General features: G+C 42.0%; 2 protein-coding genes across 5 annotated transcripts; both read right to left on the bottom strand.

The window, feature by feature from the left end:
* Positions 1 to 63,638: 63,638 nt before the first annotated feature.
* TTC17 (tetratricopeptide repeat domain 17) lies at positions 63,639 to 121,122 on the bottom strand. Of its 3 annotated transcripts, XM_054066655.1 has the most exons (26): positions 120,892 to 121,122; positions 107,237 to 107,326; positions 106,036 to 106,205; positions 104,936 to 105,047; positions 103,708 to 103,839; positions 103,098 to 103,207; positions 102,454 to 102,598; positions 101,939 to 102,078; positions 101,538 to 101,698; positions 101,111 to 101,223; positions 99,092 to 99,232; positions 98,550 to 98,665; positions 97,814 to 97,988; positions 97,164 to 97,241; positions 95,346 to 95,570; positions 93,008 to 93,194; positions 91,975 to 92,058; positions 76,871 to 77,032; positions 75,954 to 76,204; positions 74,799 to 74,964; positions 72,239 to 72,359; positions 71,740 to 71,899; positions 71,198 to 71,281; positions 69,494 to 69,613; positions 67,010 to 67,153; positions 63,639 to 64,711 (listed from the first exon to the last, which is right to left on the bottom strand). In XM_054066655.1, the coding sequence occupies exons 1-26, from the start codon at positions 121,105 to 121,107 to the stop codon at positions 64,580 to 64,582; spliced, it is 3,735 nt and encodes a 1,244-aa protein (XP_053922630.1). In that variant the 5' UTR covers positions 121,108 to 121,122; the 3' UTR covers positions 63,639 to 64,579. The 3 variants fall into 3 exon arrangements, with proteins under 3 accessions (XP_053922630.1, XP_053922628.1, XP_053922629.1); XM_054066653.1 differs by lacking the exon at positions 91,975 to 92,058; XM_054066654.1 differs by lacking the exons at positions 91,975 to 92,058; positions 120,892 to 121,122 and adding an exon at positions 111,704 to 111,847.
* A 1,482-nt stretch (positions 121,123 to 122,604) lies between these two features.
* API5 (apoptosis inhibitor 5) lies at positions 122,605 to 139,844 on the bottom strand. 2 transcript variants are annotated; one of them, XM_054066657.1, is made up of 14 exons: positions 139,653 to 139,843; positions 136,327 to 136,488; positions 135,348 to 135,441; positions 134,275 to 134,340; positions 133,775 to 133,926; positions 132,290 to 132,496; positions 131,641 to 131,745; positions 130,892 to 130,981; positions 128,594 to 128,775; positions 128,294 to 128,387; positions 127,775 to 127,831; positions 126,818 to 126,894; positions 126,313 to 126,449; positions 122,605 to 124,684 (listed from the first exon to the last, which is right to left on the bottom strand). In XM_054066657.1, exons 1-14 carry the CDS (start codon positions 139,719 to 139,721, stop codon positions 124,605 to 124,607), a joined length of 1,572 nt encoding a protein of 523 aa, XP_053922632.1. In that variant the 5' UTR covers positions 139,722 to 139,843; the 3' UTR covers positions 122,605 to 124,604. The 2 variants fall into 2 exon arrangements, with proteins under 2 accessions (XP_053922632.1, XP_053922631.1); XM_054066656.1 differs by lacking the exon at positions 122,605 to 124,684 and adding an exon at positions 124,697 to 126,008 and having other exon boundaries at positions 139,653 to 139,844.
* Between the last annotated feature and the right edge of the window lie 4,335 nt (positions 139,845 to 144,179).

Raw genomic sequence — 144,179 nt, 5'->3', positions numbered from 1 at the left:
ATAACTACAGATTTGTAGGCACCTTAATTTAATGATTACATGAGATAGATAGAGGGACACCTACTATGCTTTATCATTTATGCTAAAGCAAAGATGACAGTAGTTGAGTTAGTCCCAAACAGACCAGAGATTTCCTTAATATTTAAACCCCTGATGACCCTGCTTTGGGCTTTTATGGAAACAGTGCAGCCCACTGAAATCCATTTGAGAATATCCCTTGCTCCTGTGATACTGCTACTTTTTTCAAGGTGGGCAAGACCCTGCAGTGAGATCGTGATTATGGGAGATCTCAACAATAAGCAGGGTACCAGGACGCAAATGTGCTAGGGCCTGACAAAGATGGCAACTGGACAAACTCCATGATGGACATGACAATGTCATGCAGAACAGAACCTAGTATGCAGCAAGTATGATTTCTATTACCAAGCACACATGAACATATCTGATCTAATGAATGAAAGAAAAAACTGTGCTAGCAGTTTTAAAAAGGAGCTGCAAAGGAAAAACAATGAGCTCACGCCTTCTGACCTTGCTTGTTTTTAGCTTGGTTTGCTATGGCAACAAGCCTTGTGATCATGCTCTGTGTGTGCACGTGTATGTGTACGTACATGTGCATGTAAAAGATAGACAAGAGAGTGAACATCAGGCTGTTCAATAACTTGAATGCACTGCTACCTTGTAGTCAGACCTGGCACCCGGTTACAGGTCTCGATAACTAAGTTCCTACAAGTTTTGTGGAAGCAGGTGGCCACCGAGATTACAGAGACCTGTAAGTTTCCCAGGTTGGAGGGCACTGTGAAGGCATGCCATACTAGGCACCAGAGAATCCACACAGAAAAGAGCAGTCACGAATGTCCAAACTGAAAGAGGAGCATCCATCAAAACTTGCAGCAAAGCATGGAACAACTCTAAGAAATGAGCTTTTTCAGTTCTGGTGCTACAGTATGTAAGACTTTCAGGAAACATTTTTTTTCCCTATTTTTCCTGGTGAGAGTTAAGAGGGACACCCCCACTGCTGCTCTTCAGGAAGCTGATCCTGACTGACAGCAAGGAGAAAAGAATTTTTAATTCTGAATTTTTTTTAAGACTGCTGAATATGGTAATAACCACATAAATAAAATGTTTTGCCAGACATTTAAATGAGAATCAAGGATTTGATGACTGCCTTCTTCAACAAAGGGCCAAGAAGAATCATAGGCAGCTTATCTGGGTTCTCTAAAGACAGCTGAGAAAACCCAAATGTTGACATTGCTGAGGTCTGCCATATAAAAAGGACTGCTAATTTTGCGTTAGTGTGATTTGGGAAGACCCAGCAAAACTCTTCCATCTATCTTTGTACATAGCCTTTTGATACACCACGCTGCCTTCTTTCTTCTTTGGAGTAATTTTTAACAATATAGGGGGAGCAAACAACTATTCCAAACAGGAACTTTCACAAACTATCAGCAACCAGGCCATGTGAATGGGTTCACTACACTAGAATAAATGAGTGTATGTCAACTTCCACAACCCAGTAACCAACTGCCTAGGATCAGACTGCCCAAAACTGCATCTGCTTGTTGAAGCCCACATTTTGCTGAAATGGGTTTCATGTGAATACTATATACTATTTGAAAAACAGATGTCTGTCCAGGGTTATGCTGAAAAGCTAGCAGAGCCTGGAGGAGGACTGGAAGTCCTGCTTATTAGAGGACTACTTGAATCACAGACCCTAGTAATTCATCTGGGCTAGTCGTAGTAACAGAATGGAGGAGCAAAGCCATTACAAAGTGATTTGAAGAGGGAACAGCCAGTATTGCTATAATTCCTTTTAGCAGAGACAGACTTCTGTAGTATGAAGTTCTACAAGAAGCAAATTCCTTCTTTCCTGTAAAAGCCAAAATTACCATTTGCCTTTGCTATGTACAGTTAAATACTATCACATTTGACTCCAAAGAGACTGCTTTCACTGACTGATGAAATCGTACTACTATACATTGGCAGATCAATTTGGGAACCTCTGATCTGGAAGTCACTCCAGAGTCATCTGTAAATGGTCTTTTTGTTTTGGTTCCAAAAAAAGATGAGAAACCTCCCCTCTCAATATCAACAGGCAATACATGAGTATATTGAAGGGCAGAATTTGACCCATGTAGTTTTCCTTAATTTTCACTACAGTGAAAATAATATTGTTTAAAAACTTTATTGCCATTTCCCAGGTAGATACATTTGTCACACTTGCAAACATGGCTTCTAGAACACTGATTTTTCTGGCCTCCTTATTTACCATTGACCATGTTGTCAGATCCCGTTTCTCTCATTGCACAAACTTCTGAGTACGTTACAAGCATTCTCTGAGTTGTGAACTGCTCTTTTTATGCATCTCTGTCCTTCTGCATCTCTGTCCTTCTGCTTTTAAACTATACCCTTCATCTCTAAAGCTAATACTGATCCCATCAAATTCAGTAAGGAACAGTATCAAGAACCAGGCATGTAGCTTCTTCTTAGTTAGTTTTTAATTTGTGGCTGCACTTAGGAAGGGATGGGATGAAGGGGGAAAAAAAGCCTAACTAACCCAAACAAAATTCTTAGTCAATAAACACAGCAACTATAAAAGCTTATATATATACAACAAAAAGCTGTTAATCCAATAGCATCTTCAATAAGCCTTTTGACCTCCCCCAAATTTTAGAGACTGATTCCTGCTTTTGCAAATTTTTCAACCAAATGGGAGGTTTTCTAGTTAGAGTGTTACCTATGAATTCAACTAAACCAAGACCAAAGGTTTCAACAATCACAATGAGTAGATTTGATTAACGTATCAAATATTTTTTATATTTTGGTACCAAATTAAGCAAAAAGTTTCATTTATGTGTCACATGTCCCAAACAATCCAGTCAGTTACATTAAATACATTGTCATATTTCTTAATGATCCCGGCAGGCACAGATAATTAAAAATTAAACTTCAGATCTGTAGCCCTTTTGTATTTTCTCCTCCATCCAAATATCTGCAGGTCCCAAGACTGCAAACACGTACTTGTTTGAGGAGCCCTGCTGGCTTAGACTACTCACAAAATTAGACTTACTCATACATACAGAAGTGTTTATAGCCTCAAACCTGACTCCCCAAGCTTGCAAGAAAGATCATCCCTAATAGTGACTGCTCAAAATAAGAAAACTTCAGCACAGAATGTCTAGTCATTTGAAATATAAATGTAAACTTACAAAAGAGAAATGCTCATTTGGAAGACAAGGTATTTCTAAGGGAAATACTAGTAACATACATAGAAACAGAGGATTAGAATCATGCAGAAATTAAAACCTGCTTCATATACCACTCAGAAAGAAACACCAAGTAAAATATCAAATAAAAAATAATAACTTGGATGGTCAACAATTAATGACAACTAAATTGTTGTCAGAAGTTTAATGATCAGAAATTTAAATGTGGGGGGAATCTCCAGCCTTTGTTCTCAATAGCAATTTTTAAAAAAAATTTAATGTCAAAATTAAAAAAAAGGAAAATATTATTGTTAGTATAGAGTAAATATGAAAAGAGGGTTAAATTTTATTTTTAATATCCATATTTTTTTAATATCTTTTATATTAACAAATCATACTGATAAAATGGCAGTATGCTCCTCTGACAATTTTTTTTCTGATCCCAGCTTGTTTAACATTTAACTTCTACTACAATCTCAATGTAATTATTTTTACTTCCTACTTCGGGTTACATTCATATAAAACAATCATCCTAAACTTGCTTTGTTGGTTCTAAATGTGCAGGACACTTTTGTTTGCATATGACTGAGTATGACTGAGCCAAAACATGCTTTCTTTATGCATCTGAACTACCCTCGCGAAGCCAATGGGTGAGATCCCGCTTTTGTGTAATAGGACTGAATTAATAGAACAGAGCAATATGGATGTGACTGTTGTCAAAACATGCAATTAGGTTTTATTTTATTAGCTGAACCAGGCATTATGCACTTTATATCAATAACCCCTGACTAGCTATAGCAAGGATGACAGTAAAGTTTTAATTTTTCGTTTCTTAAATTTGGATTATTTTTTTTGTCCAATGGATGCAAAGGAATAATACTGATGGCTGATTTTTAATGCTAGTTTCTGCTTTGGCCACTCAGATAAATACTTTCATTAACTGGGAAACAAGACAACTGGTAAATAGTGCTCAGAAAGTGAGCTGCTTTTGGCCTTTACACACATGGGCTTGGACTCTGTATTATGCCTAAGAGACCCACTTATCTTCACCTCTGAAAAAACATTAGCTTACTGATATACTGGACCCTTGAATAAGCATATACAAAGTAAAACTTTCATTATGGCTTACTTCTACCAGGCAAATGTGGTTCTTAAGCAACTATTTTAAAACCTCCTCAAGGTCTCCATTACAATGCAACCTAACTTTAGAATAAATAAAACAAAGCTAGTACAGATATTCCTTCAAACAAGAAGCCAAGCCTGCATTCACTGTGCATCCAGAACTTCGCATCTCAAAAAGAGCCCACAAGTTTTTTTGGTACCTTTTTGATATTTAAGTTTCCTTCTTACACATTTAGCATTCAGTTCGCGTCATTTTTGCTCTTCCCCATATACAGATCAGCTCCAGCCTTGACACTGCAGGCAAAGGCAGGGGGCTGGCTCAGCTGACTGGTATCGGCCACAACTCCAAAGGGCTTCTCATGTGCTACCAACTTACCATCTTACAAGGCCCACTAAAGTTAAAAACTGTTTGAGACTAAACAACAGGACTAATTCTATTCCATTTTTATTTTGCCCTAGATGTTCTAACAGGCTGAGCAGTGGGTAGACCAGCAGAGCATGACCTGGTGCCATAGCTACAGCAGGGCTCACACACTGAGTAGGTGGCCTCAGCGGGATGGTGGATGTCTCTGCTCCTGCCCACTCAACCAGTCAGACGCACTTCCACAGACTTACACATCTGCTGGCCTGAGAGGGCAAAGGATCAACTGCAAAGGTTGGTTTCACCTGAAGCTGATGCCCAGATAACCAAATAGGCACATTTCATTATGCCCTATTGGCATGATGAACACCTTTCAGAATTCCCTTAGGACCAAGATCTTCCCTTTGCTTGACTGAAATTCCATTTTTCAAATTCCATACTGTTCAAGGATACTAGAAATGGCAAGAAGTAAGTCAACTGGTTTCCTTCTTGATATCTTTTCCCAAAACTCATAACTGTTAGATTCTATATACATCTATTCTTAAAGCTGATAAAGAAATAAGTGCTGTATACTTTGGGGACTATCCATAAAGTTAAAAAAACAATGTCCTAAAATTTGAGACTTGATTGTCTAAGATTAGGCTCCTGAACTAGGTGGCAAGGAAAGGCAAGAAAATAAACAAAATAATTTTAAATCAAGGAACAACTATTTGACGCCATGTCTGATACAGAAGTCCACCTATGAAAGCAACCAGTATTTTTAGCTCTGCGATTAAGTGCATTTCATTAGGAAAATCTGGATAACAAAGTAAGCAGCAGGATTTGGCCCACAATTGCTTTATCACTATGGAAGAGAAAAAAAAATGCCCTTTGGTGTGTTAGACACTTTAGATATGTATTCATGATTTTTCAGTCTCTGTGCCAGAGACATTACAGTCTGTTTCCAAATAAAAATCATGACATGAAGTGATCACCAAAATAATTTTGACCTTCAAGGACAAATTAAAATGGAAAAAAGCAGCAAAAATTAACCTGCTGTTTTCCCCACTTTAGTCTATATGATGCCTGTTCCCCTAGATATTAAAAAACATATACTTGTGCGTAATGAGGAGACCACCATTACACAATTCTTCTTATGCACAACCTCATGCACGTGTTTACTTAACGCACGCACAAAGCCACAGTAAAAATACACAAAATGTACGGGGTTTGCATATGCACAAATATATGGATAAAACATACATGGCTACACAGACACACACAAAAGTTGTGACAGCTGTTTCCTTCAAATAAATGAGCCTGCTGAAGGGACCAATACAACTCCTATTCAAGTGAAAAAACAGCCCTTAATTTCAGTGTTGTTTGGATCAAAATTTGGTTAACCTGGGTGAGTAATATGTACCTTGTAGATACATATGTTCAAACACTTTTCCAAAGCAACTACTGGAGCACCAATTTGTGAAATCCCTCCCCAGCATAACTATTTCACTATATCGGAGAACTATACTGCAGTTTCATGAACAACTTAAAATTCTATTAACCTACTCAAATGCCCTATAAACGAAATGAGGATAGATTAATTTGATTCTATTTGTTATTTTGCGTTGTTATACTTTTCCTGTTGTTCTAATGCACACGTGACTCCACACATGCACATACATTCAGTCCTCTGTGTGACAGTCCTACTACACTAGTTCAAATTCACACAAGAAATTCCTTAGAGGAATTCCTAATGGGAATTAATCAAGAGACAGATTTAGTTTAATAAGAGTGAAAGGCAATGACCATTATTTAATTGGGACAGTGTTAGTTAAAATTTGGAATGCAGAGAATATGAGGGGGGGAATGCTCATGAGGTACCAGTGAGTTCAGTAGTGTTTAATACATGTTACATGACTGGGGGGGGACATGGATGGACTGTGGTTTTTTGTAGATCAGAACCCCCAAATTACTCTGAAAAGAAAAAATAAAAGATGAAATGCAATAAATGTTATTTTATGCAGAACAATGTTTTCTTCCATTTCAATCTCATCAGATTTTCCTGACTTTTTCTAAGATTGCTTTTCATGGATGTAATAGCTGCTTAAATTTGGGCAGCAAATAAAATAGCTAAATTGTGATGTCTCTACTGTATAGAAATATATATCAACTGAACAAAATAAATGAAAGGGATGAAATTGGACCTCAAAAGAGGTCAAATAACAACTTCAGAATAAAACATTATCACTCTTGAACCAGTATTTATTGTATACAGGTCCAAAGGACTTTTACTGATGGCCTCACTGTAGGAACAGGACCCCATACTCTCATGAACTATATAGGAGAGTAAATTAAGGTCTTATGCAAAATGATACAGTATAGCAGGTTACAAGGGTTTCAGCACTCATGTTCATTTGAGAATCTTTAAACCTATTAGTGTGGAAATACTTGGTCACATTTTGTTTACTGAATAATAAACTGCACGATCTCCATTCTCAGTTTAATAGCTGCATTATACATACATTTTTTAAGCCCATTACATTGAGAAAGGCCTAGTTTGACTATGAATAACCAGAGAAGGAAACAATCAAGCGAGCTAACAAACAAGGCACCAATGGTTAGGACGATACAGGATTGGAAGGTCTCTGATCAGTTGCCAGGCAATAGATGTTAGTGTTAAAAAAAAAAAAAAAAAAAAAAAAGAAAGAAAGAAAAAATATACCCTATCTCTCATCTTTTGACAACCTGAGCAAAGAGGACCTGGAAAACTAAATATTCTTCTCGGGCTTCAAATAGTCCCTCTGCCCTGGAGCAGATGTAGCATGGGCTAGTGAATTAATAAATCCAGAATATCTATTGCTAATGGTTTTATCAAGCACGTGAACAGAGAACCAGTCACACAGTACCAGAACTACATTCTAGGGAAACTGCTCAAATTAACAAACAGAAATTCACAGAGATCAGGATCCTTCAGGGAGGGCTGTAAGGGTTTTTTATCCCGTTTTTGTGACTGGACAATTAAAGTAAAGCAAATTTCAGCAAGAGCTTGATTTTCAAGATAATCAAGGTATTTTTACCCATTGTGAAAAGGAAGGAAAATAATCTCAGATGCAGTAGTGCAAGACAAAAAAAGACCTTTCCTCACAAGCATCTGCTTCCCTGAGCAGCACTTAGTGCTGTGAGGAGCCCTATTGTGGTCAGGCCAAGTCCTGTTAGAAGACTGCTTGGAAGAGGAAAGCTGTTGCTGGATCATGATGCAGTTACTTTATTCAAGAAATAGCTGCTACATTTGCAAATAACATATAAAGCTTTGTACCACAACAGTCTGCTGGTGAATCTAGACAGCCATAAAATATTTTCCTGACTATATGGTTAAAATTTGGATTAAAAAAATTGAATGGAAGTTGCAGAAATGCAGGCAATCACAGGTCAATAAACTTTTCTTTTTAAAAGATGTCCACAACTCCATAAACTGTGATATAGAATAGTCTGCCCTGTTCTTCAGCATAATTACTACTGAATAGGCCTTCAGAATGTTAGTAAATATTTATGAAATGAACCATACTTTTCTTAGTGTACAGTAAAACCAGTGAATCAGTAAACAGTCTTTAAATTTTTGTAAAACTTATACATATCAAGAAAAGAATCACATATTGCCTTTATTATTTTTACTATTGATTTGCATCCATGTGTATTTGTGGCTGTGTTCACATATACACGCATACACACCAGTCTATGCACAACAGTTTGCCCGTACATACAACGACTTGTATTTTCACAAATACCAGGTAAGAAAAACTAAATAAGAGCTAAAAAAATGTGCTCCTTATAATTCTTAAAATAAGTTAAAACTACTGTGTAAATTTAAAATTATTATATAAAAAATGTCATAATTTCTGAAAATAATTCTATTTTAAAGAGCAAAACCTGGCAGCATTTGGAGAAACTGAAAAAAAAAAGAGGGCAACGCTGATTTCCCATTTTATCATTTCTTTATTGTTGTATTTCATTCAGTTTGGCTATTAAAAAAACCCAAACACTAAAACATCAATTGATTATCTTCCTATCCTATATATTTTACCCCCTTGCCATCATGTACAAACACATATCAGTTGTATTTGGCTTTGTGACATTAAAATTTGTTAATTTAATTTAAAATCAAAGGATAATTGGGTTTTTTCTGTTCCTTCTCACAAACATACTTTTTTAAAAAGTTATTCTTTTTAAAGAAAAACACAGAAGTCACTGGTCCTTCAAGATGATATTTAGGGTCACAAGTCAAGATAACATCCCTTATACTGCAAGCCTGCTGAGCTCCAAAATGTTTCAGCTTAGTGACGTGGCACGCTGTTCTTTTATGTCACACTATACCCAAGTACTTCAACCTCTCAATAAAATCTAGAGATGAAGGTGTGGGTGACCTGATAGTATATGGACTAGAACAGCTCTGTGTACAAAGCAGCATCATAAAGTCGAGTTTTTTCCTTGCTCCTATTTTTCTCATTTCATTCAGTTAGGCTGCTCTTTTGCTACAACTGCATGATAAAAATGCATGCATATGAGCGTATGCACACACACAATTACTTACAAAACTCTATAAAAATCTGAAATACATGTTAAGAAATCCTATTATTGTGTAGTAGAGTCTTCCTTCCTACCCTTGCTTCACTCAACTTATCATAAAACAGGGAGGACATGCTCCCTTCTATGCCTTGCAATTTCCACCGTCGTCTGCAACATACTGAAGATTGGTAATCCATTTCTGACCTGCCTGCAAAATCCACGTCAGCCTTGTGCAACAGGCACAGCAGCACACACCACTCATTTACCTACAAAGCAATTAAGGCATGGAACCTTAACAACAAATTCAGCAACTGAGGGGGGAGATTTCTTACACTTACATTGACAGGCCCTGACATCTGCTCCTTCTGGTCTGTGATGAACTTTGCAGTCATCCAAGTGCCAGAAGACAGTGGCCAACCCAGCTAGTGATCACGTCTGCTGAACTGGCAGCACAGATTTGGGCTCACTCCTCTGCCTTCTGCCCTGACTCCCAGTTTTCGGCTCCTTTTTTCACCAGGAGCACCCATCTCGTGCTTGTAAGAAACGAGGTGAGAGGAGCAGTGTAGCAGGGGAAGCAGCTGAGGGCCCTTTCGAGGGACGGGTGTCCGCCGAAGTGAGTGAAAATCTGGGAGATGCAACGGAAAGAAAATAGACAGTGCATGTATGCCTGAGTCAGGAAAAGCAGAAGTAGAAACAATTGAACAGAAATAAGAGGGAAATATGACATTCATAAAAAAATAAAATAAGATAAACAAAAAAGAAGGGGGGACCGACAGAGGAGAAATAGGAATTGTCTTGCCTCATTCACATCTTGAGTTGCATTTAGTCATTTCTCTACCTGTGCCGTATCATACTTCCCCAGCAGATGTTCCCACGAGGGCGAGGAGGGTGACTGAGAAGCATTGCTTTGACGAGGGTTAGTCTAGGAACCAACAGTGGACACATTTTTTAAAAAACCTACTTGTCACTCTTCTTGTGGCTTCTTACATCCTGATTTGGAAGGAAAAGAAAGTTACCAAATATATGGTGAAAAAATTACTCTCCCCAAAGCCACATCACCTCTCCCTGTACTTTATGACTTCTTTCTTCACCTCCTTGACAGGAAATTTGGTTCCTCCTCCAACCAGGAATCCTGCCTGGCTCTACGTTTGAGGCACATGAGCTGGAGCCTCTCTCAGGAGAACCGGACACACAAGTAGATCTATGGCAAGGGATGAGAACTGTGCCCAGGCGAGGAACCCATCACTGCACCGTCCCTGCACTGGAGATGTACCAACAAACAGCAAATTAGCTACGAGTATCCGTTTGCACCAAAACTGGCAAACATATTGGCACAGCCAGGAACTTCTAACAGGTACATCAGGATGTTTCACATTCTCTTAACAGATAAATAGCTCATGTACATTCTCCCTCTCATCCCCTACTGCTCCTACTGGCTTTCTCTTCTTTAAAATCATTGGCCATTTCTATGTGACAAAACAAAGCATAAGAACACATGCTGAAAATTAACTGAAATACAACAACGTAATTAAAGAGATTTAGAAAGGAAGCCAGAAAGTGATAGAGACCCATCATCAGCTTGCCACTGAGGACATGGGAAGCTACGCCAGATGTGGAATTTTAGCAAGTCACCCAGCCAGACTTTCCAGACACAGAAAGGCAAGGGCATTGAGATATTTCTGTGTTGGATTTTGTGTTGGCTTTTGTGTCTTTCTTTGGAATCCCTCAGCTCCTGGTACTTATCTGAAATTAATACTGCTGACCATATATTCTACATATTGAGGCTAAATAACTGATAGTCTCAAGGCTGCTGGCCACTTCGCCCCAACCCTTCTCCTAATGAACCAGCCTTTTTTGTCTTTACTCCTCTCCCAAGAAATGCTGACATTTTTGCCAGAGTGGACACTATGTGCCATTCACTCGGCATGCAAGATCAAACGCGCTTCCTTCTAGGCCGCTTCCTCCTCTTCCTCGTTTTGCTTGCACTGAGGGTGTACACCAACACGGGCACTGATGTATACCTGTACAGTTGTGACTGTAATGTAATGAACTGTACAACAGACAATGTTTTTTCAGTGCTTGTCCCAATTCCTCTGTTGGAAAATAACCTTATTTGCTTCAGTAAAGCTATAAGCTCAAGAGTGCAGGGCCCTGATTTGGCAGGGCTTTCTACCTCCCACATTGACCTGGCAGAACTGTTCACGTGAGGGCAGATAATTCAAGGAGAAAAAATGGAAGAATTGCATCCTTTAAAAACTAGATGTAATTTCTCCATGGCAGTTTCCCACTGCTTTCTACTTTTTTTTCCCCTTCAACCATGCGCTCATTTTGAAAATGCATCATTTAAAACAATCAAATACTCAGAAGACATGTTGGGCTTTTTTCAATTTCATGTTTCAGAAAGGTCTGCACACAAACTGAAAATGTTCAGGTTTCCCAGGCAGTTGAACCTTGTCTGCTTGGGCAGAAGCCTGTGACACCTCATATTATTTAGCACGGCATTATCCCATACTGCTTACATAGAGCTTGCTGAAAATAAGGGATGATGGAATACATTTTCCTAGGTGCACCCTGACTTTATTCATAGTAAATTGCTTACTATATTCTCAGCCTAGAAACTCACATTACTCTGAGCCCTTTTTGAAAAACATGCCCAACTGGAGCAGCCACTTTCAACTGCGGAGACAAGTTGACGATAACCTTTCAGTACCTCCACTGGCCAGCAAACGGGGACAATTTCAGAAGATGGCTTAGCCACCTCCTGGGAGACAGAGCTGCTGCAATGGAAGAGCACGAAGAACAGGAAGAAAACAGAGATTGGTCAAATTCAGAGGATGAGCTTGGGGGGTGGGAGAATCCTCTATGAAAATAAATGGAAAATTAAATTCACCTCCTTCTCCTTATGCATGTCTCCCATCTATGCCTGTCTGGAATGGGACCAGGGGGTGCCTAGACATTAGGACTAACAATGATACAACTCAGTAATGCTGCACAAAACAGGGACCATGCTTTGCCTCTGGCTGGACTCAAGGAAACTGTTCCTCTTCTGATAAGGAGGTTAACGCATCCTACCATCAGTATGGGAATGCACGCTCTTGTCACCACACTTATAGCTCAGCCTGTGGCTACCAGCACAGGGACAGGAACACCGGTCACAGTAAGCACCTGAGCTGTGATGGACACTATACTGTGGCCATGCACAGCAGACAGTGTATACCAACCCCAGGAGGTTCTACAGTGACTAGAGCTGTAGTACGAATGACACTCGTGTCATGCTGCTAACGTGATGCATTTCTCAATGTCCAAATATAATAATTACTAAAGCATTTTCCATCATCCTTCCAAACCCACGAGAGCATCGACATCGAATATACTATGAAACACAAGTGTCACTTCTTATTTTTACGTGGAAACTTAAGAGTTTCACAAGGACAAGTTTTCTAACTCTCATCTACAAATTAGGAAGCATGACTATCCAGAATTAAAATAAAATGCTTGAAAAAAAATTATATTCACACACATATATATTTTGTGTGCATGTGTGCACATACATGTGCATCTAACCCTGTGCCTGTGTACTGCTCTGAGCAATTCTTGTCCCTGCTCCAAAGTCCACTGCAGTGACACTGCTGCAGGTCCAAATACACCTCTTTCCCAGTTATATTTATGAATGGAAATGGATTACGTTTACAAACAGAAATTAGAAGCAAAACAGCATAGTCTCATTTCATACTAAGTTTGGCTGCTGTAGTGCTCCTGTCTGAAGTTTCCTAAGACGACCCCCTGCATTTACCCCTAGACTGCTTAGCACGTCTGCAGTACCATAAATCTGCTAAACTTCCCTACCACTTCCGCTACCAATTAGACTTCATCAGATATATGCATGGCAGCTCCGCATGCTATAAGAACTAACAACTGTACCACTGCTTATTAGAGCAGTTCTAGTGGTCGTGCTTAAACAGGTGATAATAATAGCAGGAATATTCTAGCAAAACAGATTTGTGTGGACAGTGCCTATCTGGCATTCCCTAAGTAATTCCCATAAAATATTTCAGAGAAAGAAAGAGAAATAGAAACTTTTTGTCCTTTTTCTTGGGGGGAAGGGGGGGGGGAAAGCACAGCACCAAATTAACCTGCCCCTGCTGAGCCTGAGGTGTAACTAGTAGTACGAAAGTCAAACGGTATTTATTTTTACTTCTAGAAAAAAAACTTTTACAAGTGTATCTAAAAACTACTAGCATTTTAGCAAGAGTTAAAAGCTATACAATAAACAACCATCACAAAATTTGCCTGAAAATATAATAATAAAAATAAAAGTTAATTTCCATGTGCCCTTTATTAGAGCGATCTCTATAGCCAGAAATGAGACGGCAGCATACCACAGCTAATGCAAATATTATAGCCAAATTTATTTGTGTTAACATATTTAAAAGAGAAAGAATGAGAAGTGATGTGCAGATGATCTGTAAAAGATTCGAATACTAATAAACACTGGGGGGAGGGGGGCTAGAAGGAGGGGAGGGTAAGAGTGTTAATCATTATTTCATGAGGCCTGTATTCACAAAGCAATTTTTTACAGATGGTTGGAGGTATTTCTCAGCCTTTAACTGACAGGAATACAGGAGGCTCAGAGGCCTTAAGCAGCAATTCTATTCATAGGCCCTTAGCCTTTATATAATTGTATTAGGTGCAGTAACGGACGTAAATTAACATGCAATGACCCCATGCTCCCAGCAATGTATGCCCTGACCTTTTAAAAAACCTCAAGAGTAGTATCAGTTTAATATTTGATGCATCCTCTTTTGGGGGAGATTAAATGCTGGTCTAAGAGGCATGCACTCGAGGCTCAAACATGCCTTTTCCATTTCTGGCTACGAGGATCTGCTTTTCTTTCCTGTCTTTAAATAAGCCAGATTTGTCTATTTTGGTGGTAAACTACCTGGTACAGTAAAACACTGCTAAGTTTTATGCGTCCTAATGAAGTGCTTGACCTAAGTCAGGTAGCCACGGAGTCCTTGACCTCTGAAGCTGCCCATCATGGCAGCTTTCTGAAGGAAGACATTTTTGTTGTTTTACAGCAAACAATATGTAGCAATTTGTGAGCGGCTAACAGCTACCGAGAACTTGAGATGCCAAAATAAAAAGACAAGAGTGGACTTGTTGCAGAAAAAAAGCCTTCCCAGTATTTTACTTATTCAAAATATTATTTACATTTCAAAGCATAATAAACGAAAAGAGATTTAGAAATAGTTACTTATAAAGTCTCTTATAAGTAGCTACTTATCTATGAACTTTTAATTCTGTAAGCGCAACATGTTTCCTCCTTCCCTAGAACTGCCGGGTCTGGAAGCCGAGCAGGGGGTGAGCGCTAAACATGACTGGAAACGATGGGAAATTGGTTAACTGTTTTACCGGGAGGGGCTCCCTTTGCTTTTGAAGCCCTTACCACGAACTGATTTGCCTCTGGATCTCCTACCTCAGGATACAGCAGTGGGCAGGGAATCGCGCTGGCTGCCTCGAGGATCGTGAGTTTGGGGAGGAAAAAAAAAAAGCAAAGAAATCTACGAGACAAAAACTACGAGAACTGCAAATGTCAGGCGATGCTGTTAACCACGAAGAGCCTAAAACAGCGAATCCTGAAGGCACGGAGGGGCTCTCAGGCCGAGCCCACCGAATTCTGCCCTTCCCTACCTTCTTCCGATGGCGGGTTTCGCTGGCGGCCCTTTCGTGACTCTCACAGCCTCCCGGGGGGGTTCCCAGCTCCCTCCCTCCCCCAGTGCTACCCCGTTCCTCTCACCTGCCCGCCGCCCTCTCGCTGCTCCCGCGGCGCCTCCGGCCTCGACGGCGCGGCCGCCCCTGAGGGAGGGCAGAGAACAGAGGGGTTAGATGGGGACGGGGTCTCCGCGCCCTCCGGCCCAGGGGCGCCGCGCGCACGGCCCCGCGCCTCGGATTGGGGGGGTAGGGGGAGAGGAGGAAAGCGCGGCTCCCTGAAGGGCCCGAGCGGCGCGCGCGGGCCGCAGCCGTCGAGGGGCGCGGAGAGGGAGCGCGGCGCGGGCAGCCCCCGCCCCGGGGCAGCAGCAGGTGGCCGGGCCGGGGGCACCCAGCTCCGCTCGTTCCTAAGCCGCCGCCCAAACCGCTTTCCTCGGAGGACGGTAGGCAGGGAGGACGGAGGATGCTTTTTTTTAGCCTTAGCTTGGCTGATCCCTCTTAGCACTTCTCTCTTATTTTTTTATTTCCAAGTTCTCTCAGGTACCTTGTCTCTCCCTTTTAAAACACGTCCACGGGAAGAAAACCCCCGTAAAGAGGTTTGCTGGCGACTGGAAAGGACAAACACTTTTTTTTTTCTCTAAATTGAAGAGGAGAAATAATTATGAAAATGTGAGTCTACCTGGAAGATACTGTGACCCTTCCACCTCTGTTTTCATCAAGCCAGCCTGGTGCTCAAGCTACGTGTCCTGAGCAAGAAGGAAAGGAGGGAGGGGAGCAACGAGGTGCTTTTCCTTCACCTTCTTTCCTCACTTATCCCTTAGCCGGCCTTTTACTCTTTTCTAAAGTGCAGGCAGGTCTTCAAAATCTCTTTTATCTCTCGAGAATTATTAACTCTTAGGCTCGACTGTGGTCCTCGCCCGATCTCTCCAATGCAGGCTTCCCTGAAATGCAAGATCAGCCCTTTCTCAGGTGGATCTCCCTCCGTTCCGCTACCGGGGGAGCAGAGGAGAGAGCCCTTCTAGTTTCTAATAGTTAAGACCTTAGATCGCCCCCCCACCTCCTTTTTATTTTACAGCCGGGCGAACCATAGGCCCCTGTGTTGCGTCAAGCGGCCACTCTGCTACCAACTTGCTGCTCAGATCTTGTCTCTTTCACGAGGCTGATCTACACGGACAAATCTGCTCTTAATCGCTCCTTTCTTTTGGGGGGCGACAAGCGGGAAGGATTTCTCTTTGCTGTGTGTTTCTTGCCCACGGAATCCGGGCTGATAATTACTGCAAAGAGAGGGGAAAATGCAGCTTCCCCAACTCCTGCCTGAGATGCTCTCACTGCTGTGTGCATGCACAAGGCAGTTTCAGAACCACAGAGCTGGTGCTGATGCTGCTTTGCTCGCTTGCAATCACCTCGTCCAAAAGCATCGCCTCGGCTGAGTTTTCCCCCGTATTCTACCTTTTTTACCCTTTTTGGGGGCACTAGCTTTTCGGGAAAGAGCGATCGCAGGGATCGCCGGAGTGCAAGTTGCTTAAAATCAGGTTGGAAGTGGGCAGGGGGGGGAAGGGAGGCGCCTTTGGCAAGCGCTTCCATGGTGCATCTCCTGCTAACTGGGGTCTCCCCCAAACCGCGGCGGCTCCGTGCGCCTCCCCCTCCTCCTCCCTCACTATTATTTACGGGGCGATCCCAGTAAATCCCACCCTCCCCATCTCGAAATATACCGAAGCTTCCGATTACAGAGCATTTAATGAATCGCTCCGAAGATTTTTTCTTTTTACGAATGAATCTCGGTCAACTAGGACACCCATATTTTTGAAGCACGACTATGTCCATGTCCTAGAAGGAAGGGTGGGGGGAAAAGGTGAGGGGCGGAGAACTTTTAGGAAGTTTTATTCTATTTTTATTTTTCCATTAATGAAAGAAAAACCACCGTGCTGTCTTCCGCATAAACCTGTGATTTGCTCCGTTAGGCAAAAGTCGATTAAAAAGTTAGCCTAGCAGGCAACGGTGAATATTTGAACGTCTGGGGGGAACCGAGCAGAGTAGGAAAAGGGGAAAGGGGCGTTTATTTCTCTCACTACATATAGATCTAAGGAGGCATATATATACACTCACAGCATTTGGGGACGGGGAGGGGACGGACTGGACGGGGGGAAAGGGAAAGGTGCCAGGAATTAATAATAGAAGCCCACAGAGTCTAGATAAGTCCAAGGCTCGGCGATCACAGCTGCTGCTCCTTCGTCGAATGCGCCCTCCGCGAATGCTTTTTGGGGTAAGGGCTTCCCGGGTAGGTAGTTATGTACAGCAAGCCCAGACCGCAAAAAGATTCGCGAAGGACAAAGTCTCCCGCGGCTTCCTACATCCATCCATCCGGCTGCCAACATCCACGGGACCCACGGGCGATCGGCTCCGCCATCCCCCGCCACGCCAGGGTCCCCCTCCCCGGCCCCACCGAGCGCCGCTCCGCCAGCCCGGGACTCCGCCGGGGCGAGGCGGCGGCAGGATGGGGTGTCCCGCCGCCCCCCCCCCCCGGGAGCGTGGCGGAGCGCGGCGTGGCGGCGGCCCCGCTCCGCGCGGAGGCTCCAGTGCTGGGCACGGGCGCTGCGTAAAGAGAAAACTCTCCCCCCTGAGCGCTAAATAAATAGAGAGCAGGCGGGCAGCTCATTGGTGCGGGCTAAAATCGTCACCCACCAATCAGGCGGCGCCTCACATTGCCTGGTTCGGCCTTTTTTTTTTTTTTTTTTTTTTTTTCTTTTTTTTCCCGGAAGGGGGAGAGGAGAGCGGGAGAGAAGGAAGGGAGGATGGAAGGATGGAAAGGGGGAAGGAAAACGGAGAGAGGGGGGGAGGGAAGCCCTCTCCACGTCTAATCAGTCACCAAATCCACGACAGGAGCGCGCCCGGGCTGGCCCCGACGCCCCCAGCCCCTTCGCAGCCGCTGCCCGACGGGCGCCGTCGAACCCGGGACCGGTCCCGCCGAGGGGGCCCGGGCGGAGCCGCCGCTCTCCCTGGCGGGGGCGCCCCGGGCCGCCCATCGGGCAGCCAGGGACACGGGGCACCCGCTGCTGCCTCGGTCCCCCTCCCCGGCGCGGGGGGGACGACGCGGGGCGCCCCCCTTCCCTCCTCCCTGACACCGTCCCGGACGCCGAGCCGCCCGGCCACAGCCGCTGGCGGGGACACCCACTCCATAAAAGTTTACAGGACGCGTCCCCGAACTCCAGAGCTCCTCTCCCGAAAGCCCGCGGGGACCCCGCCGCTGCCCGGCGCCAGAAGGAGCAAAGCAACCGCAATCCCACCTCGCGCCCCGCTCTCTCGCCAGGCTCCCGCAAGAGTCGGAGCGGAGAGACCCGCAAGGGACCGGAGCGGAGTCTCACCTCGTCCCGAACTGCAGAACTTGCGAGTCCCCCGCTGCCTTGCCGGCGGCCGGGACGCCCCCCGCGAGTCCCGCCCGCCGCGCCGCGGCTCCCCCCGCGCCCCCGGCCCCACACGGAGCGAAGCAGGGCGGCAGAAGTTTGCAAACCCGCTGCACTTACCTGGCGGGGCGCGTTCCTGGCCGCTCCGGGAGTCCTGCGCGGGGTCACCAACTGAGTTTTGTTTTGGTTTGGGTTTGTTTTGTTGTTTGGTTTTTTTTTTAAAAGAAAGCCCCAAAGCAAAGCGTCCCTTCCTCCAGGTATGTATATAAGTTACTGTACTGTGTGGGAGGGTCACGATCTCACTAGGTGCAGAAGATTCCCCAGGATTAACCCCTCCTCTCCCTTTTCCTCCTGCAACTTGTTGAGGATTTTATACACACGCGCGCTCAGGCACCGCGCACACACACACACACACACGCGCGCGCGCGCGCGCACACACACGGACGGGAGAGCAAGGAGAAAGCGAGCTCAGCGGAGTCCGGCTGCCTCCCGACGCCGTTGTGATTGGATGGTCTTTTCATGGAGAGGGGACGTCTCAAGTCGAAGTCACGATTTCTCCTCAGTTTGGAACCATCTGTGACTGGAACCATGACGCAGCCAGAGCATATTACTCACTTTTACAGTCACGACTTGGAAATCCGTGCAGTTTCCAACCAAAATTACACCGCCACCATTGAATTATTTAATAGGATCCAGTTAAGGGTAATCTTATGCATTGTGCCAAGAGAGGCAACGATCTAGGAGGGGAGGGCTGGGAAGGCGAGGGAGGGGGCGAGGAAGGAGGGAATTTCTTCTTTCTAATGACTGTTTTATAGAGATATATTAAGAGTTGCAATGATTGGCTACACGTGTTGTAAGGGGGTTTTCTTTTCTTTAAAAAACAAACAAACAAACAAACTAGACATCGGGTCTGCTTGTAAATACGACCACGCAAACTCGGGGAAGGGGCGGTTTAGACATTAAGGGTAACCGTGGGTGGAGTACCATGCTGTGAATTCAGGCGCTGGTGTTTGATTAATTGCAAGAAATTATGTCTTTTGTATGCCTAGATTAGAGCCATTGCATGCAGTCTTGGCCAGGAGGTGCTCTCACCCCCCAGCCCCATGTGCCGTGCTATACTGATGCTCATGGCTGCATCATGCCATTGTCTGCAGGATCCGCAATTGTTGCTGGGCTTTGTGTGGTAGGTGCACCATTTTCTAAGCTTGCTTTTACTGTAAGGCTATGGCTAAACGTGCTTAGGGGAAAGCTGCCGCCTTGGCTATTGTCTGCCTTGTGCATTTTCCACCCTTTGCGGGTCTGAGTCTGCGGCTAAGCCCCCCTCCACGGCAGCGTCGGAGGGATGCCATTGTGCGGAGTAACGGGGTGGTGCATGCGAGTGCCGGGCGGTGTTTCCGTCTCTCTTTTAATGTAATCTGATGACATGTCTTCTCTAGCCGGAATGCCCGTGAACCTGCATGCTCATAGCCTAGCGAGAACTTCCCCGGCTCCCAGAAGCGGTGAGGGGATGACTGGTGGTTTCAGCACCGAGGTAACCCTACGCTATCTACTCCGTACACACCACAACAATCCCTCACTACTTCGCCTCTAATTCAGTCATTCCACCAACTCATCTGGCGAGTATATGACTAAGGACGCGAAGGACGGGCAATAATAAAAACAGACACTCGCACACACACGATCTGCAGAAAGTGTGAGCACTTAGAGGGGAAAAATGAGGTGGGAGGAGAAGGGGTGAGTCCAAATAAAGCAACCTATAGTCTCTTATTTTGCGGAGCACCATCATCAGGTACAGGCTCTTTCAAACGCACGGGCGGGAAGGGCGGGCGGCGGGGAAGCCTCAGCGGGAGAGGCGCTCCCGGGCTGCGCTGCGCGGCCCCCGCCCGCGGCGGGTTCAGCACCGGGGCGCGGACAGCTCCCGGCGGCCGCCCCACGGGGAGCTCCGGCCCCGCGCCCCCCGGCCCGGCCTCCCCCCTCGGAGGGCGAAAAGAGAGAGAGGGGCGGGTAGGAGAGGGGGCTCAACAGCGCCGACAGAGAGAGAGAGCGCGCGTTGCAGCTCGCTATTGATTCAGAGATTTACCGACAGGGTGATTCCCCTTTCTGCAAGAATTCCCTGTCTCTGGGCTCCGTGCATGCACCAAATTCATTATGTAGACGAGTATAGCCCTCTCGCTTTAGAAGAAAGTAGAAAGGAAGGAAAAAAAATTGAATCCAGGCATGCATAAAATAAAGACGAGATTCACAGCCACACTCTGCACCATGCACAGCAAAGATCACTACTTACCCAAACGGGAACTCCTCGGCTAGAGGAGGGAAGAGAGGAGGGCGGGGGGGGGAGGGGGGGGTGTTGAAGAATCCAACGATTAATTTCCAGACGGGAGTTGGAAAAAAATACTGCGGTGATGTCCAGGTTTTCTTCCACTCGCACTCGCTTTTTATACAAGTGCAACCCTCTTGTCTATTTCTGGAACACGATCAAAACCCTGACGCTATTTTTAGCAGGTACTGGGGAAAAAAATCCACACACAAAGGCATTTCGCTGGAACGCTACGTCCAAAACATCGAATGTGCATTAAGTCTGCACCCCTACAACACCATAACCCCCAAACACACACACCCCCTACCCAGCTTCATTCTGCACCACCATCCTCAGTTGCTTTAGGTGCATCGTTGCAGAGAATGAAAAAAAAACTCAAACCAAAACAACAAACCCAAACCAACCCAAACTGACCGTCTTCCATGCTGTCCTACTGCACAAACCTCTAATTCATAGTTACATTGAGCCTGTCTCTGCCTCTTTCTGCCTGTTGCCTTGCAAGCATTATTGTGCCTGTCTTCATGCAGTGTCTTTATAAAGTGAGCTTTGGAAAAAAAACACAAGAACCACCATAGACCAGTTTGCCATCATGCACAAATGTGGATTTCAGGCAGGGATGCTTGCTTTGCCGAGAGACAGTGAGGGCTTCATATAGTGAATTGCACCTAGCACAAAGAAGGGTTGGTGGTTTGTTGTTTTCTTTTTTTAAAAAAAAACTTCTCTCCTCCCGCCCAGTGCCTTTCCCCCCTTAAAAAGATCCTTTGTTTGGAGAATAAAGGATCTATAAATATATATATGAAAAAAAAGGGGAGGGGGGTTGCGTTCTAGTAATTCACTACGAGGGGGGACTGGGGAAAAAATAGAATCATTAGAGCTTGCAGGCTGCAAGGAGCCAGCCTGAGACTCCTTTGCAAGGCTGCGTCAGTTATCAGCTATTGACGTCACGTTCAGATTCTCCTCTTCAGAGGCTCTAGTTCATCATAAAAGATGTCTGTGCTTGGAGCTTTGTGCTTGCAGTAAGCCACTCCAATTCGAGGAAAAGAGTTAATTAGCAAGCCCCATATTTTGTGTTGTGGAGCTCTCTGTACAGTTGCACAAAAATCCTGAGGGGTGTGCATATGTGTGTTTGTGAGGGGGCTAGGAAGGATGTGCGCTGGGGATAGGGAGATGTTTCTTCAAAAAAAGCACATATATCCCATGCAGAAGCACAGGCAGGGAGAGCAGCCTGCACAGGCAGACCTTGCAAAAACAGCTCCCCCCGCTCTCCACCCATCCCCTTCTCCTGGTTAGCAATTTTAACAAAAAGCATTTTGGATAAAAATCTCAGGTTTTTCAATATTTTTAAGGGAATAGCATGGGAGTAGCTGAATATATTTCATCATCCTTTCTTTCTCTCTCCCCCTCTCACTTCCCCTGTCCCCCCCCCCAAATCCGACTAACAACAGCAGCAGCCCCTAGTCCCCCTACCACCTTACACTTGTATTTGGCTACTGTAGCAAAAGACAGATATTGATAAAACCAGGATTAATTCTGTATATTTGTCAGGCAAACAGCCCCGTCTCCTAGAATGACGCAAATAACAGATTCTATGGCTCTGGCTTTCTATATTCTGCACCCACGCACTCTGCTTGGTCTCCCACGGAATCAGCTACAGAGAGCAATGATCCAGATTATACAGAGAGAGGGGTGGGGGAAAGGGAGAGAATAACAAATGAAATTGCAATTAAAAATTATAATGCTGCTATAGTCTCTACGCAAATGGCTAAACCTGAGCTTGCACAGTGGCACACACGGACACAGATTCTCTCCCGCCCTCCCCCCCCCCCCAGCCCCCTACCCCAAACCCAGGCATCAATAGCAACCAGACAAAAGAGAATTGTCTTGCTAACAAATTAGGGGGTTAGCTGGCCAAAAGAGGTATTTCCTTTATGCACCACACCTCTCCCAGCTTCCATTAAGCAAAACACATCTCTGGAACGACCTCGCTTGCCACTAAGTGTGTGAAGAGGGGACGATTAACACACGCAGCCGGGGTGGGGGACACACACCAGGAGCCCTTCCACCGTCCCGGGGGAGCTACTGAGGACCTTGAGGAGCAGGTCTTCTTCCCAGTCTTCCAGACAAAGGGACGCAGCTCTTTCTTAAAATGCCTAAAATAAGGCAAGAGCAAAGGGCTGTTGCTATTTTTAAACACATCTTTCATTTGTTGGAAAATGGCACTAAAAGCATTAAGCAACCTCCCCGCCCCCGGGACAAGCTCAGACACACGCCGGCATCCGAAGGAAAGCCAAAGTTCATGGGGACCGTCTCTTCCCCAGGTGAGTATCACGAGTCCCCTACTACTTTCTACCCACCGTCAGCCCACTTCACACCTCGTACGAAGAGGGAAGCAAAATGCCAGGGCAATCAAGAAGCCAGTAAGCTATTTACCGTCTAATCTGTACACACACATTCCTTATTTATTAACTCACTTAATTATTACCAACTTCTTTCACAGACAATGAATTTCCTAATGTCAATATACTGCAATCAATGAGGTAAGGCTGTTTCTCTCCCTCTCTCTCTTTTAGCCAGACAATACCATTGCCAACTACTGCTACTGATACAGCGGCACCCGGGGAGAAGGGCATCATGCACCTATATGAGATCACAGCATAGGCACTGCCAGGCTTGGTGAGACAGATCAGGCATTTCAAATGACTACACACACTGCTGAAGCGAACAGACGCATTGTCATTCACACATATCCACACACACCAGCCATGAACCCATCTTCACAGGCCTGTGAGAGATGTGCTTCAAATCTGGAAGAAAAACCCAGCTTAAACCATGTTTTCATCATACACACCTTTCAAAGACAGCCTTTACAGCAGTACTTGCCCAGAAGCCAGAAGGACACAAAAATACCACAGTAGGGAAAGACCTTATACCAAGGACAGACCTTGTCACCTCAAGATCCCAGATAAAGAGCCAGTCATGAAACATACCTTCTCTGAGGAGCTGTCGTGAAGCTCACCCTGGACGAATGAAAACATTAGACCACACAGGAGTTTAAGGATGCAGGCGTGCAGACCTAAACTATCAGACCAAAGTATTCAGACAATCCGTGGCCTACTGCAGTGGGAGGAGATGGTCATCTTCTCCCTTCCTTCCCACTCATACCCTAAGATCTTTGCATTCCTCTGTAGTGTTCACTTCTGTGCATGCTAAAGTTTTTCTCTGTATCAAAGAAAAGGTATCAACATGGTCATGTACAAAGGATGATCTCAGTGGTGGGTCAGGAGTGGGCACTCTGACAAGCCCTACAGCTCCTGCACCTCAGGCCCTCCCTAGCTAGTCAGATGCCTGGAATTCCCTCCCTACTTCCCATCCTTGCAGTCTTGTGCATGTTGTTTGTTTTTTTCCCCCTAAACTCTCCAGTCCTAGTGAAAGAACTAAATCTTTCTACCAGGAGTTTTGATGTGTTCTTCTGGAAGCTGTAGTACCATCTTTCTACCTCAATTTCACAACAGCAACCTGCCTCCTCCTTTGCTTCCCCTGCTTCTCCAGCCGAATGTGTCATCCCCGTCTCAGCAGAAGCATTTCCCCTCTTGCCTGTCTGCTGCTAAAGGCATGGTGAAAGCAAAGTCCAGTGCCCAGGGAATCTCTGGCTTAAAAAAAGAAAAGAAATGGAAACCATCCAAACTGGAAAGAATGTTTGGCAGGCGATCATGTACCAAAAATGCAGTTCCCACTTTTCCTGATCATTAGAAGCACTAAAAGGAAGATTTATCTTCTGTCTTGATATTTTAGTTATCAGCAATCTCCTTGTTTCCAAACAATTAAGCCTCCCTACCAATGAAGTCTTAATGAAAGCAATGGATCCTGTATTTTCTCCTCCACTGAAAATAATACTGATGAAACTGGCAAAAGCAGCAGAGTGCCCATCAGCTGCAGGTACACAGCCTTTGACTTAGAGCTACTGGAGATGCTGAAGGGGGCAGTTCAGCCTCTAACACATACCATCTGCATATCGGACTGTCCTCGCCCTTGGAATTTCCCCTCCAAACTCTATCCTAATGGACAACAGCACACACTGGGATATTACTACTAGTTGTACTAATAAAACATTAGCCTGCACAAAAATTCAGCTCAAACAGCCATGATCTGCCACTTACAAAGCAGTTTAGTTTGCAAGTAAAAGCTGTTTTAGTGGTATTCATTATTTGTTTGGGGTTTTGATGAAGCAAGTTCAAGCCTTCACCGCTTTCTCATTTTGGTCTACAAGACGGTTTTCCCCTTCTCTATTCAAGACAAGGATCAACCAGAAGGAGCACTGCAAAATGAGGGGGAAATAGCCTAACAATATTTTGCTGTAGTTTGAGAGTTACCTCCTCAGAGCCTTGGGAGTTCTGCAGACCTGTAAGCTAGGGACTGATTCATTAATATAACTGCTATAACATATTCTCCCAACCCAGTCTTACTCTCACTAACATGTAAGAGTCTTGTCGTGGACTGGGCAGGGTCACCTGGGCAGCTGAATGACATGTCATATGTTCCAAATATAAGAAGAGTAGAAGACAACCGGAAACAGAGTGAAATGCCACCAAGATATACCAGGAGCTCACAAAAAAACCCTCAGCTTTTCAAATGTAATTCACCTTCTATCAGGGCAATCAATAACTTGTAAAAGTTAACTCTTGTTACAGGAAAATAACTGCAGCCAGAGGAAGGAGCAATCACATTGACATGAAAATACATTAGAGTAACATCTACTCAACAATGTGGCTATTACAGGTGGCAAAGGATAAGTTAGTGAAAGGACCTGAAGAAGAGTAATTGCTGGTTAAAGCAGGGGATTAGGATCTAGATATTCCTCTTCTAATCACAAATTTGCTGAAAGAAGTGTTGATATGAATTTTCTCATGGAAAGGTTGGGGTTTTTTTCTTCACAATTTTTGAGGTTCCCCTCAAATTTCAAGTGAAGTGCTCATTGCTCTATGCTTGGTTTATCCACCCATTAAATGAAGATAAGACAATACCTACTTACCTAACCAGGATGTTCTTGAAGATATCTATAGCATTGAGATAATCAATAAAAGTCATCAGTAAGAAGACAGCAATATTGTAAATAATCAGGGAGTTCAGAGCATACAAGGAAGTACAAGGAGGAAAAGAGTGATTTTCCTCTGACATCAGAATGAGAGGCTGTGCAGTATGTTAGGAAAGAAAATCTCACCTGTGTCAGAAGATCAAGGACTTAAGACTTCAGCTTATGGAATTTTTGTAGAATCTGGATGCATAGACCAGGAAATGAACAAAACAGACAACTCATCTTACACAGACTGAGTTAATAAACACTTCAAATAGGTTTGGGTTGAAACGCCAGTATACCTGGATCGGTGTGTTATCTTTAGCTTTTCTGTGTACATTATAGAAATATATCATGGCTACAGTATTTAAAAGGGTAGAAATTGACTCTTCCTCCAATGGCTGCAAAATCAGACCCTACAGTCATACTTATGTGTAAAAAGGGGTGAAAAGAAAACCATTAGCGTAATGAAGCTGGTGGAAAAGAGTACTACGGTCTCAATAATGAGGATGATATCAAAAGAAAATTATACCACTTTTTCATAGAAGTTGAACCTATGGAAGAAATACAGTGAATAGGCATCATACTTCAGATACATGGAGCATAACCTTCGAGGAATCCTGCTACAAATTTGGTAAGCCTTTACACTAAGATTTGATTTTCATTAGCCTTTAAAATGGAACTTTTCAATAATAAGACCCGTGACCTTCAACATAACGTGAACACATATCTGGCAACCAGCTTAAAGAAAGAGTTATAAACAAGAACAAGAAGATAAGACAATACTTCAAGGTGTATTATTCAGGATCTTGTACTAGTAGAAAAAAGAGAAGACAGTGATGAAGAAATGCCAAAAATCTGTGTTAGTCTTTACCTCAAGGTAGCCAGTATCGCAGCCAAGCTAGCCAGTATCACAGCTGGTGGGAGAGAATGGGATATGGATTAGGGTGATATTAAAATGATTTTGGGCGAATTCATTTACTGAGATAATAGAACATGATTCCAAAGTATCCAACCAAAGAAAAAAAAAATGGAGTTTTCTCAAGGAAGATGACAGTGGGGTGGAATAAGAAAATACATTCATTTAGCAATTTTCCATAGATGGTGAGGTGAAAGACAAGGTGAGATGCCTAGGGTATGAAGATACAGCCTTGTGAACAGTTATCCTGACCTGTCATGCTTCTGTAATGTTGTTCTTTCCTAGTTTGTTGTCTCTGATTTGTTCTTCCTTATGATGTAGTTCAATCTAGCTATCAAAAATTACAACATCAAACTGCTACTCAGCCAGAAAATCCAGTGGATATCCAAATCAGGACAGGATGGAAATTTTACTGGTCACTTCTCTACTTACCTCTTAGGGGAGGAAAATCTGAAATTCAGACTGTTCAGTAGTTCTAGCATTCCTATCTATCTAGAGCCCAAAATTCCAGAAATCCACATTCAGTAGGGCATAAACATCTGGCAAAGTGGCTTCCAACATCATCAGGGAAAATGAAAACATGCATGGAGCACAAGATGTGATCACATATGACTTTTTCCCTGAACATCTATTTTTATCACCAGTTCACATTTATGCACTGCATGCTAACAGCAAGTTCAACCCTATAAATGGCACCAAGATCCAAGCTGTTTCTGCTTGGATCCAAGCTGTCTTTGCTGTGCACAGTTTACAAATTAAGCCACTGGTTCCCTGATTGTGACTGGCAAACCATCAGTGTGTACAGAACTTGTGGAAGTCCCAGGAGGACCAGCTGGCCAAGCAGCAATGGCTTTTATTTTCCCAGCTGCTGAATCTTCTCCACAAAAACTTACAATACTTCACGTCCTTTTCCTTCACCAAATAAATGACTATGGCTATTGGTACATGGTGTTATTCGATCATGAATCAGAAGGAGGTAATTCATGTGACCATGCATGGAAGTGGGAACATCTACAAGTTTTTAGTGTTAAGACATGCTTCAGTTCCTCTAGGGAGAACTGTGACTATTGGACTAAGAGCCACCACTGAGAAGACAGGACATACCATGAAATTTAAAAGAAGGACACACTTCAACAACTGGAAGAGTATAGGCTCTTAAAGTCGAGTATAGGCCCTTAAAGTCTTCAGAAACACCACTGCATTGCATACACCTGACCACATCACTACCATCAGCCAATGGATGGCCAGATGTGTGCAGGGGATCCACAGTGGTTGTCTCCATTTTGTCCCCTTGTCAGTGGGCTCACCAAAGCGAAGAACGGGTAGCAGCTGTGTCTGTTCCTTGCTTGTGGCTACATTTACATCCTCTTAACGTCAGAAGATCTGTATTAATACTTACCCAGCTCATCATGTGAACTGGATGGGGAAGTGAGTATCATACATAACTCACTGACTATTAGTAGAATACCTGGAGATCCACGGATGAGCAACAGAGAAGTGCAGGTTATTACCATTTTGCCATAAATGCCTGCTACAGAGCCAGCTGATGAAACACATACTTCTGCAAATCCCTCACAGATCATCATTTTGATGCCACTTTTGCAGTAATTGCAATTACTGTAGGACTATATGAACAGAAATACAAAGAATGAATTATATTCCATGTAACTATTTTCTGAGTAGTTCAAGGTTTGCATATAAAAGCTATCCTAAGTTGTTGTTCAAGACTGACAATGACTACTTAGCTAAATTTAGAAATGTGTTAATTTTTTTACTTTAATATCGTATCAGTTGATTGCACCCTACATTAGCAACACGTCACAAGTTAAACTTTCAAACACAAGCCTTAGTGTTATATATTGGCAAATACATATTAAGCTCCCATTCTGTTGGATGCTGTGCAAACACAATCAAAAAGTAACCATATGCAACATTCTAGCTGGGAACCAACACCTGAAAACAGAGGCTGAGGCATTAAAATAAAACTAATCCTTATTCAGGTGGGAGGAAAAAGAAAAATAATGACAGATGATGTCATTACCTAACTCATCACAATGTGGTGGGTACTGTACAAAATAACGAACAAGGCACAGTGCCCAACCCATGAGGTTACAATCCAAATGGAAGAGCACAGAAGAAAGACAGAGCCCACGAAGATCAGAGGAAAATGACTTGCGTCCTGGAATAGTTTTGTATTTTGTAGGAGAAGTGGATAAATTAAATGGGGTATTTGCAAAAAGGTATTCCAGCTGTGCAAGTCATTTTGGTAAGACACAGTACGAGACAGACGCATGTTTAGAAGAAGGAGATTTTAGGTAGAACAAAGAGGAGTGGATAGTCACAAATGGCAGGAGCTAGATGCGCAGCCTCACAGGTGATCTCACTGTGGAAGTCAATGAGAAGCTTGAAGTGTGGAAGAAACTGAAGCTACTATACACTAAGAATTTGCAAGAACGTATTGCAGTAAGGCAAACATCAAGGCTGAGACAATCTTATAATCTTGTTTGCAGTCCTGGCATTTTGAGGGGAAAAATGTCATGGAGTATTGAAAACACTCCGTGGAGTATGTGGATGAATGAAGCCTCTCATCTTATCTTGATACTTTCAAATGAGAAACCAGAGGTGAACTAACCTGGCAGTAAAATTGCATGTCTGTGTCAGTGAAGTTTGGAGCATCTTTCAGAGAGGTCCACAATAATATTCAGAGACAGTTCTTCTGCCAGACAGTTTGTGGACTTGTGACCTCTTCTTTGCTTTTCTATAAGCTAAAGGCGAGTCCAAGCAATAAACTGTTTTGTTCTTCCATTTATCCACAGTATTTAGCACAATTGAAGCCTGTTTGATCAATGGTCATAAAATAGCATATCTGATAAACAAAATATAATTCTGCCTCACCAGCACTTACTTCTCACCCAGTCTTTCTACCACATATATAGTTAAGTAGAGGAGTTTTGCTACTCATTCCTAGAGTGTGTAAGGTAGTGTGGGGGTTGCCTCTCTGAAGGTTTTTCATAAGGAAGTGCTAGTTTAGCTGCCCATTTACTATAAGGAATATTGTAGCTAGATCTCTAATAGCACTATGCAATTATTGTTAAGACAATACAGAATAGAACTGTGAGAAGAAATGCAGGATTTTCATTTACACAGCTGTCCCCCTGATGCTCTTGATATGCTGCATGGCAGTAAATGCTACCACCATCTTGAATAAAACCTTCATTTTAGAATTAGCTTATGCAGCATCCTTGAGATAAGTGGCATCATAGAACATAGTTTGACATGAGAAAATCAAGAGTAGCAGAAGAACATACAAAGGAGGAAGAGCATTAGTAAGGAATATCCTTCAGCACATGCATCTAAACCCAGATAAGGGTAAGATCCTGTGTTGGTGCAGTCCTATTCATCACTGGACAAGGAGGACATGGACGTAGAGAGAAAATACAAAGCAGAAAAAGATATAGTGGTTAGCTCTTTCAACACAGAGAATCTTTCTAAACCTGACATGAAAGGACAGTGCATCTGGTATACTACAGGAAGGTAGATGGGCTGTGTGCAAGCTGGAGAATTCCCTCTGTTGCACGAGGTATGCAAATGCAATTGTAGGCTAGAAAGTGCAGTGACTCATAGGTGAAGTGGATGTGAGAATATCTGGGTTAAAGAGAGTTTGTACGGAGAAGACCATGTGTAGGACCTCAGAAGTTCCCAGAGAAGGGGAAGTGAAAGGAGTTAAAGAAAACTCATTACAAAGAGTCATCCTGTCACAGACTTTCCTTGAAGCAGCAAGCAAGGAGCTCCTGAAGCTGGTTAAACCTGGTGGCATTTCAAAACACCCAGATATCCAGATCAGTGAAAAATTCTGGGCTGGGGGTAAGGAGCACAGAAAAGAAAACAGAAGAAGCCCAAACCTCAGAAAATAAGGGTTGGGAACAACTTGCTTTTTTGACAGGAGACGATACAGGTCATTGAACCAGAAATCAGAGGCACCAATGGATATTATGAGAACACAGGCTGGGCCTAAACCAGCACCCTCAGGTGATGCACTCCAGCTGTTGTAGTGCTATGCAGAGGAAAGAATAGAGTGGCACTGCCTCATGGTGTTTCACCTCCTGCAGTTCTCACTAATCAGATGGCCCCAATGACGTACACATCAAGATTCATAGCAATAAACTACAGGATTTCCACCTTTTCTCAGCTGGACAGGCAAATGACAGATGAGGGGTGAAAACATATGGCAGTAGAGGTGACTTAAGGCCAGGCTAACTTAAGATCTCCATATTTCTACAGGTGAGGTGGACTGATGGTGCAACAGGTGGGAGAACTAATAAAGGAGGGCTTTGTAACCCCTAGCTGATTCCCCAAAGCTCTGCACTTCATGACAGTGGGTGAAAATAGTGCATAAGCAAGCAAGAAGGGAAAATGCTACCTCCAAACCACCTCACTTTTGACTTTCTGCACCACCTGCCATGGCTTTGACTTTCCAGTGCCACCCCACACTTATGAGGCATTTGGCCATCACCCTGCAGTTGCATGTTGGATCCCCTCGGAGGTCAGGCTGTTTCACTGCTCCGCTGAGTGCCCCAAGGTTCTTCAAAAGAAAAGGCACTGCACAAGGCGTGACACATTACTCACATCCTTCCCTGTATCAGTTATCATATTGTGTTAAAGTTATTACTCTTTTGGTTACACAGAAGCTGATCAGGGTCCTCTGAGGGGAAAAAGCTTTCCACTAGTTAGAACAGTCAGTCCTCACAGATACTTTGGAAACCTTCCCCTCAGATAGTCAAGACCATGAAACTTTTCTCCATTAAGAAACCCACTTGAAATCAGCAGTAAATCCACTCTTCTCAGGCAAGACATCTGTTGATAACCACATCGGGTGCAGCAGCATTAAAGAAAACCAGGACGTGCATCGCAGATGGCTGTAGCCAGGGTGGAGACTAAGACTCAGTAGCTGCTAAACCCTAGTTTCTCCCAAGCTAACAGGGTCTGCAGTTTACAGACCCCCCAGAATTAACGGACCAGCTTGGCATCTTGGCTTGCAGGTTGCAGAGCAACAAAGTTTGGAACATGTCATTCTCCTAGTTTCTCTGTAGATCAGCTATCAGAAATTACTATGTATAAAGATTTCCCTCTACAGGTGGTTAGAGCTTGTAACAGCCTCTCACTTTCCTGCATCAGTTTAATTAGTATTTTGTCTCATAATTTACTTTCTTATGATTCTGCCTATCTCCCCCCCCTCCCCCCCCCCCCGCCCCTCCCGGGCTTTCAGTCTGTTCCCACTGGTAGCAAATTCTCTATGCAAGAAATGTCAACTCCCTTCCATCCTTAAGGTTTAACGCTGCTGACTTTGAGCCTTTCTGCAATTAAAATTTAATTTGCAAGCTCATTACTCGAATGAGTCGATGCCTCCCTTCTCCCCCCACCCCAAAATGTGACAAAGTGAAAGTTGCCACCTCTGCAAAAAGTGGGGGTGGGGTCTTCAATACATAGCTCCCTGGCTGCAGTTTGATCTCGCAAACTACCATGCTTTCCTGCAGGAACATCAAATACACAGGACACACGAAAAGACAGCCTAAAGAACTCTTTCCAAGGAGAGGGAATGCAATGTTGTCCAGTCTTTTCAAAGGCAGGCAGCAGAACAAATCAGGAAAGTCTACTTCTTGTAAAAGCATCTAACAACAGAAATCAGAAAACTTTGCAAAAACCAAAAGCAAAACATCTGCACACGCATACACACGCACGCACACACACGCACACGCATACACAGAGAAACCTACCTTGCAAAATCTTCTTCACTTATTTTTGTATGCAAAGAAAAAAACCAAACAAAAAAAAACCCAAACCAAAACAATCCCCAAAGAAAAGAAAAATAAATAACTCCCTCCCCTTCAAAACCGCTTTCCCCTCTTCCCCACGCCTTAGCTGGATTTCTAGGGAATTTGGGGACGGGTGGGAAGAGCCGAGGGTGGAGGGGCTGTATAAATAAACTGGAGCGTTTCGAGCTGTGTAACGCGAAAGGCTGTGGGTTTCGCGTAATGTGTGCCTGCACTCTTCCAGGATAAAGGCAAAGGGGAAAAAAAAAAAAAAGAGAGAGAGAAAAAAAAAAGAGGGGAAAAAAAAAAGAAGCAAAAAAAAAAGGCGGAAAAAAAAAGAAGCAAAAAAAAAAAAAGAGGCAAGGAAAAAAATAAAAGAGGAAAGAAGAAAAGACCAAAAAAAAAAAAAAAACCCGAAAAAAAACCGCCAAAGGCGAAAAAAAAAAGCGTTTGGTGTTGAGAGCCTGACTTGGAGACTGGGAGAAGCTGCCCCCTCCCCGCCCGACCGCCCCGCAGCCCCCGCCGCTATTTATAGCCCGCGGGCGGCACCGCGTGTCCCTGCCTGCTCCGGGCGCGGGCACCGCCGCGGTAGCGCTGCCTTTGCAGGTAGCGAGGGGGGCTTTTTCATTTTGCCTTTTTTTTCCCTCACTGCACTGCGTCTCATCGTATTTTTTTTTTAGTTTTTGTTTTTTTGGGGGGAGGGGGATGTGCTGTCGAGCATCCCGCGGGGTGCGGGGGATGCAGGGGTGGCCGGGGAGGAGGCGGGGGGCTGTTTGTGCGGGAGCCGAGGTGTTGGAGCGGGCTCCCAGCCCTTGGCTCCCGGTAGCACAGTCAGTTCCTCCAGTGTGTGCTATTGACCTGCATTGACGTCATTGCGTCATTAGGTCTCCCTTAGAAACACTGACTTTCAAAAATAGCATCAAATTAATTCAACTGGCAGAGAGAAGCCACTAGCTGGAATGAGCCATAAAACTCCAGAATCTTCAGCCTGGCTTTGCTGTGCCGGCCCCCCCTGGCCCCCCCACAGCCGAGCAGGCAGAAATCAGATTGTATGGAAAATACCACCAATGCAATAAAAAAAAAAAAGAGAAAGAAAGAAAGGGGGAGGAAGAGAGAGACCAAATTAGATTGCAAACCCTAGACCAGCCTCTCTCCCTCTCCCTCTCTCTCCCCTCCTTTCCCTTTTCTGATCTAAAAATATCCCCCCTGCTTGAGCTGACTGCGGTATCTTTTGTGTTGCATCTTTCTGTTTTTAGCCTTTGCATGAGCCATCGAAGGGTGGCCCGCAAGAGATTAGAAGCGCAAGATATTGATCTATCGATACTCTGGGGCCACAAATTAATTTTAAATGAAAAAGCTGCACCTTGATTTTGGCAGAGGGTAAGGTGGGTGGGCAGATGACAGGGGTTATTTTAGGATACCATACACATTCTGTGAAGCCACAGCTTCCACTTTCTTCCTCTAGATTCATTTTAAAAATATCCTTCTTTCCTCACCCCACCTCCCTCACGTGGACCTGTGGGCAAGCACATGTCACCCCCATTCATACAACCACAATGCAGTGGAGCAGTGGTAATTTGCAGAGATGGTACATTCACAAACAGCAACTCAGTCTCTTTAATGCAGGTTGATTTCACAGAAAGGACACTGCAGCCCAGAGGAATTTGATTAGACTGGAAATTTAAATTTGCAAGATGCTTATTGGGTTCCTTCTTGTCTTCACCCTAACTTAGCAAAACTGATTTAATTTCTCTTTCTCCCTTTAAAAATAAATATGAGGAAAAATCCATTTACACTGTAGATGGAAGACCTAAATCTTAGAACCAGTGGTAAAGGACAGTAAAAAACATCGACGGCAATCAGCTTCTGACTGCTTTGCTTCAGAGCCTTAAGCAGGCACACACCCATGGCAAGATACAGCTATATCTATCCATGACCTACACTATGCAGAGCTGTGTGTATGTATCATACAGCAGATCTAAACCTGCAACGTTCACAATTCAGGGGAGCGTTTGAGGCTTTTTGGTTTGGCTTTAATTTTTTTATTTTTTTTTTTATCGGTGGAACTATTCAGGAACAGAGGTGCTGTGCTAGACAGAAATAATTTGCAAGATCAGGCCATAAATAGGGCTCTCACTGCAAACATTTATTCATCTGCCAAGTGTTAAGATGTGTCTAATCTAATTTGAAATCAAGGAGATTACTCATAACAGTAACATTAAACTCATGCATGTTTGCAGGATCAGGGCCTAAATGATTAATCACCACTGCAGCTAGGCAGTGGTGGGTACACCATTTATTACTTGCAATACTTCAGCACTACATATGCTGAGATCCATCCTGGAGAGCGGGCTTTGCTCTGCTGTAGTGAAGAATGAGCATCATGTTCTGCTTCATGAGGAAGTATGCAACACAACTTGATATTCGTGTGCTCGATCTGATTTCCACAAAGCTGATGAGCCTCCCAGAGGCCCTGGCCAATACGACTTGGGGCAAATTTGGAGTTGTGTGGACAAGAAGTTTCAGATGTGCAGCCTGCCTCAGATGGGCATCTCGTGTCACTTTTTTTGTCATGTCATGGCTTCATGCATACTGTGTCTGCAACTGTACCTGCAGACTGATTACTCCAAGTTTAGCATTGGTGCACACAGAGGCTCCACCCTTAAATCTGAGCAGAAAATATGGGGGAAGAATGAAAGTGTGGCCGTTATATGAATCATTCATTCATTAATTTTTGTATTACTGTTGATATTATTTTGGAAAAGATGGTTTGGTCCTGTCTGGCCTGGTCTGTTCTTTGGTGTTAATTTCTGCTGGTGCTCAGCACCCAGTGATGACATCCTACAGCAAAAGCATCTGACCTCTGAGCTTGAGCCCCCACATCAGCTTGTGGCCAGCTACTGAGTCAAAGAAGCGAAGTACACATGGGCAGTAGGGCATGTGATGAGTCAATAAGGTTTCCAGGCAGCTTGCTGGTAAATAACTAGGTGATTCCAGGTGACATGGGGTGTTGGCTGAACTTGAGCTGCACCCGTGCACTGCGCAGGTGACTTCTTCTCTTGGCAGCTTTTGGGAATGGAATGATGTACACGCTTCTTGCATTTTACAGGGGAACCTTTTGTCCAAACCTTGCTATCTCAGGTTTAAAAACAACATTTGTGAGTTCTCTAAAATAAACAGTCCGATGTTGTTTTAGAAACATAAGTAGTCAGGAAAAATCAGTAATGACTAACTGATGGAAGAGAGAAGATAGTTAAAAAAAATAGGATTAAGTTATAATACCTGGAGTGTGGAAAGTGAATACAGTTGAAGAAAAAGAAGCAACGTGGTCATCTGCCCCAGTAAGTCACTGATACAAAATCCCTTTAGCACAAACTGTTCTTGATTTTCTAAATTTTTTATATTTTGGGGGGGTGATGGTGAACAAAGGGAAGGATATGGGGCACGTGCGCTCACTGACCAGGGTCAGAATGTGTTAAATGGATGCAGAGAGAAGGGACTGGAGGAGAAGACAGGGTCTGGAGATGTGAAAGGGATTAGAAGAAGCAAGTTGAAAGGTGACAGGAAACAAAGGCAAGGGAGTGGAACTAGGGGCCCTGGCCCAGAAATGTGATGGGAGGCTTGGTGGAGAACAAAGGCCAGGTAGGTAGTGAAGAGAGCCGCTTGGAGCTGTGCAATGTTTTCCTTCATGCAAAAATTCTGTATGACCAATAATGAATCTCTCGATTTCCAGGACTGTCAACCCTCTTTCCAAGACACCAGGAGCATCTTGGGGCCGGACCTTGTCCCTCGTTCCCTGTCCTGTCACCCTGGACCTGGTATAATCATACCTCGCAGTGCTGCCATGCCCCTACTTGCTCTCAAATTACCTCCAAGTGTAGAGTGAGAAGGAGAAAGGTAAATCTGAGATGGACATGTGGGAGAGAGAGGGAGGAGAATTGCAAACGTGCATGAATGGAGAGGAAGAGGAGGTTGTCAGAATAGATGGAGGTACAAACTAGGGGTGTAATGGTGTGGATTTCAGAGGACCTGGAGCACTGAAGGGGGGTAAAAACAGCCAGAAGGAATACAGTGGATGAAAGCAGTGTAGAGGAATGAAAGAAGCTGAGCAGCTGGTCTTCACAAACTCCACAACCAACACCCATACCTCATGGGGTTTTGGAGTGTTTTGTTTCAGGTCTCCTACTTATTGCATGTGCTTCTTTTGCATTTGTCCTCTCTGCTTTTCGAAGTGTGCTCAGTGGCTGCAGTCCTTCCCCAGCTCCTCTCTGGGGCCGCATGCTGGTATCTGCAAACACAGGAGGACGAAGAAGGGGGAAGCAACGCAGTGAACCTAATGCAGTGTGGGGAGCTGGAGTCTGGACGTGGAAAAGGTTGTTTTTTTCAGGGAGGGGACATGACAACTGAAAAAGATTGAATGTTCCAGAAATTTGCTTACAGAAAATTAAATTACCTTAATTTCCTTTCAGGAAGTACAGGAGAAGAGAGTGGCTGAAAGCAAGCATGGAAACCTCAGAGATACATAATTGTGTCGCACGTGCTGTTTGCAATGTGACTTCAACTCTGCCCTCTGGGTGCTGTGCCACAGCAGGGCCCTCAACTGTGCATGAGCACCCTCCCTTACCTGCCATTGCAGAAGTGCTGGAAATGAGCACGGGGACCTCCTAGACAAAGCCCAATGTTTCACTGATGTGGCAAAATGCAGGGGAAGATCACACACTGCAAACAGAAGCAAGCTAGGCTTGGCCTACATTCAAGTGCTGAGCCTACACACATCACACTAAAAGTTATCTTGGACTTTTCCTTTCTATACAGATTCCTTCTGTGAGATGGTCTTGCTCACCTCTCCAAATGACCAGATCACAGTGATATACACCACCAGACTGTGGATGATTCTTTTAGCAAGAGATTACTATGGGCACATCAGCCAAACCTCTGTAGGCAAACCAAACAACCCATGCTCCATCTCTCAACATAGAGCTCGCGCTGTATCATGATATCTGCTTTTCCAAGCAGTTCCAACAGATAATCAATACAGCTACAGTCAACACAGTTAATACACTCAGAATAGATGCAGATAAATGCTGGATTTCCAATTTGTTGTCTGTGATTCTAATAATAGCCTACCTGAAGAGAGTGTCTCAGGTCTGTTTAATAGGCTACACTCTTTGCTGTGCCATTCCCAGGAGCTAATGACAGTAGGACACAGTTGAGATTGTGTTGAGGACAGATAGTTCTTTTACCATTTCATCACTGAATTTTCAAATGTGGCAGCCCTGTGAATACTGGAGTTTTCTGGAAAGGCAGGGAGAGACTACATTGTGTGCAGCAGCAAATGTTTCAAGCACTAAATAAAGGTGAAAGAAGGCAGTTCAGTGCACATAGTGCTTTATAGTCAGGTATAAGAGAGCATCCTGTACACAAGGAAATTACAATCTAAATGAGGAACCGTACAAAGAAGAACAATTAGAAAAGAGCAGGGAGGATGGACAAGGTAAGTTACCAAATTTAACTGTAGGTGGGACAGACACATCTTGCTATTTTCAGCTTTTTAATCGAACTGACATCCTGTCTTTAAAGACTAGTAGGAATTACTGCAGAAGATTCAGTCCTAGAAGAAGGAGATTTTTGGTCTGGATAGGCTGTGTGGCACATGGGTTTGGGGGTATTGGATGCTACAGGCTACACAGGCATCAGAGCACACAAACAAGTGGCTATGTCTAGCCCCAGGTCAAAAGAAAATGCCTTTTTTTTCTCAAGTTAGAGAAGGCTACCCTCACGACTAGAGGTCCAAAGGGGCATTTCTGTTCTGCACAGAATGCAAGGAGTCAGAGGGATGCAGGACTTATCTGGAATTTAACAAAAGCAAAATCATGATCATCTATGGCATTACCAAAGCCCTGGGAAACTGGTAACACAGTGAAACACATCCATCCTGCATCCTACCTAACAAAATATGTCCCAAGGGTGAACTGAATGTCCCAAAGCTTTGCTTATGCTGCACATAAAATGTTGAATGGCATGGTGTGCTATCAGCATAATGAAATAGTCTTACAGTTTCTGACAGGAGAACCCTATGCAGCAGCCTTGTGTATGATGTCCTAGGCTTTAGCATACTTAAAAGCTGGATTTGTTTCTGCTGAGCTCCCGAACAATTTTATTATATACACACATCACTGTTGTGTCAGAACATCATTCAGGATAGAAAGCCCTTTACAGGTTTATTTCCACCTCCACTGCATTGTAGCTCAAAGTCTCTGAGAAACCACTTTGGGCAACTCATTCAAGATCTAGATCTGTTTCATAGCACAGGTAAATCCAGCCTGCTTCTCCTTTCTTATTATATAAAACCTTGCAGCACCCTTGTCCTGCTCAGGAGGAGGGACAGATAAAGAAGGCAAGGTTACCTTCTGACTCGCATGACAGGGCATTTCTGCCTTTTATAAGTGAGATGAAGGGGCTTGAAGGCTGAATCACTGAAGATGAACAATGGTGGCTGTAGACTGGGTCCTCCCCTGCGTGGTTACTGGAGGTGGTGCTCATTGTGATGCACCAGCTTGCCACCATGTTGTGGGGACAGCGCTGATATTTCTTCTTTCTGCCTGGCTTTCCCCGTCTTGCCATCAATGAGAGGAAAGAAAGGCAACTAATAATTCAGGGATTGGGGTCAGATTCGCCCTTTGCAACTCTGCCCCTTATTGGTGTGCAGTCTGTAGAAACTGGTGGAAGAGCCCTCAGCTGTGTACACTGGCTGGTCCCAGCCTGCAGCGGGTGAAGGTCTGACTGCATTGCCCTGACAGCTGAGGGGGAAGACTTGCAGCAGATGGGCGTGGACTTACGAGGCAGACAGGAGTGAGGGTTGCTTGCCCACACCTGATATCATTTAGGACCATCCTGACCACTCCTCTTTGCCAAAATCATCGTTGGCTGAACTCCCCTGCAGTCACTGGAGTTGCAGGCAGTGAGCTGCACATTTTGACTTACCCCATGTGAAGTTATAAACTGACTCCCAGCACATCTGGCTCCATTTTGGATCAAGAAGATAGGACTCTAAAAAAGCCAATAAACCAACTATTTACTATGAGATGTCCAACCAGAAAAGCTCCTGCTCATCTCATATTTTCTTCCCATTGCATTGGGAAGTCCAGAAAACAAGACTTTGCGGGTGTCATTAGCAGGTCCTAGTCCTTCAATTAATCAGAGCACTTGCAGACACCTGATGAGACCATAGCAGAGCTAGGCTAAAGCACCTCCAGGGGGGGAGGCTCCCGTTCAGCACTCAGCCCCCTGCCTCTTCCCTCTACTCTTGCCGGCCTTTGGCACAGCCCTCCAGCCCCTGACATCAGTGCTGCAGGGCAGGAAGAGGCAGCAGAAGCTGGGGAACTTACTGTGGTGAGGATGGGTTCAGTTGCACCAGACTAGGAGATGGAGGTAAATGTTGATTTTGCTTAGAAATAAATATTCCATGTGTAAATATTATTCTTAGCCACTCCCTTCCCACCTAGCAGAGGAATTAAAAATGCTTGGCAGCTGAGCGCATTTGTTACAAAACCTTAAAAACCCAAACAAAGTGTCCTCAGAACCACCTAAGGTTCGGGCTTGTGACTGTCACTGATATTCTCGTGGCTTTGGTGGTGCTGCTTCCATTAATTTCGGTGGAGTCTGGGAGCAGAATTGGGCTGTCTGACCACCACCACAGCTCCTCGCTGTAGCCGCAGAGAGGCCACTGGGGCATTTCAGCCCCCCTCTGCTCCTCCACACCTCTCTATTTCCCTGTAGACAAACTTCACATCCAACCTCCTCCGGCATTACCCGTGTATTCTTCGGCAGCGTTAACTTATGCAACAGACCATTCACCAATTGTTCAGCATTTTTGTCAATGAAGGCACATTTTATGAATTAGAAGAGCACATGCCCCCTTGTGGCTTGACTTGGCTCCCTGCTCTGAGCCGCCAGTCCCCTCCGCGCCCCGGCAAGGAGAGCCTTCCTGAAACCGCCCCATGGGGGAAAAATAGCCCCCGGCTCCCGAAGAGGTGGCCGCAGTATTGGAATAAGGAGTTCGAAGAACAGCATGCAAGAAAGAAATAAAAAAAACCCAACAAAACCCACAGCAGTAAAGGAATATTTATTACTACAGGGTTTTAAGAAGGTTTAGGCTCTTTGAATTGAAGTGCGGAGCAAGGTGGCTGACACAGATGCCGAATGCTGTCCCCTGTTCATCCCCAGAGCAGGTACAGCACAGCAAAATGGCTTCTGCCTGACCTATATGGCTCAGACACTCACTAGCGAGCACAAGTGGAAGCTGATTCTTCACAGCCATTTCTCTCCTCACCCCTTCCAGTCCCTAACAAGGGATTTTCTGGGATCAGCTATGATAGCAGTTTAATTATGAGACCCATTTTTTACCAAGAACTGAAATGAACTCCGTGACCTAATCCACAGAGGGCTCTCTGACTTGTTGTATCCTGTGAGTACCTGGATACAACACTTTGGTTTGGGAAATACAAGACCAAGGTGCACCCATCAGAGGAGACAGGCAAGACCAACAGTGCAGAACCCTCCTGTGGACCTCATTTACAATTGCGGTCACATTCTGCGGTCTTTTTTAGTGGCAAACCCCAAGGAAACAGAAGCCAGACTAAATCTCCCAAAGTCAGAGACCTCCCCAGCAACACAGGCTGTGGGATTGCCGTCTCTGGGTTTGTGGTTGGGGTTAGCAGCTGGGAATGCCGAGGCTCCGATCCCTGCTATCACATCACTCCTTTCCTAGGCAAGTCTGTGTAAAATGAGTAGTTAGTTTTCCATCTCCTGGGGGCTATGTGGCTGAATTATTGATGGTATAAGGTGAAAAGCAATAAACAAGAAATCAGCCAAATTGCTAGCAGGAGGAAAGAATAGGTATTAATGTAATTACAAAAAATAAAATCTTTGTTCCTGCAAATGTGGGAAGGAGTGCAGTCTTATGGATACCAGAGGCAGGGGAGAGGCAGGACTCCTGGGCTGCAATGCCTGCAGGTGCTTGGCAGCTTGTTACGGTCAGATTAAATGCTCAGATTGGTTTGGTTTTGCAGTTGCATGTTTTTCTGTCTGGGACTTCCTTGTTACTTTTAGGGGAGTGTCTAGCACTGTGGGGCTCACGTGTAATATTGTGAAGGGATATGATGCTAAACATAAAATATATGCACACAGTCATGCATTTGTATATTTGTGACCTCTTCCTGCATAACTGTCTGTGCATCATTAGAAGTGTTTTGGGGTGGGCACCTTACCTTTATGTCTGCACACACAAGGACCACTATCATAATTAGGGCCTCTGAGAACGCACGTAATAAGAGTTTAAAAATACATACATTAGTAGGTGTTATGAATGACCTTTGTTTCTTCTGCCTTAGACAGAAAGCCTTGTTTTTCAGTAAGCCTTACACAGTCTTATATAGTTTGTGAGATTATATACTTTGTGTGGCTGTCAGTTTAAAGCATTCAGGTGGAATATTTAACTTCACTGCTTTCCACCTTCTCCTCTTGCTCTTTGCATGAACAAGCACTGGTTTCTTCTCCTGAGCAAGCGAGTGTCTCTACTAAGAACTATGGCAGCTACATATGGGATTGCTATGTATTCTCCTTCACAGATTTTGATTCAAAATATTTGATCTTGCACAGAAAGCCCCTTCACACACAGGGAGGTCTAGAGCAGCCAGTAAACTAGATCATCTCTCTTTTCTCCTCAGGAATGCAGCAGAAGCAAGCAGCTTGCTAAGATGACTTTCTTGGGGCCAGGGGCCAGCTCCCCTGACTCCTAAAAAGAGAAGGGGAGTCAGAACTTGGAGAAAAAAAATGTAATTGCTACCTATCCACTGGAGAAAATTAGCAGAACTGCAGCCCAAGATGCTGTCTGGGAGAAGGCAAAACTATTTTTGCCCTGCTGGATTTGGAGTTCCTATTAGAGAGATCTAGAGGGTGAGCAAAAGCATCCTAAGAATCAAACATAGCCCAAAAAGTCTTTGGTGCTCCATGCTACAGAGGGTTCCACTCTGCTAAGTTCTTTGTCTCATGCCCACTAAATTAATGAGGAATTAAATATAAAGATGCTTCTGCTGAGGTACAATTCTTACCTGATGTTGCTAGTACCTGTCTCTGCCTTGTTTGCCAACAGAAGTGGGGGTGTAGGAGAGAGATCGAGGGATTTTCCCCACTGCTGCCCAGTGTACAATAACCTGCCCTTTTGAAGGAAAGAATATCTTTCTCCTGAATTTCCTCCTGTCCAGGCCTGAGGCCCTACTAGATTGACCTGCTGTGATGGGAGCTGGGATGGGGTCAAGGATAACCCTGAAGGGTGCTAGAAGCCCCTGTCAGTGCTGGTTGTTTACTGGAAAGGTCTTGCTGCTGCTGACCTCTCACCACTCACAAGCGCAGCTCAGAAGGTTGCTTGTTCTTGCTCACCTTGATTTCTCTGGTGTAGATACTGTGCACCAGGGACCTGTTCCCCTCTTTGTGCTGTTCACTAGGGATGGCCAAGATGAGAGTCCTTGCCTGCCCATGTTGGAGCAAAGGTGCCCTTCAAAAGTAAGTTTACTCTCCCATGCCCATGTCCTTGGCACTCCTGTAGCACCCAAGGGGTGATGCTCTCCAGTCTTTGCATTGGTGCATCCTTAAATAGGAGGTGAAGGAAGATGGCTGGTGATGGGGTGCAGAGCTCTTTGTAGTGACATTATTTCTGCATGACAGAAATGATTAATCTGGGTGGTTCATTCATTTTAGACCCAGCATTAGAAGAGGGTATGGTAAGAAAGCACTGCATAAACTGTGCAAAGGTAAAAGTATGAAAGACAAACCTGTGCTATCCACTTCCCTGGTGTATACCTCAGTGGGGTCAGAGCAGTCATATTGCCAGTTACACCAGCCCACTGACAGCCAGAGCTGAATTTTTCCTCCCCTCCCTTTGAGCTCCTTGTCACAGTGGAGATGTGACTGTCAGAGTCAGGTAAGGCAGGTGGCTTGTTGTGGCTTGTGAATGGAGGCAGGCAGGGGCATCAAGAGCCAGGGTGGTGGAGGAAGTGGGCTGTAGTGAGGTTGGGGCTGCGGTGGGGAGCTTCTCCTACCCTGCTGCCAGATAATGTTTACCTTGGAGAGCTCTGGGGCTTGTAATGGTGTTGTTTTGAGTTTATTCACCCCTCAGCACATAGAGCTGTGTGTTTAAATATAGACTCAAGCTCACCAAGTCCCCAGTTTTGGGGAGGAGGGCAGAGGCTGTTCTCAGCAGATCACGGCTCACTCTGCCCCAGCCCGCGGGGTGCTGCAGAGATGCAGAGGGTAGCGTGCTGCTGATGTAACCCCGCATCCCAGGGAAGAGTGGGATGTGTGCTGGCACTGTGCTGGTTTTGTGTGCAAGGGTCACGTGGAGCTGCTCCGGCAAGGTGGTGGTGTGTGGGTGTGCGGGGGTGTCAGAAGGCGTGGGGGCTGCTGGCGAGGCCTCCCCACAGCCACCCAGGCTCCAGCCACCCACAGGGAGCACGGGGCGGGGGTACAGCTAAGCTGTGCTGAATCCTCTTTAAAAATCTGCGGTTTGGTGTCTTACTGGGTTTTATTTCTCTCTTCTGTTCCTCTCTCACCCCGGAGTTCTGTAGTAGCCCTGAATTAGCATGTCACGTGTATGGCATGTGGAAATGAATCAGGGGCATGTGAGGAGGAGGAGGAGGACGCCTGTGTCTGTGTTTGCATCCAAGGATCTCCTCTCACTCTTTGTTTGCGTAGGTGTCTAGCTCCCTTCTCCCCCCTCCCATCCCTGCCTGCCTCTCTATCCCTGCCTGCCTCTCTATCCTTGCCTCCCCCTCATCCCTCCATCTGGCTAGCCCAGCTCTCTCTGTCAGCTCAAGCAATACCTCAAGCAGAAACTGCAGCTTTTTACCTGCACCCCATTAGAAAAATAGGGTGGCCCTAGGCTCTGGTTATGTACTCAGGGGAGAGCATGCATATGCACTTCTAAATGTGAGCTCTTTTCCCCACTTCCCCCTTCTCTGGATTTTAGCTCCTTAGTCAGCATCTCAAGCCCTGCAGACTGCACCAAGGGCAGGCTTACTAACGCTAACAACAACAATACACAGCCTCCAACCCAGAGCATGCATCTGTTATCAGGTAGGTTGCCCTCACCCCCTTTTTGGGAACTGCCACAAGCACATGTCTGCACATAAAGCCAGGCATAAATCAAACCCACCCACGGGCAAGGAGGGGAAGTGTCCCCAGTGGGTCATGAGAAGGAGGCAGGACCCCCAGGGATAGGGGCCAGGCATGGCAGGGGAAGCAAAGGCTCAGCTCATGGAGAGCTGAGGGAGCTGGGGAGGAGGCACTGAGGCACTCTTGGGGGGTTGCTGCACATGTGCCATGGCTCTGCCCCTCTGCCCCACCCAAGGTCAGAGCCTGGAATCCGAAAACAGCAAAGATGATTGGGAAGGGAAGCACAGCCTGAACTCAGTCCCTTGTGGCAACGGGCTGCACAAACTCAGAATCCCCCAATCCCAATCATGACTTTCAATGGACCAGTCACACTCTCCCCACGGGATGGACTCCATTACTGCTCTTTTTAAAACTCTGCCTCTGTACTTGGGGAGGTGGGGGGAGGTTCTGAATCCCTCAAATCCGTTTCCTAAACAGCAAGTGTCATTCTGCCCAGGTCCCAAGCACTCCCAGATCCCAGGCAAGGGTTACCCCAGGATGGTTTCATTCACGGTCCCCATCCTAATCGGGGCATAACTGCTTCCCATATCCCTCCTCAAATCTCTCCCAAAACAATTTTTGATGCTTCCAGCTTCCATCCCCTGCCTAGCACCTGAGACGGCTCCTGTTTTCCTCCTGCCCCCGCTCCTCTTCGCCTAGCATGCCATGTTCCCTGCTTTGCATACTTCCTCTACTCCCTACCCCTCCTCGCCTCCCAGGCTTTCCCCTGCCCTCTTCTCCTTGGCTAGGGGCCCTGCCCTGCCCCATGGCCTGCCCTGTCCAGTCCCCCCCCGGGGGCAGCTGCTGCTGCTGCTGCTGGCAAGGTGCAGCCTAGTGTGGCGAGAGGCTATAAATAGCTCTGTAAGCTCCGCTCTCATTGACACCATTTGGACAGAGGATGGAAAAATAAACAAAGGAAACTCCATTCCAGCCGGGCTCCAAGCTGGCAGCCACATTCCTCATGCTAAATAATAACAGATTTTCCACCAAGGTGTGTGGGTAATATAGAGATTGGCATTGGAGGGGTGGGGGAGGGTGGGTGAGGAGGAGAGAGAGAGAGAAAGGGAGCAGGAATCAAAACAAATTATACACACTCAGTGCATGTCAATATTTTGGTCCCTATCATTCTGCCCTGTAGTAGTTCAGCACACACAGATTGCCTATATTTAGACAAGGGTATATTTTTAAATACTCTAAGATGGATATTGTTTCCATTAATAATGGTGGGGCGCATTGGAGGAGGCAGACCTGGCAAGGAGCTGTCGAATGTTGCATTAATGACATATAGAGGTCTGAGAGATAAAGGACAGGGCACGAGCAGAACAAATATTTTGAAATCAAGCAGTGATTGCCCTCAAGTTTGCTATTTTTACACAGGGGGCTGTTTGCATTGAGAGATTATTCACAGTTCCCTGGTGCGGAGACTCAGGCAGTGGGAGAAGAATTTTATTATTGGGCACTTATTTTGTTTTGTGTTTTTCCTTTTTTTTTTTTTTTCATTGAAGATAGAACATACACTGCATCAGGAAGGTTCAGCTTAGAATGGCTGAAAACAGGGATGGACACACAAAAAAGTAACATTTATTACCCAGTTCTGGGATGCTAACTCAGCCTGGCTTAGGAAGGGTAGTGTCTGCATTTTAACAAAATGCTTCCCCCCCAGCCCCACCCATCCTGTCCTTCCCAAAATAACCTCTCCCAATCTCAGTCTTCCTACAGGGATTTTAATAGTCAATTTTCATTTATGTTATGGGAGGAGGTAAACAACTAAATATCTGCACCATAACATGCTAGGAGCTATACAAGCCTGGTATTGAGAGACTGTTCAAGAAGTTTAATATGTGGAAAGAAGAGAAAGAAGAAAAAAAGAATCTTATGAAGAAAAAGAGAATCTTAAAAAATAAAGAAACCCCTTTACACTTACTTTATAGCTGGGTAAATGAAAGTTAGGTGACTCACCCAGGGCTAAAGAGGAAGTCTGTGGCATTCCCAGGGCTCAAAGATAGCTTTTCCATCTTAACACAATACCCTTCATGTGATCAAGATAGTTGAATTGTCCTAAACGTTTCTGCTAAGCTATTTCACAGGCAGAATGGTTTGCAGAACCAGAAATCCCAGTAATTTTCCTATTACTCTCCTGTGGAAGGACACATACCAGGGAACTTCCCAGCAGGGTGGGTGGAGGCATCCCAAGCAGCCTTTAAGTCTCCTCCAAGTTACAGTCACTCCTGCACTTTGGCTGTACAGCTCCAATAGGCACCCCCTGCTTCCACCCTGATGAGCAGGCACGGGCACCCAGGACTCAGGGTAGCAGATGCCTGTGGTCATGTCCGTACTGCCCATCCCTGGCGCTGGTAGGTCTGTCTGATGTCCATATGCAGAGGGAACAGACATGGCCTGACATGTAGGAAAAGCACTGGGAGCAGATGCTCCTTAGGCTTTCTCTTGTTTCTGCCTTGTACTGACCTGGGTAAGTCATGCTACCTTATGCAGCAGGATGGAGCAGGAGTAGCTGGGGAAGCCATGGAGCGAGATTAATCGATGACTTGTAAATGCTTCCAGACTCTGAGTAAATTAAAGTTAGGTGATGGAAGATGATGAAAAATTTGGGAGTGTGAGAGAGTTCACAACTGGAAGCTTTCTTAACCTGCCCTGCACACACCCAGGCCCCACACCATCAGTAAAGGACAAAGCCTTTCCCCTTTCTCGACTGGTCTTCACCAACATGAGGGTGAACCTCAAGCTGGCTCACTTGTGATGATCTTGGTGTTTTTTTGGCTTTGTTATTTTTTATTTTGGAGTGCTCAGCCCACGTATTTGAGCTTTTCCCTTACAACTTTCTTACAAAGAGATACAGTGAAAGGCAACAAAACCAAGCTGCCTTCTTTCCCTGGAGGAAGAGAGGTGGATAGAGGTGGGTATTTCAGGCTAGGTCTACTACACTTGCTGAAATAGTTCCCTTTAAATATACATGTGGAGTTCAAATCTATCTTCAGCTAAACCTCTGAAAGGAAAACAAGTCAACAGTGTTGTTCCACCCATCTGATGTACAGACGGCGGCACACTCCACATGCACGAGCTAGGGATTTGGGGGAGAGGCATCGGAGGAATTCCCATTAAGAAAACCCCACTCACTGTCTTCTTGAGTAAGGTGCGGAGGAGGGCTCCTCTCCTTCCCAGCAAGATGAACATGAGATCAGATGCCTCAGAGTTGCATAATTCCCTCACTCATTTGGGAATTACTCCCATGTAGAGCCACCTAGAAAAGAACCTGTCTTTTGGGATTAAAGGCTAAGAAGTGAAACTCAACCAGTGTAATTGGTCTTGTGCTCCCACTGTCCATCTGACATCTCATGCCAACTCTTCCCTCTTTCAGGCTTTCTTCCCCAAGTGAAATGACTACTTTACCTGGGACTGGAGGCAGGGGCAAGTTTGTGTGTGCTGTGCAAGAACCCAGAGACTGGTGCCACAACACGGGAACTGAATGGATTTGATCTCTTAGCACAACCCATCTGCAACATCAGAGCGCTGGTAAAGAACAGGGTAGAGCAGTTTCTGGAAAACAAATCTTGCCCTTGCAACCTCCCTGTAGTGTGCTTCTTGACAACAGAGAGTGAGATGACATGAAATCTAGCTTCAGTTATGGGAGGGTACCAACTTTTGCATTTGTGATATATCTGTAGCTACACAATAAGAGGTTTGAAAGTACACTAATTTATAACAAACTCTCTTCCCAAACTGAAAAAGGCTTTTGTCTCCTCTTTGTATTTTGGTCCTGATGGCTCATCAAGCCAGTGGTGGTGGAAATAGCTCCCAGGGTTGCCACCAAGCAGCAGAGCTGCATGGCACCTATATTGCTTAATCTATCCCGTTAGCTGGAGCAGAATCAACCTTAACCAATATTCCTGACAGATATCGGTTCAACCTTTTTAAAGGCTTAGTCAATATCCATTACTCCACAATCTGCACTTTGCAGAGGACTCCTCCCCGCTGCAGAGAGCAAGAGCAATGGTTCAGCATTGGCAACACTCATATCCTCAGAGAACCTGGATGGGCCTGGCCAAGGTCTGTGGTCACACCATGTAAAAGGGACTTCATGGCTGTGCATTGGATTGTTAATCATGTCAGGCAGCAGTCAGCTTCCCGATTAGCCCAGAAACATTAAGGGAAGTTTAGGTTGAACCTGCATGGCAGAGATGTTACGGTTGTGGGCAATATAACTAGGAAAGGAAGAGACACAAGTACCTATTGTTACTTCTTTTGAAATTTCTCTTGGGATCATGAAAATCAAATAGGTGTGTAAAGGCAATGAAGAGAAATTCTGCAGTGGAAGACAGCTCTGAGGAAGACTTGCAATTAGGAGGCCAAGGTGTAGGATGACCCTTATCTGAGCACCAGGACTAAGATTTCTATTGGCCTTGATGACAATAAGCCTCTAGATGACAACGCAGGCTGCTGTTGTGCTCTGATATATCTACAGGGACGGTGGCACCATGCCAGCTGGGTGTTTTATTTATACTTTGCTACTTTTATAAAGATAGGCTCAAATGACTCATATGTCACTGGCTACACACCATACAATTTAAACTCATTGTCATGGATTTGATTTCTGGCTGTTAGGTTGTTGTTTGATTTATTTATTTATTTTTAATATCAGTTCCTTTCTCTCTGCTCTCCTCAATTTAATTATGGCTGTGTAATCTGGAGATCTGTAAGGCTCTAGCATGTGGTCTCTGGGTATCCAGTTTCCATGTTCACAATTAGCAAATGGAGACAAGCAGAGCAGCAGTGGAAGAAAGGGGTTTTAGCTTAAGATCTTTAAAAGGATCTGTGATGCTGTGGTCTCATCACTAAAAAGAGGGCCATGGATGAGGAAGGTTTTAGATTTCAAGCCCAAATTTTGGGACACTTAAACCAATATGAAAACCAGCCTTTGCTGGACTTTCTAGTGGTAGATAATTGTGAATCAGGTAGCAACACTAAAGGGATTTTAAGTCTTCCTCTGTAGCGTTCAAGAAATGTTAAAGCACACTGATGTCAGCTTGATCTTAGCTGAGAAGTTCTCATTTCTCTTCAAATGCCACTGAACAGTGTCTTTTGAGCAACACAAGCTGGAAATTAGTGTTTTTTTTCACGTTCTGATTGTCAGCTGCCATTTTTCCCTCTTTTCTCCCCCATCTCATGCCACAATACCTTTAGAGACTTTTCTCTCAAACTAAGCACACGCTCCTAGACAGATCCTCATGGAGGGCAAGGGCCTTAGGCACAACCAAGAGGAAGACAAGAGGCTCAGAAAAATACAGGATATCATCTATAGTGCTTCCTCTGACACCTCTACACTGCGCTAATGTATGGAGAACACCAACACAATAAACACAAGGCAAAGTGATTAGCAAGATCAGCCAGAAACTTGCTGGCATGCTTTTGAATTCAGTGTCAGTCCACCATACTTTTTATACAATGTGACACCTGAATGCCTCATACCCTATTCCTGCAATGCTAACTAGGGATCTTTAGCCTAGTATTGTCTCATTTTAGGATGAACTCAAGTACAGATTCAGAATGGTACCATCACAGAATTGAGAAAAGTAGAGGTGGTGTTTTGGGAAAAGATTTCTAAGTGATTAGATACAGGTCATGAACATTTTCCATTTCTAGAACTGATGTGCAGACATGAGGAATTCCCTGTCATACATCCCTTCTTCCCAAGAGACCATTTCCCCCTTTTGTTTTCAGGGAGAAATTTCAATTTCATTTTTTATCATTTTCTTTAAGAGTGTTAGAGTGAAAACTAGTAAACATTTTACACTTGGCTTTCTCAAGGAAAACGTCATACCCCTTATGACCTATCTGTCTCCAAGCATCTCCCCTCTGTCACAGGAGTTTCACTGCCATCTCAGATGCTATGGAGCCTCCTGCTTATGTCCTCTGCTGTGCCATGGTAACTGGTTATCAGGGAAAGAGAGAGATTGATGTAGACATTGGATGTCTACACATCTCCCATGCAGATACTAGTCAGGCACACCAAGGTGCTAGTTGTGTCCAGTAAGACCTGAAAGTAAGAGAATCCCAGATTTGCTAATTATGGTGAAGACAAGCTCGTTTGGGCAACGTTGTGCCTTAATTGTCATGGCAATGGAAAAATTCTTCTACACTTTTCCAAATTTTTCTTGCTACAGGCACAGCTGAGACCCGCTATGGGTTGTATCCCTGCGCACATGGTCCTATGGTGAGAATTTGAATTGCCCACAGACGCAGGGAAAAAAATGGAATAGGAGTACATGGCACACCAGGAAAAACATCAGACCTTCTCACTGTGCTTAAACATGGGACAGATGCTCTGACACAGTACCTGAAGCAAGTAATTTCTGTGTAATTCCCTCCTCAGTGATGATGCTTCATTAGAGAAATGAAGGATAAGGCAGATAGCCAAAAGCATGACTCTCCTAGTCCAGCTTTCTAAATGGCAGTCTCCAAAAAGGCAGGCAAGGGTCTGGAAGCTTGCAGGCTACATATCCCTCCATGCTTATGTGGTACCAAAGATGGCAAGAAGATGGAGGATGCCGTTGATGTTTGATACTGCAGTGGTCTGGCACTGCAGGTTTGGGAAAAGGAGGAAACCTGACTTGAAGATTAAAGTCAAAACTGAGAATCCCACCTCCTAATTTCTATTTCAGGTACTGCTTGCAAGGTGGCTTTACACAAGTTTCTCCTGCAGCTCACTGCACCTCTTTGTATAAGGGGGTAAATAACACCAGCTATCTTGTAGATGGGGTACCTGAGACAGAATGGAGCAGTGGCTGCAGAGGGCTTTAGGAACCTCAGTTAAGGGGTGAGGGTAGCAAAATATAAACTGGTTGTTAGTAGACATGCAATAGCTGCATATTTAGTACAGGAAAGCAAAGAGGAAAATTACTGCAAGAGCTTCTCCTTTTTGTATTGCTTTAGACTTCTGCTGCCTGTTTCTTTTATCTGCTTCACAAGGGAAACTTCTTTGGATATGTCATATAGGCAGAAAAACCCTGGACCAGAATTACGGGGAATTTTTTTTTTTGGGTGGAGGCACCTGCAGATAGGACTAAGCCTGTACCTTTTAATCTCCCTATCTGGCTAGATTAAATACATTTATAGCACACAAAATGTGCTGCAAAGCAGAAACTAGAAGGCTGGCTTTGTTGGGCAGGAGAGAGTTAATCCCTATGGGGTGCTCATGTACGTCAGAGCAGGTTCCTGTCTGTGCAGTGCTCAGCTAGGATTGAGAGCTTTTGTTCCTTGTTGTTTTTCACGATTTCTTTGCATTTAATAGTGTTTGGTTTGTGGTTTTTTTGTTGTTGTTTGTTTTTTTTTTTTTTTTAAAGCATTATAAAAAGCATTTCAAGATGGCAAATGGGGGGCAAACTGAGAACCCTGCAGACTACAGTCCCTCATGTATCCTAAGATATTAAAGAACATCATTGATACAGGCAGGACAAGTCCCCATCACGGTCATGGCTCCTGTACTTCAGCCTTTAGTGCCTGTGCCGCACCCTGCAGAGGCAAAATCCCAGTTCATCTCTCATCACCTTCCACGGGTCTAAGAAGGAACTAAATAACCGGTGGCCGGAGTTGAGGAGGCACCACCTCTCTTTCTCTGCCCCTCTAGATTTCCAAACAGGCAGCTGTCACCTGTGACCAAGGGATGAGAAGCCCCGATGTTTCACTCCCATGTCCTGAGCCAAGCCCACCCCTAAGCGTGAATCTCCTGTTTGATTTCTGACGGAATTTAAATCAGTTTGGAAGAAAGCGGTGCAATTGTTCTCAGAGTATGAACATAGCCCGAAAGGTCTGAAGCTGACAGAGCCTGAGGTGGCTTCTGGTCTGAATTACAGACATTTCAGGACAGATGCAGTACTGGATAATGCTTCTGGCAGCTCCAGAGGCAGGAAAGGTGAGCCGGGAACTCCCTGCGCACAGGATGTCCCCGGAGCTCTGGGGATGCAGGCTGCTGGGAGCAGCTGGAGGGCACGCAGAGCCCAGGGACTGGTCTAGGAACGGGTCAACCTGAAAGAAAAGATCGTGAAATTCGTGAAATATATAGACTTAGCTCAGCCGTGACTAAGATTTGGGCCAAAATAACAACCCACAGTACAAGGCGAGGGGGTTGCACAACGCAGCCCAAAGGGCGGTTCTGCGTGAGCCTGCACAAAGGAACGTTTCGGTGGGCTGTGAGGATCGCCAGGAGAAACTGCCTGACGGGCAGACCTTCTTGCAGAATCTAGGGCTGGAGTGGGTAAATCCCTAAGAAACAGCGCCTGCTCGGGGCGGGATCGCCGGTCACACCGCGTGGCCTCCGTGCTCCCATCCCGCACCTCGGGTCCCGCACTTTGGACCGCACCAGCCCGGGTTGTCCCCGCCTGGAGGTCCCAGCCCGGGGCGGTTCCAGCCCGGGATTCCCAGCCCGGCGGGTCCCAGCCCGGGGGTCCCAGCCTGGAAGTTCCAGCACAGGATCCCCAGCCTGGAGGTCCCAGCTTAGGGGTTCCCAGCTCGGGGGAACCCAGCCTGGCGGTCTCAGCTCAGGGATCCCACCACGGGAGGTCCCATACTGGAGGTCCCATCCCGGGCCGCAGCCCCCGGCTCCTCGGCCGCCCGTCCCGTCGCGGGGCAGGGAGCGCCCGGCAGCTCCATCCCGGGGGGCGCTGGGCTCCGAGCCCCGAGTGTCTGGCACGGCCGCCGGGTTCGATGAGGCAGCTGACGGTGACCCGCTGCTCCTGGAGGAGCGCGAAAGGCAGACGGCGTGCAGCCCCCGCCGTCCCACCGCGGTGCCAAGGCTCAGAAGAGCCAACAGCGCAGCAAACAGCCCCCGAAACGCCAGGGGCGAACCCGGGCCGAAGGGGGCACCGCGCGGGCGGCACTGGAGATGCTCCGCCCGGGGATCGGCCCTGGGAATCAGCCCTGGGGTTCAGCCCTAGGGATCAAGCCCTCGGGATCGGCCCTGGGAATCCTCCCCGGGAATCCGCCCTAGGGATCAGCCCTGGGTATCAGACCCGAGGGTTCAGCCTGGGTTTCATCCCTGGATTTCATCCCTGGGGATTAGCCCCGGGAGTTCAGACCTCGAGATCCGCACTCGGCATTAGCCCTGGGAATCCGCCCTAGGGATCAGCCCTGGGGATCAGTCCCGGAATCAGCTCAGGGGTCGGCGCTGTCCCGGCTCTGCCTGGGCCCGAGGGCGCGGCCCTAGGCCGCAGCGCCTCCGGGAACCGGGACACCCGCCTTGCCGGTCCCCAGGGGCTGCCGAGATCCCGGAACCCTGTCCGGTTTGGGGCAGCCCTCGGGGCGGGGCGCTCCAGCAGCGCGGGGGGACGGGGGCTCCCCCGCCCGGCAGCGGCGTCGTCGCTGGGCGCCCGGGCTGAGCCGTGCTCCTGGTGAGGCGCTGCCTCCCGCGCTGCCGCCGCTGGGCTGCGGGCGCCACCTGCCGGGCACGGGCGGCGCCGCGCTGCCCCGGGGACCCCGCTGTGCCCCGGGGACCCCGCTGTGCCCCGTCTCCCCGCAGACCTCGCCGCCCCCAGCCCAGTGCCCCCGTTCTGCCCGGTGTCCCCACTGTGCTCGCTGCACCCCCCTGCCCCGTCTTCTCGGCCTGCCCGGTCCCCCTGCTGTCCCTTGTCCCCGCCCGCCCGTGTCCCAGCTCTGCCCGGTCACCCTGTTTCCCCTGCCCGCTGCCTCCCCCCTGCCCCGTCCCCCTGCCCCGTTCCCCGCTTGGTGGCCCCGCTCTGCCCCGTCCCCTCGCCCCGCCCAGTGTCCCCGCTGTGCCCGGTGTCCTCGCCGCAGGGCAGTGCTGTCCCCGCCCGCGGGCGCCCCCTCCCAGCCGGGCAGCCCTGGGGCACCTGAGGTCTCGCCCCCCACAGTTCCTGCCCGGGGTCGTGGTGACCCCGAATCCAGGGCTGCGGGAAGCCCCGTGGTCCCTGTGCCACGGGCAGCGTTGCCCCAGCACAAACGTCCCACTGGCAGTGCCTGGCCCAGGAATAAAACAGTGGGAGGGAATTAAGCAGAGAAAAGATGAGAGTTGCCTCAAAGGGGCTGCGAAGGGCCTGGCCCAGGGTGGGCAGGATATTGCGTGGGTCTCTGGGAGGCTCCAGCGCTGTGCGTGTTTGAGCTGCATACCCGGAGTCGCGGCCCCAAATCTGCCACAGAAGGACAAAATCCAGGACCTGGGAAATGGAAGTCAGTGGAGACCAAGGCTCTGGTGGTAGCACGGCTGCAGCTCAGGAAACTGAATGCTCCCAGGCTGGCACAAAGCTGCGAGGCCCTCACACCACTCGAGGAAGGTGCTGGACAGCATATGGGACAGGATGGGTGTACTGCGGCGGGAGAGTTCTTACCTGTTCCTACTTGGATGGACCATCAGTCCGAATTCAAATATGTCCAGAGAGGAGGCATTAATAATTTTGTCCTTGGTCACTTCCTATCTTGGCTTCAGCTGCCCATTCATTTACTTAGAGGCACCAGGAATACAGCAATGCCAGTGCTGGAGCAGTTCAGTGTCAGTAACGGCTCTTTTTCCTGACGTGGAGAAAGGCAGAAACAGGGTAAGGGTGAAGGAGGCAGGAGGGATCGCCCTATAACCCGCTTCTTACACCATTACCCGCTCCTCGGTTCTTTTGGTTACTAGGTGGGTGACAACAGCACAGCTGGAGGGGGCAGCGTGAGGGAGCGGACAGCGAGGCTGGTTCTCAGCCCCCAAGTGCTCTTCCCTCTTCTTCCTCCCACTCCTCCCACCTTCTTCCAGCTGCCAGTGCTGCTCTTTCCTCCCACACAGCAGCTCTGAGAGGCTGGAGGAGACAGTAAGGAACAGGGGAAGCACTTAGAGGCTCACCGCTGCCACTGCCTGGTTTCTTTCCAGAGCCCCATCTTCCTTCGACCTTCACTGTCTCCTCCATTTGCTCACAGCTGGCAGCAGCGCCCGCAGAGCTGGCCAGGCTGCCTGGTGTAGAGGAAGTAGGGCATAGAGAAATGTGGGTGCCCGGGAGCTAAAGCTGGTCACCACAGCCCTGATAAGAAGTCACTTTGCTGCAAGTAAGAGAGGATCCTAGAAGGAATTAAAAAAAAAAAAAAAAAAAAAAGAGTAAAAATCATTGCTAGTCCTGCCCAAAACCAAGCTGCACAAGTCAGGATCCATTTTGCTGGAGACCTTGGGAGCACTGTGCGAGGAGATGGCAATCAAGGGTTGCTAGTGGCACCTCAAAGTGAGAGTCACGGGGATTTATTCATTTCCATCTTATCTGTTGTGCCCTTGTTGTTCATTCTACTAAGTATCTACGTTTTAACTAATATTATGGATTCATCCATACTTCTCATCCACCTCTCAAACTTCCTAGTGCCACGCTGACAATTTCAGACAGTCTGTTCTTTTTCACAGCTTGGAGGGTTATATGTTGAACAGACAAATCACAGTAATCTGATATGCTGGGGTCTGCTATCTGGACTGAAAGAACTACAACTGCTACTCAGTCACTCAAAAACCAAAAACACAGAAAAGAAAAAAAAGCCTTCAAAAAAAGCTCAAGGCTAAAGAGGATGGAAAGAAAACAAAAGCTCTGTTCCTACATTCATATAGCTAATGGGCAGGCTCTACTCCTCCACCTAACACTGAGGAAGGCTGAAACTACAGCTAACACAGAATGTTTTTGTCTTGGCTTCTCTTTTGAAGAGTTTCTAAGGAAACTCCCACCCAGGTAGTTGGGTTTTTTTTTTGTTTAGTTTTTGGTTTTTTCCTTCTTGCAGGTCCTTCAGTTGAAGTGAAAAAAGCCTTGCCTACACTAAAATACGGTCAATTGTTTGTTTCTTCGGTCAAAAGGTCTTTGAAACATTTTAGGAGAATATGGTTCATAAGAAACATTCTGGGTTTCTAAATGCACAAACTGTCCTGTTTATGAAAGAGGACACAGGGCTCTTTGTCAGGATGCCAGCATTAGTGTTACGCCGATCTGATCTTCTCCTGAGGAAATGCTATCCTTCCTGACTCAGCTGGAGAAGACTTTAGTCGAGTTGTAGTCACCCAGTTGTTTAAGAGCTTTTAATGATGCTCCTGCTAAGGATGGCTATTGTATATGGCTGCAACAGCGGTATTGCTACAGAAATTCAAAGGAAGGCTCCTGTAAACCTACAGTGATGAAGACAAAAACTCTTGCAGTGCTCTTGCAACCTGATGTGCTGACCAAGCTGTTCCAAATAACTAAGATTGCCCTACGATAATAGTGAGGAATTAATTAATTAGGGCTTGGAAGATCACTCAATTCACCTCTCTCAGTTCACTGAAAAAGAGCGTAAGGCACTACTGTAATCAACAGATGATGCACAGATTACAAAGGTTTTAGTTTAAATTTTTGTTATGGCAATCTAAAAGTTAGCAGAACCATCTCAGTGACTGACTCTTATACCCCATGGTCACAATTAACTGTAGGATTGTTTCTCATAGTGGTACAGCCATGCATTCGTATGCTAGTGTGCAAAGACATTAGTATGTCAGGGCAGACAATGCCATCTAGTACAAAGTCTTTCAAAAAGCATTTGTTGTGACCCGACTGAGCTTCTATGGCCAGATGCATGATCATCGAATGATGTAACCTGATAAGCTAGGGCATGTCATGCATTTTTTGTTACACAAATGTGCATCCAGCCATGCTTAGGGGCATACACACATGCCTTCATGCTATCTACTTGCATAGAAAACTTCCTCAGAGTCTTAGGCTAGTGTGTAATGGAAAAAATCGGGGAGAGAACAACTATGTTTGCGGTCTCTTTTAATACAAGCAGGAAGCATCACATGAAACTATTAGGTTCAAAACAAACTGATACTTTTTTACCAGAAACTAAACTGAACTCTGAAACTCCCAGTTGTAGGTGATGATGGATGCTAAAACATTTACGATTTAGAAAACGGACTGACAAAGCAATGGGAAATTCTGCAGAATTATGTAACTGTTGTCAAAGGGAGGGATGCCTGTGCACCAAGGGCAGGGCAGAGCAGGTCGTTCTCAGGCGGTACCCCAGGCTCAGGGACCTCCCTTGGCACTGGGAAGGTGCTGTAAGACCTATCATCCCATTGTCGAGGGAATGTTTCTGTGCTTATGCTTGTCCCCTGGCACCCATGCTTGTGCTTTTTGGGGAGGCTGAACACAGTCCAGAGACTATGAGGACATAGGGCATATCTGAACATGCAGAGGACTATGTGTCAATGGCACATGCACCGCTATTTGCAATGGTTTTGCAGCATTGATTTGGGCTTCTCAGATGCCCTTTTCCTTCTTCCCCAAATTCTCCAGACAACCAGAGGAAGCCATCCACTCTGGCCACCTCTTTGTCCTTTTTACTTTGTGTGGTCCTCCAGTTGGAAAGTCTCTGATGCTACAAAAGCAGCGCTCTAGTCTTCCTTGTTCTTACCTGGAGCATTCTTTTCCTCCTCTGCGAATCTTGCTATTAAAGCCTGATTTCTTTTCCCTGTTCCCAGAGAACATGCTTCCCTACCTTAGCTCCTAGCATGGCAGTTGGATAGAACTGGCTTCCATCTGGGCTTCCTCCATCCATTTATTTTGATTGAATTGCATCTGCCCACAAGTTAGTGTCTCTTAAGGACTTCTAAATATTACGCCTTTGCTCCTCAACACATGGATCACAAGACAGGGTACAGCAAAAGGCATTCACAAGACATACTGATAACTCATGCTATCATCTGTAACACCTGCAGCTCTGGGGAATAATTTCTTTTTTTAAAAAAACAATCGTAGAATTAGGCAGTTAGAAGACAAGATTGGATTTAGATAAAAAGCAGAACAGTAAAAAAATCAGCTTGAAAGTTTTCTATTAAATTGTACTAGAAAGATGACCTCCTGATTTGATTTTTAATAATAAAAATAAATTACCTTTAAGCTCACTGCCTGTCTTTTCTTGGTAGTCATTTGCAGGACAACCTTCTGTTGGCTCTCACAGATGATCAGCTGTCAGACTTCAGCAAGAAGACCCCAAATTGATAACTGAACTTCAAAAGCCTCAGTGTTCAGAGACCAGTTTGCTTTTCTTGAATCATACTGACACATTTGAGTACATTCAACAAATTAACAGAAAAAACACATCAACAAAAGCAACCCCATAAATGACAAATGTTACTCTTTGGGGATATTACTTTCAAGAGAGTCTCACTAACCCAAACATGGCCAGGTGGTCCTCCCAGAAATCAAGGCAACCTGCAGCACTGCAGAAGGACACCTCTAAGTGATGCCTAGAAAGGGAGGACTACCCCAAACCTGTCACACAACATCCAGTAGCTTCAGAGCAGAGGAGCTTGCATTTTCCTGAATGCTAAGTAAAGTTCTTCTAAAGCATTTTTGCTCTTCCAGTGCTGATAACACCAAGACAACCCTGAGAACTACTGACCTATCAGCCTCACCTCTGTGCCTGGAAAGATCATAGAACAGAACCTCATAGAAGCTATGCTAAAGCACACAGAGGACAGGGAGGTGATTAATGGCAGCCAGCATGGCTTCACCAGAGGCAAGTCTGACCAACTTGGTGGCTTTCTATGATGGGGTAACCGCAGCAGTGGACATGGGTAAACTGACAGATGTGATCTATCTAGACTTCTGTAAAGCCTTTGATGCGGTCCCTCACAACATCCATCTCTCTAAATTGGAGAGAGAGTTTTGATGGGTGGACAGTAAGGTGGATAAGAAACTGGTTGGATGGCCATATTCAGAGAGTAGTGGTCAATGGCTCAAAGTCCATATGGAGATTCATGACAAGTGATGTCCTTCAGGGGTCCATACTGGGACTGGTGCTGTTTAATATCTTTATCAATGATATTGACAGTGAGATTGAGTGCACCCTCAGCCAAGTTTGTGGATGCCACCAAGCTGAGTGGGGATGTCATCCAGAGGGACCTGGACAGGCTGAAGAAGTGGGCCTGTGAGAACCTCGTGAGGTTCAGCAAGGCCAAGTGTAAGGTCCTGCATCTTACAGAAAACAGGCAACCCCCGTTTTCAATACGGGATGGGGGATGATGCAATTGAGAGCAGCCCTGCAGAGAAGGACTTGGGGATGCTGGTCAATGAGAAGCTGGCAATGTGCACTCACAGCCTAGAACGCCAACCGTATCCTGGGCTGCATCAGAAGAAGTGTGGCCAGCAGGTCGATGGAAGTGATTCTGGCCCTCTATTCCTCTCTTGTGAGACCTCATCTGGAATACTGTGTCCAGTTCTGGAATCCTAAGCATAAGAAGGATATGGAGCTGTTGGAACGGGTCCAGAGGAGGGCTACAAAGATGATCAGAGGGCTGGAGCACCTTCCCTACAAGGACAGGCTGAGAGAGTTGGGGTTGTTCAGCCTGGAGAAGGCTCAGAGCACTTAGAGCGACCTTCCAGTACCTGAAGGGGGCCTACAGGAATGCTGGAGAGGGTCCATTCATGAAGGCTTGTGGGGATAGGATCAGGGGGAATGGGTATAAACTGGAGAGGGGCAGATTTAGCCTGGACATTAGGAAGAATTTCTTCACTATAATAGTGGTGAGACACCGGCACAGGTTGCCCAGGGAGGTTGTGGCTGCCCCACCCCTGGAGGTGTTCAAGGTCAGGTTGGATGGGGTCTTGGGCGGCCTGATTTAGTGGGATGTCCCTGCCCATGGCAGGGGGGTTGGAACTAGATGATCTTTAAGGCCCCTTCCAACCCAAACTATACTATGATAGAGAGACTATACTCTTGGTATTCCCTGCTTTGAACGTCTCCACAGTTTTTAATTTGTATTGCTGCCGTTTGTATTCTCTGGCACTACAACTGTTTCTCATACAAAGACATAAACAGCGATGATTCCAGCTCCAAAACCCTCATACATTCTAAAAAGACATCACACAACGTGTGGGAGGAAGAGAGGTACAGCAAGGAGTGGAGGTGCCTTGCCTAAGTCATACAGGAGGACAGCAACAAAGATAGGAACGCTACTACTTACGAAGAAGGTCTAAACTGAGGATGTCCTAAACTGCAAGCCAGACAAGTTCATGGCAGCTCCTGAAAACTGCAGGAAGCAAAAGCATTGCAATACTTCAACAGAGCCAACAGCTTCTATGGCTTTACTATAGATTTGTAACGGATAGGTTATGGGTTTTTTTGTTTGTTTTTAATCTTTTTCTTTTTAGAGGGAAGAAGGAAGAAAGGGTTAGAGAGTGAGGAAAGAAGCCTGTACACTCTATCAGAAAACTTTTCTGATTAATATTTGCTACTGAAAATGGCCATCATAGGTGATGCAGGGTGTCCACAGGTGATGAAAATTAAGAACCCAGCCTCCACTACATTGTAAAAGCTGTTGTTTGAATGTAATGCTACACACTGGGTGCCAACATGGTATTATTTTTTCTGTGGCATCACAGCCCTATCCAGTACAGCCGTGCCATCAATAGTGCATCAAAACCACCACTCCACAAACAGAATTATCTGATTCTCTTCCTGTAACTTCTGCCCTCCAAAGCTCCTGCATGTCAGGAGCGTGTGATGCTATCTGCAAACACATGAAGATACATTTTTAAAAAATTTTTTTTCTTGAGGAGAGAGGACTTTGTCATTTACCTATGGTTACTCCATCCTTAAATTATACTACTTTGGTGATATGTTTGGCAGAGCCAGGCAAGATGAAATAAGTGACTCAATATTAGAAATCATATCAAACTTCAGTTGGTCGAAGGTACCTCAACAGTCAATGGAAAAGAACAGGCAATAACCTTTTCCATTTACTGAAGGCAGAGCCTAGACAACTACCCTACCTTATTTTGAAATGGCTTAAATGAAAGGAGGTGAATGTCATCCTTAAATAGCTCACTCATCCTGCATAGAGTTACCCTTTTGCTCTGTAAAATTCACTGGCTTCCCTCTCAACATGCTGCCCAACTTGTCTTCTGTTCATAAGATCAGCATAATTGGTTTTTCTTCAATGAACATTTGAACACAGCCAAACCACTCAAAACCACCATTCCTTGCATTTATGCAGGAAGGCTGAAGACATGGAGATGAGTCTTCCCTTCACCTTCTCCAGGGTGGATGCCAGCATTCCCCAGTAGATTCATTGGTGGGTGAAATGTTTAAGACACATGCTCTGTTGCTGCTGTTAGGTTCAGTTTATGCTCTTGAGTAGGTCTTTTTGCTTCCTTACTTCAGTTTTACGTACTGCTTATGCAGTACACCTAGAAGAATTACCTACAATTTCTGAAAATACAGTTAAGAGGGAAGCATGGGCTATTTTACAATCAGTTGTATGGCAGATACAGCAATACAGTAGCCAAGTAGCACATGAACCGCCGTACATACAAATTTTATGTGAGGCAGTACTTTCCCTTAAAGTATTTAACCAAAATTCAGAAAAAAAAAAGTACATGAAGTCAGCCTACTGTAGTTTTCAAGAATTGTTTGTAAATTGCCAATTCTCTACAAACTCAAACAGAGCAAGAGCAAAAGCCCGCTACCTCCTTGGTGGTAATACCAATTTATAGTATGGTTACATACACAAAACTATGTTCCTGCTCTTTGTCTGACATCTGTATACCGTGCACCTTGCTGTGCTTCTTAATTAAATGTAAATACCCCAGTAAGCAGATGTAAACTGACATGAGTATTAATGGCTAATTATGAGTGCCCGAAGCTCTCTATAAGCATAATCCTGGGTGATCTAGAAAAGGTCCATTCTAATTCCATCTTTTGTCAAAGCCAAGGATGACATCTGTGCTCCACATATCGCTGCTTTAGGTTCTTGTGGACCAGCCTTACTCTTCACTTAAGTCCTGGCCTCTCTCGTCATCAGGGAGACAGATGCAGCAGAAGAGGTCAGCATGTGGCAGTCACTTGATTTGACCATATGACACACGAAGAAACCAAGTAGTAAGGGGGATCCTCTGTACCAAGAGACATTTTTGCATATTACTATTTAAACTAGCACACAAAATGGAAGAATTACCAAATCTGTTTAGGTTCCTTGCAAGTATTTATCAACCACTACAAAAGTAAAGCAAATCAGTTAACAAAACTGAATAAAAGCAGCCTTTCCACACTTTGCTCCAGCTGAAGGAAAAGCCTTTGCTCTAACTTTTTTCCTAGCTCAAATGGATCTTTTCCATTTACTTGTAGCTGCCTTACTGGTTTCCTCCCCCACACCTCTATGTGAGAAATCTCTGTAATTCATTATACCAGTCTGTGACCCAAGTGGTGATGTATCAGATCTTGCGGAAAGTGATCTTCCTCTTGGGAGTTTATACAGATACAGCCACGTCCATCTCCAGTCAACAACATCCAGCCATCAAGGAGCCTTGGGTAGGGAAAGCACTGACATGCTGTTGGCTCTGTTGACAAAAATTCAGCACATTCACCCATTTTTAATAAAAGTCTACTCAAGAGTAGCACTTGCTCATACCTCTGTAAGGCTTTCTAACTGTACAAATGTTACTTGCAGTAAAACTGAGGTAAAATTTGCATTAGAGCTGCTCATCTTCAATTATATAAAAAAATATCCAGGGATCCTTTTATGCCATAAAAAGTTACAGTATTAAAAAAAATTATGCTGATGCCAGTTTCCATCACTGTCATACTTACGCTTAATTTGCATATGTGGAAGAGGAAAAACATTGGGAAAAAAAGAAGAGCAAGTTCATAAACATGGTTAGTTCTTTAAAAAGAGTCACTAAGAAATATGTTTGACAGTAAAAGCTGAAGGGTAGATTACATGACAGACAGCTGATTTAACTTTCCCTTATTGCCGTTTGCCACGGAAAAGGAGTCAGGCACTGAGGTACAGGAAATTTTCCAGGGATACGCAGAAAATAACTGTCTAATCAGCAATGTTAAAGGCCTTCCTGCCTCCCAGCTCTGTCTGCTCCAGAGTAAAGATTGTAGGTAGCTCCTCAAGCCTAGAATCTTGCAAACGGCGCATGACACAAGGATTAGAGGAGAAGCTGTGTTTTCTTCATAAACAACTTATTTTATTTCAAATATGTGCCCTTGTTGATTCAACAATGTCTGGAGAATCGTGTCCTCCACCAACAAAAGAGAGAACAGATTTGGAAATCTTCCACCTGACTTATTTCCTGATGATACCTTGACACTGCCTCCCCTCTTCCTCCTCGGCAGCTGAAAGTATGGCTCAGAGTGAGCTTTAACTTGCACCTTATTCTGAAATGGCTAAAAATACAGCGAATAAAGAATTAGTAAATCAACCATTTACTCAACCAGGGAGGCAGAGGGCTATGAATATATAGACGAATATAGGACATCTTATTGGGATTTTTAGTGACTCGACTTTTCTGGAAGTAAGATCAAAACCCACTTTGACTTTAGTGTCCTGCTGTTCCTCCCGCCTCATTTCCTCTTCATCCTCCAACAGAAATAAACAATTCAAAAAAATGCTTGGTGTTCTTAATGTTTATAAAAAACATTTTAAATCCCATCCCTCTCCTTCCATAAAAGCAGGTAACATGGTATGGAGTGAAGAAGACTGGACAAAGCATGAGTTTCACATGGATGAATTGCTGATTCTCTCTCTTCTTACTACTTGGTATGGATGTGTGCTTTGCATTTCCATTGACTTAGGTTATAAGACACGAAGCAAGTTATTTTGGATGCTGATGCCAATCTGAGCATTAAACTAACAATGCCCGAGTCCTTGTACAGGTGGTCATGGACTCATGGAAGTTTCTTGGTTTAATATTTACACGGATGTTTTAAAATTATGGTCTGTGAAATATATTTTCCAAAGATGCTCCTATCTTTGAGAAAAAAATAAAAGAACCCTCGATCCAAATCCCATCTCTTTTTAAAAGTTGTGTTAAAATTTTTGATTCATCAATTTAACTAAGCACACTTAAAAGCAGAATAGAGAACAATGACATTTTTTAAAAAAGAGAAAGACGCTGATCTCTAAGGAGACTGTCGCTCTTTTTTCATAAGTAAATGACACTGAATGGTACGGATTCGATTCTTTGCTGGGGCAAACTCTGGCTGAAGTTTTAGTGTTGACTCATACCATTTCATTGCCTTTTCAAACTCTTCCTGTACAGAAAGAAAGATTACAAAGAGTCAGATTCTAAAAAACAGTAAACACATTTTCTATGCCTTTCCCATTCTAAGAAATCAAGTAGTATGGTATGCACAAAAGTAACTGAACCAGTCCTTATAGTTTAGATTTTTTCTCACCCTCCACCAAATAACTCTGATAATTCTTGGGCTAACAATTCAATTCTGCATAATCCATGGAAGAGAGTCAAATCACTGCTGAGCATTATTGACAATGCTCTCGCCTTTTCCTTTTCATAGTAGATCCTAATATTCTTGCTGTAAAAATAACTTTTAAAAAACAGATTTCAGTCCGAATTTATATAGATCAAAGTTTTAAAATCCTGGACAGTGCAATAACATCAACTTCGCTGAAAAGCCAGCATTTTTAGAAACAACTTGAAACTATTTTTAAAAGATTACTCAAAGTAAAAAAAAAAACCCAAACCAACAAATATACAAAACTTGAAGAGCATGCTGTAGCTAGACAATTTCAATTGGTAAGCTAGATTCCAGAATGGTAGTAAGAAGCATTCATGATGAAATAACATCTATTTTTATGCAGCTGAAATTTAATTACCTATGCCACTCCACTTTTTTATTAACTAGAAAGCATGCCAACACCCAACAGTGTATTAGAAACAAAACAACAGAGGAAAAGACTCAAAACATTCTGGTTTTTAAGTCACTTTCGAAATTAGTTTTGTTCTCTAAGTTCCTTTTCTCAGTAACTTTATTGTCCCGTAGAGAAAATATTAATTTCTAGCCACGCTAACTAGATCAATGCCAGTTGTCAAGTTTTGATCTTTAAAAAAAGTGTATTTTAATACATTTTCAACAGTAATTGCATAGAAAGTCCTGGTTTAGTTTGTGGGAGCACTGACAACACGCAATGAAAACGAGAATCAGATATTTCCATTTTTAGATTTATTAATTTACATTTGCTGTGATCTGATATTATTTTGATGTTCCTTTAGATTCTCACATCAATAGTTTCTATACCATCCAAAGTTCTCAGTCCTTAATGTGCCCAACTGTTGCCCCTTTGTAAGGCAACATACTCAAAAGTTTTGCAAATAAAGGAACCTTGGCCTCTATAATGCTATACTATTAATTAGCATGACCTGTTGGTCAGAGTCAGCTCTCAAATACAGGTTAAATATGACGTAAATAAACTAACTTGTTCTTAGGTTAGTAGACTTGATCCACAAGATAAATTTCCTCCTGTTGCCACAATCATTTCATACAACAAATAAGGGGCTTCATTGAGATCTCTCTTGGATTCAGGGAGAATGAAGTTATCCTTAGGCACTGTGCTAACTTTAAAAAGACATTGGCAACTCAAGCATCAAAATTCTACTTCATTTCTTTCAAACAACTGTCAGAAGTAATAGCTTAATAGAACAAAGTCATGCCTTTCCTCAGTTTGTTTCCATTGTGCTTTTGACAGTACTGTGCTTTTCAACTCTTCTCAACCCTGATAGCCACAACACATGATTATCTGCTCAACTTGCCTTGTTATCTCTGTGATCCCCTCAACCACAGGAGCCAAACATTAAAGAGAAATCTATGACAAGTGCTAAAAAGTGGCAGGAATTCATAAGAACATATGTAATTGAAAATGCTTTTGACACAGATGTATATATTAACTACATCTTAGTTTAGCGGTGCCTCTTTTACCTTTCAAATATACTAGCCCTGTTAAAGATAAAGATGAAACGCACAATAACCAATACAGCATTAGTATGATAAAAGGAACGAACATTTTGTGTTCAGAGTAAGCACTGAAAGCTAAATTGCACATTAGAATATATATAGACAGTATTAAGAAATTTGAGTTAAATCTGTGAATTATTTTGGGTGTTGATAATCTAGATATTGAAATTCAACTTCCCTTGTGTTTGTTTATTGCAACTGTGAACTAGGTTTTACTTATTATGCTAAGATCAGCTCTTCAGGATAGAGACCCTATTTAATCATTGATTTCCAGTACTACAAAAATATCCTGTGTTTAGATGGGCAGCCAACCAAAATTATCAATTGCTTACTACTGTCTTAACAAAGCTTTGCAGACAGCATTCTAATGCCAGCTTATAAAAATGTTGGCCTTCAAACAGTGTATGAGTAATAAAAGTTAAAAGAGTAATAAGAGTTTTGGTATTCAAAAAAAATTCTTTCTTGTTGATTTTACCTCTGTTTCTTGAATGCTGCTTCTCCAAAATTATTTGTGATATTATTTTTTTAATATATTACACACATGCAAGACATGGTATAACTGCATGACAGCACACTCACCATTGCTACGTAGACATTTGCCAGTGTGAAATGATTAACCACAAAGTGTGGTGCTATTTCCACTGCCATGGTAGCCACAATGATGGCATCATTCCAGAGTTTTGCGTTATGGAAGATGTTTGCTAGGCTTATTAGTGGTACATCCTGGAAAAGAAAAGCAAGTGATAAAACAGTGAAGATCTTTCCTTTGAAACTATCCCAGGATCAGCAAGATACAAGAGAAGACTCCACCGCTTGGCCGCTCTCTTGGTTACTGCCCACTCAACTATCTGGTGACTTGGAAAGTGATGAGTAAGACCTATTTTATCACATATTTTGTGACCTTGTGTGACTGACAAAAATGTTGAGCTCTGACAGAACAGACTGTCTTGAGAGCTGGGCTTCACACCTTCACGGGACAAAATACTAATTAGTAAGCAAGTCTTAGGTGCCCTCAACAGGACAATAAAAAATTTTGGAGGTATTTGATCCCTGCCTCCTTGACCTTGACAAGGCAAGGAGTACCTTTGGTAGGTAAGTCATTCATGTTTGCAAAGCAGGTTTTATGGAAGTCAGAATCCCAAAAGAACCTCACAGGAAAATTAATTTCCTTTTATTTACATGAGAAAAGGCAAGAGAAAGTAGTCAAAGTGCATAAAACCAGAGGAGCATAAACTAACATGTTAAATGGCTGTTTACTCAGTGGTAACTGTTACTGAGTTCAAGCTGCAGCTGTATCTTTACAAACAAGACTCACAGTTTTCTCTGGAGGCAGCTTCAGTACAGAGGATAAAAACAAGGCACAAACTCAGAGAACCAGCCAGTCCCAAGCAACATTATATCACATTTCTACAAAACAGCACTACTACAGCATAATCTTGCCAAACTGTAGTCTGCAATCCATACTCTGACCTTCCCAAGTCACACAGTTAAGGGTGCCATTTCTGAGGAACCATTCCCAGTTACATAGAAAGACAGGAAAATAAGGAAGAGCTTGTTGACTTCAGTCTTGGCTCCAACCTTGTTTTAAAAGGGCAAGTGCAAAGAGAAAGAATTATAGGGGACATACATAGGTTGTGCATTTCTGAGCCGAGGCATTTCTACTGTTAACAGCTAAATCCTCTTAACATCCTGAGAGCATAAACTACTTTGTCGCTTGATTTTCAGAGAAGGATTTAAGACCAAGACTCAAAAGGAGTATACATTTTGCAGTGCTTCACAATTTGTTGTTCAGGTTCCAAAGTGAAATCTGCAATGCTGAGTGAAGAATCTATACTGCATTTATCAGTTTGCAAAGGCAATCTGGGTGTGTAAGAACAGGCATTACCACATCCAGTGTATCACGTGGCAAGGTGAAGAGTACAAAGCACTTCAGTCAACTGCAACACTGAACAGAAGATTATATCCAAAGTACTGGGGGTTCTGGTTGATGGCAAGTTGGACATGAGCCAACAGTGTGCCCTGGCAGCCAAGAGGGCCAACTGTTTCCTGGGGTGCATCAAGCACGGTCAAGGGAGGTGATTGTTTTGCTCTGTTCTGCACTGGTGCAGCCCTTTCTTGAGTATTACATTCAGTTTGGGGTGCTGCAATATAAAAAGGATGTCAAGCTACTGGAGAGTGCCCAGAGGAGGGCCACAAAGTTGGTGAAAGGTCTAGAGGAGAAGGTGCAGGAGGCATGGCTGAAGTCACTTGTTTTGTTGAGCCTGGAGGAGACTGAGGGGGGACCTCATAGCACTTTACTACTTCCTCACAAGGGAAGGAGGAGGAGCTGATCTCTCTGGTGACCAACGGCAGGACCCAAGGGAATGGCAGGAAGATGTACCAGGGGAGGTTTAGGTTGGATATTAGGAAAAAGTTCTTCACTCAGAGGATGGTAGAATAGGCTCCCCACAGAAGTAGTCATGATGCCAAGCCTAACAATACTCAAGTAGCATTTGGACAATGTCCTCAGACACATGGGGTTGTCCTACACAGGGATAGGTGTTGGACTCAATGATCCTTGTGGGTCCCTTCCAACTCAGGTCATTCTGTGACTCAGATACTGCCCAGCTTAGAGTAAAGCACAGAACTGCTGCACAAAGTCAGGCGCTAGTGCCCAGCTAAGATTCACAACCCCAATGCTTAGGATTTAAATATTTAAGTTCTTTGTTTAGATATCACCTCTTTCCCCCTTTAAAACCACAAACAGAAAATAGTCCCCACATCTTAGGCTGCTGAAGTTTTAAAGGCAGGGCAAATTCAAGCTCTCAGTGCCCAGAGAGGAGTCAAACCCATTGAACTGCAGGAAATTCCACTAAACCTCTTTCAGTTGTCTTTTCTAATCATTATTTTTTAAAATGAGACAGTCCACACCAAAAAAGTGGTGAAAGTGTTGGGGTTACACCACAACTAGCCAATATCTCATATATTACAGACGCCTGATATGCCTTGTTGGCCTTACCAATAGTCTGTGAAAACTCTATTGTAACATTATTTTGTCTGAATAGTCAGCACACTTGTACACACCTTCATGTGATGGGGTGCATAGTGCAATGCTTGCCGTAAGCAATCAATTGCCTTCTTTCCTTGGCCTTTCACCCTCCAGTAGAGAGCTGCCATGCTAGAGAGGACCCATGAAGTCTGATTCTGGCAAAAGAAGAACACAAAACCCAGTCATGTAAACACCTTTAGTGAACAGTCTTCCTGTCTTTCACGCTTCAAATTTACTTGATATATTGAGTTAGAAGATGTTACACCTAAAAATAGCACTACACTATTTCAAAGCAGCAAAAAGTTTATCTAACACCATATATATAGGCAATAGCCAGCTAAATGAGATTTCCAATAATATTCTTACGAAAGGAACAGCAGCAAAATAGCTTAAAACAGCAACAGCTTCAGCATTCACAACAGCTTCTAACCAGCTGTCTGATGCTGAGCATCTAGATGTGTATACACATCAACCAACATAAAGAAAAAATTTTGCTAAGTTAGCTGATTAGACTTGTAAGCAAAGGATGCAGCTCAGAGCAGATGTCTGACAAGTCTAGCTGATTAAGTTTGGTGCCTCTAGCTGGCTGACTTCCCATATCACGTGTTAGACAGGAAAATACTATGTGCTTGAATTATGTGGACTCAGATACAGTAAATGAATGTTTATGCTCATATAAGCAATTAGATAAGTAGCCATCTTGATTTGTTTGATTAGCTCTTGTGAATACTGAATGAGACTGGTAGATAGAACTGCATTTTATTTCCAACACATCTAGCCTTACTGGGAATTCTGTTTCTAGTCCCAGTACTAGATTTTCAGTTTCTTTGGATAAAGCTTGTCTGCAGGAGGAACTGCAGCGTTTAAGAGAAAAAGTCAGCATACATCTAAAGTGAAAAGAAACTAAATCTTGTAACACAAGCATAAAAGTAACATCTTTACTTTCTGGGAATGACAAAGCTATATTTATATTGCCTTCAGTTTCACAGCACAGTAAGTTCCTTAGATGGCTTTCAGTAGAATAGTTTAAAGGCACCAAACTGTTTTGGCTGAGCCCTCTTTTCCATAGGACTTTGGGATATCTTTCCCACTAGCTGTAAACATTTAACAATTCCTGGTAGATCCTGGGAAAATGATGCCCCTAGTCATCTCCTCCTAAGAACCTCAGCTGAACTTCAGTTCTTAGCAGCCTTAATCTAGCTAGGAAGCTTGGCTTTCTCTGGGGGGAATAGGAACTGCAGCCTTGCACATGGTGCCACAAGTCTGCCTGAATGCACCTGACATCTCAGCCTGACACTGCATAAAGTAAAAGGAAGTAGGCAGAGAAGGGAGGAAGCTCCTGCCTGTCAGCTGTCTGACCACTGCATGACAGGAGTGTGACAATTTTCTGTAAGCTCAAAGTCAAAATAGCACAAAAAGAAAATGAGGGCTGAGAACTGTTCAAATAGTTTAATATATATCAACAACCTACAACACTGCTCACGACACAATTAGAAACATTGAGAAATTTGAAAAGCCTAGAGTTTAGTAGAGAGATACGCAAGACACTTGATAGTGTAAGCACAGGATACAGCTCAACAAAATACCTGTGAGAGCGTTACAGAAGCAGAATAGACATAAATCCCTGGTTCAAGTGCTAATATGTTCCTTGACTGGGATTTCAGACAAACAGTTTGAGATTCGATTGACCACCACGTCAGTCATGAGTGGTAAAGCCTATTTTTCTTACTTATGCGTACCTTTTCCAAAGCTTTGGCTATTCGAGTACCAACTTGTTCCAATGACTGTGGTGAGTACTGGTCTTTGCCAAGATTCTGTAGCACCTGTGGAAGAGGAAGAACAAGTGCTGGAACCTGGTAAGAAATGTCCTTCACTTATTGGTTGCTTTTTTCTCCAGCTTTTTAACAAATGCTGTAACCTGTTCCAACCTAAACATCACTATCTACCTTGAGTTAAAACTAGCTGTATGATCACACAGAATACTAAGAATGGTGGAAATTTATGCATGGTCAGTTGGAATTTTCTTTTACTAATTTATCCATCAAGAGTTGTAATACAAAGACACTAATGGTGTTTTAGTATTTCCCTCAGGCCAGATCATAGATAGCATGGGAAAACATTCTGGTAAAACATCGCTTTCAGCTTACATTGTTCTTATAGTATATCCAGGCACAGACTCTCTGAAGGTCACTTCTGGAGCTAAATGAGCACTGACCTAAATGAACCTTGAATATGCCACAGCACAGCCATTTTTGTGTGACAGCCTTCAACTTTGGCATACCTCTTTCAGTTGACTTTCTCCAGTGTAATGCAAGCTGGCTCGACTAGAGACACCTTGCAGGTGGTCCAAAGTATGCATACTGGCTGGTAGATTCGGGTTACAAAGGGGCTCCATGGCTGGTTCTTGCAGCTGCGTGGCAAAATCAATGTGTTCTGTAATACTACAAACATCATAAAATAAGTTGAATCAGTCACTAGAGAAAAACAGAAGAGTCATTATGAAGTTCTCTATTGAGTGTAAACTACCCAGAATACCTGGTAGAATCTCATTTGAGTAGTTCAAGAAGCAAAAGAAACTGGACGTTCTCTCTGAACTTCCACTTTTCTTTGCAAGTCTATTGATGAAATACCACATAATGTTTTCACACTTCTTTGAAATCCTGGCAGTTCTTTCTTACTTTGAAGACTGTGAAAATCTTTGGTTCATACACACTGAAGGCCATGTAACTGTCTTGCTTTGAGTAAGTAACATATTTAAGGTTCATATACAAGATACTTACTCAATGTTTTTAGCAGAAACAGCAAGCCATGTGCTGGCTACAGTTGTAAGCTCTACCCTGCGCAGTTTCAGGCATTCATCAGGACTTGGCCAGCCAAGGCTACGGTAGTCACGCCTTTTTCCTTCAGAAAGGAAAAAAAAAATACTAGAAATGTCTGGAAGCAGAAAGACATTCTACTTCAGTACAACAATTTACAAAATACTTTATATCAGTGGATACATTCCATACATTATAAAAGTCACAGTCCTGCAGCCAGGTTTATTTAACCTAAATGGACTGAACGGAACTTTGTGGGATACAAAGATAGAACCAGATCTTAGGGAAGACGTATTAGGAAGTGGAGTTTTAAAACTTGTTTCAATACACTTTTTCAATGGCTACATGCTAAGAACATGCATCACTCTTGTTTACAGGTAATTTCTCTACTTAAATGTCCTTAAAGAAAGTTCATATGCAACTCATCATTTATTGCAGCTTCAGTAAAAAACACTAAAAGTTGATTGCTCCACCTTCTGACAATCCGAAGTGAAAAATACTGCTGTTTCTTATTAATTAATATTGTTTAAAACAGACAGTGGCTTTTACTGCATTCTTACTCTCAAGATAGCAACATTTCTGAAACTACTGAGAAATTACACTCTCAGGCCTCCCATTTTGCAGAGAAGTTGACAGACAGGGGAAGGATAAGCAATTTGCTTTATGTGAACATATATATCAATGGGAGAAACAAGAACCTCATCTTTACATTTGAGCCAAAGCCTACTGAAATCCTTCCTTTACATTTGGTGGATGTTGTACCAAGTCCTAGGAATCCAGCTTGTGTTAATTGTTAGGAAACTTTTCACTCTCATATCAGAAACATCCAGACTGTTTGGAACATAAGAAAAAATCACTGTATATTTGCACAATAAGAAGCCAAGTTTAACAACATGCCAGCCTATTGCATCAGCTATGTAGGCAGTATTTCAGTATTTATTTCTAGCTACCTGAAATTTTGCCCATTTGGATGCAAATCCTACTTCCTATCCAAGGTTTAGTAAATTCTTCAGTGTAATTTTGCAAAATAATGATGAAGTCTGCAATACCACATCTTTTGTAAAGTATTCTGATTAAAGGAAAATTAACTTTGAGAAACACTGGGAAACTTCAGAGGAGAATGATCAGTTCTCATCACCACCACTGTGAACTAGTCAATTGCGAGTTATTTGCAAGAAAGGCAAAAGATAGTGAGAGGTACAGAAACACCACACAGAGATAGTTCAGTAGTCTGAGAGGCAGACAAACACAGGACAGCTAGCGTCACTTCCCCGTCCTACACGGAACTCCCTAGGTGACCTCCAATGTATTACTTAAACTTTTGATGATTTAGATCTTGTAAAGAGGATGTCAGTAGACCCTGCCTCACAGAAGCATTAGGAAGATAGCTACTTTACAATTGAGGGATGCTATGTAATAAAGCCACAAAAGTAGCTCAGGGGAGAAAAGATACATCAAAGAAAGGACAGATGTGTGCTCATAAATGATAGTCTGTTTTCACGTAATCCCTCCCTTCTATTTAAATGTTTAATTCAATAAGTTACATTTGTCAGTTGGTAAAAAAAAAAAGTTTCTTAAAGCTTAAATGTAAAAGCCTTGAAAAAGTGAAATCACTTGCTAGGTCATCAAATTGCCAAGGACTAAAATGTATGGGAGAACCCATCCTTACTTACACATCAGTCCTACGAAATAAAAAGTTTCACCTCCATTGAAATCAAGGTAAAAAAAAAAGAGTAAGGGGGCCAGTTATTTTGGTTCTCTTCTTTGGCATCATTAGATTCCGGCAAGTCTGAGCTTCATCCCAAGCAGTCATGTGCTAATGATTTCTGTCCACCTCACCACACGAGCAGAACTACCCTGCACTCTCCAGTTCCTGTTACTCAAATACCAGAAACTCCATCTCCAAACCACCTTATCTATGTTCGTGCAAAACTCTGCTCTTCAGTAACTCCAGCCTTCTGAAAGATAGCCTCTAAATTTTCTCTCATAACGTCACCTAGCCAATTACAGCAGAACATTTATTTTTTTAATTCTATCTTTTTTAGATGAAGTTTTCTGCCTTTTGGTTTTGAGTTGTGTCTTATGTTTAGTTAGTAATCAATTCAAGCTTTCATCCTGCATGTGTCCCCAAAGGGATGTCTCTCATCTGATTAAAACTTAATGAGCAGAGAAGTTAGTTTAAGAAAAAGATCATTAAAAAATCCCCTCTCTTTCACTACTTCTACTCACAATACATACCTCTTCCATTCTCCACTCTTACCACCTCATCCCCAGAAAGTTATGGGAATTAGCTGGGTAGTTTTCCTTCAGCAAACAAAATTACGCTGCACTTCATGACGTAGGTGCAGATGGAAGAGATGTCCAATTTTTCCACAAACTCATCTAGACGGTATATTTCACTATGCAGTCTTTGTGATGCATGTTTATGGTAATTAACTAGTGTAACATAAAAGCTGCAAAGGAGATAAACCAGAGTGATGCAAAAGCTGCAAATGACTTGCTTTCCCTAGAAGCAGGAGCTTACCTATGGGTCCAGGAGAAGGTATCTTTGGTCCACTGATCTCCAGGGCAGTTTGGTAAAAGTTTTCATTTTGTCCATCAGTCCCTTCTTCCCCGTTTCTCCCAACTGGGTCCTGGAGATCCAAGCTTTCAGCTTTGGGTTTCTTTAAACGTTTGACCTGAAAAGTGATCTACCAAAAGAATAGTATTGTCAGGATTAACAGTATGAAACACCATGAATGTCATCAGTTCTAATACACTTGTAGCTGTGTTTTAGCCCAAAGAGTCAGTTTCGTTTCAAAGATGTTACAGACGAGATCCTTCTCCCTTCCTCCTTTCCCATCTCAACTCTAATGGGTTCATTCTAAGCCTGCTCACTTTCATTGCATCATACCACACAAATGAAGTACACAGCTTCAATCTCCAACATAAAACCAATTTAACTGCTAGACAACTGAGACGCATTTTTCACTATATATTTTGTTTGTAGCTTGATGACAACAGATATTTGTCTTCATGCTAATTGGAACTCCTGGTTAGAAACTTTTCTCCTTTGTAATTGCAAGCAAGTCTTAAGGCACTCGGCATCATTCAACACCTAAGCTCTTGCTGCTGATAATCAAGACTATGATCATAGAATCATTTAGGTTGGAACCATAAACCTAACACTGCCAAGTCCACCAGTAGACCACATTGCTAAACACCATGTCTACATGTCTTTTAAATACGTCCAGGGATGGTGACTCAAGTATTTACCCAGGCAGTCTGTTCCAGTGCCTGACAACCCTTTCAGAAGAAATTTTTCCTAATATCCAATCTGAATCTCCCCTGGCACAACCTGAGGCCATTTCCTTTCATTGTATCACTTCTTACTTGTCAGAAGAGAAAGACACCTCACTACAACCTCCTTTCAGGTAGTTGTAGAGGGTGGTTAAGGCCTCCCCTCAGTCTCCTTTTCTCCAGACTAATTGATGCTAGTTTTAGCAATGTGGAGGTCTTTCCTTTAGAAGATGGATTGAAACTACTTGTTTGTTTCAAACAAGCCGTGAATCACCTCTTTTAGGTGCACAGGGGAAGTTCCTACATATATTCCACTATTAAGCCCCTGAACTAGCTTCATCTTTCCCTCCTCCACAATAGTAAGTTGGTACAGGACTTACGTAGACTCATCCAAACTTACCCATTCAGCTTCATCATCATCACCACAGTCCCCAAAACAGGAGGCAGCCAGTCCATCCTGAGATCCCTTCTTTAGGACTCTGATTCCCTGCAAGTCCATCCGACGACCTTTTACCTCCAGTGCCCCTTCAAAAGCTTCCTGAGACCAAGAGTTTTCAAACTCATCCACCAAAGCCAGCATCTCTTCAGACATCTGATCATCTTCTAACCTCTCCATTCCTTCTGAACCGTTGCTTTCTGCAGTGACTACATCTAAGAGGGAATACCACAAAAACTTCAAAAATTCTCTTCCTACTGCTTCCGCAAATAGTATAAAAAGGTTTTTTTTTCCTGTGGCCTGACTTTTCCCCTTGCACAAACCAAATATCGCTGACTACTCACTGCACACTGGAAACGGAGAGGGCGACTGGAGAGTGCAAATTTCCCCACTACAAAGAAGCATCAACTCTTGCTTCAAAAATCAACACCTCTAGACCACTTTCATCTGCTTCTTTCCCGAAGAGAATTCTGCCTATTTGAGGGAGTAAACAGGTTGTGCCTTTTTTCTACACATGTGCATTAAACACTGAATAGAGTGCTCTGTACTTTAACCATAGACAATGTTTTTCTTCCTTTCTGTGTGGCACAGCTGATACAGAATTCACTGAGGTATGACCATCATGTGTTTGTAGTCTTGCAAGAAACTATACCCTTCAGCTTGGAAAGCATCTAAACCTTGATCTCATTTTTTGATTTAATGCATTTTGAAGTTAGACTTGGAGAAGAACAGTGAACAGGATGAAAACAGTTTTAAGGGTTACTTGTCACTTAACAAATTGAGGTGGAGGAAAGTAGTTCCTTGGAGAAAGGAAGACAGAATTGCTGAAAAATCTAGAAATCAATTCATTTGCCATCACTGATTTTGTAAGGCTGACTTACTTTCCAGTCTTAAGAAGGAGGGATCGCTTGCTGAGCTCTCAGTAAGGACTTCCATATCTCCCTCATAGTGTCCTTCTGCCACTGTTGTAACTGACTCATGGTGGTCATCAAAGTATTTCTCCTTGTCATGATGGCCATCTGGATTTTTCTCATGACAATGGCCTGAAAGAGAGAAGTTTATTGATATGCCATGTAAGACTACTCCTTCTGGATACAAGTGCAGAAGCTGTACTGCAGAAGCTATAGTCTTGTAGTGTTCTATAATATATACGATTTAAGAGAATAATCCTACAAGGTATCAAAGACTTCATTCAGTGATTAAAAAGCTGATCTGCCTCTTCACAAAGTATAGTACCTACAACAGCTACAGGAAACAGCATTATTAGGTATACACTGTGAACTACTGATGAAAGAAAATTCAGGTATCTTTTGAGAAAAGGTTGCACAGTACATAGAAAATTGTGCTGGTAGCCACTCCAATGAGCATTCCCAAGACGTATTTTTAGTGACCACTCATGGAGGTTGTCTACCATATGAAATTAGACAATATAAAGCTCACTGTGCTTACATGCAAGAGAAAAAGGGTCAAGGCAGACTGATAAGTGACTGCCAGGCTCTGGCCTTCGGTGCCAGCAACAGACAGTACAGAGGTAAGACTAGCTCATTAAACAGACAGACCCAACCTACAGATATTAATCTGTGCAAAATTCAGAAGTTTATTCAGCTGAAAATTTAACATCTAATAATTCTGTGGCGAGGTCACAGGCATAGATTCCATCAAACACAAAGATCTAGGAATAAACATTGGAAAAATCTAGATGTAGAGCCAATAATGAGCAGATAAAAAGAAGTGCAAACTTGCAACACTAGCCTTTGAGCATCCTCCAGTAAGACACTGTTAAGCTTTCAGAGTGTTTAAAGGGTAGACACCTGCAACTTTGAGATCTACAGCAACATTTTTGATATTAAATACATTTTAATTAAAGATCTTCTATTTTCTACTAATAATTACTTCCTAGTCTTCCAGGGCAAGAAGTGTCTAGTGAGCTGCTGACTCAGCTGACAACCAGATCCACATAGGTAAAGACAGGGTTCCTATGCATGCAAAAGGCTGGGAGCTGCTCCAAACCCCACTGCACAGTAGTGGGATCGAGACGTGGACCAGGGCTCCTGCCTATGAACCCATGGATAAAACCATATTCCCTGTACAAAGCTGCTGCTCTCAAGTCCCTCCTTCCTTTATTTCAAACACTTGTGAGTGAAAATAGCATACATATACAAATAAATCAAGAAGCACATAGCGTATGAAAGAAAGCTTAAATTAAATGCTCAAGCATGTACCCCATTTTACCCTCATGAATGCAAATTGTATTGCTCCATGCATATGGAAAGCATTATTTTTTTCAAATGCCAGCATAAAATACTAAGAATGTGAATAAAGTAGATCAGTGACTCCTCCATTCTCCGTGCAATGATCCTATTTTACAAAACAATGTTTTCCAGTCTTGCTTATCAAGCCATCACGACAAGAGGACTCCTCTGTATGGGTGATCTACCACTTCTCGGCAAACTGAAACTATAGCTTTTTGCTGTATGATTTCCCCTTTTGCGTCTGTGAACACTAGCATGGCATCTCTGGAGGAGAAACAGACCAGTATTTTCAGCGGGTGGGGGAGTGTCACCAAAATCAAACAAAACAAGTATATTCATATACTCTCTGCAAAAAACATTCCTTGCCCTACCTTTTCTGTTGTATGTAAAAGAAGTCAATGTTATTTTATGAATGTGTGTGTGTGTACATGTGTATACAACACACACAAGCAGTTCACTTCATAAAGTCTTCTAAAATCTGCTATATAGTTATACTCTACCTTTCTTACTCCACCAGTCACTGACTATTTCTTTAATCTCCTCCCTACCACCCCCATGCTGTCAATAAAAAATTAATTGGTTTAATTAAAAAAAAAAAATCACTTCACTATATGGAGATCCTCATGTTTAATGTATGAGAAATGATGTTCACAGAACCCTAAGGCTGAAACTAGTCCCCCTGCCTGACATCAAACCAGCCTGATTCTGATGCAAGTCAATTGCTTCACAGCAAAGTGATGACCAGAATTTGCTTTGCTGAAGGTCAACTCATCAGCAGTATAAACAAAAAAAGGCAAAGGGGCTGCAAAACAACTATTTCAAATTGAAATAAAAAAGGAAAAAGAGAAAAAAGTTAGAAATAGCAAGCAGAAGGAAAAAAAAAACCATGATGGCATGTAAAATCTACTTAAGACCAGCTCTGTTAATATTAATTTACAAACACAGCTAAACACAGACTAGATGAGAGTATTGGCTTTCTTGGGATCTGAGAGCTGCTATATATAGAAACCTGAGTGACCTAATTCTTTCAAATTGCTACTTTCAGTTGTCTGACATCGCAGGAGAAAAAGAAAACGCTGGTTGAAAAAACAGCGTAAGTTCAAGATCTCTGATGAGTGTACCATGAAGCTGGTGGTACTGAAACACTGCAAGTCAGAATTTTACAGTTAAATATCAGCTGGATGCCTGAAGACCAACAGAAAGACCACCAGGTAAGAGTGCCAGACCAGCAAGGGAACACTGTAGCCCCAAACTCCAAGCACATTTGCTTGCTGTAGAACATCAGTTGTATCATCGAAATACTTAAAGTGACTGCCACCCTACAAATGCTCAGCTATGTAGTATTTATTAATATTTCACATATACTCTAGTTGCCTAAATATGCATATGTGGATTTTAGGTGTGAAGTCCTGACACAGCAATATCGCAGCTACAAAACTTATTAGTCTAAAACTAATTCATAGTACTTGATCAGTTCAGCTTACCCCACTCTGAAAACTTGCTAGACAAGGATCCCTTTCTTGTTCATTTATTTTTCTGAGAGCAGCTGTTGCCACTTTTCCTATTGATTTTGCAGAGCTAAGAAAGCGCAGAGAAAGTGGATCAGACTGTCCTTCCTTGTGTATTCTGAGACCTGGTTACTCTGTTCCAGGCAGTGAAACAAAGATGCTATAGTGATGACACAAAAGAAGTGTCTGAGCCTTTATTTAAGTTTTGGAAATAACACAAATAAATAGTTTGATTGTGCCAGGTTAATGTAGAAATTGGGAGGAAAAAAAGAGGAGTGTTTTCAAATTATAAAGCAAATCCATTGGATAGAAAAAAACAAATACAAACTCTAAACTGAAACATTGAGATCTTGGAGATTAAAAGCATAACTCAGAAGTATACAGTAATAGCGTCTATTTCTCATGTTGTTCTAGTTTATAATTTCTTGTGGCCAATGTGAATGCACTTGAACAGCATTAGCACAATACACCTTTTAAACGTAGAAAAGGTGCTAGATCATTAACCACCTTCATTTTCAGGACCCTTCTCCAACATCCACTGCATCTGTGATATCTAGTGCAGCTGGTAGGCCTAAAAAAACCCAAACAAAAAGGTAGTCTGAAGTTCTTGTTTAGGGTTTAGATGATTCCAAACTTCTTAAGTTGAAATCCACTTAGTATAAGGAGAGAAACACAAAGAGTGTTGACATCTGTAGCAAGGAAGAAGAACTGATGTTGAAGACGTGCTCTATATATAAAGGCATAACAAAAATTTGTTCTGAACCATACTTGAACATCTTGCCACATTTCTCAGAAAATTCACACCTGGAAGCAATTACAAACTTCCCTTATTATATACAACCTTTTTCTGGTATGATGTGTGCGCTTTTTGTTTGTTTAAGAGCAAACTTCTGCCAATCAAGGTGACTCCAGATCCTCAGGCTGAAAGCCACTTACCCAAAGCAAGGAAAGAAACATGAGAAGTATGGAAAAGAGAAAAGATGAACAACCAGTGCTCACATTACAACACATGGAAGTGCTGAACCTTGAGGAAGGTCTTGACAGTAATCAACACCACTATTAAAGAGGGCACTGACTACTTTTAAAACTTCAAATTAACTGTCACTGTAACTGTCTGTGTCTCATGACACATCTAGCATAGAGAACCAGGCCTCAGTAGCTGTTTTCACTGTTTGATTCCTATATACAAACTTAAGATGGATGATTTCATGTCATCAACAGCACTGGAAATAAGAATGAAAAATTATTGCCAAATGTCTTCAGTCAACACAGAGTTTTTACTGACTTTTTATTCTTTGTTTGTCAGTGTAGAGCTTGCGAAATATGGTATTCCTAACTCCACCACCTATGTTCCAACACACTTGGTTTAAGAAAATTAATGGCCCGTAACTTCTTACAATGAGACGAATTTCCTTAAATTTTGGTACATATTTAAAATTAAAATGGCACAATAATGCATCAAAATTAGAAGCCAAGATATTTAAAATTTACTACTACTTGGAATAAGTAGAGCTGGATTATCTCTCGAATAATTACAAGGATCAAGTGACTATTGCTGTAGTCAGCAACTTGCATTAGGTTATGCAAAATGCAAGTTATCTGGAGGTGTCACTTACATGATGGGTCCCTTACAGTTAAACAACACAAAGAGAGAACCCTGTTTAAAACAGATATAAGTCAGCCTAATGCCCAAGTTGTCAGAGTACAGAACAAACTGAAACCAAGCTGCTAACAGGAGTTATTAACTCCATTCTTGTTTTTCGATGCACACTCAAAACCAGTATTCCTCACAGTGAAATTCAGTGAAGGAAATTCTCCTTTTTTAATAGCAGAAATGACGTACCACTGAGCTTAAAGGAAAGAGGTTTTAATCCCTGTGAATAGTTTAATCTACAGATACTTCAGGAGCAGTGCATCACAATAAGCAGTCTTCTTTTTACTTTTTCTATGTGAAAATGAGTAACAATTAATGCGGCTCTTTGGTCATGTGAAGCTTTTAGGGGTGCTCGCTGCTCAGGTGATATTGCACATTCAGAATTAGGCTAAAACACATCCACTATACAAATTTAACGGAAAACCAGTATATTGTCTGTCACCCATTGCTTTTACAGAACAAGTCCTGTTCAGTGCTTCATGTCACATGCAATATAACATACCAGGGTTCACAAAAGAATCTGGAAATGAATGAACTTACCTACCAGAAGTCTTTGTGCATCTAAAATTATTGGGATCTCAGTCACGAAAATTTGGGCTTCACTAGCACCTGAAGAACTGTCTTTATTCTGTGCACCACAGTGGCTTCACCACAACATGACATTCACAAGCCCGAGCAGTGTATGGGGAAGTGCTGTTTGAGAGACCATCCCTCAGACAACATAAAACTCGAGCTTCAACTTCGATGGCAATGTTAACAGTGGTGATTAACACACTGCATATCCAAATTACCTTGATGTTACAAGGTGAACACCATTAACAGCAACTATGTTATTCCAATCACATATGAACAGATAGATATTTGATTGCAAAATATTTGCTAAGGGAAAAAAAAATAAGCCGTCTTGGTTATTTTGAGATGAATTTTAAAAGGAAAAGGATGAGCAGTAACTAGAAACCAGATCTATCTTTAGTGGCAACTTCTGTTCTGCTCACCTTAATTATAAATTAACTCGGTCCTATTCAGGTTTTTCTCCAAAAAGCAATGCATTCCTTTTCTTACCCTTTTCATGAAAAAAATATATATTTACACTTCAAAATGAATCCCACTACTGAGCTTTGAAAGCAGAAACTGCAAACCCTTTAAGACTCAACATGATTGTCATCAAAACACTATAGAAAGGTCACAAGCCATAACTGCTGAACTGCAAGACAGCAGTGTGCTCTAGAAGCAACACCAAAGAAAATCTGGCACTTTCTATGCAGACAAGAGTAAGAAAAAAAATAATCAAAGAGTTCCCAGTTTATTCTTAGTGAAAAATTATCAAAATGACAAACTGAGCAGGGAAGTAAAGGGCGAAGAAAACTATGCTTAATCATAATTACCTGCCTATACAATAGTTACCTGTGAATGTTTGATAGTTCTACATTTAATTGAAGAGAAATACAAGTTCTACTGCATATTAACTGTGCACAATAGGACCCAGGAAAGACACAAAGCAGATGGGCAACCTATGTCTGCAAAAGCATAAAAATTTTTGAACCTTTGCTGAAGACCTGAAAAGCCAAACACCAAACAGCCTGCTCAGCGTTCAGTCTCGCTCTCTCTGAACCCATCATTAGTATCACTGCCAGTTTCAATGAGGCTTCATAACAGTAACGCAAGTGTATCGCCAGTACCTTTTAGAGTTGTAACATACTGCATAAATCACTAAAAAAAAATATTTATCTACTATCCACATATCATCAGAGCTATTATTTTGGAAAAACAAAGGCCAGATTGTCATAAAGTTCCCGCTCTGGTCAAGTATTTCAAGTTTTGTATCAATATAAGTAGTGACAGAGAATAATGAGTGTAGCGCCCAAAATTTAGACAGGGTTTTTGGTGTGTTTTCTCCCTCCACAGAAACACTGTTCATTTTTAACTTTCTCCTTTAATATAAACCCTCCTTTGCAGAACTGGAAGCTACAGATAAAAAATAAACATTTTCAAAGGACAGGACATACTGCTAACTGAAAAATAAAAACTAACTACAGAGAACAAAAAATGAAAAGCCATGTAGCGCATTTTACAAGTTGATTTTCGTAAATTCCTCCTTCTTCTCTGAATTCCTCCCTTAGATAAGCGGTCAGTGGTCCTCCTTCAAAGATGAGGGGCACGCTAAAAATCGCGTAGTCGGAAGAGTGTGCTACATAACAAGCTTTGGTTTGATGCAGAGCAAACAAGAGGATGATGATATAGAGGGTCAAAATGCAGACTCAAGCACAGAAAAGTTCTTTTTTTATTATTTATTCCAACAAGAGGTTTTCAATTAAGAGGATCATCCAGTAAAACTACTGTTCTCATTCAAATAGTTTTAAAATCTGATTTGTAGCCAAAAGATGCCTCTAAATTGGCTTAGCTATAGATTTAAAGATTATCTATGTCTCCCTACAGCAGTTCTGATTAAACCTTTCAAAATATACAAACGCCAACAATACATAATCAGATTTCTTGTTCGTATTAAGTGAGAGACATACCTCACCGCTGCATAACAGATCAGTCCCTGATGAAAAGACACACATTCTCCTTATGGAATATAAAGAAGTGATAAATAAAACACGGAAGAAAAATAAAAAGGAAGACAAACATATCTAAATTAAAACGCAATGCAGTTTAATAAGGGACATGCATGCAAAACATCTTGAAGAATTCAGTAGACTAGTTTATAACAAAGTAGAAAATGTCAACTGCCCTCCATCTCCCTGTCCAACACGTCTTCCACAGTTAAAACAGTGAGGGGAAAATCAATGAGGTTGATAACTCTCCTCCTTCCTCACCACCCACTAAAATATGAGCTTTTTTTTTTTATATTTTTTTATGATGCACATCTAGAAGCAATAACTTGCTCTATGATACCTGGGAATAGGGCCCAAAATATAGAAACACCTGAACATCTAAATTTAAACTTTCCAATCCTGTCAGTGGATAAAGGACACTAAAAAATGTCTCCTTCAGGGGACCCAGGTCCAACATACAGAGTAGGAAGGGTAAGCAGCACTCCAGTCTGAATTTCAGCCTGTGTCTCAAGAATAGCTTGAATTTTATTTTGTTTTGGGAAAAGAGGGAAAGAGAGCAAAAGAAACGAGCACATGTAAGTTCTGAAGACAAAGGCTTGTGCTCGGTGACTTCTACATGTGAGATTTATTTTCAAGAAGCATCAAACTCTTCCTCTAGGGAAACTTTCAAATTGTCCTAGTTTCAGTCACTAGTAGCCAGAACAGATGATAGATATGAAGTTCTGAGGACAGTCAGAGCGCAACACAAACTCACATGAACCAGGCAACCACCCTTAAAAGGAAAAAACCAAATCAATAAAGTAGACAGGTCAGGGGTAGTTAAGTGCCTGGCTCCATGTCTCAGCATGCAGTGCTCATTTTAATCTCAGCACATGGCACTGCATGCTGCTTTGAGACAATCTCAACATGACTCATTACAGGCTAAGGCTATACATCACCACATTGTAGTTCTCAGATTTAAGTCAAGTGAATACAGTCCTCAAGGTCTTGGCAAGTTGTTATTGACACTAAACCACACACTGTGTTTTCTACCCCACGTGAGGACCTCATGTTCTTTTTCTTCCAAAGATACTTTAACCAACTCACTAATTTGGTCTGTACAGCTTTACTATGAAGTTCTTTGTGCAACTACATCTTGCTGGAGATCTAGCTGTGGAACTACTATTTCTCCTAAAAAGGCTGTTGAACATATGCAGTTGTTGGACCTTTTTCAAAGGTCCAGCTCTAGGCAGGGCACACTATTCAGGTTCAGTAAGAATTTTTAGCAGCTATATGCAAGAAACCATTATTGGCAAAAGCAGCCTCCTAAAGAGAGATGAAGACGCAGACAGCAGCAAACACGTCTCGGTTTCTCTACATTCCTATCACAAAAAAACACCAAAAACATTGCAGAGAAAAGTCAATACATCTGATAATAGAAGGTATCAGGTTTTGAAAAATTTAGTTGGGAAGAGACGTTTTCCCTTTCACTCTAACCCCTGATGATCTTCCTCCTCCTACAGTAGCATGCAGTTAGGCTGAAGTAACTGAAGGTCCAGATAACTCTTCATGAAGAATCACTTGCATTATAACAGCAGACAAAAAAGGGAAACGTCATTCTTACTTTAATACTGTACTGCTTTTCCTTCATATCTTAATAGATTTGCATCAGTAAACTCTCACTGAACTCTCCTACAATTCTAAACTCCCATCCACCACGCTATCCCCATTTCCTCAGTCACTCCTGCAGCTGAGGTCATGAGTTTCTTCTCCCTCCTCTGCTAGCCTGTCACCTTCTGATGCTGGGAAAAGACAGAATGAACATACAACACTAACTATTGCAGGCATACCATTCTTAACAGAGCACGATGCAAAGCGAGATTGATGACTGTTGGGAGAAGTTGTTAGGTACACTGTCATGCTGCAGATATGCAGAGTAAGTACATAAGCTAGCAAAACAGACTTTGCATGATGTAAAGAAATCACCTAATGCTAACACAAGAAGAAGCTGTAGACCAAATTCACCCATTAGCACGTTTAACAAACACAAAAGCGAATGATATTTGAGCAACAGATATACTTAAGATGGCACGCTTTGTTTGCTGGTTACAGAAACCTTTAAAACGCCTAACAGTTTTCCCGCAAGTGACAGCTTGGAAGCAATGTGCACGAGCAGTGCATGTACAGCCTTTGGAGAGTGCTGTAGCTAAAGATACCATGTTTAACATTGTATCACATCCCTTGATTTTTAAATTTAAGAATCTCAATCTACACATCTCTGCATAGAAAGAAAACTACATGCAAATTTAGTGAGGAAAGACAGGTTTCGAAGTGAGCTTGGCATGGCACTATCAGGGCAAGTTCCTTCACTTTCATCTGTGTTCAGCCACTCACAAGATGCTAGACAAATGCTTTTCAGGGAAAGATCTGATTTATACAGCAGGCACCAAATCAAATAGCAAAAAGTATCAAAAAGCCTGCATCTGGTCAACTGTCTTCCAGATCACAGCACTAAAATTCTAGTAATGCCATGATTCCAGCAGCAAAGTTGGATGGCAGGAACTGCTTCTTCCCTTGCTAGACTTCCGCAGAAATAGTAGCACAAAAATGAAAGAACAATTGAGTCACGTTAATCCCACAGAACACATTCTCACATAAAATTTCACCAGGATCTCCCATTCAGAGGCACATCTGACATTTCCTGACATCTCCATCCCCTGGGAATATCTGCTTCCAACAGGACAAACCGCAGTCCTCATTCTTCCTATCTCCCACCTACCTGCATTCAGTGTTCATTCTACACAAGTAGAATTTAATCTCCACTTACTCTCCCTAGCACTGCAGAGCCCAAATACAGTGACCTAGATTCCACTTGTGCAGCACCAACAGATCTTTCAGGTGGATTGCCACTGCATGATCTCCATCGCCAGAGATGCTTGAGAGAGAAAGAATCCAGCTTGATTTTCAGATCCCAGGTGGAACTTGCAAGGTGAACAATAGACACACGGGGGCAGACATGTGCATTGTAAAGGGTAGAAATAAGCAATTGAGCATTTAACTTCAAATGATAACATCAGTTTGGGCACGGCTATTGTTTAAGGCAGAATCCACTTTCTCTATGCTATTAAATGATGATTTGCCACGATGTGTTTCAGAGAGCTCTGACAAGCTGTTTGCAAGTTTCATAGAATCCTGCTTGTTTCAAAACCCTCCTGGGGCTGACTACTCTGTTTATACAGATGAACTTTCCCATAAGGCAATGGAGAGAGATTAAAAGCAGCAAAGAAAATGAATGGTCACAGATCCCATCGCTTTCATTAATACAATCAGATAAATAAGAGTACTAACATTTGTGGTAGTTTAAATAAGGCCCAGGAGCACTTGAGAATTATGCCTTTACGCACAAGTCAAAGAGAGAAAAAGCCGAGTTTTAAACACACAGCAGCATGCAGTTCAGAATCCCATACAATTGCTATAGATCCTGACCTTTTGCTTCAATTAAAACAAGATTAAACTAAAAATGAAGAGTAAAGATCCCCTCTTTCTACCCACTACGTGATGAGTATTCCTTGGGGGAACAGCAGCTTGAGAAGGAAGAAATTAAAATGCTATTATGATAAAAAAGTCTAAAAGCATCTCATGCTACAGCAAATGGAAACAAAACTTAGCAGGCTCCTTGCTGGGACTATTCAAGACCAATCACGACTTGCAGGGGATCACTGAATAAGTGAAAGATGCTTTTAAAAATGCAAAGTATTTCACATCTCTGTGTTTTAACACACAATTTTTTTTTTTGCTTAGTGTTTGTATATCTGAAATCGCTATGGGGAACTTGATTGCAAAAGTCAAAGTGACTGCAGATGTCAAGTTAGGGTGAGAGGGTTAAACTGTGACTTCGATTTAAGCAAGTAATTTAGTCTGTCCATAAGCTTAATAGTAAGAGTTTCAAGCAGAGATTCTCCTTTCAGGTCAACTTTTCCCTTCCAGGTCAATTTGCTGAAAGGTCTAAGCTTCTTAACTTCGTAAAAACTTAAGTGTTCAGAGACAAATGAAAATCCATACACCCAAAACATCAGATATATTTCCCCCACGTTTTATTCTAAGAAGGAGACGAAATAAAACCACTTTTGAGGTCGTGTTGTATAGGGTATTTGTACCACCAGAGGGCACTAAAACCATATTTTAAGCGGGTCAATAAGCTATTACAGTATACACTACAGAACTAAGTCATAAAGTAAGGATGTATTGCTTCTGCAAACACACACACAAACTACAACAAAACATTTGGGTATCTTGATGACATGCACATACACTCATAAGGTACTCACACTGTCTCTACTTTCAACAAAGCACAACAAAGCTTTTTTGTCAAAGCACTATGCTGCAAAGTAATGAAAGACAGGACAAAGAAACTTGAAGCTTGAAATAATCTTGTGCTTTGTGTTTTGAATACCATCAGTCCATTAATAAATCTTAAAATTTTGAATTTTGATCTTGTTTAAGAGAATGTGAAGTGTGTGAGCTCAGAATGAACTGGAACTGTCAGTGAGAGGTAGGTGCTTACAGTCAGATAAAAATATTTTGAGCCCAAATGACTTCTGCTTGTCCAAGCAGCAATTCTGTTTACACACATAAGGAAAAGTCCGATGCAATAGCAATTAACAAATCAGCACATTTTAACAACCAGCTGACCATCACACTAAAAACATACTTCTAGCATATTGTAACCATGTTAAGAAAGCTTGACAATATCTGAATGAATGTTCACTTCAGCTACACAAGTGCCACAGGAACAATCCCTTAGGCCTTAGCTGGATATTCCTCTACAGACTTTATCACATGATAAAAGCAACTGTAATCTAAGCCAAAAAGGTGTGCAGAACAAAACTCGGCAGTGCACCATTGCAATATTAGGAAAAACAATGCTGGCTTTCTCTACTAGTTTAATGAGCAGCACAGAGCCCAAGTATCTAATTTCTGCAGCTCTGAGAATTGATCATGTTTTTCACCTTAAGTTTTTTACACTTGTTACACAAATCTCTCCATCCTGCTATTCCTGTGTCACATGTGGCTGCTTAGGTATCTGTCAAGCAACAAAGTTTCTGCTACCCCATATGCTTCAGGAACTGACTTGCCCGTAAGGTAACAACTGATCATCCCACAGCCAAGCCCTTAACACAGCCAAGCCCCCTCTAGAAGGACCACCACAGGATAATCCCGTAACAATCAAGTCTTCCAATGATTTTCTGTTATTTGGCAGTATGTGGGCTGTTGGTCCAAGTAATGGAGGTATACATAGCACTGCATGGTCTATATACAGACTATATAGACTACTATAGTCTCCTATATATTAGGATAACTAATCCATAATAGTTGCAACTGACTGAACTCCTACAATTACCTTAAATACATGTCATAGGTGATGTAGTTATATTAAATTTTAGACACTTCACCTTCCTCCTCCATAAGAAAAAACCCACCAAAAATCTTTGCAGATTTAGAAATCCTTTTACAATGAAAACAAACAATTACATAAACATCAATCCAAGAGGCAAAAGTTTAATATTAAAGTGTTGGTCTGAGGTCTTTAAATACCTGTACTCACATGCATGAAGTGATTTAGTTCTGAAATATAAACATATCTAGAACAGAGGTATGTTAGCAAAAAAAAAAGTTATCAGGCAATAGTACAGATAGGACCATAAAACCAAGCATCTAACAAGTCAGCACTAGTGTATTACACTTCCAAGGTCCTGTGCTAACTGCAAATGTCTCAACATGCTTGAGAAAATTCCTGTTTCACTTACTTGAAATAGACACCAGGCACATAGTGTAATAAAAAAACCAGACTACACATTCAGATTTTTGATCCTATGTTTCATCCCATGCTAGCATATAACTCCCACTGACCATTTGCTGGATTCTGCCGATGGCTCACGGCAGTAGGGCAAGGAACTCCGTGTCTCACTAGTTAGTTCACTTCTTGTGAATAGAGGTTTTTGACAGGCGAAGCAAAACCACAGCTATCACATGGGCCTACAACCCAGAGCACAGGCAGCCTTACTGCTGTTACTTTCAGAAATACTTAATTAATACTTATCAAAACAAGATATTAAAACCAGAGAAAATGTTTGTCATTCCAATTTCTTGGTAAATTTTTCAGAATATATTCATCTTAAGAGGATATAAACAGTTATGACATGCCATCAAGTGCATAATGACAAGAGGAGGAACTAAATTCAATATCAGATATTTCCACTCAGCAACACAATCTGAAAGGCTGTGAAAATCTCCCGAAGTAACAACCTAGTGATAATGGGACTGTTGAGCATACACTTGATCCACCTAAAGTCCCGTTCAGAAAGGTGTGTGAAAGTAGTATTTTAGTTTGCATCTTGTCATCAAAATGTGCCTTCCAGTCTGTGACAGAGCCAAACAAGAGCAGGTTACATTGCTTTATGAATCTTCTGAGTCTAGACAGTATTAACATTTTAACAAAAACTGAAAATGCAACAATTAATGTTAAATATTAGCATCTGAATACAGTTTGCATTTTTTAGATTCTATGTAGTGGTTGAATGATTGTATATATTATTGCATTATATATGTAAAATTCAAACTTATAACCTCTTTTCAAATGTTTTCTTTGGACTGAAGGATGAACAGAAAACTCCCAAAATTTCGGGATACTTTTATGTGTGAAGTGTGATTTCTGGGTATGCATTCTAGAAATAATTCTGGTTTTGGAGACTTATCCTCACTTTCATACAGCCTGTAAAAATTCCCCTCGAGTCAGTCAAAGTTTACAATGGAGGAGAAAAATATTTTCCCAAACCTTATGAAAATAAGATAGACAAATCTGCCTTTCCATTTTTGAATTCTGAGTTTTGACTTAAACCACAAGTCATCATCAAGGTTGAATTAGCCAGAATGTTTATTTTACACTCTGCACAAGAATGTACAAAGAACATTTACACTATTTGTCAGATTTCTTGCACTCAGACAAAAGACAACCTAAAGGATATTATAAATAGAAATGAAAAAAAGAAATATTAAGACAGGAAGAGTCTCAGAAAAAGGCAAAAATATAAATATAGAGTAAAATACTTAGTTACTGGAATACTGAAATGTATCCACCAAATTAACATGCTAAGGCATCTTTTACTCCCTCTTGATTTAGCAGCTTCACAGATTCCATAATAAACAAAATCAACTCCAATGTACCAGATGAATATTTTTACAATCCCTTTGTTAAACTGTGGCCAAGCTAACAAAAAAGGAAAGATAACACTTTTCCCGTAAGCACTTTCCATATGAGTTTCTCCTCACATTTGAGAAACAAAAGCTTCCTGAACAGCATATGCAGTAATAGTTGAAGTCAAAAGGAACATCGTGGATCAGAAATCAATGGAAATAGCAGCCAAGAATCGGCCAAACTAGATAAGCATATTTTTAAGTATTACAAGTTTAAGGAACAAAAGCATACAAAAGAAAAGAAAGATCACTTTTGGGTTCAAATACAGCCATTGCTCATCACCATCTCAGTTCTGTGAATACAATTCTAAATTACTTTCTGCTTAATTAAAAATAGGGTGGCTATTACTAAGGTTTCACTTGAACAATTTTACCCTTTTAAGTAACAGCCATTTGCAAAGAAGATCTTGATAAAGAGTAAACAAACATTGTATTTTTTTTTTCCAGAACAGTGAAAGTGATGAAATTCATTCTGATGAAATGTGCTAGTCCCACTACTGCTTACAGTATCTTTAGGATTTTTAAGAGAAGGGCAATACGATGTTAAGAGATTCAATGAAACATACCAGTGTTAGAGTTGACATTATGGAAAACAGTAAGAGACCCATCAGGTGGGCCACAAATCGCTTACTATACTACATTTAGCCAAGTAGAATTAATTCCTCTGCACAACTGATGTGCTGTCAATCAGATGAAAAATGCATAAGGCCAGAAGAGATACTATTATTCTAATGGCATAGTCCTGGAATTTCACCTGCAACAGCATCATCCTTTTTGCACTAGGAGACATGACGTCCCTTAGTCTATGTTTAGACAGCATAAATCTAGATGCTAAATCCGGGGACGATTCTCTATGTCTTTGCACTGGAGAGGGAATAAAAAAAAAATATCCAGAGAAAGTCCACGCAATACTAAATCTCAGAAACGTTTCTCTCGTGAGGTTTTCATTCAAAAACAAAAGAAAGATTAGATGGGAAGGTACCTTAGTAACAATTTGAGAAAGGATTACAGAATACATTCATAAACGTTCTTCAAGATTGCTCCTGAGCAGCAGATGAGCCATATGCAAGTACAGCTAAAACGCCAGTAATATTCCAGTGGGCTTCACTGAAATGAAAGCATTCACATCCAAGAGCTGTTTTTGTTTGTTTGTTTTTAAATAAAAGTAACAACTAATAACAACAAGTATTCTATCTCAAATTCTTTTCAAGTATTTTTTTGAGATTGGGTTCAGTCATTCTTCTCAGATTTTTGGCAGGTTAAGAGCTGTGAACACAGACCCATATAAACAAAATAATATTGACACAATATAGTCTATTCTGTAAAGACTGAACACTAGAAAATGACTTTTAAAACACACTGAAAAGATACAAATTAAAACTAAACTGCTCTTCACCCAATTCTTGAACTTCAAGAAAGCATATCCATCTGACTGTAAAATCTGAAGGGATGTAACAAACGGGCTGTTGAGTAGCCTAACAGTAGTGGCTGTGCGCTTCCATAAATACTGCATCCAGCATTCCCCATGTGCCAGTAAAAGACATCAGAGAGGCTGCTAAGGTATTACTGACACATTCAGGAAGTGATATACACTTAGTGGCAGGATATTTAAGAGGTCATCCTCAAAAGCACTTCTTAATGGACTGTAACTTTTCCATTAAAAGCAACGTCTCACCCTTGTTCCTTAGAAAGTAGTATACTGAAAAAGGGAAGATCCTTTGAAAAATGGTAATCATGAATTTCAGGTGCAATATCCAAGACAAATTAAATAGCCACTATTTCATTTGTGGTCCATCTTTCAGCAGTTGCTTACCACTGCACACAGAAGAGGTGATGTTGTACAGAAAAGGATAAAACTGCAAACAGCGGATCATCTTCAGGCTGCTTTCACACTCCAAGCACTTGGTCGTCAAATCCAGCGCACGTCTGAAGGCCTGCAGGGCTCCACTAACGTTGTTTAGAGCCAGATATGCATTTCCTAGGCTCAAAAAAGTCAGGGGCTGCAAAGAGAAAAGCAATATACCCCAGCATAAGTACATCCACTGCTTAAAAGTGAAGCCAACTAGCAAAAAACCCTGTCTCTCCGCAACCTCCCAAACCTGGCTAGAAATAATATGGAAAACTTCTTAAATAATGACTACCTATTCTTAGAATGGAGAACTAACAGCTTGATGTGCTGGTGCTGAACGTAAGCTTTTTCAACACAAGGTTGTGTTCAAGATTCTACCTTCCTACAATGAAAATCAGCTGTTAAATACACACAGGCTGAAATGAAGTATTAAATACTTATATATAACCCATCATAAACATAATGCTTACTGCAGAGTAGCAAAGAACTAAACTGAAGTGCTTGAAGACATTTTAGAGCGACTAAATGTCAGCAAAAACATAATATTCCTAGTGTTCTAGCAGGACAGATGCATTTCATCTGTCAAGAGCATTCAAGACTAACCTGAGCAGAACTACGTTACTGGAAACACCAATGTCACACTAGCTTAGGAGTATATATTTACGTTTACCTTCAATTCTTTATAAAATTTAATATTTTTGTCCACTGCTTTTGAGTAATCTCCCTAAAAGAATTTGTTTTTTTTAAAGTACAAATTACAAACATCTTTTTCACTGTGTAGAATTTAGTTAGCACTCTAATAAAGGCACATAGTAGAGCACTACATTTCGTTAGAGTAAGAAGTCTTTCACTTACACAAAGTAATTTGCTGCAATTAACATTATAATGCTAGAATAATGACTATACTATTTTAACTTAGCAGTCATTTTGTCTACTGAAATAATTTTACATTATCTGAAAACATGGAGACTGATCAGTAGCTTAAGATTTCTGAAATTCATCTTAGCTTGTATTATTAAACACCATTCAGAAAAAGGTGCAAGCTGACAATGGGGTTTTTTAAATGCTCTTGTCAATATGGCACATTCTTCACTCCCTGTAGCTGTAATTTATTTTAATTTGTATTTAATTTCCATTATATTCCAAAAAATACTATTGAAGTACAAACTCTCCTGCCAGATTTTTTGATACAATAGGTATTACAGGACTGAGAATGCATGAAAAAATTTAAGTAGGTGTTATTGTAATGAGGTAGAAATTGCCTGTATTTTTGAAGAAAAGCCCTACACACGCATAGCCCTAAGGATCCCACGCTCCTCCCCTCCAAGGCTGTCCCTTTCAAGTGCACATCATTCACGCACAGTGCTTTCTGTAGTTCCTTTTTGCACTCTTACCTGCCACCCAAATGGGCTAGATTCCTTTCCAACAACTGCAAAATTGCTCCTGGATGGTATATTAAAAAAGTTTATTCTGTTTTTAACTGTTTTACCTGCTAGATGCCTGGCAGCCCATCAGATTTAAGCACTTTGCTTATCTAACTACAGTGGCAGAACCACAGGAAAGTGCCACTTGAACTTCTTACGAAGCATCTCACACATAAGACCAAAATTACTTGCTAGAGAAAAGGTGTCCCCTGCCACGCCTCCTCACACCCTTTTCACAATTGTTCTGGCCAGTTCAGTAGTTTAAACAGTTTATACAACAACTTTGGACATGACAGGCAACAACCTACAAAACTTTTATAAAGTTACCATTCAGAAATACAAAAATCTGTTTTGAATCTATGGTTGGAAGTGAAGTCATCTAAACAACTAGAACACAGCTCTTCCTCTAGGTATACAGGTGAAATCTAGGGACAAATACAACAGTATAAATAAAAAGTCAAACGGCACAGAAAGATGTCTATACAGCCAAAGATCCTGCTGAGATATACACTACACTAAGGTTTTTAAAAATCAAGATACAATGCTGATAGCATTACAGATCTCTGTTTTAGAGGAAAACACTGGCAAAACACTAGGATTACAGGCCTCGGAACCACTGCTGATAACACAAGTTTTGGGACGCAAGAAGTCTGTCACCTATTTCAGAAGAACTTCTGCTCTAGATGTTTATATTCTCAGCAACCATCATCACCTCCAGTGTGATCAAGAATTTAAATGAAACTTAACATCTGTTGCAAATGACAAGCTGGAAGTTGAACTGCATGCACAGGTAAGTAATCACAAGTAAGTAACGTGATTTAGAAAACAATAAAGGAAAGGACATTCACCACTGAACAAACAAAAACCCATTGCCTTACCTCAGAGGCATTGACGTCCAAAGCCTTCAGCAGGAGGCTGCTGGCATCCAAATGAAGACCATAATGAATTAAGAGGTTAGCAAGATTGACCAGAGGGATATCCCGATACTCAAGTGGAGCCAAATTAAATGCCTTTTGCAAACAGGTGATAGCAAAGGTGCTATTTCCAACTGCACGCCAGTACAAACCAGCTTCATTAAGCACAAGCCACAGAGGATCTTCTGGCTGTAGGAGTCAGGGAAAAGGGTCAAAATACTCAGAGCGGTGTCTCAGGAAGACAGATTTGCCTGTTCTTCAGTATGAAAGAAACAAAACTCAGCCTTGTATACTACCTTAGTAACTAGATAGAGATTACACTTTGGGTAATTTGCTAGCAGTCACCACAATCTGCTCTACCCTACTCAAACTGACACAACTTACACTCTGAACTGTAATTTAGTAGCAGCTACTGCTCATACTCTACACCTATGACTGCCTTATATCATGACCACAAAATGCCTTAAAATATAGAAGTAATAATGGTTAGCTCATTTCAGGAAGCAAAACTGGCGAGCCACTTCAGTGTCTTAAAATTACATTAATACAGATCTATGTACAACGTTACAATCTGAGGGTCAGGCAGCTTTTAAATTGCAGCTAGATGTACTTTCAGGTCCTATATCCAACATCAAGATTTCCTGTCATTTTAAGGTTTCAAAACTTTTTTTTTTCCCTCATGTAATCTATAATTGTGAGAGTATTTATCACCCCAATTTTGCAATGTACATACATAAGATTACTTGCATGTTATTCATGCCGAAGTCCTCACTGAATTATACTTCATACACAGGTCTCAATGACCCTTCTCTAACTAAATTCTCAGGCAGTTATTAGCAGTTTGTCTTTCCCAATACAAAGATACCAACTGTGGCACTCCTGCTTAACAAAGTTTATCATTAGCAGAACAGGCATAACAACAGAGTTCTTACATCAGCATCTAAATGATAAGAAATTTAGACTTTTAGCATGAAGGGAACAGAATACTACAGTTAAAAACAAAATATCCATGCACTGCAACGGTAAGACATTAGGCACATACAGGACTGTTCTGAACGGCATAATAAAAGCAATCAACTCCTACTGTTAATTTTTCTTCTGGATAAGACAGATGCCTATAGTAAATTGTACTGATTTTAGACTGAAACAAATACATACATACACTCTGCCTTGACACTTCTTGTACAAGAGAGTTAATTTGAGAAATAACCGCTTGACACATCAAAAAGAGTCACCCTTCATCTCAAAGCTTCTTGTCATTTGAATCGTGATGACTCTCAAAGGCCCCACGCAAGATGGAGGGTCTTATACAGATGTACATTTTTTGCCCTGGAGTGCTAATTATCCTGACAGAAGAGTGACAGAGGTTGGTTTCTTTGGAGGGAGTTAGGACTGGAAGGCCAAGTAGGAGGGAGAAGGAAGAAGAGCAAAATGCAGGCAGGTAGGGAGGGGTGAAAGTTGGAGGAGTAGTTCCAAGCTATTTCTGTCAGTTAAGCAAATGTCTGCCAGGATTAGGTAACATATTGCTGCTCCATGTTCTGCAGTCACAACAAGAACAAGTAACTACAGGGCTGTTCGGTCCACACTAAGCTAAATTAAATGGATACTTCTCTACATGCTTGTGCTTTACTTGTAAACATGGATTTTTAAGTTAGTTCCATCTCAGTGACAGACAGCAAATAAGCTTATTTCTTGCACATCACTGACTGAATTCTTTGGAAGTACAGATGCAAGCCTCAAATAAGTATTCTGAATTTATCTCATGCTACAGGTTTGACATACCTTTTTGATGGCATGATCTAGAAACGCTCCTATCTTCGCCTGTGTAATATTTTGATTGTTGATACGAGAACGCAAGACCTGGACAACAAAGATTTTTATTTTTTTCTAAACAACTGAAGAAATTTTGCAGTATGTATCTACATGGGTCTTTCAAGTCTCAATTCCTTAAGTCGTCCCTTTAGTAAAGGGGGAAAAAAGCCAAAGCAAAAGTTTGTCTAAGTAGATGTTGCAAACATGTAATGATTATAGCAGCGAATCCTCAGATAACAATAGGAAGGACTAATTTCAGCCTCAAGTTACCAATTTGGTGGAATACAGTAGTTACTGGAAACCCCCAAGAAATGAATCATGTCAAATGACTGTTAGAAATTTTTAAAGAAAGCAGTAATTTAAATAGCCAATTAAATTTTGTATTTTGTGTACTTTTGGTCACCATTTGAAAGAAGTCAGACAAGTCTTATGCTGAGCAGAAGTTCTCCCTTTCTCCAGCCCTATTAGAAAGCACTTGCTCCCCTTTTTTCAGAACTACTGATTGGCTTGCATTATCAAGTAATTTTTTAAATATACAAAACCTTTGATATTCCCAGCAAGACTTTCAAGGCAATAAACATGAAAACTTTAAAACAGAAGAGAATCAATGAGTCTCTCACTTGTTTCGCTTGATCATCTGGCATCTTGAATTTCAAATCTAGGTTACTGTCTAGTTCCTTGACCAGTATGTTTAGAGATTCGTTGTTACGAGCATCAGTAATTGAAGAACAGTCTGGTGCCTGGTTTTCTCCATGCCCAACAGTATCTTCTGGCATACTCAGGACTGGCTGGATTCTAGCAAAAAGAAGAACCAAGACAAATGTGCTGCACGTCACAGACATATAAACGTACAGCTACAGATCAACTGTCAAGCCTCATACTGTAGACTGCTATGAGACATGAGCTGCAAACGAGGAGAGTTCAAGGACACTCTACTCTTGAAAAATCGTCAACAAATAAGGTGTTTGCTGCCCATTTTTAAGCACAGAACACCTGTAAATAATGGACAATACAGAGACAAGACACAGAAGGTTCTCATACTATGCTAACAAGGAATGTAATTAGTTAGGACTAAATAGGTAATTGAAAAAGAAAATGCCGAATTTTTTTAAACTAAATTTTGATTTCAAAAGCATCACAAGTTTGAAGATTGTTTCTTTTCAAAAGAAGCCTCAGGGTATTTAATGTATTTACCTTGTGTATTCACCTTCCCTTATGCGCCATGGTCAGAGAAAGAGGTTCAAACACATCTGTGTTATTGATTACTAAATGTGTCTATCCTCTCCAGAAAGAAAATTCTCATTAAGACATTAGTATGAAAATTTACAAATATCATTTTTAAAAATCAACACTTGCCTGAATCCCCTGTTTTCTGGGGGCAGGAAATAAGTTGGCAGTTCTTCTGGATCAGGAATTTTGGGAAAGGATTTCATGCACTCTGATCGCTGAGGCCAAAGGATATGCTGTTTGTCCTGAAGGAGAAAGGAATTATTTATGATTGTTCTCTCAGCACATTTTATATGCTAATTAACAAGCTAATAAGAACATAAGGAATAGTCTGGAGGAAAAAGGCGTAGAGATCTTCAAAACTACTGTTTTTCCATCTTTTATGGAATAGCAGTTCAGTTTTCTATCATTAATTAGCTGTACTGCTTTATTTGCACCAGATGTTTACAAAGATAGCTAAGAACAACCCCCTCTGTGCCGTAGTAGAGTTTTATTGATGGGAAACTGGTACAGAGATGCTTATATTGAAGAAATTCAGAATGCTATATTCTCCAGTGCTGTCACACATCAAATCTGCAGCCCAAAAGCTAATAAGTTTCACATAAACAAGGACAAGATTCACTCTTCCACAACTCCTCTTTGAAAGGGCAGAGCTTATCTTCTTCACTCACTCTATCTAATTCTACACTCCACACTGAAACAACAGAACGAGCAACAGGAGAAGACTGCAAGTATTGGCTGTAGTCACTTTGGTTTGCATGAAGATCCAAATTCACGGATGTCATACGAGATGTTGAAGAGTCTTCACCAAACTAGAAACAGCAGAGAAAATAATATTTAATAACAAAAAGAGATAGTATATTACTGGCTGAATTCCTGCACATTATTTTTTCCCCCTTACCATTTATGTAGTTAAGTCTTGCTAATGAACTGAAATTCAGGTAGCAGGAAAATTAGAAGATAATTTAAGCCTATTGATCCAGTCACACCGTGAAAAAGTAATATTCATGTTGTAAATAAGTCAACAATGAGAACACAAGTGCAAATCACAAAAAAATGCTAAAAGGTACCTAGCAAACATTTCTAATAGGCCACAAACAAAATCTACATATACAGACTGCATAAGTCTAGTTCAATTCCGTTACTAAGACTTATGGCTCACAAAATTATCTTGATAATCTGAATTTATAAATACCACAATAGGAAGATCATCCAGCAAGAAAACAGAGCGTAATTAAAAATAATTATTCCTATTTCTTAAATGAGTTAAGGGGAAACTCCAGAACACATTCCACATTGCAAAATAAATGACACATTAATCTTCATCTGTAGTTCTAACACAGTAGTGGTGTTGCTTAGGTGGCTTTCACTCTGGATTTCAATATTAGCATACACTCTGCTTCCACAGCTTCTCAATATTGCTTTACCAGATTTCCCTGATGCACAGTCTAAGTCAAGAGATACAATTAGCAGCCACTCACAAAACTGGTCTAACACCTTATTTTGGGGCTCCAAAAGACTCTCTAGATTCAACACCATTGAGCTCCTCTCTTCCATTTACCACTCGCTTATAGCAGTTTTGTGCTCCTTTTAGTAGGAAAAAAGATAGGATCAGAAAGAGCATGGAAAAATTACATGGCTTGATTAATTCAACAGAATTGCATTAAACAAAAGAAATTATGATCCATTTTAAGGCTGTAGAGATGATTGATATAATGTTACTGTAAACATACTTTAAAGCTGTTACATTGGAGCATTCTTTCCACTAAATAATTATTTCATCTATCACACGTACATTAGAAAACTAACTCCTCAGAAAACTTGGCCTCTTCATTAATATTAGCTGCCTAATGCTTTTTCTTGTCCTCTCTGAAGGAAACTAAATTGGAAAATTAAGCATGTTCTGCTCCCGATAGCATGCCTGAAATATATTATAATTATGTGAGAGAGAGCTGTGTTTCCTCAAGTGCACTTCTGCTTCTTGCACTTCCTAGAGAGAAATACTTGGCTGTTCAATTGAATAAGCAAAGCAGTCAATATAGAAGTGGCTGGTATCTCTCCTGATGGAGATGACAAGCGGTGTCCCTAAGGGGTCCATACTGGGACAAGTACTGTTTAAGATCTTCATCAATGAGACAGACAGTGGGATTGAGCGTGCCCTAAAGAATTTTGCAGATGACATACAGCTGAGTGGTGTGGTTGACATGCCTGAGGGACGGGATGCCATCTAGAGGAACGAGATGCCATCCAGAGATACCTGGGCAAGCTCAAGAAGTGGGCTTGTGTGAACCTCATCACATTTAATAAGGCCAGATGCAAGGTCCTGCACCTGCATCAGGGGAACCACTGGGATCAATGTAAGGAAGAAATTTTTTACACTTAGGATGGCAAAACACTGGAACAGGATGCCCAGATATATGGTAGATGTCCCATCTCTGGAAACATTCAAGGTCAGGTTGCATGGGGCTCTGAGCAACCTGATCTAATTGAAGATCTCCCTGCTCACTACAGAGGTGTTGGAACTAGGTGGTCTTTAAAGGTCCCTTCCAACCCAAACCATTCTATGACTTCTCACTATTTATTACACCTGAAACACATTCCCTTTGTCAAGCCTCAAAAAAATGGAACTGTTTCTCTAATAAGGCAAATGGGATGCAATAAAAAGTAGTGGTATTGATTCACAGTCAAACCTGAACATATTCCACGTTTTCAAAAATGTCACCACGGTGGTAACGAACAGGTTGGTCCCACTGGCAGTGTAAGCTATGCTGCTGGTTGCCCAGTCTACAAATCTGATGGTTTCCTGCAGAGCACAAAACATTTTTTTCTACTATATAAGCAAGGTCTCCAAGAAGACAAAGATAGGATACAGTCAATACGTCCACCCCCAATTTGGTCAATCATTTTTATTTACTTAATCAGCACAGTGGAAATTTCGTCTTCAAAAGGCTTAAAACAACCCCAAGTCAAGAACATACTGCAATCCCTCATTTTAAGAAACAAAACACAACAGCCACTCAGGGCTATCTTCATATATTGAGAAGTTATGCCCTAATATTAATTTGAATATGTGCAATTCTTCACTTCTATAATAAGCATAACTCTAAAAAGCTGTACCTAATTGAGCTTCTTTTGCCATCTGCGTCTCGTGAATGATGTTCCTCAAGATCTGTTCCTCCTGGATGAGCTTGTACTTGTCTAAAACATCTTGCTGCCTAAGGTAATGGTCATGCTGCTTCTGATATTCCTTTAATTCATTTAATGTTCGCTGAAGTGATCTTGAAGATTCAACAGTAGAAAAGATTTACTTTGAATGCTTTCTAAAATAACAGCTTCTACTACCGCGTTGCACATTTTAAACTTTGGTTTTTTAAAAGTATTCCTATGAATTATTTTATTGCACAGTCAAAGAAACACAGAAAGCTGAAAATCATTATTCTACCTGAAATGTAACTAATTGCCACAAAACAATAAAAGTCAGGCTGTATGAATTACCACTAGAGTGCTTCTTTAGTTACCTGTGCTGGGCTTCCAATTTTTGCTCAAGTTTTTGCTGACATAGGACAGCGTGCTTCCTTTTCACAGCTTGCTCAAACCCTGGTTTGGCCTGTAGAGCATGATCGTAACACAGGACTGAGTGGTTGTACTCTCCAAGCATCTGAAGAATGACCAAGAGAGAGTATTAGCCACTATCCGGTAATATTTAATGAAAAATATTCAATTTTTAAAGAAGTAATTAATTCAAATGCTAATTTGTGGTGACAAGCAGACGTGTCATTTCTGAAACTCAAGCCACTATGTCTGCTAAAGAGAAGCTGTGGAAGAATCTCCCTGGGATTTATTTCCAAGTGCAGATAATCTTTGCTGAAAGACAGACTTCTCAATGAAAATATCTTGACAGAATCTTAAACATTAAGTGTGAAATGCATGTGGAACACAAGATACATTGTAAAAGATTAAGGCATTATAAGTCAAGACAAAGATTAAATAATATATTTTTCTACAAGTCTTGGAAACTAAAGATAGTAGTTACAGCATATATGTTTCCCAAAGTGTAATAGCTGGTAAAGAAGTCACTGTAATCCAGAGCTGCATGGACCACAATAGCTGCATCTGCGGAGAAGTGAGCTCGGTGCAGAATATTTGCCAAATTTACTAGTGCAATATCTTTATTTTGCCTAAAAGAAGAAAAGAAAATGAAAATAAAACCCATTAAAACTATGTAAGAATCTTGTGTAAGGGTACATTCATTCTGCAGTCACATACGAAATATATAATTTGATAGGAAAACTACTAAATTATATATAAGTCTAGTACAGTACATAAAGACTAAGAACAAGTAACATGGATTATTCCTTAGGATATAGTTTAGAAACTAACTCACGAAATATATAATTTGATAGGAAAACTACTAAATTATATATAAGTCTAGTACAGTACATAAAGACTAAGAACAAGTAACATGGATTATTCCTTAGGATATAGTTTAGAAACTAACTCACGAAATATATAATTTGATAGGAAAACTACTAAATTATATATAAGTCTAGTACAGTACATAAAGACTAAGAACAAGTAACATGGATTATTCCTTAGGATATAGTTTAGAAACTAACACGTTTGCTACTTAGGCTAACTAGAAAAGTAATCTGAAAAGAAAACTTTAGCAATTTTTACCTTGAAGAAAAATGAAGGGCACGCATGGCACATTCTACTACTTGGTATGGCTTATTCTTTATTCGCCAGTAAAAAGAAGCCATATTATATAGTACCCAGGAAGAGGAGTTCTGCAGGAAACAGAAACATGTGAAGTGTAGTGACTATTAAGACACATGAACTAAAAGATTAATCAGGGCTTTAATTACTATAGGATGGAAAGCTAAGCACCAAACCTACTCTAAGTTACCTTTTTTCTCTTCAGAGATGCAATTTGGCAATAGTTGTAAATACTAAGGAAGAATGAATTAGCATATAAATATATAGCAGAAACAACTTCTGCCTTTCAGACAGGTAAAAATTCAAAATGAGATGAAATGAGAAGCGAATGTAGTTTAAGCATCAGCAGCTTAGCTGGAGTTCACTGAGAGTTCCTATATTTTACAGGAAGGCTTTTAATAAGCTCACCTAGCAGAGAATGTTTTCAGCCTGCCTCTTGTAACTGAAATGTAAAGCGAAAGCATATGTGCAAAACCAGTTCTGGATTTGATTGCATACACCAGGTATATCTAACCTTGTAAGATCTTTCTACCACTCTTTGTGTGTGTACAGTAAGATTACAGTTTCATACCTTCATTAGTGCATCATAAATACGATGACCTATTTCCTCTATACTTCTTCCCAGCCTCTGTGATAAGTATGTGAAGATTGGATCTTCCTTAGGTAACAAGGGTGCGGAAAGATTAACTCTTTCTTGGACACCCTATAATAAAAAATTGAATATAGGTATTTTTGATGCTTTAACTGAAATTAGAGAAATATACACAAGAGCATGACTCCCGGGAAAATTTACAAAGTGGTCATTTTGCATTCCTATCATTCTTTCATATCAAGATCTTAGAGACTTGACAGGACAATATCGCCTTTGTCAGATGAATAATATATATATATTACTACAGACATGCAAATACTAGAAGCAGCCAAAGGCAGCCTCTGCTTGTGAATGCCGCAGGAGAAATATTAATTTCTGGTAGTCCTGTATATCCAGCAGCTATTGATTTCTCTAATGACCACTGAGGAACTGAACTCATATTTGTCAGGTTACATGCAAACTATGAAAGTATCCCTACATACCTCCTCTTTCTTCCTTCCTCAACAATTAAACATATTAATTTCAAAAGTACAACCAGATCCAGGAACAGAACTAGAAAACTTCAATTTCTGTTTTGTTCATAAGAAATTCCTTATTTGTAGACGAAGAGCCATTTTAAAGACTTGTAATAAAAAAACACCCAAGAAATGAGTACTAATGGTGCACCTGCATTAGAAAATTTGCTGATACAGTACTGTTGACAGAAATAATGTTTGCATCACACTTCCACTGTAACCTTTCTAAAGCAAACAAAATTTGTACCAGTAAAGAACAATTATCTCATCCTCTAGGTTAGGGCTCAGCATTCAGATGCCCAAGAGACAGTCAAGTATGTTAGGAACTACTGACAAGCCTAGAAACAATTTTCTGACCTTAAATCTTCATACAGTTTAATGACTCTGTTCATCACTCTCCCAATTTTAAACTGAAAAAATTTACAAGTTAGAAGCACTTCCAATGAAAGCTATCATTTTGGCAATAAAACGTGTTATGAAAATGCAATATTCCATTTCCCTAAAACTCTCTAAAATAAGGCAAACAATAATAAAAGAGAAACAGGATTTGTGTAACTGATGGAACTATCCTCTAAGCAGGTACTTTAATCGGGGCACAATTGTGGTTTAAAGAAGTCTGCAACAGTCTTGCAAGATTACAATATCTTTTCAGCGGGAAAGAAAACCCAACATACTTGCATTTGCTTGCTTACCCTTAAGTGCTGAAAAGCATGAATGCTGTATGGAAGATCTAGAACTTTTGTACAGTCTGGCTGCTGCAGGTCTGGAGGCACTGGTGACTTTGTGTCTATATAGTCTTCAGGGCTGAGGACATAACAATATAACACGGCAAACTCCAGATTAAATTACTGCTGAAGTTCATGAGACAGTATTGTAGCTGACTGTATTCTGATTTGACCATTATAAAAATCCTGTGTTTAAGCACATTGGGCCATTTCTGATGTCTTCCCAGCTTTCAGTTTTATGAGGATGTCATCACTGAAGGATAAAGTAAATAGATTTCTGTCTGCTTTAGCGAAAACATCAACGTTTGGATGGCCTCCAAAATGCATCAGCACCAACCTAGTGTATCACTACTATGATCAATGATCTATCTGCCAGGAAAATGGCAATGAGAATACTCTTCAACTGAAACAAACAAACAAATCCCAAGTATTAGCAAGAAGCCCAAATGAAGGTATCCGAGGACAAAATAATCTTTTCCCACTTTAAGTACCCATCCGATTCTGTTAAAAAAATAGAATCAGAAAAACAAAACAATCCCTGAAGATGAATTACCAATGAAGCTGAACGTTAAGCAGACTGTCCACATATCCTTTATTTGCTAAACACAGCAATATGTGCATGACCAGAAGGTTCAACAGCTTGGTAATCAATAGAATTTCATTTAAATTTAAGTCAAGACAGTTCCCACTATAGGAAGTGTGTATCTAGCTCAAGACGCCCAAAGCACACTTCAGAAAATTTAACTCCCTTCTAAATTATGCACTTCAGATTAATTCATGCGTCTGGTCACGTAAGTAGAGTGTTACAGTGGTAGAACTGGCTGGGAATAGAATAGAGAAGTTTCAGAGTAGGGCTAACATGAAGAGTTTGGGGGAGACAGCATTTCTTGTACCCTTCTGCCACTAGTGGCAGAGATTGGTTGAATTTTCTTTCACAGTAACACAAAATAAAACAACTGTCAAATACAGAACAGTCAGTGATAGCGTTTTTCTTTTTAATTGCATTTAGAGGTTTTGTTGATTTTTTCATTCAGTAAAAAATCTTAAAATATAAAGTATTTTATTACCGGATATCTTTGCTTTCTAAGGTGATGTATGTGCCATCATATAGATCTAGGTCCCCCAAGGGCACTTTTGCTTTAATGCAGTCCGGATCCTCTTTATTATGCCTTTGTTCCAGCCCTGTGTCTCTGTCCTCGTTTTCCTCTATATGAATCTTTTGAGCAACTAACTGTTTCTGCAGAAAGAAAAGGAAATAGAAGAGTGTATACTGATGAAAGTAAATGCTATAGTCACTAGGAGCTGAACAGTCCAGCTTATTCCTTAAGAGAATGTCAATTTGAAGGAAATCTAAAATGTTCTCTTCAAATTTTGGGAGCATTTCCCTATGTTTTATAACATCTGTAGGACATTTTTTTATTTAGATGGAATATAAATACTTCTATTAGAGATAATACGACCTGAACAGGCCCTCATTTCTCCTGCTGTACCTGAAAAAGAGAGCTAATAGCGTTTCAAATTCACGGTAGGCCATTCAGAAAAAGGAATAGTTGTTAACAATACATCAGCTTTTCCATATCTGGACCCTTTTCCTCTACTGTATGACCTCATGTAAATAATATGATAGATTGCAAACAAAATTACCTTAATCATTCAGCATGCTAAATACAACTGAGGTGGCGGGCTAATGAAAGAATTGAGACTGAAAATAATTTCTATAGATCAGCTTATGATGTGTCTTAGGAGCTACTTTCACCCTATAAAGTTAATAGGTATTGATTACTATGAGTAGTCAATGGACTAACAATCTGTCCCAGCACAGTTATGTTGTATTTAACTCTCACCTAGATCTGCAAACTGAAAACCTACTAAATATCATAAGGATTTGTATATGTGAAGTGAGAAGAAAATCTGCATTTCTAATTAAAGCCACAGACATTTGATAGCACACTACTATTCAATACTAGAGATACATACAGTAGTAGCATCTTGTACAAGAGCTTACAATAACTACTGCTGAAAGTCATTTGTATACCACAAACTGTATATTAGCAATTTCCAAAGCCACAACCCATGTCCTGAAAAGCTTACAGCTGCTGTTCCATCCATAGCTGAAACACCCATTACCACAAAAATGAGTATACCTCAATGAGAAAGACTTACACCAATCATGACTTCTGTTCCCCATCTAAATCTATCACTAAAAAGTTTATGAACAAAGAAATCTGTATTTTCAGAAATTAGTTAGTACTTAACGTTATGCTTTACCTCCAGTTCTTTGAGGTAGTTAACTGTTGCTTCTTGTCTCATTAGTATTACCAAATCATGTGGGTTCCTCAAATTCATTGGTGAATCCACCTGCAAGGCATTTCAACAGTCCATAAGGTAAGACATTCTCCTAATTACAGCAATTTTATAAGATATGTGTTCAATCAACTAAAGTTTGTCCGTTGAGAAGTTTTTTGTCCACCTAACATTCACAATAGGCCCAAATTTTAAATCTGTTTTTCAAAAAACATTGTGATTTAAGAATACAATTCAAGCCATGCTTTACTTTTAAACCTATTTTAGTTTATTCACACAAATTCTAACCACAAGAGGCAAGGAAATTTCTCACAAAAAAAATTACTACAAGTACCTATTGCTGAAATGCTAGACATCTTAAAGTGCAATTGCAAAACTCTGTTTTCTTTCATAGCTTTAAAATTCCTCCATCGTGTCCCTCAACAGGCATAAAGATCTTCAGCTTCAAGTCACCTCCTTCATGCAATCAGTTTAACACATTGGCCTCATATTAAAATCTATTGCCTTCAGGATTAAACAAATGAACAAAATCAAGAGGCAAGCAGATAAAGACTGAAAACTGTTATTGAAGACTGGGCTACAGCTTGCACAGCCTTATCCTGGAGTTGGCAGCTCAAGGAAGAGTGACACTATGAGGAGTCACAGACCAGACTGGCTACATATCAGACCTTTACCATCCCCCAGTTTGGCTCAGTAAGCTATGGTACTTCACAGCTGAAATACCCCAGACTTGTCCTCAAGCCAGAGCAGTTCTGCTGGCTGACTGGGTGGGGAAAGGTGGTGCATGAGCAGCTGAGCTGATCCCAAAGCTCACCACAGCTGAAGGGCTCACCTCCAGGCTTCCAGCCCTGTCTTTTGCACTATGCCCATGTAATACCAGTTAGTCCTGCATGCCAGCTCTGGTGCCCACCAGGCTCTTTTGTTAGCTAATCCAAATGCAATAGTTGAACAGCATGTAATCCTTTACAGGTTGCTTTATCTGAACAAGTAAGTTAAATTAGCTCATGAAGGATTCAATGAGTACAAGAACAGAAGCAAGGAAATGGAACAGAACTATGTAATGACAAGATGAGAGGAAGAAGGGTGACAAGGACATTTTTAACATAATGACTGTTATGGTAAATGATCTACACCAAGATATTCCTGGATCTGCTTAGCTTCCATTCAAGCTTTCAAGATTCAGAACTAACTACTGCATAAAGATGTAAGCAGTAGCTGTGTGTTAGGGCTGATACCTCTACATGGGCTATTTCACCCCCATGAAATCTGTACAAACTTGGTGACCTTATAATTTAATGGAAAAGTTTGCACATACATGTGCAGGAGAACCTCCTAAATTCCAGCTCTTCATTTTTTGTCAACCCACGAAACAACTTGGACATATTTCTGGGACTCTCTTATTGCAGAGAACTGAACCCCCAGGAGGACAACAACGAATGCTTTGGTCATTTTAATGTGTCCTGTAAACAGATTCAACATGTTCTCTTGACAGCAAGTTGGATAAGAAGATCAAATATACTTCCTTTGGACTACAAACTATGAAGTCTACATTCCTTGCAAGCCTCCCTACTGAGTAAGGATTCTATCGTCTAAGACAAAAACATTGGTTTATTTTATCCTCCCTTCCTCAAAAAAAAACCAAAACCCTAAAAGTGTTTTTGGTTAAATTTGGCTAAGGATTCCTTTCCCAAATCAAAACTGAACTGCTTCTTTTCGTATGCAGCCATTTGGGCAGATGGCTACCTACACAGTCCAGGTACTTAAGCGTAACTAACTTTCTGCCTTAGCAAATTAATTCTCTCATATCACCAGCAGAAGAGAAAATAATAGGCACTGCTGACAACAGTTAATTTTTACACTCGGAATTTGGAGATTACGGATTTAACTGTTGTCAATAAAGGGTGACCAAGTATCCACAATGATCCCAAGAACCACAGAAAACACCATATTAAAAAAAAAGTAACAATGTTCTTAGTTGAAATATTAAAGTCTACACAACCCTATTTCTCATTTCCCCCCTAAGGGTCCCACCTCACTTTGCATTGGTTTGCACAAAAAATGAGTTCTATACTGATTGCAGCACTGGTTCATGTCTTATTTGGAATGTGCAAGTGAAGGAGAGATGAATTTGCAAAGAAAATAAGTAAAGTTTTACTGTGTTTAAAGTTCAATCACTCATTCCAAGACAGCACTGTTCCTCTGACAACTAAAGGCTTGCATGATACTACGCAGTCACTGAGAGCAAAGTCAGCTATCAGCTCCACTTTCAACAACAAACTGCATCTGGGGAGTGATTTTTTCTAAAAAGTTACACAGGCACAACCATTTAGAAAGCCTTATTCTGAAAGATGGAGGATCTCAGCCCATCATTCATTCAGAAACAGAATGATATTCAGAGACAGTTGCTGTTTCTAATTATCAATTACACAGTCTCATGAAAGTTAGGTCTGAATTCACCATTTGGAGCAGTATGTTACTAACCCAGCATGCATGAGTTGACAGAAGGGTAAGAGTAAGTATAAGCCATGGTCTTTCCGCACACCAGTACCCCGTGTTATCACTTCTAGGGAGAAAATCTGTCCGAAAAACGTGCAGTTAACTTTCAGAAAATCAAGTTAATTAGATGAGACTTAGTTATAAGCTAAAAAACTGATTATACTTTAGCTTAAACCAGAACAATACAAGCTCCTATCAACTATTACCTGGCAGCAGAAATCAAACGAACAACAATCAAACAGCAATGTCACTGAATTAATTCATAAAGTTATGTCGCGTCACTAGGAAACCATCTCAATTTAAGCAGCATGCATGATATTTTTCTTTAGCCTTCAGATTTTCACTTCCAGATCTGACTTCTGTTTGCCTAATGAGCTAATAAGCTCTTTCTAATAATAGCAAATTCTTTCAACCTCGTAGAAAGTTAGTATTACTAAATAATCTTAGCACTCACTATCTCTTTAGGACGGATGCAGTCTGTAAACCAAAAGCTCTAAACCCAAAACTTCAGTAGTGAATCCAACCTTACATTTATTTACATTTGATCATTTCTGACTCCGAAAGTTCAAGACCTCCATTCCAAGAAATTATGAGAGTAAAGACCCTTATTACCTCCTAAAAAAACCAAAAATCTAATTTAGATGCAATAATTTCTGAGAAAGAGTTTGAATGGAAAAATTAAGCAGCTATACTGGACAATCATTCAAGGTTTGCGGAGGAAACTTGAACCAGTACATCCAATGCATTCAGAGCACTTTCAGCAGCTTGTAAAAACGAGTCAAATACACTGTATCAGTTCTTACACTTTTTAGTTTATACATCTACAGTATGAAGGCATTAAAAAAAAAAAAACAAGGAAATAAAAAGCATTCAGATCTACAAAAAATGCTGTATGACACAAAGAAAAACAGATTCTTAATCAAAACTGAGAGATCTGACATCAGCATGCGTGCAAATGACAAAAATTATGCCAACTTGGCTCTCAACAGGCATCAGTTTGGAGGATGTTGGTGCTCAAACCTAAGAATTTAATAGAATTAAAAAAAATCACCCTGCAGCCAAGTAGAGGAATCCTCCCTTTTCTTACTACAGATAATCTTACAGCTCCATTGAGAAACAGGCCAGGCAAGTTGCCTGAAAAATAACTTAAAAGATTAAACAATTAGTTTTGAGCCAGATCAGCAGGCTAGTCTGAATCTGCCTCAGGCAAGCGCCTAATCATCCCCCTCTCTGTAGGGACACCAACATGGGTCTCAAACTGCAACTTGTTCCTCTCAGAGCCAGCCAGCATTACTGTCAAGACTTCTGGTTTGTTATCCACCTTCTTACAACATCCCTCCCTGACCAAACACGCTTTCCTTTTTAACAAAGCCAGAGGTTTCTACAGCTGGAAAAAGACAAAGCCGACCTACCCGGCTGTGAAGAGCACCAATACTGCATTCACCATCAAGGGCTGTACACCACCTCACAAAGCGTACAGCACAGTGAATAGGTAGGAAACGAAGATATAATATCCGCATAATCTACACAGCAGAGGCACATGCTGAAATTGAGAATGCACACTCAGAGCCTGCAGGGTTTGCCATCTGGGCACTCACACTTCGCCACACTCACACCTGCTGGTGCCGCCCATGCTCAAGGGCCATCTAGCATCCTTCTGCTTTGTGGTGCAGCCATACTCCCCCAAAATTTTTTAAAGAGACAACAACACATCCCAAAGATTTGGAAGAGCCCTCAGAGCTTCACTCGCCTGTCAAATAATTCTTTAGTTAGAAATATAACAGTCCAAATAAAATGTATTTAATGGATACCTGGAAACTGTTCTGGATTACACCCCTTCCTTGCCACAAGAAAAATACTTTAAAGACTCTATGGAGATTTTAGAGGACACTGGTTTCATCCAGCCTTCCATAAGGCTTGTGCTCTTACACTCACCCAGAGAATGATCTGGTTGAGGAAATGCCTTCAATTTCAAGAAAATATGTAAATCAAACAAGAGGAGACTGGCTCCACCAGAGAAGCTCTGCATAAAACATCAACTTATTCTTCTTTTCTGTATGTCTGTACTTCTTCATGGCATCCATTAGAGAACATATTTCTTTTGATGGAAAACAGTCAGCAACATGAATAGTACTGGATGATTCTGAGAAAAGAGCACATTACATCCACAACTGCATATGATCTTATGGTACAAATGGTATGTGTTTACTAGCTAATAATCATAGCTCCCCTCTTTTATGACTACTCAGATATTTGCAAATAATTGTGTATTGAAAGCCTCCTGCTCTGAAATAAAGGGCATATGTGGCCCCCGTACTACAAGCTTCACCAGACTTGCTGACAATACAGTCCTCAGACCACTGGAATGAACTGAAACTTGTATTTGTTCTGAGCACTGAAGAAGATGTGTGTGATAAGAGTTTGGATTTAATGTAATGCTTCTAAAAAATTAACTAGTAAGGAAAACAGAACAAAACTTTGCTCTGAAAACCAGTTCTGATTTCAACAGTTAAAACCTTATTAGAGGGCAGGATTTATTTCAAAAGCTGTCATGTTTTATTTCAACAATGTAACAGCTGCAATCAAATACCCAGGTGTTCTTGGATTTTTCTTTTTACCTTAGGACTGAATCTACTGCCAGGTATGACTCGGTCTCACTTCAGTGTGTTACACTCTCCTCTTCCACAAAGGAAGTTGCAGATATCTTCACTCCAAGGCGTTAAAAAACACTTTGTATTTGATGCTTCCTATCACATTTAAGACAGGAGCTGAGAATGTCACTATAATTTCAAATTGCATTAGAAATGGTAGCTTTGCTTTTAGGCAGAATAGTACAGTGGTCTGCTAATAATACAGATCCTTCAATCCTGCATGCAAAGTCTGTTGTGCCACATCATCTGATTAGGGGAGTCAGAAGAGCAAAAAGCACACAGAGATTGTGATTTAGCTCACCTTCTGCAAAATTAAGCAACTCCCCACAAGACTTAGCTGAGATAAACAGAACAGACATCAACCTATAGAGCACCTACGACCTCGTGGTGAGGACAGTGGACACTCCCGTGCCAGAATATATGCTCGTTTCTACTTACTCATTTTTAACTCAAAGCATTAGCACGGCAGAGCATCACATTCATTTACTCTTCCTCCAAAGTGCTGAAACTGTGACACTCAAGATTAAATGCTTGAATTGCAAGACTCTGACTTCAATACAAACACAGTAAAAAGGAGTGCTGAACAGCTTTCCTTGAAACTTTGATGGCTACTCTAGCTTACACTGCAGAGCCTGCCAGTAAACCACTTTTAGAATAAGTGTTCTCTGTTCAACTTTGCCCGAAGGTGAAAGTTTCTTTATAAAGAACTGTTCAGATTTATGCACCATCACAAAGTACACCAAGAAAACAAATAGAATTTATGTAAGAAAAAAATAAAAAGACATTGGAGTTGAATCAAACCCTGAAGTTGCAGAAAGTCTCCTCTGTTACCTGCATACATCAAAATCTCTGAACAATTAGACTTGCAAGTTCTGCCAAAACTTCTGGCATATTTTCCCCCCATGATTCGGTTATATTGCACAAGGAAGTAGATTTTTAAAATTAGGGTAAATGAATGCCTCAGTCAACTATTTTTCGGTGAGGCTTTTTTCAGAGTAATGCAGAAATCCAACTGTTAACTCAGACAGAGGAAAACCAAAATCACAGCAGCTGTTAGCATCTCTGCATGTCCTAAAAGCTTTGTACTACGTGCAGAAGGCAGATTATGACAGAAAGAAGCTGGAACAGATACTACATTAAAAGATGGTGTACAGCAAAATGGGCTCCTCATACTTGTTTTACAGATAGTGGATCTTTTGTCACTGTACTTGAGAAACGAAGACAACTCCCACTCAAAGAGGCTGAAGCTCCTTGCAGTCTCAAGTGGGAGTGAAGGATCTGAAAACTGATGCTTGCCTTTTGGTATGTTCTTGCTGTCTTGAGATACTTGACAGTCCAACATGATGCTACCTTGGCATTTCTGAAAAAGCCAAAAAACATTCTGTAGAAGTTTCACAGCAAGATTACCTACAAAACTGGAAAATATATGCTTTGGTTTATCCAAATGATGAGCAGCGAGTGTCAGAAGATAACTGTTCTAAGGGATGTCACTGAAAAATTCACACGCAAAAATGACTGAGTTTTTATGATAAGTATCGAGCAATTTAAAAATTTACAGCTGCAGAATCTGTTAACAAACACCATTAAGAGTAGCTGCACTACAGGGAAAATAGGAATTTTAAACACTTGTAGGGCTTGTGGCACACAAAACCTAACAAAGTTTCAGTATTAGAGAATACGCCTGCTCAACTGGGATCAATTCCAGAGAGCACATCAGCTATCAGTATTGCAGTAACAGATTCAAATACAACAAAGCGAAACAAGACTTTATTTCTAACACCACTTGCCTGCACTGTGACGTTGGTCATACTTAGGGGTCAAAAAACCAGATTTCCAACACGTATATTCTAGCTAAGGTTTATTTTCTACATTAGCAAAACAGAGGCCAGCCACACACCCAGCTGAATCAAAACAACAGATGAAGAGATCACTCATATACATCTGTAATGAAAAAAGTATTTATTTTCATAAAGACAGACTGGTTTCTGCTGCCTGCTCACTGCCAAATCCTAAAAATATTAAGTATCCTAATGCTGAAACCACAGAAAAGGCAAAAAAAATAGATTCATAAGATACCTAAAAAAGATTTACCCTGAACAGTAATTACCTCAGCAAACAAACACTGGACAACTCATTAGTTCTTTCTGGTTAAACTTTTAACAGAAATTAATTTATCCAGTGATGTATTGTTAGGGATTCAGCTTTAAATGTTAAAAAAAAAAGGTTCAGCTACATGAAATTACAGTGAATTTCACAGTCCAGGATTTTGGGCTTTGACAGGGCCTTCATGCAAATGTGTGCTTGGGCCGCTTCCAGCTACCCTTTTGCTGTGAAGCTCACAATATAGGGAAGACATCCCAGGCATCAAGTACAGCTTTCACCACAGAACAATCAGTTTTGGACAGTTGATCTGTATCATCTTGTCAGTTTGTCCCACCCTTATTTCATAAGTGATAGAAAATAAGATGAGAGGCCTGGAAATTGAAGTGTGAAAATATTAACAGAAATGGCACTTGTGAGCTGCCCTGTGGCCAGAGGACAAAGGATGTATGGAAAAAAGTAGTGGAGGAGTAAGCAGGACATAGTGTCTACACACAGAGCCACTGCTGGGGCCTTCTGGACTTGCAAACTGAATCATCTTGGTGTATATTACTATGCTGGATTAAACTAACGCATTTTTGTATTAAAACTTTGCTGTCAGCAGTCCAAACCTGGCGTAAGGTCACCTGCTAGACTGCAGCAGGCCTGAGGCACTTGGGCACTGACATATTTCAGCAGCCTGTTGGATCTGCTTCTTGCCTTTATCACCTCAGATGCAAACCTTTCACAGAATCACAAGGTTGGAAAGGACCCATTGGATCATCGAGTCCAACCATTCCTAACACTCCCTAAAACATGTCCCTCAGCACTTCATCCACTTGTTCCTTAAACACCCCCAGGGAAGGCGACTCGACCACCTCCCTGGGCAGCCTGTTCCAGTGAGATCTACTTTGCTTCTACCACTGCCCCAAAGAACAAAAAATTTGTGTTTCTGACTGTGCTCCACTTACAGGCTACCACAAGGCCTATTTTTATCAAATTCAGATCTAGCTGTGACCTTCAAAGCAACAGAGAAAGACAAGGCTGCATCCCCCTGTAAGAAGGCAGCACTGGTGAAGTGCAGTTCTAGGTCAGCAGCACTCCATTGGGGACAACGACTTAAGTGCCTCAGTCATTCACTACACAAAAGCATTCAGGTTCAAATTTTTAGAATATACTTACAAAAAGGCAGAAAAATTAAAGCTAAGTTTTTTAATTACTATTTCTCACACTGGAGGAGGGCCTAAACCCCACATTTTTTTGGTGATAAGAGAGAAGTTTATGAAACAAGCAAGTCTCTCTTTCCCTGAGGATACGTTGACCTTCAAAACCACTGTGCTTCAGCCTATCCCCCTAAGGTTCGAGGACCTCTAATAAACTGCGGCAGATCGACACCAACCTCCAGACTAGGTGTCTTCACACACACTCATGAAGAGGCACATTTACTGAAAACTGTTCCAGGGAAGACATACCATTATGTTACATGTTTCAGTAAGAACAAAGAATTTTTTTTTTTGTTTGCCACACTACAGACTTGGAAGGATAAGAAACTCAGCTAAGAAAGAGGTCTTACGGCTAAGTAAACTAACCTGCAGAGAAAGAGCAAAGCAAACATCCATCTGCCATTTTCAAACCAGAATTCAATATATGACGGAAGATGCTTTTGTAAGCTTCAGGTAACTTATTTGGCTGCATTAGATTTTCAGCTTTCCTTAGTTTTGGATGGCTGCTTTTCTTCTAGTCTTGAGTGTATGGACCACCACTATGATCTCAGCCTGCTAGCATACACATGCAGTCAGATGCTAGACATCAGTAATGCAACAACCAACTCTAAAGCCATCCAAGAATCATCTTGCCTTGCTGCAACTTGAGGTACACTCACACTCAAATTTGCTAACAACTGTTATGTGTCTCCCCTCCTTACACGTACTAAGCTAGAATCGAGCGCACTATGGCACTGCACAAAATTCAGATGTCACGTTTATTGACTGGCTAGTCATCTTAGCCTTGCACAGGCTAACCAGCATTGCCTATTCACTCTCTTCTCCAGATCACCTCTAACAAACTTCAAAACACAAGACAGCACATGAAAAACAAAACAACATTTTGCCAACTCAGATTCCTTTCCACAGTCTCTCTGCTCTTGGCAACACTTCCCCAGTCCTGCTTTGGACTGTCTGCCCTGGAGGTTTCCTTGCTTTGTAATTTAGTTACTCTGAACTAACTTTTTCAGCATTTATTGTAGTCCACACAAAGGCAGCCCTCTGAGTCCCTGCCAGCTTGCTTGACTTTAATTGTCTCCATCAAGGGATCTTTAGAAAGATCCTACCTCATGTCTAATATGTCAGGTCTCAGAGATGATAGCGGCTGGTGCCCACCAGTAAAGGCAAGAACGACTACGGTAACGGCCTCCTGCATTGCATTTAATCTGTCACTTGTTTGTCCTCTCTTTATGCCAAGTTTCTCTCTTTCCTTTAACCACACTATTATTTCTGCGGAGTGGCTAGTTTCCCTACTGGCAGACAAGCACTGTCTAAAATCAGTTATATATCAGCCTGAAGTTTATTCCATGAGTTGTGAAATGAGAAGACTTATAAACGTGTGCAGCGAACAGATACAATCTAATTAAAGAGAGACAATTGCTCAGTTCCGGGCTTTGCACAAACACACGTTTTAAGGTAGACTCAGACCAAGAAGAACACAAACTGATCTACAGAACAATGCATTTGACTTGAAAATGATACTAAAGCAATGATACAGTTTCGTGGCTTTTCTCTTGATGGCTTATCAAGACAACAAAATATTACACGCACTGCTGGGAATTAATTTGTTTAATCATTCAGAAATGCTCACTAGAAACTGGAACAGCAGGGCCTACTTAGCATGAACTCCCATTTACTAGATGCTGTCTTGCTGATACACAGAAAATTGGTCTGTTTGCCTTAATTTTGCACCTATCCCCCTGTCAGCTTGTTAAAATGCTAAGAACTCCAGCTCAAGTCTCAGGGTACTGCTAGCTGTGTTATGCCACAAGAAAATGAATCCCACTTGAGTGGGGTTTCACATTACAGGCTTACATGCTTGCTGCACTATAAGAAGAACTAGTAAGTGGAGATTTTAGGGCAACAATATAAAAATATTCTCACCCTTCTTCCCTCAAACAGATTCTGGCTATTATATTTTGCACATGGGCCAGGATATGTAACCTTTGCTTCCAGTTCCTCACAGCAACAAGGAAGACAAGGGTCACAGTAGCAAACTAAAAGCTGCAAGAAGTTACTTATCACTGCTGCTTATCTGGACATCCACAGCTAGTGGCTCATCTAGCAGGGTAAATGGCTAGGTCTTAGTACCACTTAAGGTTTGCCCACATATTAACCAATTATATGTTCTTTCTTCAGATAAACTGAGATAGTCCAAGTGAGGATTAAGCCTGTCCCACTGTAAAAAGGTGATGACAATCTTTAATAATGTGTTTCAGACTGAGAATGCTAATATTCTAAAATTAAATAATATAAAACCTAATTAATACCACTGATGGCCACTCTTAGCCATCAGACAGCATCAGACAATTCCATTTAGAGACTGCCATGCTGGAAGTGTTGCAATCAGGAATGCTACGTCCAACAGTGGCTGGTTCACAGCAACATCTCTTGAGAATCAATACTAGGCCCAGCACTGTTCAATGCCCTTACTAGTGACAGGTGGAAAAAGAACCTCAGCAAGCTTGGTGTCCTCTGCAAACACAGGGCAGGGTGGTTATAGTGTAGGGCAGGGCTATGGTTAGAGAGAGTGCTGGAGAATGAGCTGACAGGGACCTCATGAAGTCAACAACAGTAAGTGCAAACCCAGCATGCGAGATACAATAGCCCTGTGCAGCAGAAAAGGCTGGGGCTGAACAGAAGACAGCTTTGCAGAAAAGGATGTCTGGCCTCTGGTGGGGAAAAAGTTGGTAACAAGCCAGTAGTATTCCGTTGCAGCTGAGGCAGCCAGCTGCATCCTAGGCTGCAGCAGGAAGGCTGGAGCCAGCACTGTGAGACGAGTGATTATCCACCCCCACTCCCCTGACATGCACCCATGAAAACATACCTGCTGTAGTTTTCCTTCCCTGGTTTCAAGGCCATTAAAATTCATTTGAGATGGTGAAGGGCCTGGAGCACATAACTCACAGAGCAGCTGAGAGAAGTAGGCTCACTCAGCTGCAGAGGGATACTGCTCCCGTTTTCAGCTGCCTAAAGGCAGGGTACAGAGAAGATAAAGCCAGAGTGTTCTTGTGGTGGGACAGTGAGAGTCATTGTGCATTTGTCACTACACGGGAATTCTGATTAGAAAATATGAAAAAAAAAAAAAAATCACACTGAAGGCAGTTCACCACTGGACCAGGTGCCCAGCAAGGTTGTCAAATCCCCACCCTGAAAGCAAAATTTAGCAGTGACCAGATCTTGTTGGCCCTGCTTTGAGCTGTAGGGCAGGCAGTGTTACTCTGGGACCCCATTTAGGTTATTGTACCTGAACTAGCACCAGCTGGAGCTTATTCAAAATGCATTATCTTGACTTACAGAGCTGTCTCCTAGTAGATAACGTGGTTCAAAAGTCAAACTTGGGCTGCTGTGCAAGCAAGCAAGAACTAGCACAATGGATACACATTCAAAGGAGTAATCTACTGTACTACAGAAAAAACGAATTTAACAATATTTTTCTACAAGAGTAAATTAATTACAACTAGTAGAGAAGTCAGTGAGATGTCAGGCAATGCTCTACGTACACCGAGAAGCCCAAAAGCCATACACTTCATAGAAATTCAAGAAATGCAAGAAGCTGCAGAGCCAAAGAGTTTAAGAGCCGCACTAAAAACGCAAAGAGTAAAAATAGCTAGAGAGAAGAATTGAATAGCTAAGTGTACTGGTAAAAATATATGTTCTTATGATAAATATCAACATAATGAAGACTATTCTGAAACACTAAAGCAAAAGGATCCTCTGTAGGGAGATGCAAAGCTTCTGTCCTGTAATAAGTACCTGGGTCTTTTGCGTTTTGTGGTTCTAGCAATGAATTGATGTATCAGTTATCAAGCATCCCACTGCCAGTGAATCACAGAACCACAGTTGAAAGGGACCCATAAGGATGATTGAGTCCAAGTCCTCACAGGACTTCCTAAAACTAAACCATACGACTAAGAACCTTGCCGAGATGCCCCTTATCCTATGACAGGCTTGGTGCCATGACTACTTCCCTGAGGAGTCTGTTCCAGTGACCACCCACCCTCTCAGTAAAGAACCTTTTGATATCGTCCAGTCTAAACTCCCCCTGATGCAGACTCGTTCCTTTTCCTTGTACCCTGTCACTGGTCACCAGAGAGAGATCATCAGCACCTCCCTCTCTGCTGCCTCCCTTGAGGAAGCTGTAGACTGTGATGAGGTCACCCCTCAGCCTTGTCTTTTCTTCTCCAAAGGTAAAAAAACCAAGTGAATTTAGCTAATCAGATTTTCAAGTAATTTTTGCTAATCAGAGTTTTTGAAATCACAGCTACACTTCATGCAATAATCAAAATCAACACTTTAACAAAATTTAATAATATATACACAACTCTATAAATAATAATACATACTAATACATACACAATTAATATATACACACAGATGCTTCCAGACTATTTTATACTCTCACTTCCACACTACATAAAGTGGAAAAAGGAGGTAAGACAGCACTGGAAGTGTTGTAGTTCATTAATTAAAGGTTAATTATGGCGAGAGAGCACCTGGATCCACGGAGATAGCTGAAATGCCCGAGCCCCATAAAGAAAGTAGAGGTTGTCTAAGGAGAAAGCCAGCTCTGAGATCCCACCAAAAATTCTTACAAAAGGAAGGTGATGTTAACAGACACTAAACTCTGGACACATTTTTTTTTTTCTGGGGGTAGGGAGGCCACGCTGTTTGCTGGAGAGGGAAACCCATTTGGCAGCTCTGTATAAGAAAAAGCAGGTCTGACACAGAAGCGGGTTTCTAGCGTCGCTCCTTTTGCAACAAAGGGGGAGCCAAGCAAGTCAGAAACCCAAACGTGACCGACCTATCGACTCTCCCGGCCGCTTAGCCCGGTAACGAGACGCTTTGGCCAACCCCACAAAAGCACCGCAGCGCGGGGCACGCGTGAGCTCCGGCCGCTCGCAGCCTCCCCACCGCCGCTCCTCACACACAGAGCGACCGAAACGCAGGCTCGCCCCCACGGGATCCGCTGCCGGCGGCCGAGGCGGAACCCACGGCCCGAGGCGTTCGGGGTCGCAAGCAGGAGCCGCCGCTGCTGCCGGGCACGCGGCTCCGGTCGCGGCCCGCCCGCACCCCCCGGCGACTCCTCGCGGGGCCTCGGGGCGGGCGCCCCTCCCGCCGGGCCCCTCACCTGCTGCTGGATCTTCCCGTCCTCGGTGACCACCCAGTGCGTGGTGGCAGCAGCGGGCCGAGTCCTCGAGGCCAGCAGTAAGCATAGACCCAGGACCCAGCCGGAGAAGACCCACGCCCGCCCCAGCCCACCCCGCCCGTACGCTCCTTCCGCCGCCATTTTCCTTAATCCCGGCCTGCCCGCGCCGCGCGGAACCGGAAACGCCTCCACCGCCATTTTGGGCGCGTGGGGCGGTGCCGAGGAGGGTCAGCGCTGCAGGGTGGACACCACCCCCGGCCCGGGGGCGGTTGATGGAGATTTAGTTTCGGGGTGATAGCGTGGTTTGGGGCGGAAGGTACCTTAGAGATCACCCAGTTCCAGCCCCCCGCGACGGGCAGGGTCAGCTCTACCAGCCCGGGCTGCTCAGGACCCCAGTCCAACATCCACAGCTTCCCTGGGCAACCTGTGCCAGTGTCTCGCTCCCCTCAGAGTGAAGGATTTCTTCGTAAGTCTAACCTAAATCTTCACAATTTGAAGCCATTCCCCCTCATCCTGTCATTCCGTGCTCTTGCAAAAAGTCCCTCCTCAGCTTTCCAGTAGCCCCTTCAGGTACTGAATAGTCCCTCTAAGTTCCGCCCGGAGCCTTCTCCAGGCTGAACAATCACAACTCTCTCAGCCTGTCAGACGCTCCAGCCCTCTGACCGTCCTTGTAGCCTCCTCTGGACCTGCTTTCGCACTTCGGTAATGGCAGAGCTGCTGTCCAGAGCTCAAGGCTGACTTTACACACAAGCAGTATGTGGCTCAGCACTGAACGCCTTCATTTAAAAAAATAAATTTGTCCAGGGTGTACCATTTGCCACAACAGCTCGAGGAAACAGCCTTCTGTACAAATCAAACCCAACTGTACGTGCTGCTCTCTGCTGCTAATGCCCATTCATGGGAGAGCCAGCTGAAGGTAGCTCGGAAAACTACATTCTGCCTCATTCCTGCCTAGAAAATTCTAAGCTTTCTTTTCTTATTCCACTTAATGGTAAATATTAAACCAGGAGCCACAGCCTGTTTCCCCAGTCCTGAATGAGATCTAGAAGCTGCCCAATGCAAACTTCGATCTGTTTGACCTTTCTGAGTTTGCAAGCAAGCTGCAAACAGACAGTCCTGCTTCTTGGGGACAGCAGACTTCCCAGAGCCTGTGAAACACAAAAATTTGCCTGTAACTCAAGCCCATTAATAGAAACAAGAAAAAAGGTTTACAAATGGTGTCAGAGTGGTTAAACTTAATGCAAATGATTCAGTTTTTCTCAGGATGGAGAACGTATTCCAACCAGTGTGATAGTTCCTTACTGCGGCCAGAGTTTTCACATCAAGCATGTTACAGACTTTACAAAAAAACACTAGCGTGCTACTCCAAGCCACTCTTGCTCTATCATAAGACTAATACCTAGAAGGTTGAATAAGGCACAGAATGACTCCTTTTCATAATTCCCAAATATGACATATAGCTTTTGTTCAATATTTAAAATTCCTATCCAAAATTTTGCCTTTGAAAGTTTAATTGCTTAAAAGCTTAAACAGTTAATGCAGTCTTGCTAAGGTCTATTCCTTTATGGCAAACGGCTCAATACATGAATAGCAATCTAAGGCATAAGTCACTGAAACAAAAAGGTACCACAGTACCCTTCTTTCACTAAGCCAACACAAAATGCTGTAGAGTAACTGTGAAACAATGAGCCAAACAAAATTACAAAATGAATTTATTCCAAAAGCGCAAGGGAACATTTACAATTCAACAAGATGGTAAACAGGTCTCCACAAAAACTCACTGCATTAAAATTAAACGTGAAACTGAGGGGGAGAAAAAAGAATCTAACTACTTCGTAGGCCACAAGAACTTTGCACATCACCTCTGAAAAACAGGAGTCCTATGAAGAAAACTCACTCAACATTCAGTGCAGTACCTACTTATTAGTCTAAGTACAAGTTATGTTTATGCTTTGAGATTATACTTTTAAATCCCTCAAAACGCTATTTATGGCCACAAGTGCAAAATGTCTATTTTTTTCACCCAATGGAAGTTTATTACCCAACTACTGCCTATATTCATAGTGGCATTTTGATCTTATGAATTCGTCCTTGAAAGCTCTTTGCCAGGTTTGTTGGTTTTAGAGACAGATTTGAGTTTATCTGCTGGCATGTAATCAGAAATACAAAGTCAGCTCACATGTCCTGGAATGTCCAAAGTTTGCTGCCTACTGCTCCAGAGTTAAGCAAAAATAGACTTCTAATTTAACATTGACAATATCTCTAACTTTGACACAGCTTCGGTATTCTGACCTTATTGCAGTGATAAATATCAAAGAGTGTTAATGAAGACACCTGAGTGAGATTCACAAGCAAATACAAATGGAATTAGGTAGGGAAACATTGCTATCAGCAACTTGTCTGTGTCTGCGAATATCAAATGGCTGGACAAAGCAAAGATAAGAAATAGTCTTCACTCTTCTAAAGCCTAAGCTATTTTACATCAACATGCCCTGGAACACTTACCAAAATTCTTTTCCTCTGTCCCAACTTTTTACTATCTGCTAATTTCTTTTCAATGTTGAATGACCTGAGAAGTAAAAATTTTGAGTGGCAAGAATAAAAAAAAAAAAAAAGCATTGTGCTCTTACATTGTATTTTCTGGGTGTACCAGTAAATAAGAATCCCAAGCTGCTATGGAAAAAAATAGCATGGAATTGTTAACTTTTCCATCTGATTTGAAATACACAGTTGGAATTTTTCAACGTTACTCAAAATACAAATTTATTCATATATTTTTAAATGCAAAGGTACTGGTAAAAAGAAAACCCAACTCAAACCAAATAACGCAGCCCTCAAGTACCAACAAATTGAGAAATCTACAAAACATAGATAAGAGCCAGGCACTGCTATGGTCCAGCTCCAGCCTATGAAGCCAAATCACTGCTTCAGTCTCTACCCATTCTTGGAATAATTCTGCTCATTTATTGTTTTGTTTTTCCTGTTCATTTACTGAAATTTCACGGCATAACTATATGCAATATTCATATTAAACATTAAAAATTAATTTGCAAAACATCACTTCTGCATTACAATGCACGGAGAAGAGTAAGAGGTGCAAACAAAACACCACCACGTTCTCCACATCTCTAAGTAAAAGGACTTATTCATGCTACAAGCAAAATAATTTTTGATCCATGTTGCAAACTTTAAAAAACAGCATGTATTTCATTCAATTCTATTAAAAAAAGTAAATCAAAGCAGATTTAACAGTAGTACTCTTCTCCACATATTGCAAAGTATGGTTACAGATGAGGAAAGGATTACTTCAGCTGCTAAGCTTATCTGACATTTATGTCCTGTCCACTATTTAAATACATAAACTCAATTATATAGTTTCAGTTACGCAGTAGCTGTCAAGATGTAGCTTTTGATAAAACATCTATGCTTTCTTCCAATTTTGAATAAATCCAGAAGACACTTCAAAAATAAGAGCCCAAAACTGCTGACTGTAAGCATCCAAAAATACAGCTGTAGTTTCACTGTGGACAAGTTGTAGTCCGTTAGAAAAGTAGATCATACATATAAAGGTATAAAGAACATTTAAGTCAGTCTCAATGGAAGGCAGTCCTTGAAGGAAATGATACTCCAAGCAAACTTGCTGAGCAGTGCTTTCACTTGAGCCCTTCAGGGCCATGAAAGATCGAGCGGTTTACTCAGTAGATTCTTCCTCGGCTACGACTGCCACGTCCTCCCCAGCCTCTTCCTCGTCCACCCCGGAAACCACCTCTTTGCTCTGAAATAATAGTCAATTCATACAGATTTTATGCTGTACACACGTAAAAATTACAATGCAGTAACTGAGTTATTCAAGACTGATGCAAGTCTCTTAAGGTTAATCCTGCTTATGTACTGTGGTATCTCAGTTACGCTTCAACAGACAACAGATCCCACAAATTGTTAAAGGAGATCAGGAGAACTAAACTCTCTAAAGTAAATGTAGTCTTTCTGCATACTGATACTATTATATACAACTGTCTCGTTATTTTACAACTATATTTGGGCTAATCCATTATCACAGAATTGAAAACCGGTTTGTAAAGAACTTCATTAGGCTACCTATGCTCTTCCTTCTGTCCAATATCGTCATGTTGATCTTAATGTGTTTGACTTGGTCCTAGTGATTTTATAAACAATGGAAAACCATAACTTTGTCAGTCTATCTATTCTTTTCTATCCTTAACATTAGGTTGTCACCAGCATACTTATATTTCTTTTTCTGGGTTGGTATCTTAAGTTTATCCATTTAAAAATCTTAGACATAGATGCATACCCCACAAACTATTTGTATATTATAGACAAACTTTCTTTTCTCTTTTTTAAGAACAAATATGATCACAACAAAAAGCCCGCAAATATTTTGTTAAAGTTTCTTTGGATTTGTTTTAAAATAGATCTAACTCTCATTCCCCTTCCAGACTTTCTCTTCATGTAGTCTTAAAATACAGCTCATCTTAATCTACAAAGAGAACTCTGAGTTTATTTTAAAGAGCAAAAAGATCAGCTACTCAAAGGCCTAAGAATCTCACTAACAAGAAACAGTAGCAAGCAATAAAATATTTTTGGTTGAAATTTTGAGTCCAGAGTACTACAAGCTTATCTTAGGAGATACAGGTGCATCACCTGAGCTCTGCAGTAAGAAATTTGCAGAAAATTTTATGTTTTCCTTTGTTTTACATATAAGACAGTGCTTTATATGAATTTTTCAACCTATGGGCACGTGCAATAACTTGTGGTAGCAGGCTGTGCATTTGACAGATGTAGGACCAATGGGCCTACAGGGAAGACAACAAGAACTGGTTGCTGCTATTGTTGGGGCTATTCATTCAGCCTGCAACTACTCTCACGTTTTGCCCAGAAATATGACTTGCAGAGAGAGAGAGAAAGAGAGAGAGAATACCACTCTGACTGGGAGCAGAAGGACATAACAGAATAAACCTAGCAATTCCCAGAAGTTCTGGATCAGGTCTGCAACATCAGCAACGGCTGTAATAGGAATTCAGCACAGGTCCAGTTGTATGACAGGAGGTGGCCCATCCCTCCCACTTGCAGCAAGCGGTCTGTACAATGGGAAATTTGGGGTGGAAGTGCTGTGCATCATAAATAACACAACAGTTGAATAACTAACTCTATGTATTAAAACACTACTAAAACCAGCTTGCAAATGACATCTAGTTTATAAGCTGGTAACACTCAGACACAGTAGCAGATCAACATCTAGAAAGATACCATTATACACAAAAATTGGTGATAGCACAGTTGATCTTAGAGTAACATGATAGTGAGTTGGCTTAATTTGTTTGTTCCTCCCACCCCAAGACACAACTGTTACTAGACAAAGTTTTTTCAAACTTCATAACTTACCATAAGAAAAACTACCCAGGTTACTGCTGTATTTTCCACTGGGAGGATTATATATTTGCCTGGCATCCCTTTTTGGTCCTGCCGAAGCTTTCTTTGGTGGTGAACTTGACGTTGTATCTTCACTTGCTCTTTTTTGACTGACAGACGAAAAAAATAGATGATTACACCTCTGTAGTGACAAGTAGCAGAATAGCAGTTCAGACTCAAAGATTAACCACTGCAAGTTAGCAGCAGCTAATGAAGATGCCCTAAATAGTAGTTCAAAAGAGGAACTAAACTAGTGTCAAGTCAATTTGGTCTGTTGTACTCCTAAAGCAAGACTAAGATTATCACTCCACAGCCTTAACCTCTTCCAGGATGGGTGTTATTTCTGATGGCTGAACTTTAGCTCATGTGCTGTGTATGTTAATATATCAACAGCTTACGATCCTAATTTTCTTAACAGCAAAAATTAACACCACCATTTTCAAAAAGAAAATTATGAAAAATTATGAAAAATTCTCACCTTGCATCTGCCTTCTGTACTGGTTTCCAAGACAGTGTAACTGTACTTTTATAAGATGGAGGAATGTGGAAGAGATCCTATGCAGGTAAAACCAGACAGTTTATTCACAGTTAAATTCACGTTGATTGCATTAAAAATTTTAGCCACCTACTGAGACTCCAGAATAACAGTTACTTTCCAACAATTTTAAATCCTTTTTGAAGCTCAGTGGCAGGGGGAGAAGGTGTCAGTAGCTAACTGCCTTATCTGGCTGCTGTAGCCCATACACGTTACTAGGAAATTCAAGTGAGTTTTATATTAAGACACAGTGTCTTATACTGACAAAATATGCTTTCTCTCTCTCTCCCTGTGTCCATCAAGGGTCTTATAATGAACTACAATGGCTTCTGCAAGGAGACCTCTGATATCCCTGCTAAAAACCAGGCTTCTCAATACTGCAGGCAAAGTTTCTGGTTTATTGTAGTGACTGAGGGTAACAGACGGGAAGTGAGAGAACAGATGAGATGGTGCTTAGAAGAAATCAGAATGGTTTCAAGGGTTCTGGATGGAAGTACGTTTCTCCAGCTCATTCCTCTAGGACTTTTTTGCAGAAAAAGGTTCTGCACAGCAGCTTGCTTTGCTTCTTCCCTCCTTTACGTCTCCTTGCACCCCCTTCAAACTATTCCTACCTCTCCCTGTCACTGCAGGAAAGGCAAATGACAAGGATAAAAGGCTTGACCAGAATCCAGGCACTTAAAGCAAGGTCTCCTCCTATGGGTCTCAACATCCTATCCCAACAGCAGCAAAGGCTAAGCGGCTTACATAAACAGCAGATCAGAAACAGTAAAGCAGGCTGCAACCCTGAAGGGGCTAAAAATCACTAACTTAACACCACACAACTTAGTCCAAATCTATCCCTTTTTCCTGCACAGGTTACTCTACTGTGTGAATTTACTCCTTCATAATGTGAGGACTTACCTTGATTAAAACATTAATGTTATTGGTTATTTTCAAGGCAACCACTTTAATCTTGTTCTGTAAAAAAAGAAACACCACCGAACACTTCTTCAATTAGCTTTAAATGATGCCAACTTCATTTAAAGAAGTCTTAACATTAAACTGACTGCTTTTCTAGTGAATTGCTATAGTAATACTGAAAGGTGTGCACACTTCCGAGTTTTCATTACAATTATTTTTAGGCTTCTTGCACTTTTACATTAACTAGTTGCTTGTAACGTTCCAGTATACTTCCTGCTAGAATCTTTTCCCAATATATGAAAATTTCCCCTTCAAAACAAAACCCAGATCAAAGTTAAGCGAAATACATGTCAATCCAGAGAGCAGCTAACAGTAGAAAGATAAAGATCTTAGCTTGCAAAATGCAGCATCAGGTAAGATGCAGTTACAATAGATGTTAGTAGTTAGTCCATTAATTTGTGCTGATGGTTATTTCAGTAGGCTCAATTAGAAACCCAAGAATTCCAGAACAATACTTACTTCCTCTGTTTTCAAGGCTTCGCCTGTTTTTCCCTGAAGTGCTAGACGGAGCTGCCGAATATACACCTGCAACCCTCGAGCAAAATACTGTAGCCTAAAAAATTTAAAAGCAACCTGTTAATGAATTTTACATATTTCCACAAAATAAAAGCATAAGCAAAGGGAAGCTGTAATCTCATTTTTTTTCCCCCTCTTAGGAAGAGTGCTCAAACTAAGCCTTCCATTAATCTGATTTGTGCTCCTTTAGCATACAGGCAATAACAATTCACGCTTTCTAACAGAACTCTAACACTTGATTACCTGATTTTGAAGTCTTTCAACTTCTCTGCATCCAGCTTGGCTGTGAGGAAATCTGGAAGTTTACGACCCAGCTGATGGAAGCTATACAATAAACACTCCACATAACTGAATTGCAACTTGGGCTCTTCGTTACCAGCATTTTCCCCATTCTCTGCTTCCTCTGGAGGAAGTGGCATATACTCCTAATGAACAGAAAGGAAAAAACCACATGAGACATTTATGCAGACTGACCATTCTTTTGCAGTTTCTGAACTGGAGGGCTTATTTATGCTAACAATTTAAGAAGTGCCCTCTCTATCCCTATATTAATGTGATGAACTGCTGCACGAAGTCCTGGTGCACATGGTTTGCCTACACTTAGGCAACTTGAAACCACTGACAAAGAAGAAATACTACGGTAGTACTGTGACCACAGGAAGCAACAATGTACTGCACCAATGCTTCTGAAACGGTATTTGCTTATCAGAGCAGATATAGCTTTTAATGTGATCAACATGAGTCCCCCATGACTATAAAATTTAAATAGAACAAACCCACAAGTTTACTGGATTAAAAACACAACGCAGCAATCAGCTCTCTGTATCTACAAAGGCTTTGAATTGCAAAGTGATGTTTGACCTTATGCCATGGACCGACCTATCTTTGAAATAAAAACATAGAATTATTTACGTTGGAAAAGACCCTTAAGGTCATCAAGTCCAACCACAAACCTAACACTGCAAAGTCCACCCTTAAACCTTGTCTCTAAGCATCACATCAGCATGTCTTTTAAATCCCAGGGATGGTGACTCCTCCACTTCCCTGGGCAGCCTGTTCCAATGGCTGACGACCCTTTCAATGAACAATTTTTTCCTAATATCCAGTCTAAATCCTGCCTGTTGCAACTTGAGGCCATCTTGGGTACTCCAAAAACAACTGGTCTGATTACTGAAGACCGAGACAAAAAAGGCACGAAGTACCTGAGGCTTTTTCTTGTCCTTTGTCACTATGTTTCCCCTGGCATCCACTAAAGGATGGAGATTCTCCTTAGCCCTCCTTTTCCTACTCATACATTTACAGAAACACTTCTTGGTGTCCTTTACCTGAATAGCCAGATTAAGTTCCAGTTGGGCTTTGGCCCTTCTAATTTTCTCCTTGCATAACCTCATGTCATCCTTGTAGTCCTCCTAAGTTGCCTGCTCCTTCTTCCAAAGGTCATAAACTCTTTTTTCTCCCCTTTAGTTTCAGCCAAAGCTCTCCGTTCAGCCAGGCTCGTCCTCCTCCCTGCTAGCCTGTCTTTCAGCATCTGGGGACAACCGGCTCCTGCACCTGCATCATTAAGATTTCCTTCATGAAGAATGCCCAGCCTCCCTGGACACCCTTTCCCTTCAGAACTGCCTCCCAGGGAACTCAATCCATGTCTCCTGAAGAGGCTAAAGTCTGCTCTCCAGCAGCTGGCAGTTCTCCAGAAGGTGGCAGTTTCGCTGACTGCCCTCCTCAGTTCTCAAAGAATCAAAAATTCTACAATTTCATGATTGCTATACACCCAAGGCATCACATCACATCCAACCAAGGCATCACCCAGAAGTCCTTCTCTGTTTATGCACATCAAGTCCAACGGGGCACCACCCCCAGCTGGCTCACTCACCAGCTGTGTCAGGAAATTACCTCCCAGGCACTCTAGGAACCTGCTAGAGTGTTTCATCTCTGCTGTATTGTATTTCAAGCAGATATCTGCTGGATTCAAGTCCCCCATGAGAACAAGGACTAGTGATTGTGAGACTTCTTACCAACTGCTTACAGAGTATTTCATCTGCCTATTCATCATGGTTTGGTGGTCTGTAACAGACTCCCATCATGATATCTGCCTTGCTGGCCTTCCTCCCAATTCTTATCCGTAAACACTCAATCCTATTGTCATCATCATTAAGCTCTAGACAATCAACCCCCTCCTCAACGCACCGGGCTATGCCACCGCCTCTCCTTCCTTGCCTATCCCTTCTGCAGAATTTGTAGTTGCCCACTGCAACACTCCAGCTGTGCCAGTTGTCCCACTGAGTTTCCATGATGGCAACTATATGGATGTTTTCCTGCTGCACAATGGCTTCCAGCTCCTCCTGTTTGTTGCCCATACTGTACGCACTGGTGTAGATACACTTCATTTGGGCTAATGATCTCACCACCTTTTTAGGGGGCAAAGCCCTAATCATTAAGACACTTCCGAAAAAGGATAAATAGGTTAATAAATAAAAATAACTTGTTTTTGACGAAAACTTTTCAAGAAATGTTTTACATAAGTAAAAATTGAGTTAGTCTTACCAGTAACTTATCAAACAGCTTCTTCAAATTTGATTCAAGCTTTTCCATATCGCCACAAAATGAACTCATTTCAGCAAGAAGCTTCAAAACCTATACATAAGGATAGCCAGGTTTTTGTATGTTAACTTAAAAGTACAAAGGCTTAACTTTCAACCTAAAAGTGGTTCTCATATCATTATGGCTGGCACAGTACAGGTCAGCTATTACAACTAAGCCCCTCCTAAACATCTGTTTTTCAGGCTCTCAAACAAAAAGGCAGGTTTGTGTGTCTAATCCCAACAAGCAGCTTTAGTTAACAAGTAAACAAAACTCCATTTCCCATGTCTGCAGCACAGCTCACCTTCAAAATAAGATTGAGAGAGATCTACCTGCAGCTGCAGCACTAATTGATGTTAAGCAAAATTACAGATATTAAGCCACTCCCTTAGGAGGCTAAATTAGCACTCATACCAATCATCTCAGTAAATGCTATGTGCTTAAAAAAATTGATAGTAATGTAAAAATGATTACATTGATCTCCTTATTCTAGTCTTGCCTCAAAAGCAAGGACAAATTACATATGCTTTAAAAGGCAATGCTCAGTCATGCCTCAATATAGCAAACACTATTTTTTCTAGTGTAGCTATAGTTTTCCTCCAAGCCGAGAACTGAAAACCACTTAAGAAAGGAGTTTGCAGTTTTTAAAATAGCTATCTTTATCTAAGATGCTTATTTTATATGATTTGAAAGACAATGTAGCTTCGGCTTACCTCTAACTGGATATCAAGACCTTCCACTGGAGTAGTCAAGGAACTCAGGTTTGGCAGAACATGCTCACAGAAGTAAGTGACAAATTTTGTGGAATGAACATTTTTCTGCAAAAGATACCACACATGACTCAGGCTACTCTTTGAGTCTGAAGGAGTTAATTGTTTTCCCCCCATCAGTCTGCCACCCTTATAAATGCCTACTACACAGCTATGCCTTAAAGCTTTATTAAACTTCCCCTTAACTCCTAAAACAGGGAGACCCTTCCACGTAGCTTAAACTCAAGAGGCTGTCTGCAACAAGGGCTGAAAAGATTGCCTAAAACACAGGAATAGGCCTTTAAGTGCTGCAATTGCCTGGCACTTGACTTGAAATAATCCAACTCATACACGTACAAACCTAATGTAAAAATCTTGTCATAATTCATTGTCATGTTTTAAATTGGAAAGCAAATGTCAAAAAGCAGCGAATAACACAAAAGCTCTTTGTATCTGGAGGCTTTAAGGATATTTTCCAACATTCCAATACGTTAGAAGCCAAAGGTGGAAAAGTACCAATATGTTGTCATTCTAACATAATAATTCAGAACACCAAAAAGAAGCTATAGCCATTAAATTTCCACACTATTTCTCATGCAAAGCAAATACATACTGAGAAGAGTGGCACTGCCTGTCGAGTGCACTGCAGAAGTCTGTCCACACAATCCGGATCAGATGGATTGAATGTTTGTTCCAAGTCAGCTTGTTCGGCTACCAGCTCCACTAGTTGTTGCCTCCCACTTACTGTCTGTAAGCTTTTTAATCCTGACAATATTTTCATGAATAGAACAAATTCTTCACCCGTCACATCTTCCAGCACCTGAAGAGAACACCAGAAAACGTATTTCTGTGGTGGTAATTTGCAAACTTCCAAGTCAAGCCTACTTGATTTGAAAAAGTAAAGTATGGAAATACTAACCATTTAAATGTAGCTTCTAGTTATTTAAAAACACAAGTTTAAAGGAACACATGAAAACATGCAGTCTAATTGTATGCATCTCCAAATTAAAATAACTGCCATCAAGTTCTGCATAGGAAATATTCTTCAACTCTAACCTTAGGAACAAATTTCTCATATAACAAAATTGTATGCTTCAGGCAGAATAAACGTTAAATGAGTTAACAATGTTAAATCTACTCATTACTGACTGTTTTAATACTTTTCCTCTCTTTCTCAGCTTGAGGAATGCATAGAATCTCATGAAGTTCAAAGACAGAGACAAATGCAAAGTCCTGCGCTTGGGATGAACTAACTTCCCTGCATCAACACATGGTGGGGACTGACTTGCTGGGCAACCACTCTGCTGAAAAGGCCCTGAGGGTTCTGGGGACCACTAGGCTAAAGTGTCAGCAGCATTCCTTAGCGTCTGTGCTGTGACAAGGGCATAGCCAGCAGACTGAGGGAAGAAAAGGGAATAAGGATTCCCTTTTGTTATGCCCTCATTAGACCAAATCTGGAATACTGCACCTCATATTGGTTCCTCCCGTATGAGCAAATTATTGATAAGCTTTAGAAAGCCCTGTCTGTGACCTGTGAGGAGAATCTAAGGGAAGTGATATTGTCAGCCTGAAAGAAAAAAGTCATAACGGGGGGTGGCAACCTAACAGATCTTCCAATACTTAACAAGTCATCAAGAGCAGGAGCCTTGGGTAGAGACCCAAGGACACAGTGAGAATGAGACAATTATAAAAACCGAAATGGAGGTTCCAACTGGATAAATTAAGAAAAAATAATGTTGAGAACAATTAAACATGGGAACTGGTTGCCCAGACAGTATGGAAAAACTCCGTCCTTAAAGGTTTCAAAACCCAACTGGACAAAGCACTAAGAAATCTGATCTGAATTCAGCTGAGCATGATTCACTAAGCTGATCAATCATCGTAATAAAAGTTGCTCTTACAAAATGAGAAGAGCCTAGCATTACTTTAACATTCCCACAAAAAAAATGCTGCAAAGGTCAGATTGTACCAGAATAGGGTAACTAGAAGACCAGATTTGTACTCTACATGTGGTTTAAACAAACAGACCACCAAATCAATGCCAGTGATAAGGGATGGCTTTATGGTACTCAAGCTTATAGTGAAGTAAGTAACTCACCTTCTTTGATTCAGTCAATATGAACTCCTCTACCTCCTTCGTCATCACATCCTCAGGCAGTGTTTTCAGTTTTGTAGACAGGAACTTGATGGCTCGCTCTCTCACAATATCCTCTCCCTGAAGAATTTGACTGAACAAGCCTCCCAAAGTCCCTGAATGAAGAATCAGTCATGTAACGCAAATTATTTTAGAAGTAACATTCAATGCAGAATAAGGAAGTTTCCTCCAGTAAGACCCTGTGATACATCTTAAAATAACCACTATACTAACTTTTAAGAAAAACCACAACTTTCATATAGCTTGAAATAAGAATCCACATTCTTTTATTGATCTGTCTAATTCAGACCAACAATTATCGAAAAGTTCAATATCGTTTCTAAAACCAAACAATGAGTGTGCGTCTCTAACTTTTGCATTGTACTAAGAGGATAAAAATTCAGTCCTCCTTGCATTCTGGGAAGAATTAATAAAATACAGTTATAGAGAAATGTGTCCTTTACCTTTAGCATCCATCTTAAATATACTGAGCAAAGCATTGTTCACCAAATTGAATTCCGCAGAATCATCTGGAGAGAGAAAAAAACTGATATGTATATCCTTGAAATGCAAACATAAGAGCAGAAGATTTCTGCTATCATAAGAAGGAAGATTTCTGATATCATAGGAGTAGTATTCTACCCTCACCATTTACTTATTAAAAATACAACTTTCATTTCTAATGACTACTAGACTGAAGAAGTAGAAAGACAAAATTATGAAAACTGGAAGCAAAACAAAAAGCTATTTGCCACTACAGACTCCCTGCCAATACTTTAACATTACAAACTTGATAGGACCGAAAACTTGAAAGGAAGTTATTTAATATATCAAGTCATTTTAAGGAACAGCTGAATAAACAACCTTACTTTTGCTAAATTAAGGTACAATAAATAGTTATATTGTTTAAACTCTTAAGTAATCTACAATATTTTGGTGGGAGAAACAATTTTTCTCTTGAACTAAATGGAGAAATGGACTTAATAATGAATTTTTTAACACAATCTTGAACATCTAATATTTGGCACTCAACAACCTACTAAGATTAAAATATACATATGGCATATTAAATTCTGAATTAAATATTTTGTACCAAAAATGCATTGTATGGAAGAAAATGCCTTCAGGACTTTTTAAAGTTCTTGAGCACCTGGATTAGAAATCCAGTAAGTCTTTTTCAGAAGGCAAACTGCTGCAGACCACAATAGGAGAATTTTTTTTTGTTTCCCAACTCCCCCCCGCTTTTTCCACAGATACTTTCAGAGAACTTGAATGAAAAAAAAAAAAAAGTTGTATTTAACAGAAAGATTTTCAGTTTACATTAGGATAATTAGCAACCTTTCAGCAGAAGCAGCAGCACAACCACACAGCAAATACAAACCAGGGGAAATGAGCACAAGCAGGACATGAATGGCACTGGAGCAGACTCCTTTGTGACAAATTATGAATCAACAGAAAATGTTTTACAGAACAGAACTGTATACATTTTCAGGTATGACACAAGGAGAGTGGCTAGATAACTACCACTGTCTACTACCTGACTGTAGAAGCTGGGTCAGTATGTCTGCTACCCGAGGAAGATTATCTCCAGTGGCAAACTGAGGCAATTCCTTGATTGCTTGTCGCCGGATCTGCCAAAATTTTCAGCATTGTAGAAATAAAAAAATTTAAGTAATTACAAAAAGTAACCAAACAACAAAGCAGGCAATTCAGCTACAAAAACTTGGCAGAAAAAAAAATCAGCCAAATATGAGAAAATGGCCACATATCCTTTTAACATGAGTATCATATTCTGAAAGTCATGTTCGTGCTTCAGACTTTAATGGCAGTCCAAACTTTGTATTTGCTATGAAACTATTGTGACGTATTTATGAAGAAGATAATCTATTTTTCTTAGATCTAAGCTGCACTAAAAAACCCCAATTCAAACAGCACCTCCATTCACAAAATCATTACTGTGATCAACAAAACAAAGGGTTGGAATCTGTGTTACTATGAGGTCGCATTTGCTAACAGAGAGGACAATTTTACAGCTGTGCACAGGGCAGAGAAACTTTAGGTTTTGTTCCAGCATTGAAAAAAGACCTTGAATGATCTGCCCAAATAATTTAAAATCTGATAACCAAAGATGCTTCAAAGGTATAGCTTCTATCAGCACCACAGAAGCAGCACAAAACATCTCAGGACTGCTGCAAGAATAATACATTCAGAATCACATCCCCATGGTTCTGAGGTGCAAATAAAATTTTCTTGCCTCCCAGGATTTCCTATAACCCATTACCACAAAGTGCTTTTTGAAAGGAAAAACTGTAAATAGATATTCAAATAAACTGTATGTAAGTTTCTTTCTACAGATTTATCCCTTTGATCAATGATGGGAGTGAAAAAAAAAAAAAAGAAACCTGAGGTATCTTCCCATCACACAATTATCACAAGAATACAATTGTATTCTTAAGTTTTCCAAAGACAAACTATAAATTCAAGATATCAACTTGCTACAAGGTTCTTATTCTTACAGAAACATCTTCGTCCTCACAGAGGTCCAACTGGGCATTGATAGCTGAGTCAGCTAGATCAGGAAAATGCTTGAAGAACTTAGGAATAAACTGGGCTGCAAGTCTCTTCTCCTTGGCACCTCCTTTCACACCATCCAAAATAGCCTGGTAAGCATCCTTATGCTGAAAGAGTTAAAACAGAACACATAAATAGAAAAATCCTGGGGTATTCTCAGGACAAGGGAAGGATTTTTTTTTTTCTCATTCACTTCAGCTATTTAAGTGAACTATATAATACAACCTTCATATAAATAAAGAAATTTCTCTGTCAGACCAATTTAACCACGCCAATTTAGTAAAATTTGCCTCTATTGACTGTGTTTTTACTGTTATTCTGGTTCCTCTTGTCTGTTCAAACTGCCAGCCCTCAGGCTAACAGTTCTTGTATACCACTTGTGATTACATCAGTGAAGACTCAAGGAATCATATTATGATTCACAGCAATCAACTTCACTGAACTTGGGCAATTTTTCAAGGAGTTTCTACTTCCTGTCTGTTCTACTGTCTCTCAAGCACAGGTTACCTCCCAATATGGATGGATCACAAACTATTTTTAATGAATACTGTGCTAAAGCATCTTTGGTATCTATACAAGCAGTTCATTTAATCAGAGATAAAACATAGTTCTTGAAAAATCTGTTCATAGAGACTAGATACAAAACCCCAGAAATCTCCAACTGAAATAAACACTTCAGCAACAGAGCTGCTCCAACTAGAATAGCACTGGTGTTCCTGTCTTTTTGCCCACAGGACTGAAACTTTAGAATAAAACAAAGTCACAAACATCATCACCCCTACTCCACATAAAAGTTCACCCACAGCAAATAAAGATACTAATTTATAAAGCAGCATGCTGCATCAATTCCCTCTAAAGTAAGCTGTATTTTAACATATACCACCAATGCTCCTTAAACACTCCCTACACCTTGCCGATAGCTCTCCATGTTGCCAAGTTCTGAACTGGATTGGGGGACTGATCGGAAGAAAAATAAGCAAGGGAAAATATGGTTGCTTCTCAGCTGATCCACACCCCTATCTGGTTTGCTCTGTAGCTGTGACGACACAGTGCACTCAACAACAAAAGTAGGAACAAGCCAATGCAAAATAACAATGGAACACACACTGTTACAGTCACAGGTTCTCAGTCTGCACATGAAGAACAACTTTTTTTGTGAAACGAGTTACTTGAACTTAATAAATATTAACATAAACATTCATACAGCAACAACAGAGTAGCTTGTATTGCACGAATTTGCGTTACTGCATGCTAGCTACTCCCATCATTTAGGCAAAACAGTTCAGGTAGAAGTTTGTTACACCCTGCACCTGGCAGCACTGAATGCTCCAAGAATAAAAAGCCACCAAACGCAGAAGCAGCATGATCAGTTTTACACATTTTCTCCCAATCTGTAGCACAGGAATGTCCTAAGGCAGACACAGTGCCCAGAACTTTATTTTCAATAAATATCAACTGACCACCCATTCATTAATTTCTCTAGGTTAGTTCTTGAATCAATTCATACTTCATTATGCCCTGCGACAAGTTTCTCAACATGCTATGGAAAAAAGTTTGTCTTCCTCTTTACTTTAAGCCTGCTTCCCAACAGTTTTTTTTTTCCAAGTTCTCACCTTCATTCCACTCATGAGGTACACTCATCATATCTGAGCCCCTTTCTCAATTGAAACACTCTTTTACAAGCTCAATATTTCCGGTCTTTCAAATGATTTCTCTTAATATCATATTTCTGGTTGTCCCCTTGCTCTTCTCCTCATGTTCAAAGCTTCTTTTTTTTGAGACAAGGTTATGGTGAGTTTTTGTAGTGAGAGATCATATTCATAAGGTTGTTATGAGATAAAATGGTCAGTGGGATAAAACTGATAAGTAAGGAACAATTACTCATGGCTTCTCAGAATATAAAAATTGCAGATATCAAATTATAAAGATATCAAGATTATAAAATTACTAGATCAAAGGAGAAAACTCTTTCACAAAGGTTAATGAAGTAATGGAACATCTTGCCACAGAACGTTTGCATGCCAGAAATATGATCAGTTAAAAAAAGCACTAGAAAGGTTTACTGAAGGAAGTCCAGCAAGATCTACTAATTACGAAGACACTATATCTGGCTTTGGAAGCCCACAAGCTGTAGAGAAGAAAAGCTGGGAAAGTATATTAGGAATCACCATTCTATACTTAGCCTTGAAGGTTCTTCCCTGTCACAGGGTCTTCCTTAACTATCCTGGAGTTTGTTTTACGAAAGGTAGCCATTCCTATCTTACAAAGGCTACTCTTAATAGTGAAAATGAACATGGACTATAGATTCATAAAATGGCATAGTAATAACATCTGTTTTATTCTGTATCTCTCCCTATAATTCCCAACATTTTAGTTACATTTTTTGGTTGGCTCTGAGATGATGTTTTTGTTGGACTTACTGCAATGATGCTTTGTTTCACTAGGGCACAGCAGCACAAGCAACCAGAACGGACTTGAGTTAAAGAGGAAAAAAAACCACTAACCCATCACTATATTATTTGTTCCCTTAACTTTCCAAAGTTTAAAATCTACTTTTTTTAGTTTAAGATCTACTGCTAGGTAGGTACGTGCAAATCTACCTTCTTACTTACATACATTAAGACAAAAAGAAAAATAAACCCGCTGTCTTCTCAGGCAGCCATTCAGCAATATGTGAGCCTAATGCAACAAAAAACCTAGTTTAAATCAACCATAATATCTTGTATTGGTAATACACTAAGCCATCCTCTTCTTTTAATAATTACGTAATGATAAAAAAACCAGGCGATTTTGCCAGGATTTTATAGGTAAAAAACTCCATTATCCGTAAGAATGGAACTTCCATTCTTGCATTAAGGCAAAAAAAAAAAAAAAAAAAAAAAAAACCAAAAAAACAAACAAGGCGCTAGGCCGTTAACAAAACATAATTGACTTCACCTTCCCCCAACAATTCAGTTTCTTTCGGAGCCTTTTAGCTAAAAACCCTGCCAGAATCTTGCTTTGCCCGGACACGCACCGGACTGGAGCTGGTTGAGCCCCAGGGCCATCTTTTAAGGCCCGAGTTTTGCCCGGCGCGCAACGCGGGTCGAATTGCACGCACCACCTCTCTCCTAACAGCGCACAGCGCGGGAGGAGGACTCTGCGAAAGCGACGAACTCTTCCCGAGCTGCAGGCGGGACGATGATGTGTGCCCGTTCCCCCTCCCCGTGAGAGACCCCGCACCGCGGCCTCCCCAGGCCCCGCCGGGCCCCGCAGGCCGCGCCGCGCCCACCTGGCCCGCCGTCTCGGTGGCGTCCGCCAGAATCCCGTAGTTACGGTAGAGCTCCTCCACGGTGGGCATGCTGCAGCGAAGAACGGGCGCGACCCGCCGCCAACACCAACACTCACGACGACGTCGACACCGACTCCGACTCCGCTGCAGCTATGCCACCAACAAGGGGCCGTCCAGAGCGGCCGCCCCGCGGGCAGCGCCCCCCGCCGCCCGGCGGGGGAACCGCGGGCAGCGCCCCCTGCCGCCCGGCGGGGGAACCGCGGTCCGGGCTGCGGGCGGGGCGGTGCCTGCGTGCTCCCCTCCATGCAGTACGATGGCGTGGGAATGAGAGCAAGCGGCTGGTCTGTGGGAACAAGAGTCATAGAACCACCAGGTTGGAAAAGACCTCTTGGACCATGGAGTCCAACTATTCCTGTCTGCCAATAAACCATGTCCCTGAACACCTCATCTACCCTTCTAGATAGACACCATCTATCAGGTGTCTTTTAAACACCTCCAGGAATGGTGACTCAGCCACCTCCCTGGGCAGTCTCTGCCAGTGCCCAGTGACCCTTTCTGTGAAATTTTTTTTCATGATGTCCAGCCTGAGCCTCCCCTGGCACAGTTTGAGGCCATTCCCCCTTGTCCTGTCCCCTGTCACTTGGGAGAAAAGGCCAGCTCCCTCCTCTCCTCCTCTCCTCTTCATTGCTCTTCTCTGGACACGCTCCAGAGCCTCAACATCCTTCTTGTGGTGAGGGGCCCAGAACTGAACACAGTACTCAAGGTGTGGTCTCACCAGTGCCGAGTACAGAGGGAGAATCACCTCCCTGGACCTGCTGGTCACACTGTTTCTGATACAAGCCAAGATGCCATTGGCCTTCTTGGCCACCTGGGCACACTGCTGGCTCATGTTCAGTCGACTGTCAAGCATTACCTCCAGGTCCTTCTCCTCTGTACAGCTCTCCAGACACTCTTCCCCCAGTCTGTAGCACTGCATAGGGTTGTTGTGCCCCAAGTGCAGGACCCAGCGCTTGGCCTTGTTGAACCTCATGCCATTGGCCTCAGCCCAGCGGTCCAGCCTGTTAAGATCTCTTTACAGAGCCTCCCTACCCTCCAGCAGATCCACACTTCTACCCAGCTTAGTGTCATCCGCAAACTTGCTGAGAGTGCACTCAATGCCTTCATCCAGGTCACTGATAAAGACATTGAACAGGGCTGGACCCAGTACCGATCCCTGAGGAATCCCACTTGTGACTGGCCTCCAGCTGGAGTTAACTCCATTGACCACCACTCTCTGGGCCGGGCCATCCAACCAGTTTTCAACCCAGGAGAGTGAGCGCCCATCCAGGCCAGAGGCTGACAGTTTTTGAAGCAGAATGCTGTGAGAAACTGTGTCAAAGGCTTTACCGAAGTCCAAGAAGACTACATCCACAGCCTTTCCCCCATCCATTAGTCTAGTCATTTTGTCATAGAAGGTGATCAGGTTAGTTTGGCAAGATCTGCCTTTTGTAAACCCATGTTGACTGGGCCTGATCACCTGTTTCTCTTGCATGTGCTTCATGATAGCACTCAAGATTACCTGTTCCATGACTTTCCCTGGCACTGAGGTGAGACTGACAGGCCTCTAGTTCCCTGGATCCTCCCTGCAACCCTTCTTGTAGATGGGCACAACATTAGCCAGCCTCCAGTCTAGTGGAACTTCCCCAGTCAGCCAGGACCATGGGAAGATGATGGAAGGGGGTTTGGAAAGGACATCTACCAGCTCCTTCAATACTCTTGGGTGGATCCCATCCGGCCCCATAGACTTGTGGGTGTCTAGGTGGGCAAGCAAGTCTCTAACCTCCTCCTCTTGGATCATGGGAGCCTCATTCTGCTCCTCTAACTCCTGGGTTCATACACAGAGGGAACAACTTTCCTTGCTATTAAAGACTGAGGCAAAGAAGGCATTAAGTACCTCAGCCTTGTCCTTATCCCCTGTCACTGTTGTTCCTTCTGCATCCAATAGGGACTGAATATTCTCCCTAGTCCTCCTTTTCTTGTTGATGTATTTGTAGAAAGATTTTTTATTATCTTTCACATGTGCCACATCCTTTACCTTTTACATCCTTGCTTTCTCACCCTGGCTTTTCTTCACGCTCCTCACTTTCCTGGCCTCTCTTTTCCCTCCATTACTTGTTTCTGTACTGCTTTTTGACTCTTGTATACAAAAACTGCGTGACGTACTGGAAGCATCTGTCATATGCAGAGCTCCTGGTGCAAGGTGGAGAGGGTTTGCTATGATTTGGTGACTTTCATCTTCTCCTGCAGAAAATGCCCGCTAATTCAAGCATATACAAACCAGAGTATCTGCAACTGATGTCAGTGGAAGCAGCACATGCACAGTAGGCTCAAATGACCTACATATAAATTGTGGCAAAAAATAAAAGGCTGTAGCAGTGTTTTCCCCTCATTACAAGATGCTTTAGCATCCTGCTGATTTCACAGGCACTTAAAATGAAAGAGGATTCCCCTCACGTCAGCCTGGGGCTGAGCTCAGTGAAATGTCTGCAGGTGGATTCGTGTGGTTCGTGCATGGTCCGACAGGGTCTGCAGGTGTGTAAGCCTGCAGCTGCTGTCAGATCCAGGAGAGCACTAACCATGGTCTCACCCTTGGTGTGCTTGTGACCATTGCATTTATGCAAAGTAGTCTTGAAAGAATGTATTGTTTAATCTTATTAGTGGGAACACAAGGTAACACAAGAGAAAAAGCATTTTTTATGCATCCAAAGAGCTGCATGCATGACTAACTTACTTGAACCTCTCATTTTCTAGGAAGGGGCAGCTTCCTCTAGCAGTGTGGCGGATATTAACAGACATCGATCTCTTGCCCTCCAGCATCTTCCAGGCAACATCACATCTGAATACAGATTTTAAAACTCCTTATAATCATCTTTATCGGCACTGCCCGAGTAAGATTTTACAACTTGGTCAGAAAGTAGGAAAGATGAACATCCTTTAATTGCTTTTTAACTCCTCTGAAATGTTTACAGAGATAGAGGTGCCTTTTTATCTCCTTTTCTTGTTTGTTTCCTCAACTTCAAGCTATAAAACTGTGATTACATTCTATAACAAACCTTGATAATGGGATAAATATGTGGCATTTATACATTACCGTTTGAGAACTGTGGAGAAAAAAAGAATCCTAGAATATCGTGAGTTGGAAGGGTCCCACGAGGATCATTGAGTCCAACTCATGTCCCTGCATAGGACAACCCCAAATGCACGCCATGCGTCGGAGGGTGTTGTCCAAATGCTTCTTGAATATTGTCAGAGTGGAGAACAGGAAAAAAAAAAGTTGAGAAGTAGACATGAATGACAGTGGGTGTGAAAGGTGTGGTGTGCCTTCTGGGAAGGACTGGTACTCCATGACAGAGCAGAACAGGCACCTGAGATACCAGAGAGTGGTAGGAAAGGAAGGTGAACTCAACTGTTGGACTTTGGCTGCATTACAGGGAGATTAATGGGTGGGGTGGTAAGCAATTTCAAAATACTACAACAACATTATGCATTTTGTTATATCTAAGTATATATGCACAATTTTAATCATGCTTATATAAGTTTTATCATAATACATATTATATGTTTTGGAATTATACTATATTAGCTTCTTTGGCAATGGTACCTTCAGTCACGCATCATCTTTCTAACAGAGAACACACAAAATAAAAAGGGGTATTCAGAGCCACATTAAGAAAGCACTTTCTCTAGGGTTTGTTCTAGTTCTGTTCCTTGATCTTCCATGTGTTGTATTTTGGGCTTTTTTTCCCCATAACCTCCTTCCTTGTTGCTTTACATCATTCTTCTCTTTGTTTATTCCTTACAACAATTTCCATCTCCCAGTCTTTGATTTTTACCTTGCTCATTGTCCTAGTTTGGGCTAGGATAAAGTCAATTTTCTTTTCAGTAACTGCAGAAGTTTGAGTTCAGTGTGAGAATATTGTTGATAGCATCCATTATTTACAGTTGTTACTAGTTAATGTTCATGCTTGGCTGGGACAGAATGAATTTTCTTCTCAGTAACTGCTGTTTCTCTAGATTTTAATATGAGAAGAATACTGAAAAATAACATGTTTTGGATTGTTGTCAAGGAAACTAAGGGCTTCCTTAGTTTCCCATGCTTGACAAGTGGGCACGTCTATAAAGCTGGGAGGAGTAGAGCCATGACAGCTGGACCAAACTGCCCAAGGGAAGTATTCTGTATCATGAATGTCACGCTTTGTATAGAAGCAGGAAGTTTTCTGGGGATGGCCCTTTCTCTTCTCAATGTCTGCCATCCCTTGGGGTCCTGCTCACCCTCAGTGCATCTTGGTGTCCTGTTTCTTGTGCTCTGAGTCCACTCTGCAATTTCTCTGCGTTGACTGCAACCTCCATGCCCACTAGAACTGCTGTGCTCGCAGTGTTCACCATCTGGCATCCACTGCTGGGAGCGCGCATTCTGTGATCACTAATTGGAACAGATGAATATTGTATTGTTTATTATTGTTGTTGTTATTATTATTACTACTACTA

Source organism: Cuculus canorus, chromosome 5 (genome assembly GCF_017976375.1).
Source record: "Cuculus canorus isolate bCucCan1 chromosome 5, bCucCan1.pri, whole genome shotgun sequence".
In the NCBI taxonomy this organism is placed as follows: domain Eukaryota; kingdom Metazoa; phylum Chordata; class Aves; order Cuculiformes; family Cuculidae; genus Cuculus; species Cuculus canorus.
Note: the sequence above shows the minus strand (reverse complement) of the source record. Positions and strands in the feature narration are given on the sequence as shown.

Bases quoted from the DNA above. Each gene is read 5' to 3' on its own strand.
- TTC17 (XM_054066655.1), bottom strand. From the start codon at position 121,107: ATGGCGGTGGAGGCGTTTCCGGTTCCGCGCGGCGCGGGCAGGCCGGGA. The intron at 102,599-103,097 runs GTAAAAATTGCT...TTCTTCTTTTAG, and splicing joins GCCCTTCATTTTTCTTCAAG to GCAAAATAAAGATATTGCAC. The intron at 72,360-74,798 runs GTAAGCTCCTGC...TCCTTTCTGAAG, and splicing joins ACCTTCTCCTGGACCCATAG to GAAAAAGGCGTGACTACCGT.
- API5 (XM_054066656.1), bottom strand. From the start codon at position 139,721: ATGCCCACCGTGGAGGAGCTCTACCGTAACTACGGGATTCTGGCGGAC. The intron at 136,489-139,652 runs GTGGGCGCGGCG...TAACTCTTTCAG, and splicing joins CCACCGAGACGGCGGGCCAG to CATAAGGATGCTTACCAGGC. The intron at 126,009-126,312 runs GTAAGTTATGAA...CCCATTGTACAG, and splicing joins CCTGGGTAGTTTTTCTTATG to ACCGCTTGCTGCAAGTGGGA.